At 38.6% G+C, this 144,179-nt stretch overlaps 2 protein-coding genes across 5 annotated transcripts; both read right to left on the reverse strand.

Annotated features, from left to right (window-relative positions):
- Positions 1–2,359: 2,359 nt before the first annotated feature.
- Positions 2,360–117,495, reverse strand: LOC131028181 (uncharacterized). Of its 4 annotated transcripts, XM_057958418.2 has the most exons (10): positions 116,894–117,495; positions 88,861–89,061; positions 88,458–88,560; positions 88,261–88,340; positions 88,029–88,106; positions 59,534–59,623; positions 14,528–14,619; positions 3,614–3,725; positions 3,224–3,349; positions 2,360–3,111 (listed from the first exon to the last, which is right to left on the reverse strand). In XM_057958418.2, the coding sequence occupies exons 1-10, from the start codon at positions 117,227–117,229 to the stop codon at positions 2,995–2,997; spliced, it is 1,335 nt and encodes a 444-aa protein (XP_057814401.1). In that variant the 5' UTR covers positions 117,230–117,495; the 3' UTR covers positions 2,360–2,994. The 4 variants fall into 4 exon arrangements, with proteins under 4 accessions (XP_057814401.1, XP_057814402.1, XP_057814404.1 ...); XM_057958419.2 differs by lacking the exon at positions 59,534–59,623; XM_057958421.2 differs by lacking the exon at positions 88,861–89,061 and having other exon boundaries at positions 116,894–117,490.
- On the reverse strand, positions 72,832–76,881 carry LOC131028182 (uncharacterized). Its single transcript, XM_057958422.2, has 7 exons — positions 76,319–76,881; positions 75,318–76,010; positions 74,970–75,202; positions 74,717–74,869; positions 74,210–74,610; positions 73,694–74,101; positions 72,832–73,580 (listed from the first exon to the last, which is right to left on the reverse strand). The coding sequence occupies exons 2-6, from the start codon at positions 75,527–75,529 to the stop codon at positions 73,787–73,789; spliced, it is 1,314 nt and encodes a 437-aa protein (XP_057814405.1). The 5' UTR covers positions 75,530–76,010; positions 76,319–76,881; the 3' UTR covers positions 72,832–73,580; positions 73,694–73,786.
- Positions 117,496–144,179: the final 26,684 nt, after the last annotated feature.

Consider the following 144,179-nt stretch of genomic DNA (forward strand, 5'->3'; position numbering starts at 1 on the left):
CCCTTAAATGCATGCATTTTCCTTTCATACAAAGAAATCAAGAGTTTATGAGTTTATCTATATACATTTTCTATATGATATATTTTATTTGTTGCTTCTCTTCAAGAAAACGATTAAATATGCTTTGAATAAGACATGGGGGTTTGTGTGTTGCATTAAGGAATTGTTAAGAAGAGTTGTAGATGGTACCCTATCTTGAATGTGTCAGTACAAGGCAGTAATATCTTTAATCCTCTAAATTAAAATATAAAGTCATTTCTATACTTTTATTTCTTATAGTTATTTCAGTTTATCAACGTTCTCTAGGAACTAATCTTGTAATGATCATACAAGTCTTAGTGGAATTTGTCAGAACATTTCTTTAGTCAATATTTCTACATGTAAGAATTATAACCTATTGATATTTTAGTAAGGGCTACCTTCCTAGGTCTAGCAGAACCTAAAGTTCAGAGGAGAACAATATTTTCTCCTATTCGTTGGCCACTGATTTTAAATATAGCTTCTTTATAGAGGTGATCAAGCAATCAGTTGGAAACACCAACACCACCTCCACGGTCCTTCAATGTAGTAGTACCCCACTCTCCCATGGTGAAGCTTCCCTCGTGAGCAATGTCTAACAAGTAGATGCAGATGAGAGATGCCTTGTACTCATGTCAAAGCTGCCTCCCAAGCAAAGATAGAGACAACCACGTTGCAAATACCTATTGTCTTACTTTCGTGTCTCCAACCTCTGCTGTTTGAGCTTCTTGATTGCCACCTGCCTCGCTCTAATTTGATTTCTGATGGAAGACATCACTATTTCCCCTTCAATTAACGGCAATTCTTTAAGAGTTATATTTTCTTGAAAGTGATTAATTTCCTTGTATAAGCAGCCTTCCTCACTTTCCAAATGAGGACTTCCCTCCATCAAAGGAGGATCAAACATTATTCAGATAATATCAATGACCTTTATAGACATTGAACACTAGGGGCGTCTGCACATCATTTAGAAGTAACACTTTTTAGGCAACCTCAAACTGCCTTTTATCAGTCTTATGGCCCTGCAAACTTCTTCAACTTGCTAGTCTTTTTTGTTTTGAACATTTTAGAGTTTTTGAACTCATGAATACAAATATTGATGACCACAAATGTCTCTTTTGAACCATCTTCCTCTTATTAACGTAGTGGTATCTTCCTCTTAATAATGGAGTTGTAACCTGATATCCATATCTGGTAACCGCACATTGAAAGCCAGGTGCCCTTGCTCTTGCACAAATTCTGCAGAAAGAATGGCTCAAGAATTTATGCAGTTCGATCAATCAACTAACATGCCTGTTCCAGACTAGTTTGTCCTAGATAAAATCAAATGTAATCGAGTTTCTCAAGGTTCCCTTTGAATGTGTTCTGTAGTTGTAATGCTCCAAACTAGGAACCAAAATTCCTTGGCCATCAATCCTTACTTTCTTGATCTATTTGTGGTACTTCTGATTATTTGCCCATTCAATTTCTCAAACTGACATTTAAGATTACATCTCTACCAAATGAACATTCACAAACTTCCATTCATCAATGCAATTGAAATTTGACGCATCCCAACTTTCTTGATCTATTTGTGGTACTTCTGATTATTTGCCCATTCAATTTCTCAAACTGACATTTAAGATTACATCTCTACCAAATGAACATTCACAAACTTCCATTCATCAATGCAATTGAAATTTGACGCATCCCAAATTCAAGAAGGCAGATAAACACACACCCAAACTAGAAAAGCGTACATAACAAGAACAATACATAAGAAATCAAGCCTTGCCACCCTATTCCTAAAATCAAAATATGAAAATATTTTCTCTAGAAATATAGACAAGAAGAACATTTGGAAGAATAACCAAGAGAGCTCCCCAAACATGTCCAGTCATACCATACATAATCATCAGGCAAGAGGGTGTGTCAAGTAAACAACCATCAACCACTTGCAATGAACATGTCATCCCTACCATCACTAATCTCAAAAATTAATTAGCACCCATATAGAAACATATACTTGGTCAGAAACACATTCTAAACTACTTGGTTAACTTGAGTATATACCAAGATGATACAAACAGAACTTTGATTAATCATGATGTTAAAAGTAATGCTTATTAGCACAATTTCTTATTTACAATATTCAATATCCGATATATTGTTAGTCTATAATAGAAAATTCCATTTCAAGTTTCATTAAAATGCAAAACCAAGCTTCTTTCCATAATGCAGTGAGACGTCTTTGGCCCTTCTATTAGGCACATTGAATTATAGATCAAACAAATATTCAAAAAATTCTTGCACCCAAGCAAAAAACACTAGGAACAATACATTTGAAAAAATGACTACCAGATTTAATGAAAAGAACCTCACAGAAATCCAAAGTATTTCTAGAGGCAAATAAATGATCAGATTTACAATATGTTATTTCATCTTGATAACAAAAACTGGATTGTAGTTAATTTCTTTCATACAAAGTCATACATAAGGAACCTGCTCTCATTTTAAGCGGTAAATATTTACCATATGCTACAACCATTTGTACATCTCCTACATTCTGTACTAGAATTGACAACTAGAGAAAGCCAGAAATTATAGTTGTCACTCAAATATCATCTATCAAGTTGTGACATATCCAATTCTGCTTTAATATCAAACATCTTCAGAATTTACTTATGGGAATTGTAGTGAGCAATTGATACACATTAACTCACGACAGTTAAATGCACTTCTGATGATCTACCAATCATCCTCAAAATGATTTTAAGGGAAGGTTCATCTCCAACTCATTGTCCAAAAGATACAGGTAAAACACGATAACTAAGTGAGAAACTTTTTAACTTCAAAATTTCTGAGAAAAATGGCACAGATAACAAACTGTCACAGTGCTTCAGGAGTGGTAGGCACCACATTCAAAGAGCTGCAGCTTAGCCCTCAAATACCATGTGATTCGATAGATCTAATACTTCGTTCTTCCTATAGACTGTACTAGGTCTGTTTTGACAGCTTTCTACACTTATCCATAATCTTTTGTAGAGCTATTTTTGCCTCTTCCAATGTCTCCACCTCATGGACCCCTACAAACGATAGACGTTGGACATTGAACTGCACACATAAGAAAGATAACCTTTACATGATTAAATGTTTCAAACATCGTTCAGCCCATATCATGTATATTATAAATCAACAAGATGCATGCTTTCCAATAATAAATCACCTGTGCTCCCTGACGAACACGAATGTCGGTGCCCTTGCTATCAATTGAAATGAAGGCAGCATCATCCACCTCTGTTTCTCTTGATAATAATTCTTTCAATGGCTTTGAAAACATTGCATTCAGTTCCTAGCGAAGCAAAGAAAAACATGTGTTGAGTTACAGCTTCTCTCTACAAAGGTAAAGAAATAATAAACTTCTAAGATTTAAGTGATAAAAACATGGATTTGAGAAAAAAAGAAATCAAGAATAAAATTAAAATGAACACAAAGACAGACAAAAGGACATTTTACAAAGATCTTATATGGTTTTTCATATTCCTCTCATAGATCATGAATAAAACAAGGAGATAACCCAGTTATCTCCAACTATTATGAAGAGTAGCAAATGAACCTTCAAATTTTGCTCTCCACCATCTACTGCAATTTTGTCAGGCTGTACATTTTCATACTCTTGAACATCAACCCAAGCCACAGTCCCAAATCCTCCAATAAAGTAAACATCACTGCACTCAATCAATAGCAAAATTAAAGTATCAGTCATAATCTCCTTTAGTGTATTATGCATAGCACAATGTTTAAGTAATGTTTTGGCCCTTAATTGGTTATATTGTAAGAGACAACTAGTTCCACACCTGCTAAGCCAATAAGTAGAACATGTAAGTGATGCATATCATTAATTATCTTTTGCCGCAGCTGAAGGCCCAGTATGTGTTTTCTTAAATGCATAATAATTTTGCACCTGTTGATTATGGAGGATCAAGCTGAAGCAAATTCATTTATATGCATATTTAGTCTTTCAAACTCACAACTCTACCTTTATTTCATTGCTTACCTACTATAAGTAAAATATGCTTCAGAAAAAGCAACAAAGTCTTTGTGTTAAATAGTCCTCATGTCTAGTTTACTGTTATATGCTTTTAGTAATGTATAAAAACTGAATGATTGACCAGCAGAAGTTGAGTTCTAACAAACATCAAATCAAATTGCATCTAGGTTTTGATGTATGTCATGCATGTACAATATCAATATAAACAAAATGTTGCTTTCTGAGATGTCCTTTCAAAAGCTAAAATAACATACTAGAGTGAAGAGAACACTTATAGAACAAGTCATTATATCTTCCTTATGCAACTTGACTACTTCTCTTCTCTATAGCTATTGAACCATCCAGTTTCTGTTTAGCCTGCATTTGTACTTTCCTGGCAGGACACCTACCTGCTTTTTCCTATCCGAGGCACCACAAAAGATTATCCATAATCCTTGGGCCTCAGGATGGTTTATCTTCTTTTTGCCTCCAGTACTTTGATTTATGAACCCGAAATACATAATATTTTAAAATCATATCCATAAAACTTCAGCTTATTGATGCTCAGATGGGCTGTAATTGTTGTAAACCAGTAATGGAAATATGCAGGAAGGCCCTGCAATAATAAAACAAACTGCTTGCCTCAACACAGGTACCCAAATTGACACTTGGAAGGGGAAGCCCAGGAAATTTGAATAGTAGTTTCTACAATGGTGTCAAATTTTGAACAAGCAAAGGAAGAAATAATAATCCTACCATAAAGGAGCTTGCTAACAAGGCTATAGAATTAATAACACATTTTTTAAAGAAAAAATAAAATCATTTCCCCAATACTGTAACAAACTAGCCAACATGGTAGCAAATTTGGGACAAGTTTACGACAGATCATTTAAGGCCCAAGGGTCATTGGATTTCAGAAGCATATGCAACCATCAAGTAAATGACGGCACTAAATAAGTACAAGGCAGAAGTGACATAAGTTTATACACCCCTATAAAAAAAAATTGATGACATGAAGTGAGCTTGCACATGCACTTGTTGCAGTGATTAAACAATAAATATGGAATGACATTAGAGTGTACTGAAAAAGCAGATAAATAAATCAATGCCTAAGGCATGCCCCTGTCTTCTCCCCTCCATTATGGGATCAGGGTACCACAGGCAGTGAGAGTCTGTAGCCTGGGTTGGGTAAAAATGAACTCTATCAGAATGTAAAAGGCAACCTAAGGGTGCATCTTATAGAATAGTGAATGATCCCTTCTTGCCTCTTCTCTTGGCATTTCCAATGCCACCAAAAATGATGCTAAAGCAATTATCTCAACACTGGCTCTCTGTGATGTTTTACAAACAAATTTTAAAACTATCTTTATTGATGATGACTCCAAGGTTATAAATTATGTTACCATGTTTGCCAGAAACCACAGACAAATTCAGACCAATCTGACCCCATACAAGCCACTCAGCCAAGGGTTGTCTGAGATTTACCCAAGCCAAATGTCCAGGCCCGGGCAGCACCATGGGCAATCCTGAAGAGAACCTACAAAGTTCCAAAAAAAAGCATTTTGTAAATTTTCAGCAGTGTTCTCAATTTTGTATTCAATTTTATACATCCTGTCCTATTGAAGGTTATTTTTATGCACACACGCTCACATACATATATGCTCAGTTGAACCCATTCTTCCTAAACCCAGGGAAAGAAGAAAAAATCAGCAAACCTCTGAATTTGAAAGCTTAACCCGAACCAGTGACAGAGGTTATAACAAAGAAAGTGTTATATAGACATATCATAATGGCACCCTCCAATTATTACAAGTGAGGCCTTTTCCGTGTTTAATCAATTCCCAGTCATTCATTTTGGTCACTGCTACCATAAAGCAAATAATGCTGTGGATTTTCTTGCAAATTATGGATTAGATCTTATTGTCCCCCGAGTTAAAAACTTGTGAAGTTATACCTCAGGGCATCTATGGAGATATAAAATCTCCCCATTTTAGATGAATTGATTTATCCAGAGGGGTGGTTCCCTCTTAATTATGAAATGTGTTGTAAAGTTGCTTGATTTTTCAACTATTAAAACAGTCTATTGTAATGTCCCCTTTTGGGATATCCCTAATTGCCCAAAAAATAACAAACCCAAGAATTCAATTCATTTACAATAGCATTCTTTCACTAGATTACACAATAGTAATTGAATTTAGGAAAAATAATCAATTAACAACAAACAAATGATAATGAAGTTTCAAACTGTAAACATGCACACTATAGCTTCAACCATATTAGAAACTTCAGGGAAAAGTACCATAGGATGCTGGGAGACTATCATCCACAATTAAGCCCAAGAGTGCCAAACAACCAACCAAGTCAATCCGACCCCTTGGCCCACAAGCAAACAACTCAATGGGTGTCTACTCAATTGAGGGGACCCGTACTCCTGCATCTCCCTATTATGTTTCCTTGCCAAGTTCTAATATGGTTGCTTTACTAAAATCCAATGAATGATTAGTAATTACTAATCCTAAATCCTTGATGGAATGGTAATGTAATTCAATAATAAATAAATTAAAAGACTTCATAGGAGATTCTATACTAAACAATAGACTTATCCCTATTGCATACCAATTACTTGTAAAATTTAAATCGCTGCTTTGTCTGGATTCAGTTGAGATCTCAGAATTTCTTATAATGAAGATCCACCTTATATAGCCTTAAGAGATGTGAATAGCCACATCTCTTTCCCATGGTAATATCTCCTTTCCAAAAGAGGCATCTCCTCTAAACAACCCGCTGACCCTTCATTAAATGGTGGTTGTTTGAAACACTGCTGTTAGAAAATTTAATTGTATGCACCTAATTCTGGGATCGCTGACCAGGACATTGTATATAGATTTATCAATTGGGCAGTGGTATCCTAGCGACTTGTTACAACAAAAAGATTTTTAATAGAAGTGGAAAACATAAAAGTTGTAACTGGGGAGAGCACGCACAAATTCCACTGGCTATTCTAAACTGGACATTGTATGAGCATTTATTAAATGAATTTGTTGAAATTAGCCTTTCAGATTAATATAGGAACTCAGAAATCAGAATTAGCTCCTAATTAGATTGTTTGCTGATAAGTAGAGATAAGCAAAATGAACACAGAGACACAAATACCCTGGGAAAACCTCCCTCTAGGAGGAAAAACCCAGCTACAACAGATCCTCAGATCTGATTATGTTATATTGAATTGTAAGTACAATAACAACCCAGCTAGGGCACAATTATCAGCTGAAACCAAACTTATCTCATAATCGCCGATTTGTGTGTGATTCAAGGGCTTCAGCTTGTTTGCTATCTTTGCAGCAGACTGTAGTATTTCGCATCACCAACAGAAGTGTTTCGCAGCTCCTTCCTTGCTGACCTTTGGAGGAAGAATTCGCACTATAAGGAGCAGAGATATTTCGCACCTCTCAAATCAGACTAATTCGCATGAATGTGAATATGTATTTAAGCCTTGCAAGTGGCTGGTATATATATGGGGTTCATCTTTTTACTTATCTCTAAGTCGGCCCATTTAACCTTGGGCGCTAAAACCATTTTTGCATATACAATGATGTGGATAGGTCCACACGTTTGACACTTAGGGCTTAACTTCGTGCATTCCAATATAGGGTTGGCCCTATAATGGAAGCATGTGTTTCTTTTATGTTTGGCGTGTAGGAGATAAAGGGGCCAGCCCTATTCACATAGAGATAGGGCCCAGCCCTAGTTACACGCTTCCTTAATGAAGCAGGCCCAGCCCTATAAGGATTCGGATGATGCCTTTAAGGCAATCCGAATCCTATTTAGTTTCCTAACCTAGTTACAAAATCAACACTCCCTCTTAACTAGGGAAGGAAATAAATACATAACCAAATTCACATGGACAAACCCATGGCATGAACATTTACAAGGTTTAGGATTAGGGGCCAGCCCTAATAGTTCAATCAATATACAATTCGTGATTTGATCATGCATTTACAATGAACCTTTACATGACCTTCTCTAGCAATGCCTGCAGAGGAAGAAGCCAATGCTTCATAACTTCACACTTTCCTGGGAACCTACATATAACACCATTTATCTTTCATATAACACCATTATCTTTCATCATGCACATCCACAGAGGATGAAAGAGACTTTTCCATATGCATACCTGCAATAATTAATATTCAAAGATATATATAGCCATATAACATAAATCATGCACAACCGCAGAGGATACATAAACTTCTCCCAGAGAAGGACAATCTATCACCTTGCACACTACCGAGGGTGAACTCACCTTGCACTCCGCAGAGGGTGAGAGAAACCTGCCACCTTGCACTCCACAAAGGGTGGACTCACCTTGCACTCTGCAGAGGGTGAACTCACCTTGCACTTCGCAGAGGGTGAACTCACCTTGCACTTCGCAGAGGGTGAGCGAGAACTACCACCTTGCACTCCGCAGAGGGTGGATGATACACCCAGTGTATCATGGTTAGTATCATCATAAAATAAACATTTTGCAATAATCAAGTAATTCATTTAGACATATCAATTTCATTATCTGAAACACAATGATTAGAACTCAGCAAAATCAAGAAAACATGAGGCTCCCTCTAAAAGCCTATCTAGCTGATAAATCCACAACAAATTTCCTAACTTAAGGTTGGAACCAATCCTAAATCTAATTCATCAAATTTGTATCCTTAATAAGGAGAAAGTTTGAGTAGACTTTCAAATCTAGATTCGAAGGCATGGGCTGAAGTGGGCCTTCATGGATCATGCTTGTAAACCAATAATTTTCCTTTTAGAACAGCTGTAAGGATTAGTTTCCTAATACATCATTACTGAAATAAAACAATAAGATCAGAATTTTAACTTAAGGATGGATCAACAAACCAATAGATCAAAAGAGGAAATCTTCATGATTTGATACTTCATTTATGTTTGCATCTTCTTGCTCGACCTGAGTTTGACAGTCCCTTGCAAAGTGGCCAAGCTTGTTGCATCGGAAGCATCGGATGTGAGATAAGTCTCTTGGTCTCTTCCTTGAATGAGGGGTAGCAGATTTGAAATCTCTATTTCTCTTGAGATCATTTTTCTTCCAATGGTTGCCTTCCTTCTTAGCCAAGAGGACATGTTGCTCATCATAAGGGTTCTTAATCTTTCCTTTTGCAGCCAGCCGAGACTCTTCTTGAATGCAATCTCCCATTAATTGATCAAACTTAGGAAGCTCAACTCTAGCACTGATTCCTTGAACAAACGGTTCCCAAGAAGGAGGAAGACCATTTAGGGCAGTCATAGATAAGTCACTGTCTTCAACGCTCTTCCCAACTGTAGCAAGCTGATCTCTTAGCTCAGAGATTCTCATGAAGTAAGCAGCAACAGGTTCTTCTTTCTCTAATTTGATGTAAGAGAGCTGATTCCTTAAAGCAAGTATGTAGCTAGTATTGTTGACTTCGTACATCTTTTCCAATGTGGTGAACATCTCCTTAGCGGTCTTCTTCATGGAGATGGATGGCACCAAGTGATTTTTGATGGAGTCTATTATTATCCTTTGAGCTTGGAAGTCCTCCTTCTTCCAAGCTTCTTTCTCACTTTCATTCTCAGGTTCCTTAGCATTCTTGCCAACATATTCAGCAAGATCATTCAATGCCATCATTATCCTGACCTTCCAAGAAGAGTAGTTTGTGTGACCTTCCAACCTATCTTTAGCCCTAATATAAGAAGCCATGAGGACTAAACCTTTGAACAGCAGGTTAGATGGGAGCACAAATCTGATCACAACCTCTATACGAACCTAGAGCTCTAATACCATGTTGAAATTAGCCTTTCAAATTAATATAGGAACTCAGAAATCAGAATTAGCTCCTGATTAGATTGTTTGTTGATAAGTAGAGATAAGCAAAATGAACACAGAGACACAAATACCCTGGGAAAACCTCCCTCTAGGAGGAAAAATCCAGCTACAACAGATCCTCAGATCTGATTATGTTATATTGAATTGTAAGTACAATAACAACCCAGCTAGGGCACAATTATCAGCTGAAACCAAACTTATCTCATAACCGCCGATTTGTGTGTGATTCAAGGGCTTCAGCTTGTTTGCTATCTTTGCAGCAAACTGTAGTATTTCGCATCACCAACAGAAGTGTTTCGCAGCTCCTTCCTTGCTGACCTTTGGAGGAAGAATTCGCACTATAAGGAGCAGAGATATTTCGCACCTCTCAAATCAGACTAATTCGCATGAATGTGAATATGTATTTAAGCCTTGCAAGTGGCTGGTATATATATGGGGTTCATCTTTTTACTTATCTCTAAGTCGGCCCATTTAACCTTGGGCGCTAAAACCATTTTTGCATATACAATGATGTGGATAGGTCCACACGTTTGACACTTAGGGCTTAACTTCGTACATTCCAATATAGGGTCGGCCCTATAATGGAAGCATGTGTTTCTTTTATGTTTGGCGTGTAGGAGATAAAGGGGCCAGCCCTATGCACATAGAGATAGGGCCCAGCCAGTTACACACTTCCTTAATGAAGCAGGGCCCAGCCCTATAAGGATTCGAATGATGCCTTTAAGGCAATCCGAATCCTATTTAGTTTCCTGACCTAGTTACAAAATCAACAGAATTCACCCCATAAGATAGCTTTAGGCAAGCTTTGTGAAAATTGAGATAAACAAAACTTTAGAATTTATGCACTTTCAGCAGGCATCCAGATTTAATAAATGGCTTGAGGCACACGGTAAGGAATATTTATCATATTATTTCCCACCTAGTGAGACAGAATTCTTCTTGTTGTAGATTCAATTAAAAAATGGTGCAGAGATATCTGTTTATTCTACTTATTTCTGTGTCCTCTGAGCCATATAATTCTTAATAAAATTCCTAATGTCCATGAAGTAATGGAGATGAAGAGAAGTACACGCCAGAAAAAGTGGTCATGGCTCTGGTTGTTGAAGGGGGTGATGCTTGCATGTTCTCAACTATCTGCTTTGAAATAGTAACTTGTATGGTTTACACAGAAGCTTGGATAGTCTGAGCAGATACTGGCAAACCAGATGAGGATGTTTAGGGAGGCAATGAATGGGCACCAGTGATGGTAATTGAAGGGACAATGGTGGAGTAACAAACAATTCAAGTAGAAGCAGAAATGGTAGCAGCAGATGCAATGGACCATGCTGGAAGGGGCTTGAATGACAGATAAAGGCTAACAAGCAATCCATAACTCTCAAAATTCAATGTAGAATTCACTAGAACATGACTTAAAATATTGTTCTACTTGCCTATATAAATGACAGTTCTCAAGAGGACTAAATGTTGCTCTAAACAGACAATTTAGAGACTGAAAATGAATGAATATCACCATGACCAATCAGCAATTTATCCTGCAAAATCCCCTAAGAGGAAAAACCAGCTTGGTAGCAGCAAATTCTTGATTACCTTAAACGGGAAAGGAAAATGAAGCGAAAAAAACGATCAGCAAATAGTGATCTTGAGGATGACATACACCCAAGGCAGAAGAGATTGAATCCCAAAGAAGAAAAGATGCAAAAAGAATTATCAGATGAGGATTTAGAAAGTGATAATGGCAAACAAATCGCTCAGCTCCAAAGATCATTTCTCTCTGCCATGCATGTAAGAGAGCTCTGTGAGCACAAGAAGCTGAAAACTCCATCCTAACTGTGGCTCCAGCTGCAAATAAATACATGTAATGCTTGACCTATTTCTTTGCATCCCTTTTCATCAATTGCACAACTTCATTCTTCACACTTTTTCTCAAATTCTTGACAGATTCCACACTCTGCAGACTGCCCCTCATCTTTGATTTCTGTGAGACGCCCTGTCATATCCCGTGAAGACAGCGGGATCATGAGAGGCAGAAACCTTATGAGAAATACTCATATATGTATATTCATCCACATTTCAAATTAATAAAATTATATAACCCATTTAATTGTTTACACCTTAACTAATCTTGGTAACGAAAGGTTGCATCCATTGCCAAAAACCGTCGCTGAAAGGACACCACGCCTTTAAAAGGGGTTGCGTGTGTTCCAGAAGGTATTAAACACGCCACCAAGGGGAGTACGGTGGAAGAGGAGGCGGCAGAAAGGCTGGAAACCAGGCGGAAGCAGCAAACAGGTAACGTTGTTACTTAGCCATGATATTAATGTAATTGCATGACGATGCTGAATCCTCCAACGGGCTGGTCTGTGAATGGATCAGGTCGACGCGGTATGTAGGGAGGTGCTGCTGGTTCTTCCCAGTGAGTAGAGCGCCCCTCCCCATTGCTCGCAGACCAGTACGCCCTCAGGCTAATCCATCGGGGCAGCACAGTGTGTCGGTGTTTATCGTTCTTTATTAATGATACTTATAGGCAAATAATATGCAATGCGATTCTCTGTAACTTTATTATAAGTCAGATGTGACTGAACATAAATCCAGGAAACGTATAGATAAAACACTAATCAATTATAAATCTGAATCAACATATAAACCATTTTTGCCACATGAATTAACCCAGATCTATAGCATGCTGTAGTATATCTCCCGCCAACATACGACCTGCACATCTCGGTTCAGTTGTAAGTCGTAAGATATACTCTAGAAATAGATGAGGATAAACGTAGTCATCTGCATTAATATGAATTAAGGAAAAGAACAGTAATCTATGATAGGGGTGTTTCTGAAATTAAACTAAATATAATAAACTCCAAACAACAGAGTGAATAAAGGATAATTAATTAACACACATTCTGAAACCGTTAATCTCTGTTATATGAATTTTTCCCTGCTGTTTCTTGTTTGTTAATACATTCGGAATAAGGGGATTCCAGCCAGGGGTATGCTGGTCCCATCCTCAGGTAACCCTAGGAGCCCTAAGAGACGGGATGGGTTTGGATGGGCAGCCCAGCCAACCTGGAGTATCCCCGACGTTCCTGAATGGGTCTATCTTTCAAGTATCAGTTATGTAATTAATTCACTATTATGGCTAACATAGATATATCTATTGCAATTCTTAAAATGTTGCAGGAAACCCTAGATCCGATTCACTGCCCTGTTCAAACCCTTGGAGTAACAAATTCGACCCTAATCTCAGGCAGGCAGGCAGGTACAGCAAAGGTACATTACACGCCCATAGTCTGAGCCAAATGCCATTGACTGACCTTGGAGATCATGCTCTCAACAACAGAATAATACACAAAAATAAATAAAAAAGACAATAAACTTTAGCAAACTATGAGTTGTGCTATCATACAAAATTACGTATCACCTACTATCATCTTCCTGGGCATTCCCTGAGAGAATTACGCCCAGTCCTGCTCTGATACCATGATATAAATTTGGGCAGATGCAGATAGAAAATTTTACACACTAATAATATTATTTTATTATTGTTCTCCATCTCATTTCGGTCAATACATTTTTCATATATAGGATTTACATATCCTATTTTATAGGAGGTTTGTTCTACCTCCTCTAACCAACCCTCTATATTTGTGAGTTGTTAAAACAACTCGATAATAACAAATATCCATACAACCTTAAAATATTATGTTGCACATGATATTTAGAAAACTATAACAAACCTAATGAACCTAATGATGCAATATTTCCAACAGAAAAGCGTGGTCAGAATTTGTACTTACTGTTTAGATTCATTCCCTCTCAAAAAATCAGAAAATAGATAAAATACAAAAGGGGACACTACACTAATCTTTGACCATAAAGACACTGAGTTAAAATTTATTTATTTGCTTGAATGATATTGAAATACAACTACTTACGCATTTGTGGTTAAAACACTCTCTAAAATAGAAGTACATAAAAGCATTTATTTTAATGCTTGAATTATGCAAAATTGTTCACAGTTCACTTGCATACAAATGCAGGTGTGTAATTGCATATGCACAAACAAAATTTATTTCCTTAAAGTTATTGTATACATGTATCCCACTGTCTTTAACGGTACTTCTATCATGTATACATAAAAAATACCCTTTCAAAGACTATTGTTGATAGTATTTTCATTGTCTTTTAGTTCAAGATGTCATAAAATGCATTCAGCACTAGATAAACTTCAACCAAAAATGAATTCTTTTTACATATCATTCAACTCAAGGTGAATAGAATTTATCATGCAATCTCTTCTAGAAGAAAAACAAAGAAATTAATCATGAAACTTTACCAACTATTCCTTATTGCTCCACACAAATGTATTTGAACACTCATTTTGATGCTAACTTAAATCATATATTAAAGAACGGCAAAAAGAACACAAATTGGAAAACATACATCCACGAGAAAGGGGGAAGGAGCCAAAAACAAAACATTTTGAGTGTATTTTAATCTAATGTTTCCTTAAAATGTATTCAAAATGAAACATAAAGACTAAATCAAAATACAAAAAGCCTCACAAGGTCAACAAAAAACATGTTTCATCATTTGAAATTAAAACAAAAGCTAAGAGAAGCAATATATAGACAAACCTGATCAACTCCATCCTATAGTAATAAAAGTTACCCCACTGTTGAGATGCCCCTTGTTGGTGTTTTGCAGTGTAATATGCATGGGCCCATTCCTACAAAAGCAAAGCATAAAGATAGCATAAAGTTTACAAGCTTCTATAATTTAGATACAATAACATGTACATTGAATACACTCAGAAATGTATGTGTACTTGAATGCACATGCGGACATGCACATACAAAGGACTTAATTTTGTTATGCAATAGCTTTCTGCATTTGTAAACACTATCAGAACCAAAGCAAGGATGGTGGTTTTCCTTGCTATATTGCAAAAGTGCCTGACTAACAGCTAATTGCCATCTATTCTACTCATCACAGTACTCAAACTGATTAAAAATGCAATATAAAACGTGTTGATCAAGAAAAAAGGACAAACTAAAACTAATCCTCTTTCACAACACAAATTATAAAGTTTAATGAGAACGTAGTTTTTAAAAATATAACATCAGCATTAAAAACAGTGAGTATCACTATCAACTTTTAAATGCATATAATTAATAAACTTTTCTCAATGAATAATAAAATGAACATTCAAACTCAAATCTTTGCTAAACATATTCCCTATAAATCTCATTGAAAAAATTAAGCTGCAGTAAGTCATCATCGTTATTTATTGCTGTTGTCAGATTTTCAATGTTTTCACAGCTATTTAATGTGTTCTTGATCCAATTGGTAAATACTGTTAACACTATCATTGTTCAAAAATTTGAAATCCAGTTGATGTATGTGTAAATGCTACTTTTCTACTATTAAAACTACCTGGATATCATACTTTAGGTCATTTCAGAAGTTAAAATTGAAATGTTTACCTGGGGTTGTTTCTAGGGTTTAAACCATCCAACTCTTCTCCCTAGCAGTGTCACTCAGTTCGAGCACAATACCATAGTTCACAGACTGACTCAAAGAGTACTCAGCAGGCCCAAAATTTCAACTCGGCAAATACTAGGCAACTTAGAATGTACTAAAAATTAAAATTTCTGAAAAAAACATATTTTCTATGCAAAATTCAAACAAAATGTATTAAATTAAAAATTGACATCTCAAAAAAGAGAAAATGAATGGTTTAATAGCAAAAAAACATGTAAAAAATGTGTTTTAAACAGCATTTTACTCACGTCAGCATTTTTATCCGCATTTTTCCTATGTCTGTAAAAATTCACAAGTTAAGCTAGTAAAAAATTGAGGAGCAAAAAAAACGGAGTACTCAGAATGCGGAGAGTACTAGCAGAATTTGCAAACTATGTGTGACAATACCATTCAATGTGTGATGAAACCAAGTCAAATTTTGGAAATACTGTCAACTACTGTTAGCCATTAAAAGAACAGTTTTTTCCACATGAAACAATACAATGTGGAACACACAAACCGAGGAAAAGCTTATTGTGAAAGCATAAGAAACATCATAAAGAAGGCCTAATGATAAAAAGTTGATCTCAATAACTTAAAGCACCAATTCCAAGAACTAGATTAGCAAATACTCTGTTAGGCTCAGGAACCTCTTTTCATAACCTCAATATTTAAGTCTATACCTATCCTCAAATTTCTCAAATCTACTATAACTAAGAAGTAAACAACGAGAGAAAAAACAGACTAGCTTCAAAACTCTTCAATGGGACTATGGTACATGTGAGACAACGGATTTAATGCATCACCATTTCTATCTGCAGCAATTACCTAAATTCATTCAACAAGTCTTATGTCCCCATATTGAAAGGTAGCAACAAGACATTAAATATTAGACCACAAAAATGGAGTCACCCCAGTTATATAGAAACACAGTGATGCAGGATCATCCCACAAAAGACTCATTCATCCAGTATATTCAAGTGAGATAGGTGCATCGAAAAGGTTTCTCATTAAAACTTCTAATTCCTTGAAGTCAAAACATTTTGTAAAGGAATTTAAAAGATGTAGTTTAGCTTCGGCTTCAAAAGGTACCAGAGGAGCATTATGAATGCAGAATCAACTCTTAATCCATTGATTCCCATGCCTTGAAGAAGGAAATAATGCTTTAGAGTCACTCTGATAAGAAAACAGCAGCAGGTGGAGACAGATGTGCATTTGACAGCATATAATATTGATGATATAGAAAGGCTTCACAGGTTTTAGTACTGACTATTGTCTACAGACCTTTTTGCCAAAAAATCTTGAGGACCGTTGATCATGTTTGGATCAACAACAATTGAAAGTATTATGTAGATTAATGTCAATTGAGCCTTTGATACCTAAAAAGTATCCAAAAGATAACCAGTGTGCCATACATCAAGTCTTAATTGCCTGCTGGAATTGAGTTTCAATAATTTTTAAGTCAATTAAAGTTTAAAAGCCTTCAAAGCACTGAAACAATTTATGAACCATTGAATTAGCTTAGATCAGCAATCAAGACAACCTTTTGTGAGTTGTAATAATGTATAAAGTTGTGGGGTCGCCCAAGATTAGAGCAACAAGTGTAGGCAAATGAATGAAGGATCTAAAGACTAACAGACAACATTGGAAGTCTTTTTGAAGGCTTTGTTGCTAATGTTTAAGTACTGGCCTTTAAAGCACAAAAAACATAGAGAACTATTGATCCAATTTGGATGAACAGCAGAAAGGTTCTGACATAGATTCATCTCCAGAAAGGCTTTTAGGCATAAAAATTAATAGCAAACTCATTAGCCATTTGATTGATCAATTCTCGAGTAATGAGAGTGAAGACGCTTTGGGGAATTAAGCTAATTAAACCTTAAGAAAAATTAGGTCATTGAAAAAGCTTGTGTGTTGGATAGCAATTATATCAGTGGAACAATTGAAGCCGATGCAGAAGAGAATGAAGGTGTTGCAGAGAAAAAATGAAGATATGATGCTTGTCAAGGCTTACAATAGTTTGTAGATGCTTAGAACTAAAATTTTAAACATGCCAGCTTGTAACATTCTGCAAAAAAAATGTCCATGCTTTATTCATGAATGGTTTTCTGATTGTAATGGAAGAAAGAAGATTCTTTTATATTACCATTCAATTTCTTCCCTCTTGTAACAGACACAAATGCAAAAGATAAATAACCACTCTGAATGTAAGGGGGTTTTGGACTTCTCTTGCTTTGGGATTCAATTGCTTTGTAGACTTGCTTTTGTAGAATTAGATTTTTGGATCGCCTGTTGTTATTCATATTGAGATAAATGAAGTTAGCAAGAAATATGGTACTTTGCAAGGAATCGGGTGAGTGCAACTTTCAAAAGAGGGTTGCCAAGAGAGTCCATAGTCAAGAAGGTAGAGTGTGTGTGCAATTTGAGTCAAGAATGGAGTGTGTATCTATAGCTTGAATCTCAAAGGTAAGGTGTAGAAAAGTATCTTTATGTATTCTGCAAAAATACTTAATGTCTTGAATTTTTGAGGAATTAATGATTGATGTAATATTTTCCCATTTGAGTATGTTCATGTGCTTGCTTCTGCCAGTGTACTTTGATCAGCTGAGTGGTTGACAGTGGTTCTTTCAACCCTCAACCACAACATCATTTGGTATCAAAGTGAGTTAAAATCCTACATTGAGTTGCATTGAGAAGAAGAAAAAGTATAATTAGGATTAACCCTACTGTTCGTTACTTGAGTTGTCAGAAATTGTGAGAAGTCACAGTTTCAACTATATTAAAGAGAAGTGTGTGACATGGCTCAGAGGGGAATAAATCTTGAAAGAGGACGATTAGGTCAAGAACCATATTTTACAGATCTTGTTGAGATGATGAGAGTTATCAATCCAGATTGGATGCTATGGAATCACATCAAAAAAGAATCATTGTGAAAAACAGTGAAGAAAGAGATGACAAGGAAGAACAAGTAACCCAGCCACTAAAATCTAAAGAAACTGTACACCCGGAGGTTGTAAGATAGTTGTAAATCATCCATATTTATCGTGTGAATGGTTATGGATCCAATGGTAACAGGTAACCAAAAGCATCCTAATATGGTTTAGGTTGTTATTGTCAAATCTGCAATAGTTAAGTCTTGTCTGTTTAATGCCTCTCTTGAAATATCCTAGTTATTTGATGAACCAAAGGGAGGCAGCATTGATATAAGGACCCTTCACACTTGGCTATCATGGATAAGGATACCAACAAATAGAGGACGATCATCACCTCAAAAAAAGATTTCATCATTAACCATATGTAAAATCCCCTTCCTGATTTACACCACTTTTTTGGCAGCTTTTTTCCATAGGTATTTGCTTGAAAATTTTATTTGTATGCATGTATAAATGAAGAGATTTCCTTTGTTGAATTCAATTTATGACCTATGTTACCCCGAGTTTTCAGAACGGGTTTAGCAGGGGACGGGGGACGCATTCCCAGAACAGTGATTTTTTTTGCCAATTTTGGGGAGAGCAAGGGGACAGCAAAGGGGATGGCTATATAAAATATAGGGAAATTTTAAATGTTCATATGAAAACATGGATAAAGCATGTATATATACATTATAGTCATATGAAAACATGGATAAAGCATGCATATATACATTATAGAACCTTAACATACCACATTGGTGTTCATTATTCATATGAATATGAAATTTTAAATGTTCATATGAAAACATGGATAAAGCATGTATATATACATTATATTCATATGAAAACATGGATAAAGCATGCATATATACATTATAGAACCTTAACATACAACATTGGTGTTCATTATTCATTGTCAATACTCAATATGCATTCATAATTCAGAATTCATTGTCAATATGCATGTGATATTTAATAAAGGGAACCTCCCCTAGTAATAGAGGAGAGAATTTGTCCCATACACTGCTGTAAATCAACTTTGACTTGTGCAAAAATAATTTACCAACAATAAGTCTTTTAAAGAAAAAATTGTTAGAATTTTGGGTCACTCAGCTGTTGTTCCTGGATGCAGAAAATTAGCAGAAACATACTAAATGTAAGATACTATGGTTACCTTTCCTAAATTTAGGTGCCAAGTTTATGGTAAATATATAACCTTGAGATATCCATATTTCATATTCAAAATTCTTCCATAATAATAAAAGTTGCAACCCCAGAATTCTAGTTTAAGTTATATTGTCTTATTTTTTTGTACTTTCAAAACGTTGTGCATGCAAGTTAGAGCACTCAGAATTGCAGGTTTGATCAAAGGTTGATTTAGTCAATTGTTTCAAACCCTAATAAGAACAATCTACAGACCATGTGCTGAAGTTTAAAATGGTAATAGAGCACTGTTACTAAGATCTTCTAGGTTCATGAATTCACTGCTATCTGTGATAGGGAGTTGCCAAAAGATTTCAGTGCTTTACTTCAATGATTGAAGTATATCAGACCTGTGAAAGGTTATAGGGTGTGATGACCTAGTTGCTCTAGTAACTGAATTGTTGATGTACACCTGTGATAGATTGTTGATCTGATTTAATTTTAACTGATTTGTTCAATTTCAACATGTTCCAGCTGTTGCAAACATGACTAGTTGTGGCAGTGAGTTTTCAAGTTGAGTCAAAAAAAAATTTTAAATGCCTCCTAACATCAGGGACTTGCAACATCCCAGACGTCCACAAGATGGCTAGACATCATGGCATTAGGGGATGCCATCCCCGAAATTTGGAGATGTTTCCTATGTCTTTTGGCAAAAAAGGGGATGTGGCGAGCATAGTTGAAAAACTCGGACTCGCCACGGACTCAACAAACCAAAAATTTGGACTCGGACTCAGACTAGTGAAAGACTCGTGAAAGACTCGGCAAGGACTCGGAAAAAAAAAAAACCGTAGTTTTACAAAAAAACATAAAGAAATTAATGCATTTAGAGAACATAAGAGCCATAATTGAAACATTACACATGTCACATACTCATAGTTTCAAACTTTCAACTCTAAAATGTATAATACCAAGATTTCTTCAATGCTAACTATGCTTTTATTTTCCCTATATTGGCGCAATTTCCCCCTATATTTTTCGACGGGGGTTTGGGGGCAGCGCCCCCAAGTTGGGGTCAAGGGGCATCGCCGAAGGATCCTGAAATTTGACTAAGTCTGGAAAATTGAAGAATCCTCCAAAAACTAGATTTTGCATTATAACTCCTGGAGGTCTGAAACCACTCTCAAACATCCTGACAGTATATATGGAATATAACTTAAAGTATAAGAAAGAAGAAAGATATAAGGAAATGTCACTTATACTTAAATTTAATGAAAAAATAAGTTATTACCTCAATCCGGCATTCCATTTCCGCCCTGATTTCAAGGCGGATGAGGAGGTTCTTGGTGGGCTCTACTCAATGATAGAGCAAATGTTGCCTGGTCATAACAGTAGTATAATCCAGGAGCTAGAGGCCTTTTCTAATGCAGAAGGGGAGGTCTTCTCTCGTCAGCTTTGCAAAGAAAATCGAACAAAAATGCAGCCAGGTAAAATGTATATTTTAAGAAATTAAGAGCATAATTTTAATTATATGTTATTCAATTTATTATTAATTATTAAATGAGGCTGATTTTTTTTCCTTTTTCTCATCTCAAATAGGTGGTGGCAGATGTTTGGTCCTAAAACACCAAATCTTCAATGGATAGCCATTCGTATTTTGAGCCAGCCATGCAATGCTTCCGGTTGTGAGCGGAATTGGAGTATGTTTGAGCACATACACTCCAAGAGGCGCAATAGACTGACTGTGGAGAGGTTGAATAATCTAGTCTTTGTTCATTACAACCTCCGTCTTAGACAGAAACAGGTTATGGACCATGACACCACCCCGATCACGCTAGAGGAGGTTGATCCAGAATCTGAGTGGATCAGTGAGGCTATAGATCCTATCTTTAGTGATGAGGACTTAGATTGGATCAACCAGGTAGATAGAGAGGCTAAGGCTGTAGCCATGGCAAAGGAGGAGGTTAGAGTGCGAGCAGAGCCAGAGCCAAAGCTAGAGCCAGACATAGTTGATGTTGGTGAGGGTAGAATGGAATCACGAGCAGAGAGTATGGCTGCTGACGCATCCAGGACCTACCTTAGACACCTTCGTAGGAAGGACCCAGGCTCCTCTGAGCCATAGACTTGTAGTTGTTTTACTTTTGATATATGTGTGGAACTGGAACATTTGAATTTTGATGTCATGGATTTCATATTCCATGAGTTTTGTAATATTTTTACATTTGACACTATTTATATATCTATGGTTATTGGTTGCTATTTCCTTCAGCTACCATTTGCGTTTATACTAATGTGATCAATGTATACTTGTGTATGTGATCAAATTAGCTTCTATTTGATGATGTTATTGTGTATTTAAGGTTTGTTTAATAAAGGGTGCATGAAACAAGTTTTAAATCCTTAAAATTTGCTAAATTTCTTGGGTTTTTCACTTTGCGAATCCTACCGAGTCCTAGCCAATTTGAGTCCTGAGTCTGTTAATTTTATCAGATTTGAGAATGCTAAGGGTTATTTTATTTATAAAAGTACTTTTATCATATATTGATTTGATCTCTTTTGAATATAAGCAAGTAAGAAACAGCAATCAGAATTTATGATTTGTATTTCAATGAATATGTAACAGCAATGTTTTTCTTTTTTTGTGCAAGCCAACTGGTTCAATATTTCCAATTTCTATATTGTCCCTTAACTGCAGCTATACACCATATATACAATGGTGTGGTGGAGGCATGCCTACGTAGAGACATGTCTCCACGAACCCGTGAGGGTTAGACGGATAAACATTAAAGACAATACGCTAAGATGCAAGATGGTATAATTAACCAATTCGACTTTAAGTCGACTAATGTTTGTCAAGCGGTTAAATGTAACAAGTCGATTATATCGACTATTGGTTTTAAAAAACATATTTAATAATCAGCTTTTTCTTTATTACAAAAACATATGTATATATTATATATACATATATATCAATAATGTAAATCACAAACATTATTGTATATATAGATATATAGATACATATATACATTTGTAACATATATTAATATATGAGTATTAAATCCAATCATCAATTACAAATACTTCGGTGACAATACATATAAGCTAATTTAACATAACTTGCAAGGATAAAACAACTATCAAATGCTTAAGGCCAATTGACCACTTAAGCATTTGATTTCGACGATCAGAATTATCTGACCGAAGCTACACAACATTAACACTCCCTCTTAGCTAGGGAGGATTAATTCTATCCCAAACAAATGACATCACCTTCTTGTGATATCAAAGAATCATGACATAACCACAAATATCATGTCTCATGATATTTTGTCATGGTTCTCAAAGAGTATCCAAGATCCATGATATGTGCACTGGTATCAAGTCGCATGATACCTATCATGGGGAAATAAATCATGGCCTATCCATGAATATTACGTCTCATAATATTCGCCATGATCATCTCAATCATTATGATTTCTCAAGATATCAAGTCTCATGATATCAATCATAATGCCTGCAGAGATGCAAACTATCATGACAAAGTTGTAGATATCAAGTCTCATGATATCTATTCATTATAGTGAGGTTAGAGTACTGTGAAGTTGTCACTCTACAGTATTAACCAAAACAAGTGAAACTTTGAAAAATCGTCATCTTTCAAAGTCACACAAAGATTAAATAGTCATATAGTTTCACACATGACAAATAAGAAATAGTACAACAGATCAAAAAATTACATTCTCAATTTAACTTACATTTTCAACCATGCCAAGTTTCTTACGAAAGTACTCAACCTTTGCTTTAGACAAAGGTTTGGTGAGAATGTCTGCAGTCTGCTTGCCTGTACTCACATATTTTAGCTGGATAGCATTCCTTTCAACCATGTCTCTAACATAGTGATAAGGAATCTCAATATGTTTGGATCTATCATGAAATACTGGATTAACAGATAGCTTTATACAGCTCTAGTTGTCACAATGAATAAGAGTAGGATTCAGTGGTTGACCAAACAGGCTCACAAGTAGTTTCCTTAACCATACTGCTTCTCTGGTCCCCATAGAACCTTCAATGTACTCGGCTTATGTAGAACTCTGAGCCACTGAAGATTGCTTCCTACTTATCCAGGATATCATAGCTGATCCTAGACTAAAACAGCACCCTGATGTGCTTTTCCTATCTACTAGACTTCCAGCCCAATCTGAATCTGTGAACCCATGTAGGTTTAGTTCAACATTATCATATTTGAGTCCATAACCAATAGTGCCTCGAAGATATCTCAGAATATGTTTTGCAGCCATTAAATGTATCTCCTTTGGTTCACACATGAACTGACTAAGTGCATTAACTGAGTAACATATGTCTTTTGCTTCTTGAATCATTTTTCTGGCCCAAAGAGGCCTTTTACGATTCTCAAGGGGGACAGGATTTTGAGGATCTGAGTTATTCTTATTATCATCATTGTTTATAGTTTCTGGAGTCTCCCTCTGAATCCCAAGAACCGGATCTTCTTCCATGTTTTGAGGAGGATGAGGGTCTTCTAAATCTCGAGAGCTTTTAGATTTCATGAGGCAATATCTTCTTCAAATATCACATCTCTACTTAGTTCAATTTGCTTTTGACCTGGAATATAAATCCTGTAAGCTTTGGAGGTTTCACTATAACCTACAAAAATGTCTTTTCTGCCTGAGGGATCTAGCTTGGTTCTCTTTTCTTTTGGTATATGAATATATACAGGACAACCAAAGATTCTTAGATGGCTTATGTCAGGCTTAACTCCAGAGAAGGCTTCTTTCGGGGTTTTATTATCTAGGAGAGAATGAGGGCTCCTGTTTTGAATGTATACAGCAGTGCTAGATGCTTCTGCCCAGAAGGAGGTGTTTAAATTTTGGTCATGCATCATGGCTCTAGCAGCTTCTACAATAGACCTATTTTTCCTTTCTGCTACCCCATTTTGTTGGGGGTTGTAGGGAACAGTGTACTCCCTCTTAATCCCAGCATTTTTACAAAAAATCTTAAATATTTCTAAAGTGTATTCCCCCCATTGTTTGTCCTTAAGATTTTTATTTTCTTACAAGATAGATTTTCTACTAGGGCTTTGAATTCCTTAAATCTCATAAGGATTTCTTCTGACCCTTTACATTTTAGGAAATAGATCCATGTCTTCCTAGAATAGTCATCAACAAAAATAATGTAATATAAAAATCCTCCTAAGGAGGTTACAGACATTGTTCCACATAAATCAGAATGAACAATTTCTAATATATTTGTAGTTTTGCTAGTGTTGGAGTGAAACATACCTTTTGTGTTCTTTCCAAGAGCACATCCTTTGCGCGTACCCTCATGATTTTGTTTTAATTTGGGTAGACCAATCACCAACTTTTCAATTGTGGGAAGAGCTCGGAAATGTAGATGCCCTAACCTCCTGTACCAGATTTCATTTGAGTCTAGTGATTCATGTAACAAAGCTTGAGGGAGAGACGTGCATAGTTTATAAAGGCATCCGTGCCTTACTCCAATTGTGTAGGCTTTCTTTATGGTTGAATTCTTTGGCCAAGCCAAGACTTTTCCTTCCATGAAGGTGACTCTATAACCCTTGTCTTCAAGTGCTGAAATGGAGACTAGATTTCTTTTTATCCCTGGTACATATAGTACTCCTGAGAGTTGAAGAGAAATCCCTGATTTCAGATTTATGGTGCAAGTCCCAATCCCTTTCACAGGGTAGCTTGAATCATCCCCAATGGTTACTTCTTCATTTGAATTTTCTTTTAGGTCATCAAGATGTTCTTTGAATCCAGTAATATGCCTGGATGTTCCACTGTCAATTACCCAAGTATTAGGGTTTGTTGAAACTTGACTTGAAAGGGCAGAGTAGAATACAAGCTTTTCTGATTTTTCATCTTCCCTTGATTTTCCAACTTCTGCAATGGAGACTTGAGTCTTTAATCTGTCTGGGCACTTAATGGCATAGTGTCCATATTCATCACATCTAAAACATTGGACTTTGGTCATATCTCGTTTCCTTTTGTGAGAGTATTTTCCTTTGTTTCCTTTAGGTTCTTTGTCCTTCTTCCCTTTAAATTTTCTTTTCTTTCCCCTTTTGTGTGAGGAAGAATTTAGAACACAAATGTCTTCATTTGAAGTGGTTTGATTATCTCCCCTTACAATAAGTCTTGATTCCTCCTGGATGCAATCAATCTTTAATCTATCAAAATCAGGTAGTTCAGCACAAGCACTGATTCCTTGTATGAATCCTTCCCATGATCCTGGTAGTCCATTTAGTGCTAACAAGGTTAGCTCCTTACTATTTGCAGTATGACCAATTGTAGAGAGTTGGTCTTTTAATTCCGTAATTCTCGTGAAATATGAGGTGATAGATTCACCGTTATATATCTTTATATGATGAAGTTTTTGTTTTAAGGATAGCACCCTGCTAGTGTTGTTAATTTCATACATGATTTCCAATGTTGAAAACATTTTGCTTGTTGTATCCAATTTGGAGATGATAGGCACTATGTGATCTTTCACTGCATCTACCAATATCTTCATAGTTTTGTTATTGTTTTTAATCCATAGTCTTTGCTCATCTTCATCTTCTGGCATGGATGAATCTTTGTGCACGAGGGTTTCTAATTCTTGTTCTCTTAGTGTAGTCATGATTCTAAATTTCCATGAGACGAAATTTGATGCCCCTTCAAGGCGGTCCTCAAATCTAACCCCATTTGCCATTTTGAGGTAAGTAAGAGATAGGGAAGTTTATATGTGATTTCAATATAATTTCTATTCTTGATTTAAATCTTATATGATCTTCCTCAGACTGGCTCTGATACCATGTTAATTTTATTAGATTTGAGAATGCTAAGGGTTATTTATTTATCAAAGTACTTCTTTTATCATATATTGATTTGATCTCTTTTGAATATAAGCAAGGAAGAAACAGCAATCAGAATTTATGATTTGTATTTCAATGAATATGTAACAGCAATGTTCGTTTTTTTTTGGTACAGGCCGGCTGGTTCAATATTTCCGATTTCTATATTGTCCCTTACAATGGTGTGGAGGCATGCCTACGTAGAGGCATGCCTCTACGTGGAATAGCATCCACGTAGAGACATGTCTCCACGAACCCATGAGGGTTAGACCGATAAACATTAAAGGCAATACGCTAAGATGCAAGATGGTATAATTAACCAATTCGACTTTAAGTCGACTAATGTTTGTCAAGAGATTAAATGTAACAAATCGATTATATCGACTATTGGTTTTAATAAACATATTTAATAATCAGCTTTTTCTTTATTACAAAAACATATGTATATATTATATATACATATATATCAATAATGCAAATCACAGACATTATTGTATATATAGATATATAGATACATATATACATTTGTAACATATATTAATATATGAGTATTAAATCCAATCATCAATTACAAATACTTCAGTGACAATACATATAAGCTAATTTAACATAACTTGCAAGGATAAAGCAACTATCAAATGCTTAAGGCCAATTGGCCACTTCAGCATTTGATTTCGACGATCAGAATTATTTGACCGAAGCTACACAATATTAACAGTCCCGAGTCGAGTCACCCTTACCGAGTCCGCGCCGAGTCTGAGTCCCGTTTCAATGGTTCCCAAGGCCAGGGGCGCATCCCCAAGTAAAATTATGACACTTTGAAAGAGCAGTGAATATTCAAACATTCATATATTGACATAAGTTGTATTCATTGAGTTCAAAATATCAGAATTAAAATGTTTGTTGCCTTAACAGATTGCTGTTACAAAAATCAGAACATAGAATACTAATTTTCTGGCCTTAATACCAAGACGAGTTGTGGACTGAGTACAATCGGCTGTTAACAACAGAAAACAGAGATAAGTATTGCAATTTCTGACCTTAACCATAGAAGATTTGACATTGATCAAATACAGATATTGAGCACAGTTTCGCCTAGTTGCAGATATAATGGTAGACCAACAATGCAGACTTATACTCCCAGATCTGAAACTGTTTACAATGCCCAGAATTTCATTGGTTTGATGCCCTGCAACAACCATTCAGCCAAACGCTTCCCTTAAGAAAACTCAACTTCCTTGAGGGTTGCAACGTCCTACACATGGAGCTGAATGCTTTTATCAAAATAGTCACCCAGCAGAGACCTCTATTTGACCAGCAAAAGAAGTCTTATACGCCTTTGATCCACCATGACTTTCCTTCACAAATCCATGCCATAAAGGGAAGAGGTATCAACCCAAAATATGCAGCAAGAACACCTTTAATTACTCTCATAACCCTCGCCATAGGAGACAAATACTCATGCCTAGCATGTAATGTCCCCTTTTTAGCCGCTCTCGTTTTATTATTGGTTAGCCTATCATTGGCCCCCATAGACTAACTCAGATGGTTGGAGGGTCCCAATTGGCAAAGATTAATGTGTTATTTCTCTCAGAGCTCAGTATGGGTACAGGTTTGGCCTTCGTTGGACTCAGTTTGGTACATACTATTTATAGTAAGTCATCATTTCAGGGAAGTCATGGTTTCTATTTATAGCAGGGCGCTTGGACAGGGTATGATTGCAGTGTCGATCCATTACACAACTAGTTTGATCAGGTCATGAATCAGTGGTTGATAGAGAGGGACCCTTACTATTTTTTAAGGCAATTGGATGTGCGGTGGACATAATGGTTAACTCCCAGGTTCAGAAGGAATGGAGAATTAATGATTATTTGTGGAGATATGTTATAATAATTATTAATAATTATTAATAAAGTGATTACTTTATTAATAATTATTTACTAGGTGCATTATGAAGTTATAAAGTCACTTTATACACAATGGGGCCATGACCCTCAACTTAAGTGATTTAAAAGTGAATTAAATGATTGTGATTTATTGGGCCAAATATTAAAGTAATTTATAAAGTCAATGGGAGAACATAATATATCATTAAAATGATATTAAAGTGCATTTATTATTTATGAGTATGAGCGCCCAAGTTTGAAAAGTTATTATAAAGTTTTATTAAAACCCTAAAAGTGGATTTCAAAAGGGAATTGAAGGCATTTAAGAGTTGAGAGGATATAAAGGGGTTTCAAAAAGCAAATGCTTTTCATTCTTGATGTTATTTGACTTGTGCTTTTTGATATGGGAGCTGAGTGTAGAAATACACAAGGGTTTCAGTCATCTACAACATTGGAGAACGAAAACTCTTCAGTGTTTGTGCAATTTTGAGGCTGTGCAATACCAGCTGATATTATTGCTTGAGAGGGCTTCATCCAAGAGATCTATTGTGCTTAAAAGTGAAAATTTTCATCTAGGGTTTGAAGTTTTTGGAGGTTTATCTACAGCAGACCCAGGTATTTACCATTGGCAGCCATTAAAGAGCAGATTGCAAGCTTTTATCAGCTGCTACAGTAACATGTGAACAGTAAAATGCTACAGTACCTTGCAAATTTTGTGGTCTTTGTGGAGACCAAAATGGAGATGTTTGTTCAGATTTATGATGAAGATTGAATAAGGGGTCTTTGGCTGCTTCTTCTACATTCTGCAAACCCCTGTAGCCGCCTTCATCACCTTCAGATTGGGGTTGATTGATATTCCAGGTCTGTGCCCTTTTAAAAATATATTTTGTTGCCTGTGAAAAACATGTTGTATTTGCAAAAAACTGTTTAGTAATCAGTCTAAGACTTGCTGTTGTTATTTGAGGCTGCTAAGTAGGGATCCCAGTCATTGTATGTTCAGAAAAAACGCATCTCTTATTGCTGTTACAATCCCAATTCATATTTCTGGGTAATATTCAGGTTGCCTCTGTGAGTCTTAGCAAAAAAGGGGTATCGAGTAGATGGCTGTCATAGTCTATGATGCATAGAAATGTTCCTTATATGTATTGGTGGTGTATAAATGCCTTGTTGGGTCATCAATGCAAGCTACAAGAATGTATCTGATATCAAAATCTAAGACTCACTGTCATTGCAATCAGTCCAAATCTTATTCAGAAATTACTATATTTTATGCTGATAAAATCTTGTATATGTGTATACATTCATTCTATCTTGGCAAAGTATTCAACTATCTATCAAACAAACCTTGATTTGTAAACCCAAGTACTCAAACAAAGGCAGAAAGTTGGTTTTGGTTATATCCCACCTGGGGGTGGGGGGGGGGTGGGTTTCTACATAGCAAAGTATGGATTTTGACGTCTAATTTCTTACCATTATTCCCCCAAAACAAGCCCCCAATTCCAACACCCAGCAACTATGATTATGGAATCCAAAAATCTTCCTATTAATCCTTTCCAAATCTTTAATACTCTGAAATTCATCTTTGAAAAGACTTCATAAATTTCTAAACTCCAATCAATTAAACCAACCAAAAAACCTGTATGATTTCTCCTACAACCAGCTAGGGAGGTGTTGTGGCCTTTTTCACACATCGCCCCAATGCAAATGGGGACCCTCTCCTTTCCTTCTTTCTAGGGTTTTTGTTAGTGCCCGTGGCCTTCCGCTTCATGTTCTGCTCGTTTTTGTCAAGTTTTGAACGGTGTGAGTCCTAAGGATTCAAAGTCAGTTTTTGCGAGCCAAGTCATAATAGAGTCCGGATACCATCAAAGTGCCTAGAAAGGCCAAAGGATGAAGAACGCAATTGATTTGGACGAATTTGAACAACTTTCTATTTTTAAAAAGTTTGCTTTTTTTGCTTTTTCCTTTTTTTTAGGAAGTTTCGTTTTTGGTATTTTTGGCCCAATCCCCGGTATGGCTATTTTTAGAAAGTTTTCCCTATTTTTTAGGGATGCTTGCTTTTTGCTTTTTCGGAGTGGGTACCTAGGGTTTGCACTACTACCACTGACCTACTTCGATTGCGATCAAGAATTTCCAAGTTTTGACCTAAAAAGCTAATTCCTACATTTTAGGGGTCAGGATGCTTCAAATGGTTTGCCTTTGTATGGATTTCAAATTTCAAGTTAATCTGGTTAAAATTGAAAAGATTGTGAAATTTTGAAGTTTTCCAAATATTTTGTAAGTCTGGCTAATGATTGATGGTGAGTGTTATGACAGGTGGTGAAAAGTCTGCCTTGTGAAGAGAGGAACATGATGGAGGTAGTCTCAAAGTCTACCTTGGAGGAAGCAAAAAACTCCGCCCTAGTTTTGGAGGTAATATGAAAGTCCACCCATGATAGAGGTAGCCTAAAACTCCACCCAAGATGATGAAGAGGTGGTCTTCCAAAAGTCTGTCATGCTTGAGGTGTCTTCAAAGTCCGCCTTGGGAAGTAGTATGAAAGTCCACCCCCTTGGTGATCTCTTCAAACTCCGCCCTATGCTTGAGAGGTCTTCAAAGTCTGCCCAAGGTGCTAATCATGGTGATGTTTCAAAACTCCGCCCTATGCTTGAGAAGTCTTCAAAGTCCGCCCAAGGTGCTAATCATGGTGATGTTTCAAAACTCCGCCCTATGCTTGAGGCTTACCAAAAGTCCGCCATACTTGAGGTGTCTTCAAAGTCCGCCCTCTAAGCAAGCTGCCATGTCTCAAAAGTCCGCCCTGGGAGTGGTCTCAAAAGTCCGCCCTCCATGAAGTGGCCAAGCCTTCAAAACTCCGCCCTATGGAGAGATACTAAAACTCCGCCCAAGATGATGAGGAGGTGTCTTCAAAGTCCGCCCTCTTGGAGGTAGTCATCCAAAACTCCGCCCAAGCATCAAGTTGGAAGCTCAAAAGTCTGCCTTGGAGGAAGAAGAAAAGTCCACCTTGGAGAAAGAAGAAAAGTCCGCCATCCTTGGTGAAGCAAAAGTCCGCCCTCCATGCATGATCATGGTGACCTCTAAAAAGTCTGCCTAAGTCAAAGGCCAAACCAATACTTGTTAGAGTATTGAGAGCAAGGAATATTCTCGAGTGATGTCATCAAATCTTCATAGAGTTCGAACTGCTAACTGATTTAGAAAGTTTTAAAAAAAGAGATATTCGAAGATCAAGTTCGAAAATGAGCTGGGAAATCAAAATAGAAACTTGAGTTTGTGAGAAATTCGAACCATGAATCAAAATTAGAAAGAGGATATTTGTAGATTGAGTCAATTTTAGACTAAGTTCCAAATTAGAAACCTTTTGGAAGATGCCAATCTATAGGTCTAGTTCGAATATGAAGTGGGAAAACGAATTAGAAAGTTGTAGAATAAGATTTTCGAACTTGAGGAGATGACAGTGCAACTCAAAATCAAATTGGAAACTTTCTCAAGGTTGAAATCGAATTTAGAAACATGAATTGGAACGATATTTGCATGTTTCTAATTGTGAAAACCAACTTCATTACAAATACATTCTTTACTTCTTCATTCTCACACAAAGAAGTTCGAATTTTCTGAGCAAGCTAAGGAAAACATTGAGAATTATTTTGCAGATTGAAGGTCATTTGGAAGAAAATTTTGTAGATTGGAGGTGTTGCAAGGTTATCTCTTGCAGGTTGAGCGGACTTTTTGAAGAATTTTGATTTATCAACTTCATTCTTGTCAAAGTATCTGCAGATCTTTAGAGTTGAACTAGCTCGTAGAAGGCAGATTCGTCAATTTTTCTGAGTTTTCTTAAAATTCCTTCTATCTTCTAGCCTTATCCTCATTCATTCGAAGGTGAAGTTGGTTTTAAAGTGCAGATTCATTGTATTTTCTGAGTTTTCCAGATTCGTTGGAGGTGATTTTTATGGATTTGTCCAAATTTTCAGTAAGAGGGATCATTTTTTTTAATTAAATGGGATGAGGGTTGTCAAAGTTATAAAATCTGGTTTTGGATTGCAAACATAAGTATCCTTAGAATGGAGAGTTTGCATGTGAAAATTCCATTTTCATGACTAAGTATGAAAGTGAAGTAAAAGCTCCAAACACTTAAGCCATCCACAACCTCGATTTTCTTTAATCTAAGATCTGATTTCTAACTTAAGCTTCATGTTTATTTGCCGATTTCAGGCACGATGAAGTTCCAAGTAGACAAGGATGCTCCTCCTGAATCGAGAATGACCTAAAAAATGGAAGAATATCAATGATACTAACCTCGGGCATATCAATCTGAGGGAGTTCAAGAAGCGGATGTTCGGTTTAGATAACCTTGTGCCTACCGTGACCGCGCGAAAGATGATGAAGAGTGGTATCGTGCATGCTGCCGGTTTTCTCCCTACCATGCAGTGCACAGAGTTGGTAGTTGAGTGCGCCAGGCACTACAACCCTATCAGTAGGGATATTGTCGCACCAGATGGAAGAGTGTTGGCAAATATCAGCGACGAGGCCATCAGGGAAGCCTTCAGAATTCCAGAATATCATAATGTTGTGTACGTAACCAAGGATGAAGTCGATCGCATGTATCAGGATCATTTGGAGGAGTACGACGCCATCGTCAATCATTCCTGGCTGGACAAGCCAAGGAAGGGTGCCTCCAAACTATAGAGGAAGAGCTTGGTAAGAGCGTATTTCAAAGAGGATATTGGAGATATGATTGTCTTGTTGAACAAGATAATGGGTAATCCCCAAGGCGCTCCATTTGAGCCTTGGATGTATTATTTCATAAACGAAATAATGAACGGAGTCAAGATGATAGACTGGACTCGAATGATAAGTGATAACTTGGACAGCCAACTAAAGAATTTGGAAGCGGATAGGACCTTTTACATGAGCTCATACTTGTTCTATTCCCTGGTTAAAACCTACAGATACAGAGGCCTCACCTGTAGAGGGGAAGTGGGAAACAAAGAAAATCAGTTTCTTGTCTATGACTGTTATCCCCAGCTTCACATGGAAGAAAAGTTCCATTTCAAGAGGGTAAATGATACATTTTTGATGCACATCACACGGGCACTACAAGGTGGATTGCATCAGAGACTCTCTCAAGAGTCTATGGACTTCATAAGCAGATTCGGATATTGGTATATTCAATACTCGAAGTTCACCTACATCAGAATTCAGGGGTTTTCTGGATCTCCCTATAAGCTCCCAGCCTACCCTACCAATTGAGTTGTGCTACTCGAAGTTGTGAGGCAGCTAGAGGGCTATATGACAGTTCAAAGAGATAAGCAGAAGAAGGTAGGAACCTCCTCTCTCACGATTGGAAATGGACTAGAGACGTGCCTGTCATCACAAGCTGCTGCCACTGCAGAGAAAGAGCTGGCTTGGTACCCTTTCTACCAATACAAAGCAAGAAAGAACTTTGATCCATTCCATAAGATGAAAAGGGTAGAAGGGATGGCATTTGAGCACAGAGCTGATTTGGAAGATTATTGGGCTAACGCAGCCGATAGTTTCGAAACCAGGAGGAGATTTTGGTCAAGGATTCCCTTGAGCATGGTAAGAGCAACGGAAGTATTCAGAGTTGCTGATCAAGTAGAAGACAGTCTTGAGTTTCAGCAGCCAGGCTTTGAGAAGATGAGGAATGAGCCACTAGCCTTGGTCGATTGGTCAAAAAGAGAGAAGTCAGATCTAGCAGACCTCATGAGATCAGTAGTCGAATACTCCAAGTGGTGGACATCTGAGAAGACGAAACAATTAAAGTCCAAAAGGTGTTGCCCTGACTTATGATCTAATGGGAGTAGATGACTCTCTGTCCTCCAACCCTTGCATCTCTGCAGGCAATGCTCGGAATCCAGAGAGTGTTGAGTCCCGGAAAAGGACTGAATTAGTTGGAAGCTCTGGAAAGGCCAGGGGAAAGAAAGTTGTTGGGGAGAGACGTGAGTCTAACGAAGGTCATTCCATTCTAAGTGTTGCATCTGTTGTGCCTGACAAGAATGCAGTTGAAGAACAAGAGATGAACACAGATATGGGGAACAATGAAGCAAGGGTGCCTTCTCCTTCGATCGAGGAAATAATGAGAGAAGTTGTCCAAAGCCCGGACAGGGAACAAGTTTTAAATGCAGCCACAGAAGTTGAAGAGCCTAAACCACCAGTAGTTTTCCTTGATGGTATAGTTACTGGACCAAGAGGGACAGATGATGGATTTGATCAAAATACTGTCGAGCAGTCAACCATTCCTGATTGATTGAGGGAAAGGATAAGGGCTAAGGTCCCTAAGGAAACCCATTCTGAAGAGAATACAGTAGCATTTTTGGCAAAGGTGAACGAACTAGTCATAGTCAAGCCACCTAAGCCAGCTAGAAAATTCTCTTTGATTCAGAGGGATAGTGCAGGGTTTAGGACAGTTCAGATAGCTGTACCAAAGGAAGGAAAAACTTGGGACAATGTTGCCCCGAAGGATTATAAGATTACTACTATAGATTTGGATAAGCCTACCCAGGACCAAGAAGTCCAATACTTTGACGACTCTTGCAACGCCCTCAATGAAAGGCTAGCCCAGGAGAAGGAGAAAAGAAAGAAGGTTGAGGAAGAGAATCAGCAGTGGAGAAAATATGTTCTCCATCTAACCAGGCCACTCAACCATGAGATACCTGTCACCCCTCCGCAGCCTCTTTAGCAAGAGTCAATGAAAGATTACGAGGACATGAAGGGCACATCACGCAGGCTAAGGAATGGATTTCAGATGCTTCGGCACGTGCTGACATACTTGTAGAAAATTTAGCATCAACACATGAGTCGGCCTCTTCATTGGTCAGCCAAATTCAAGACTTAGCTGCAAATTGGGAAGATGTTGACGAGATTCAAGATGAAATACTTCCACAATTGAAGGTTATCCGAGGTCTGTCAAAACGAAGCTTGGTAGATGCAGGTGTCATACAGGCTGGGGATAGATATGACTTTAACACCTGGTATTATGCTTTGGTCACCAGGATTGAAGTCCTGAAGAAATCCGAAACTAAGTGTTTTGAGACAAAGGAGAGTGTCAGAGAAATTTTGAGTAAGGTGTTTCATGTAGCATCAGAGATCTGGAAGAAAGAGAGTATACGAGAAAAACACTTGCAGGCAAAGAAACTGAGAGCTAGAATTCAGTCGAGCTTTTTCAAAGACTCAGGGATGATTGATAAGGGCGATCTTTCAAGGATTGCAAGTTTTCTCTTCATTGACGAGAACTTTCTTGTCCAGGCAGTTGAGTGGGAAGGCATCCTCCCCACATGTACTGATGATGTGGACATCGTTGACTTCCAGATTAGCAACTTGCCAAGTGTCACTATGGAAGAGGTTAGGCTCACCGTGTCCAGATACATTGAATTTGCAAAAAGGGAAACTGGACACTCACCTCACTGACAATAACAGTTGTGCCACTTGTCACTTTCTCATTCTTTCAAACTAATAGAGTTTTGGGAAACCCTAATTAGGGTTTGTAACTTTCAATCTGGGCCTTGATCACTGTTTGATCTCGGTCGTTCATTGATTTTTGAAAAACTATATAAGGCTACCTCCTCTCATTTGGAGAGTGTGAGGTTTTTGATGTATTGTTGCGTAAAGGTCATTTTCAAATAATATATTGCATGTGCGCTTTCTCTTAAGGCTTTGTAATCTCCGTTGTTTGAATGATTAGCATGGTTTCAATTTCCTCAACACTTTAGTTAAAGTTAATTTAGAATTGCTTTCATGTTGTTAGAATTGAATGAAGGATTTGATAAGTGTTAAGTGACGGTGTATCTATGCTCATACTTTTGGTGAATGGATGATTTCCATTTCACTGTGCAAAGTTAGTCTGAGCCTATCCTCTGTGCATGCCAATATTTCGATCATAAGCACAACCCGTTGAAGATTGCACCCGGTTTGTGTAGGTGTCCTCAGTGTGGTGAAGTAAAGTGTGGTTTCTTGAGAACACCCAAGTAACACCGTCTCCGGAATTCATAGGATTAGATCAGCTTTCTGAAACCCTATTCCTTTTTTCCCCTTTTTGAAAGTCTAAATCCCGAAAAATCTGAAAAAAAAAAAAGAAGAAAGAGACTAAAATTGATAAATCTATCTAAGTCCAGAAGCTTGAAAAACACTTGTTAACGTAAGTCCCCCTTGAGATTTTCAGCATACACTACCCAAGTAGCTATTTAATTAAAGTCGCTTGTTCGCACATATAGACCTTGGAATCAGTAGTGATTTTTCAAGAGGATAGAATACCTTCGGGTATCTTATTCTAATGTTTGGTAGATGATAAAACAGACACCAACAAGAGGAATCTTTCACCACCGGAACTGATCTTCCCAGGAGGATTGGAGGTTGAGATAGAACAAGTCCAAACTCCAAAACAACAAGGTTTCAATCAGAGAAATAGAATAAACTCAACATACCAAAATGAGCTCTCGATTCCTTCCCCTTTTTAAAAACTTTTTAGGGAACTTTTTAAAATCACTTTATTAATTTATTCATTTTAACTCCAAAAACTGATTTATTTTACTTTTTAAATATTTTCAACACTTAAAGTCACTTTTAAGCATCTCATCATTTAAATATTTTTGTTCTATTTCCAACAAGCTACAATACTGAGGTACCCAATAAATTATTTTAATTAAAATGGCAACCTTACAAAAATTAATTAAATATAACTCAATAATACACTCAATTAGCACCAATGGTCGAAAAGCATTGAAATCGAAAACTATGTAGGAGTGATCTTGATGATGAAAGATGATAAACAGACCTAATCAGGTGACTTGCTAAAAATAGGTGCTCCCTCCAAGAATCTTGGAGACCAAACTAAAAGCCAGAAATCACATTTAAAAGTGTCATACAACTCCACTAAACCATTTGGGCTTATTGATAACATCAAATTACACCTCCAATCACGCTGACACAAACCCAAAAAGTCAATGCCAACTACAAAGCAAGAGAACCCGGAAAGTGGACATTACACCACATCATCTTAGGAAAAATCTATGGAATTGTGTATTATTGCAGAAATTGTGTCAATGGCAAGGATATTGGTTGATTGTTGAGATTGTGTGGATTGCTTAAATGATCGATTTTGGTTTTCAATTTCTAACGCTAAAAGTTGTTGAAGAATGGACCTATGGTGGGCATAAGCAATGCTGAGCTACATGAAACCCATTTTACAAGGCATAGTGTTGAGCTACTCTGGGAAATTTCATTGGGAGGGCTTTTGGCATGTATCATTCATGCATCCGGGTCAGTAGTTGGTAGTGTTTGTGGTTGGTTGGATGTCAATAGTTGCTTGGATTATGTTTGTGAGGGTTAGTATAGTAGTTGAAGTAGATTGCTTTATATATTAAGATGTAGAAATGGCATAGAACGAGGCATTGGTGGTAACTTTGAGGATAAATTTGACATAATAATGTTTACTGGTGTTTGCCATGGTAGTGGGGTCTATATGGGCTAGTTTCTTCCTACAATTGATTTTCGTAGCATTAACATATTGGAAATAGAAGAGATTGTGGTCATAGGATCCATCAATTATGGCAACAAGGTCTGAGGTTGGGATGGTTTCAGGTAAATGCATATCATGGCATAATGCTCAAAGTTGTTGGACAAGAGTTAAAGCCATGTTTTTAAGGTCACAACAAGTCCTATGGGAATATCCCAATTGGCATGCCGAAAACAAAATTTAATAGCATCATATTAGAGAGGTGAAGCTTTAGAAGTGTCTATGGACCTAAGTCAGGCAAGAGCAAGGGAAAGTAAAAGGGCATCTTTAAGAGATGGAGAAGATTTTGTGGGAGATATGGATCTATGCTCAATGGTGTTGTTATCACAAAAGCTTGCACCCTTGTTGAAACATGGAAACAACCCTGAAGTGTGGGACCTTGTGCAAGGGAGTTGAATCTCCGGAGAAGGTCGGCTTCCTTCTCAATCCAAGTGCAGGTGTTGAACCAACTCAACACTTCAAATCTTACTTTTAAACCTATCTTAACAACTTACAGAGGAAAAGGGAAGAGAGAAATGCTTAAAATGAAAGGAGGTGATGCACCAAGATAAGAGACTGTTCCTCTCCCCACCCGAAATGGCACAAGGAATCAACTGAAATACCCAAGAGATACACAAACTTCAGTTGCATGAGTGACCCAAACGCACGTATGGAGGTTAGAATTTTCCAAGTGTCAAGAGGGGAGAAGGATTCCCACAAGTCACACTCAGAAAACAAGTTAACACAGCATATATGGAGAGAAGAGCCACAAAACATACACCCATGATGAAGGTAAGGAAACATACACAGCATGCATAAGTTGAAGGAAGGCAAGAAGTAATTTTAGTTCATTCAAAGGCCAAAGGCCAAACTTACAGTTGCAAAAATGCAAGAAAAATTACAAGTCTTAGAGAGAAGAGAAAGAGCATAGGAAAGCTCGAGGCAACAGGGAGAGAACCCCTTACAATGAGACTTAACAGCCTTTATATAGAAAAATGGTTACAAGAGTGATCATGACCCCTGTATGTTAGTCTAAGAGTGCAGGGAAGTGCATGCACTTGACTTGTACATGCAAGCAACCTAGCCATACCCACAAAAGGCAATTCTGAGAAGGGTGGATTGACTGACCTTCCAAAGTCAAAGTATGCAGACATGACATAAGTCACCACAACAAGCATGGCCTCGTACCTCCCTTGATGGAAATTGTGCCAAAAACATTAAATGCACCCCTGTGGCTCCACAAAATAAGGAGCATAAGTCACCAAAGGTGTCGAAGAATTTAAAGCTTTGAGTGTCGATCACGCCATCCGGAAGTGTTGCAAGCCAGAGGTAGTTTGGAAGACTTCAGAGACCTGGGTCATTGAAGTTGGGGAAACTTCGGAGACCTGGGTCACTGAAGTTGGGAAGAGTTAGCAACTTGGGAACTTCGGGGTTCCGGAGTTCCAGGGTAGAAGAACTAAGAACTTGGGAACCTGGGGGTTCCAGAGTTCTGGCGTAGAAGAACTAGGAACTTGGGAACCTGGGGGTTCCGGAGTCCGTGGATGGAGAACTAGGAACTTGGGAACCTGGGGGTTTCGGAGTTCCGGGGTTGAAGAAGAGAAGACTTAGGAACTTGGGAACCTAGGGGTTCCGAAATTCCGGGGAAACTAGAGAGAAAAGGCAAGGAAGGAACTTCGGAACCTCGGGGTTCCGAAGTCGAGGTTCTGGAGTTCTGGAAAGGAAAAAAGGGAAGCAAGGCGGAGAACTTCAGAACCTCAGGGTTCTGAAGTTTCGGAGAAGGCAAGGGAAAGGAACTTCGGAACCTCAAGCTTCCAGAGTTTCGGGGAACGGAAGAGAAAGGTAAATAAAAAGAGGAACTTCAGAAACTCAGGGTTCCGAAGTTCCAGGAAAATAAAGGAGAGGCAGCAAAGGGAAGGAACTTCGGAACCTCGGGGTTCTAGAGTTCCGGAGAAAGAAGAAAACGAAGAGGGAACTTCGGAACCTCAGGGTTCCAGAGTTCCGAAGAAGGAGAAGCGAAGAGGGAACTTTGGAACCTTGGGGTTCCGGAGAAGGACAAGCGAAGAGGGAACTTTGGAACCTCGGGGTTCCGAGGAAGGAAGAAAGGGCCAAGGGAGGAACCTCCTCCGGACAAGGCAACACTTCATACTTCATGATTCCATTGCTTTTCTCCTTGATCAACTAGGGCAGCCCTGGTCCATAGAACATATCTCTGATCAGTTCTTACTGATGGACCAAGGGTGTCATAAAATGACAACATTTTGGCGATTTCTGCGAGATGCTTGCCTACTAAGCATGAAGTCCAAAAGCCTTAAGCATCCATTGGGCACTGAGTCATTGAAAAGACCCAAAACATGTGTGCGCCATCACTTGGAGGAAAATTGAAAACTAGGGCACACACCCTCTTAAGGAGAATGCGGCATGTGCATAAGCACTTATGAAAGAAAAACAACTTCTATTCTAATATTTACATAGCTATCAACACCCTCTTCAAAAGCAGGGCTTGACATGAATCCCATTCACTGGGATGGGAAGAACTTCGCCATCAAGCTTGGAGAGATGAAATGCATTGGCCTCCTTGCAACTAGTGATGACATATGGACCAATTCAGATAGCGTCAAATTTGAAGTGTCACCCAGCTTTGGCTTTGTCTGCATCCCACTTGAGAACTATATCTCCCTCTTTGAAGACCCTATTAGTAGCCCTTTTGTCAAAATCCTTCTTAACCTGCTCTTGATGAGTCTTAAGTGTATGCATAGCCTGACTTCTAACCTCCATCAGCTCAACTAGTCTTACTGTCATGGCATCATTCTCTATCAATTCCAACTGATGTACTAGTTCAAGAGAGGGTAACTCTAGGGAAGTTGGGAGTCTTGGTTCCTTCCCATATACTAGCATGAAAGGGGAGTTACCAATCGCCCTCTTGGGTGTGATCTTGTCAGCCCATAAGGTTGTCCTCAACTTAGTGTGTCATGCCCTCTGATTGTCTTCAATTGTCCTTTTAATTATCTTGACAAGGTTCTTGTTGGAAAATTCAGCTAAGCCATTACCCTGAGGGTAATAGTTAGATGATGTCTTCAAGTATACACCATGCTTAACTGCCCAAGAACTGATTTGGGTTCCAACAAATGCCCTGGCATTGTCTGATATGATGGTGGAGGGGACACCAAATCTTGTCATAATTCCCTCAAGGAATTCCAACACTGAGGCCTCAGTGGCATCCCTCAATGCAACTGCCTCTGTCCACCTAGTGAAGTAATTTGTTGTGGCCAAGATCCACTTATGGCCAGCACTAGAAGGTGGGTTTATCATGCCAATGAAGTCTAAACCCCATTGGGCGAACAGTTGATCTGCTTGGATGGGATGAAGAGGTAGGGCAGCTAGTCTTTGCTTCCCAGAGAAGAGAGCACATTTCTTGCAATTCTTCACCCATCTATGTGAGTCACTAAATAAGGATGGCCAGTAATAACCAGCCCTCATTATTTTGATAGTCGTAGTCCTTGCAGAGAAGTGGCCCCCTGAAAAGCCATCATGAAATTCCTCTAACAATCTGCTGACTTGGTTTTGCTCGATACATCTTAGTAAGACTCCATCGGAGTCTTTTCGGAAAAGAGTGCCATTCACTAAGACATAGGGAATGGACTGCAACCTGAAATGCCTTCTTTTGGTCCTGTCCAAACCTTGGGGATATCTACCTTCCATTAAGAAGGTGGTCATGTCACCTACCCAGCTGAATTGAGTGTTGTTGCCAGTTGGTTAATCCTCTTGTAACACAAGGGCAACCTTTGAAGTAGTCTCAGGAGATGAGACAAGTTGTTCACATAGGCCCCTGCCTCTTTCAAGCTTGGTGATCTTGATGTTGATGTCATACTCCATGACCTTGGTTATCTACCCAGCCCTCTTCTCACTGATATCCTTGTTTAGAAGGAAATCTTTGACACTTGCATGCGGAACTAAGAGTTGGATCTTGTTGTTGGACAACATGTGTCTGACCTTTTTTAATGCCCTTACAACAGTGAGGACCTGCTTCTCTACATAGCTATATTTAAGCTCATAGTCCTTTAGCCCCTCACTAAAGAAAGCAATAGGTTGCTCCAAATTGTCATCATTCAGTTGTGTTAGGACAGTTGAGATGTTGGATTCTCCTCTGAAGGTATAGAGAATAAAATCCCTTTCGTAATTAGGATTGACAAGGGTAGGGGCCTGAGAAATTGCTTGTTTGATCTCTTTGAAACCGGCCCTTCCCTCCTTGGTCCAACTGAATGCCAAGTTTTTCTTCAACATGGAAGTGAGGGGTTTTACCATGGTGGCAAGGTTGGGAATGAACCTCCTCACAAAGTTGATCCTACCAAGGAAACTTTGCAATCCTTTCTTGTGACTTGGGAGTGGAAGAGAAAGAATAGCCTCCACTCGCTCTGGATCAATGGTCAAACCCTCCTTGGATACGATGTGTCCTAGCAATCTTCCTTGATCAGTAGCAAATACACACTTGCTAGGGTTCAAGGACACACCATACTCCCTGCATTTCATGAACACCTACTCAAGATGACCAAGATGGTCAGCAGCACGCTTCGAATAAACAGTTATGTCATCAAGGGATACAAGCACAAACTTTGCTAATACACCCTTGAAAGCCATGTCCATTGCTCTTTGAAACGTGGCACCTACATTGGTTAGCCCAAAGGGCATTTTACAATAAGCATAGGTACCCCACTTAGTAGTAAGTGCAGTCTTGTATTGGTCTGATTCTTGGACCAAGATCTGATTGTAGCCTAAATACCCATCCAAGAATGAAAATCTTTCCGAGCCACTGACCTTTTGGAGAATCTGCTCCATAGAGGGAAGGGGATAGTGATCCTTGAGGGAGGCTCTATTGAGATCCCTAAAGTCTACACATGGTCTGATTTCCCCATTCTTCTTCCTTACAGGGACAAGGTTGGCCACCCAAGAGGAGTGCTTGATAGGAAAGATGATATTGGCTTCTATGAGCTTGGTCAACTCCATCCTCATTAGTGGCTCAATCTTAGGGTTTATTGGCCTTTTCTTTTGTCTAACTGGCTTTGCATCCAAGTTTAGCTCTATAGTATGTTGGGCTAAGCTAGGGTCAAAACCCTTCAAATCTTCATAGGTCCAAGCAACTATGTCATCATATTTTTGGCAAAGCTCAACAAAGGCCTCTTGCTCGGTGGAGGAACACACCTTGCCCAAGTTTAAGGACCTACCTTCGGCGACAACAACTGGCTTGTAATCACCCCTCTTTGCAGCCAAGTTCATCTTCTTCTTCAACTGATCATCCGAGTTGAAAATGCCTTCCAAGGTAACTAGACCTTTAGGCAACTTGTTGGAGTTGAGTTGCATGATTTGATCTCCATACTGGTCTTGCAGCTTAGGTTGACTTTTAGCAGAAAAATCTGCTTCATTTTGCAAGAAGTTGACGATCTGCTGATCGCTTTCGAACACTTGCCAATTTACCTGATTGTCTGGGACAGCACGCCTCACAACAAGCCTAATATGTTGCTCCTTCTCACTTGCAACCTGCGTTGGTATGTCGAATTGAGCACCAACCGCTGCAAGCCTATCAGCATGCTTGTTCTGATTTCTAGGAATGCTCTGGATATTGAAGGCCTCGAATCCTTCAATCAAATCCCAAACCTTGTGTTTGTATGATTTGAGTAGGTTGTTTTTTGCTACACTTTGGGCTTGGATGTGGTCAACAACCAACTCACTATCTCCAAATACTTGCAAAGATCTGATCTTTCTTCTTAGTGCAAGTTGGAGACCTTGGATCAAGGCTTCATACTCAACGACATTGTTGGTGCAACCAAATTGAAGCCTAAAAGAGAAGAAATATTTCTCCTACTCAGGAGAAACAAGCATCACACCGACACCTGCACCATTCTTGTTTCTTGAACCATCAAAAAACATGTTCCATAACCCCTCTGAGTCTCCTTGTGTCTTGATGAGGTTAGGGATAGGAGTATCCTCTTCATGGATACAATGGGTGCCAAGCTCAGTCTCAGCTAATGGATCAAACTGAAAAGCATTGGCCCATTCCTCCAGCAAGCAATCAGGAACCTCTTGCAAAAGAGTAGCAGGCTCACGGACAGTACACTCCTCCCCCTCTTCATGCAAAGTGCAATTCATGTTTATAGGGTTGGGGGTGTAGGGCTCAATGTGGTTTTGGGCAATGGGCTCTGCCCTTATGGTGAACTTGGTACTATACCTTGTTCGAAATAGCATGTGGGACCAATCAGAAGACAAATCCAACCTATCTTGGCGGTGAAGTCTCTAGACAGGCATATAGCAAAGAAGGCAGGGAGGTCGATAATTGATACATCTTGCAAGACAGTGCAACCAAGGAATGCATGCAAGGTTAACTTCAAATTTTTTACCACCCCTACTATCTTAATAGAAGTGCCATCTAATTGGACCACCCCTTTGGTCACAAGTTTGTATTCTATGCCAAGAAGATCAGCTACCTTCTTAGGCATGACTGAGCTACTAGCTCCTGAATCTATCATGTAGTTGTGAACCAAATTATCTCCTATGATTAAAGAGAGATAGAAAGGGGGAGGCTTGTTGATCTTGCTTGAATCTTCCTCCTCCTTGGGTTGCACCAAACTAGTGGAGGTTGTCGTTCCGCTGATTGTTGCCTCACCACCTAACTGATCGGTGTCCTTCAGTGCCTCCTTAAGCAAATCCCTTTGAGATGGGATTGAAAGGGCCTCCCACATAGTGACGTTGAGGTTGGCCTTCTTCATCTAATCAGCTATGTTGAAAGGAACACCAGCTGACTTTAGAGGGCTCTTTGAGGCTACAAGGTCTACTTTTGCTCTTTGGACGACTTGGGCCTCTTCCTGCCTCTTGCTCCCTTGCATGGTATTCTGGCGTGTATCATGGACGGCTACATTGGGCATTGGAGCTTGGGTTGATGTTGAAGGTGAGGCAACCTCCATGGCTCTCTTCTTTGACCTCGTATACTACAGCATAGACTCACCATTTGTTTGGTTCAAACCACTAAATTTTGCCTATTGCCAATTGACAAAGGTAGAATCCCCTTGCAAGTAAGCATGAGTGCCAACACTAGGCTGATTTGGGTCATATTGCTGGCCAGAAGTGCTCGGCTCATCCTACACCACTAAGGTTTGGACAAACCCTCCATTTTGGCATGCACCTTGGTTGTGTGGCTGATTGCATGGTTGACACCAATCTTGCTCTTGGGCGAGGTTATTTTGCATTGGAACTATCGCCTTTGAGTTGCTTGCAGTTGTGGGGTTCACACTATTCAAAGGCATGGCGTTGCTCCATTGGTTTTGCCCTTGAAAGGGTGGCCTATTCTACTGATAGTTTTGATTTTGTGCCTGATAAGGTCTGCTATGTTGGGCTTGTTGCCTCTTTAGTGTCACCAACTCATTGCTAAAGTTTTGCAACAGAGCCTTAACCTCATGGAGCTCATTGGAGGATGTGGAGGGTGTGGATGGTTGACCTGCGGGTGCCATGGGGATTAGGAGCTTCTAGGAAGAGAGGCATTGGAGGCCTTGGAGCTATCTTCCCAGCCTGAATCAAACAATTTTTTGCTCTTATGGCTATGTCATATGCACCTGGTAGAGAGGCTCCACCCATTGATTGTGCCATGACAGCGATATTGCTGTTGAGAGCTCTAAGATAATACAAGAAGGCATGATTTGGAGATGGCTTCACTAGAGCAGGAATTCTATTCCATGTCTTATGGAATCTGAAATTGAAATCTCCCATGAACTCGTGGGGTGCCCTCTTGATTGTAGTCAACTGCTCCACAAGTGATAGGTGATCACTTTTGTCTTCGAAATGGTTGCACAACCTCTCCCCCAATTCGTCCCAATTGTGAATGGAGCTAGACGGCAACCCTCTATACCACTGCAAAGCCTTGCCCTTCAAAGATGTGGCTAAGAGTCTGACAACAACATCATCTTGAGTGATATTATGGACGGAGCAGATGTTTGCAATGTCCTAAATGTGCTCAATAGGCATAGTAGTTGTTTCACTAGTGAAGTATGGTATACTCTTCAACGCAGCCACTGGTATGCCATTCCATTGAGTCAAAATAAGGAGACTCCCCCCATTGAAGGTAACAAAAACCTGATTTCTGGCCATGTGAAACAATGGTCTATTGATATGAGTGGTGGGAGCCCTTGATAGTAATGGTCTTGTAAATGGAGAGGTAGAATGAGACCTGGGAGATGGGGTGTTTACAACCCTGACCTCCCTAACTAGTGATAATGAAGGTCTACCTCTCCGCCTTCTAGAGCCTGAAGATGAGAGTTCTTCGAATTGGAAACTGCCTCTAGAAGACGCCCTTATATGAATTATGGGCATGAAATCCGGAGCTGCAACAAGTCATGAGCAAGCAGACTGAACTGGTGAGCAAAGACTTCGGAACCTAGGGGTTCTGGAGTTAAGCACTTCGGAATCTGGGGTTTCCGAAGTAGCGGCCCTAGGAACTTTGGAACCTGGGGGTTCCAGGGTTTCGGGGTTTAAATGGCTTAGTGACTTCGGAACCTGGAGACCTCGATGTTCCAGAGTTAGCAACAAGTCATTTACAAGAGACTAGTCTTGTGAGCAGAGTCGCCAAGTGCTTGAAGATGACTGCCTCTAAAGGCTGAAATGCCAAGAAGACTGAATCCTTAGCATGTAAATCGAATGAAGTCCCACCAGGCGTGCCAAAAACTGTTATCACAAAAGCTTGCACCCTTGCTGAGCTATCAAGTCAGCAACCTTGTGAAACATGGAAACAACCTCGAAGTGTGGGACCTTGCGCAAGGGGGTTGAAACTCCGGAGAAGGTTGGCTTCCTTCTCAATCCAAGTGCAAGTGTTGAACCAACTCAACACTTCAAATCTTACTTTTAAACCTATCCGAAGAGCTTATAGAGGAAAAGGGAAGAGAGAAATGCTTAAAATGAAAGAAGGTGATGCACCAAGTTAAGAGATTGTTCCTCTCCCCACCCGAAATGGCACAAGGAATCAACTAAAATACCCAAGAGATGCACAAACTTCAATTGCATGAGTGACCCAAACACAAGTCACACTCAGAAAACAAGTTAACACAACATATATGGAGAGAAGAGCCACAAAACATACACCCATGATGAAGGTAAGGAAACATACACAGCATGCATAAGTTGAAGGACGGCAAGAATGTAATTTCAGTTCATTCAAAGGCCAAAAGCAAAACTTACAGTTGCATAAATGCAAAAAAAATTACAAGTCTTAGAGAGAAGAGAAAGAGCATAGGAAAGCTCGAGGCAGCAGGGAGAGAACCCCTTACAATGAGGCTTAACAGCCTTTATATAGGGAAATGGTTACAAGAGTGATCATGAACCCTGTATGTCAGTCTAGGAGTGCAGGGAAGTGCATGCACTTGACTTGTACATACAAGCAACCTAGTCATACCCACAAAAGGCAATTCTGAGAAGGGTGGATTGACTGACCTTCCAAAGTCAGAGTATGCAAACATGACATAAGTCACCACAACAAGCATGGCCCCATACTTCCCTTGATGGAAATACTGCCAAAAACATTATATGAACCCCTATAGCTCCACAAAAGAAGGTGCATAAGTCACCAAAGGTGTCGGAGCATTTAAAACTTTGAGTGTCGATCATGCCATCCAGAAGTGTTGCAAGCCAGAAGTAATTTGGAAGACTTCAGAGACCTGGGTCGCCGAAGTTGGGGGAACTTCGGAGACCTGGGTCACCGAAGTTGGGAAGACTTAGTAACTTGGGAGCTTCGAGGTTCCACAGTTCCGGGGTAGAAGAACTAGCAACTTGGGAACCTAGGGGTTCCGAAGTTCCGGGGTAGAAGAACTAGGAACTTGGGAACCAGAACCTAGGGGTTCCGAAGCCTAGGGGTTCTGAAGCTTCGAGGTAGAAGAACTAGGAACTTGGGAACCGGAACCTAGGGGTTCCGGAGCTTCGAGGTAGAAGAACTAGGAACTTGGGAACCTGGGGGTTTTGGACTTCTGGGGATGGAGAACTAGGAACTTGGGAACCTAGAGGTTTCGGAGTTCCGGGGTTGAGGAAGGGAAGACTTAGGAACTTGGGATCCTAGGGGTTCCGAAGTTCCGGGGTTGAAGACTAGGAACTTGGGGGTTCTGGAGTTCCGGGGAAACTAGAGAGAAAAGGCAAGGAGGGAAGGAACTTCGGAACCTCGAGGTTCCGGAGTTCCGAGAAGGAAGAAAGGGAAGCAAGGTAGAGAACTTCAGAACCTCCGAAGTTCCAGAGAAGGCAAAGGAAAGGAACTTCGGAACCTCGGGGTTCCGGAGTTTCGGGAACGGAAGAGAAAGGGAAAGAAAAAGAGGAACTTCGAAAACTCGAGGTTCCGGAGTTCTGGGAAAAGAAAGGAGAGGCAGCAAAGGGAAGGAAATTCGGAACCTCGGGGTTCCGGAGTTCTGGAGAAGGAGAAGCGAAGAGGGAACTTTGGAACCTCGGGGTTCTGGAGTTCCGGAGAAGGAGAAGTGAGAGAAGGCAAAAGGAAAAAACCTCAGAACCTCGAGGTTCCGAGGAAGGAAGAAAAGGCCAAGGGAGGAACCTCCTCCGGACAAGGCAACACTTCATACTTCAAAATTCCATTGCTTTTCTCCTTGATCAACTGGGGCAGCGCTGGTCTATGGAACATATCTCTGATCGGTTCTTACTGATGGACCAAGGGTGTCATAAAATGACAATAGGTGTAAATGGCTTATTTAGTGCTAGGATTGTAAATATTGGTTCTACTTCAGGGAGAAGGGTAAGTTTTCAAATGGGACTGGGTTATGAAAATGCATCTAAGGAGTTATTGTCTCTTGGCTTGCTCAAAGGCTTCTTCTAGTGTTGTAAGATAGAAAGAGTGGACCTTGCACTTGATTTGAAATGGATCATAAAAATCAGAAAATAATCAAAGAAATCGTTTTCAGAAGAACAGCAGCAGCACAAACTATGCAAGGCAAAACCCATACCTATGGTGTCAAACCTGCTCCTACATGATTGAACCTAGTCAAACCCACAACTATAGTTTTGAACTTTTGGCCACCAACTTTACAAATTGGAATATGAAACAAAAGGCAATCTTTCCACTTCTACTTCAAAAAGGATCCTTCTAGGGCCTGAGTTGGATGCTCTAGCATCATATAGAGGTGAAAAGCACGTATTAAATGAATAGGAGGAAGAATGATGCTATAGATGTGTAAAATAGAATTCCAAATTGTAATTGTACTTAGAAGCATAGGTTTGACAATTGTGTATGCAGCTAACAGAGTGAAGGGCAGATTGCAATCTACAGACTTAACATCAAGCAAGGGGCAGATTGCACCCATGACTTTTAGCATAAACATTGTACTTGCTACAATTTCAATCAAAGTTCCCAAACTCGGACTCAGCTCGGACTCAACAAGGCCGACTTGACTCGTGACTCAGCTATGACTCGGCAATGACTCGGCAAAATTAAAAAACCCTTGAAATTAAGAGATTTTTAACGATTTAAAACTTGTTTCATGCACCCATTATTGAATAAAGCCCAATTATAATGTGTGCTAGCTTGTTATGCCATGAAAGGCACGTTGATAGAGTATCTACTTGTTTGGGGGTTTTGTTTAGTATTTTCTTTGGCCAAATTGAAATTCTGGGAGCACCAACATGAGACATCATGAACATCTTCACTTGGAAACTTTAAGGAGTGCTTGTGTATGGTAGTATTAAATAGTGTGCTTGTTGAACTTAGGTTTTACCTTGAGACTATAGTTGACCTTGGTCTTTCTTGGACCGCTTAGTTTTTGGGCTATATATATGTTGGATGGAAGGGAGAATTGTGAGGCTAGAAGGGTTTGAAAATATGCTCCTCGAAGACATGTCCCTTGCCAAAAATAACCTTGTGCCCCATAGCGGGATTTTTGGGGATGTGGGGACAGGTAGGAAGTGTCCCCATCTCACCCCCTTTTTTCAAAATTTTAAGAAACATCCCTGTTGTGAGGTACTCACACATCGCCCCATTGCAAATGGGGACCCCACTTTTTGCTTTCTAGGGTTAGCTCTTTTAGTTTTATTGTTGGTCGTTTTAGTGTCTTAGCCTTTGCATTGAAGGGATTGAGTTTCTCAAAGGTCATCAAGTCAGGTGGATCTCCTCAAGGTGGAGTAAAGGAGGTCACGTCAGTTGAGTGATTAGGGGTTATTTAGATCATTCCTAGGGTTTTTGTGTACTATCCGGCCACGCTTCAAGTTGCTAAATCAAACCTTAGTTGAATGCATAGTGTCCTCCTAGGTCTTGTCCCTTACATCAAGGTCAGAGCGAACTCGCCTTATAAGTCTAGAATGTCATCCTGATCCTAAAATGGCCTGAAATTTGACTAAGTTTGGAAATTTGAAGGATCCTCCAAAAACTAGATTTTGCATTATAACTCATGGACATCCATCACTGGATGCAGGTATTTTCTATTATTTGTTGATGATTTCAGCAGACGCATGTGGGTTTATTTTCTTAAGCAAAAATCAGAGGTGTTCACCATGTTTCAAATGTTTAAGGCCTTAGTGGAAAAAGCGTCTTTCTTATACTTAAATGTTATATTCCATATATGAATCCTGACGGAGAGACTAACTTGTCAAACAACTTCATGTTTTTTTAGTTTTTTGCAAGTCAAAACATTGACCTACCGTGGCGCGAGTCCTGGAGCTCGAACTTGGTGAGTTATGAGAAAAACTCACCAAGTCCGAGTCACGAGTTGTCAAAACTCGTCGAGCTTGGCTCAACTCACCAACTCAGCAAACTCGCCTCACTCGCGGCGAGTCTAGGAACTCTGATTTCAATAGATTACAGTAGAAGTGCAGTTGCCAATAGTTTTTCTCTGATTGAGAGCTTTCAAGGTAAAAATTCAGGGGTCCCTTTATGTTTCATAGTCTTTCCTTCCTCTCTTAGTAGCTATCATTTGATAAATCAAGTAGAATATTAAAAAAATTATGATTTGTTATTCTACTTTATTTTGAGAATTTGAGGATCATTTGGTATCAGAGTAGTTGCAAATCTTGTGAATTTGTAGGGGTATGTGTACTGGATGGCCATGTTGTAGCATGTTATCTTTCCATGGAAATGTTTTCATTGTAACATGTCATTTGCAGCACTTGTGTGTAGCCAATAGGGAGGAATTTTTGTAATATTGTTCCTAACCCATCACAAACATTGTAGCATGCCTTAAGTATCACAACAGGATGTAGCTAGTGGAATTTCAGCCAAGTATACACATTTACACACAAAGATCTCACAAATGGAGGGAGAAACTTTCCTACATCTCAAGCACAAGCATATGACTGACCAAAAGCTCCTCTTAAAAAGGTGTGATTCGAAATAGATCATGAAAATCACAAAATAAGTAGAGGAGTCACTTTCAGAAGAAAAGAAACAGCAAAAATTGTGCAAGTATGAACACACACCTGCAATTTTGACTATTGACTGTGCAAATTGTGATATGAACGACAAGGCAACATTTCCAATTCCAATTCCAAGAGAATCCTTATAGGGCCCAAGGGGGATGCTCTAGCATTATAGATAGATAGATAGACAGAGGGAGAGAGAGAGGGAGAGAGAGAGGTGGAAAATATGGTTTGAATTTTTGGCTAGATTCTTTGGCCGACCGGCAACAACCTATAATATCCCAGTTATTTTTTTTATTTTTTTTAGGCCAATAATAATCATCCACAAACAGATAACCCGTTAAGGTTAGAAAGCATAAACTAAAAACTTGCTGGAAAATGCAACCCTTCCACTTTCTGATCACCAAATGCCCAATGTGGGAAGGTGAGAGCATACGGTGTTGAGGGGATCGTTAGCTTCAAATAACTGGAAACAATACAATGCTTGGGCGGCAAGCCAGCCCCTTCCGCTTATCCAGCGAGAATGCAAGAAACTTGGTGGTGAACCAGCCAAGAGAAACATACAAAGGCACAAATCACTCAACCGCGATATTTAGCGGGAGGACTGAAATTACAAAACAAAATCAACTCAACCGCTTATGCAGCGGGAGGACCATTACACTCAGACATCACTCGACCACTTATGCAATGGGAGGACTGAATTACAATTTACTTGAAAATAGGCGGCAAGCCAGCCTCTTCCACTTTTCAGCGGGGTGAGATTTACAAGCCAGAATTGGTTAGTAGTACTACTACTTAACCTTACAATAATCAAGATAATGTGAGAAGAGAGTAATGCTGAATATCCAAATAAGAACATGAAATTTCTGCTAACATCAAAATCTGCAGGCTGGAATTGCAAAACCAGTAGCCTATGAATTCACTAAAACTCTCATAACTCTCTCATTACTCACCCAATTCACCCAAAATATGTTCTAAACAGTTGCTATACCCACTACAATGAAAACAAACCCAAGGAAACCCATCGAAACACCCATATTTATTTTTGCACACTTCCCAATGCATTCACAAAACCCAACACCTAACCTGGGAAGTTCGATTTTCAATATAAAAATCCACACTCAAAATAAGATGCTAAAAACTTACAATATGCATCGCCAGTGGTAGGAAGGAAGGATGAGCCAGTACCCAGAATGATGGAATCGCCTGGCCAAGTGGTGTGAGCAAAATACACTTTCAGCAGTCACGCGACCAGCAACCAGAAAACAGTCCAATCTCAAGTAAAACACTCCACAATCTACAACTCACTCACCAACAGCACTGGGAATACATGGGCACAGCTAGGTACTATCTTGCAAGTATGAAACTGAGACTTAGCTAGGAAGCCACACTTCGAAGCTCAGATTTTCAATCGCCAATTCGGCAGCATAACGATGCAAATTCATTTCATACCAAATGAGAGGCCAAGCACCTGTATTTATAGATTTTTCCCTCTGATATTCAAATGCAAATGGCGCCCAAAACCATTGAAATTCAATTTCATTTCATGTCATAGCCTCCCCTAGACATGGCGTTAATTTTCCCAAATTCCCTAGGCAAAGTTCGAACTTTTTCCCAGGGGACAACTTTGCGATATAAAATAATAAAACATGAAATATTTCATCTTTCTCAACGCCACCTTTTTTAATGCCATTGACTTAGGAAAATAACAATATTGCTGGCAGATAGATATTTTTCCTAAGTTGCCCCATAACACAATTAATCAGTAATAAAAATAATTAAATATCAAACCTTAGGATAAGGAATTAATATTTAATTAAATAACTTACAACTCCAATACTGATTAATCCCAAAATCAAGGATGAAGTTGTGCGATGAAGACCACTGAACTGTGTTGAGTCAGGACCCTGTCCGAGACTACTAAAAATAGAAATGCTCAACACAGCCACTTACTAAAAATAGTAAGTCAAGAAATACTGCTCCGAAAAACATAATCTTCGCACCCAGAGAAAGAGCTTGGAAAGCTCAGTAGAACTGCATCAACCAAACAGCCAAACCCTAACTTACTAAAAATAGTAAGTTTTGACTTCACCAAATAATCAAATGCATGTTATGCCACCTTGGAGTTCATGGAAAACCCAGAAGAAAACCGTAAGCAGAACTAAAGAATTCCCTCCTAACAAACCCTAAAAAGCTCTCGCAGAACTCCACAAAGGTTGGGAACCCTAATTTTCTCTTCCAAATAGCCTACGGGTCTCCGGAATAGGCCAATGGACCACTGAACTAATCACTGCGGAGAAGGGGACATTACACAACCCCCCCTCCCTCCTGCAACATCTCAAATTCTCGAGTGGTTTATGGGCCCCTACTATTCTAAGGTGGTTGGGTGGTTAAGGCAGTAAAGAGTCTTGGCGGATTTTCAGGTGCACCATTAGCCAAGTAGTGTGGGACAGAGCAGTAGATACTGCCCATCCACTAGGAAATTCAGGTCTAAAGATTCTTCGACATCAGTCGGAGGTTGATTTAGGCCAAACCCTCCTCCCCCAAGGTGGTCTGTTGGTGGTTGATTTATGTCCAATCCCTCCGCGAAGAAGAACAAGTCTGTAGATTGGAAGTAGAATTCCAAATTATAATTGTGCTTAGAATCTAGATGCATAAGCTTGACAATTGTGTATGCAGCTAGTGAAGCAAGGGCCAAAATGCAATCCACAATCTCAGCATCTTATTGAATCAAGCAAGGGTCAGATTGCATCCATATTGTTTAGCATAGTCATTGTACTTAATAGATTATTAAGAAAGAAGTGCAATTGCCACCGCCAAAGCTGGTTTTTACATCATTTAGGGTTTCCAAGGTAAAAATCTAGTGTTTGCTTTAATTTCTCCAGTCTTTTCTTCCTCTCTTCAAAGCCATCATTTGATAAATTAAGTAAAACTGTCATTAATTAATTTCTGATTTTTTATGCTTATTCAATTTGAGAATTTATAAATCAGTACCAGAGATTGGGTTCTAAATATATAAGGAAAGGTAGGAACAAGACAAATCATCCATGTTATGATCAGCATTATTTTCTAAGGATTTCAAACATTTGATGTAATCATGTGCAAAGTCGTGTTTGGCTTGTTTGGAAATTATGAATTTTCGTAGGTTGTTTTTGAGCAAAGTGCTCGTTTGGAACTCTTCGAGAAAGGCATTAACTAGTTGTTCAAGGCTAAGCATAGAATGAGGTGGTAGCTGGTTCTACTAGTGATTTTGGGTAGCTCACAGAATCATGAGCTAAGCAGGTATAGCAAGTTACTCACCTAAAACTTACAGTTACTTGTGAGTCTGATAAGTCAACTCGCCTAACAATAGAAAATTATAGTCCACAAACTGAAAACAGAAAACAACACCATTTTTTCCTCATTTCTAGTTTTTGCTATTGTTCCCTTCACTCCTTGATTGCATTGAAAGAATTCTTAGGTGATTTTGACTCATTTCAAGTGATCTTGGACTGATTCAGTGGATTTATTAACTAGATTTGAAAGGTGGATAGCTCTTTTTTGTTTTTGGATATTGATTTTTGTGTTTTTTCTTTCATTCTTGTTATGTACTAGTATTTCAAGTGTCTTAATATTTCTTAGTTTGCTTTTTGTTTTTCCTTTTCATCTTTCTTTTGGCACTGGGATTTACAATTTTTAATTTTGTTATTTCTTCCTTTTTTCTAGGGTTTTCAAATTTGCAAATAGAGATGGCATCAACAAGTAACAGTGATAGTGAAGGGACCACGAAACCCTCTTAAAGGCATGGCACACCATGTAAATAGACAGGAATAGTAGTGTACAGTTGTTGATTGAAGATAAGAAGAGGCATAAATCACATCAAATTTCAACTTTGCACGAATCTTTGGCAAAGATGTGTGGTTGTGTAATTCAATGGAACCAAAAATTACACAAGAAATGAAGGCTGACCCTGCTTTGTACAAAACGTAATTAGAAAAGAAAAGGATGATTGAGGCAATTTCAGCTTTGATGAATTTTTGTCTAGACTCGAAGATTGATGTATTGTACTCTTTTCTTAGCCCATAGATATGGAGGTCATCCACTAGAGATAGTTCTAGATGGGTGTAGTCACACTTGCAAGGGTTCCTTTTTTCTCCTAATTCTCCTAGTGCACAACCTTTGTTTGAATGTCCTCTATAGAACCATGAGAAGCATCATGAAGCAACGAAGGCATGCAATGAATTTTGGGGATGTGGTGATGAGGGGATGGGGGGACGCGTCTCAGGGATGAGGGTACTTGGGGCCTAAGTTTGGGAATGGCAGGTAGATAGCGGCGAGGGGTGGGGGGAACAACGGGGGAGCGCTGCCGACATAATACATATAGTACTTGAAAAATTAGTTATTTAAATATTTATAACTGTAACTGCGAATTAAGTAAACACATTGCAATGATTGCATTGAGTTTTTAACATTAAGTTATAAGTAGAAAGACTGTGTTGGAGTATCTTAAAAGGATCTAACCCTAAAGACAGTAACAGGCTAAAAGCTCTAATTACCCCTATCATTTCAGCTCAAGGTATAGAAATAATAGCATAAATCTGTTTCAATTTTGTTGTCATGAAAAACATCTTTATATGTGTAATGACCACTCTAGACGATCTTTTATTTTTTAACAAGCATAAGAACCATGCCAACTGAAACAATGCTATCTGCTATTAAGTACTGATAACAATTACAAGCTGATACAAATGTTGGTACAGAGCAGCACATTGCTAAGATATTTTCTAGATTGCCCAAATTGCATGAAACTAGCACCCAATAGAAAACAATAAAGGAAAATACCTTGAAAAGACAGCTGAAATGATCACTATAGGTAGGGAATGCACATTTTGATTTAAATTACTGTATACAACAATGCAGGTCTGATACAACTAGAAAATATGTTGCAGGTCTGAAACATCACCATTGTAGGTTCAAACAACCCCTTAAAGCCTCCTAAAACTCACTCTATGCAAACATGTTCACCCCCAAACAATGCCAAACAGCCTGAGATAGACTCGACAACACCAATCAGTCTTAAAAGTTTGCAGGTCCCCTCCAAGGTTGAGGGACGTCTAGGAGTCTAGAGGATGTCACAAGTCCCCTTTGGCTTTTTTGACACAAGAAACTTCTGAGAAACATCCCCCTGGTTAGGAAATGTCTTGGAGACGGTGGAGGAAACTTGGTGACGGTAGAGGGACGACGAAGGAAGACATTCCCCAAGTGTCCCCACATCTCGGAAACGCCTGCATTTTCAGGGGGGGGAGGGGACGCGTCCCTGTGGAACTATGCAACATACCATTCCATGTTGTGAGTAGTACATATCAGGATCCATTGATCATTGCATTGACTATATCTCAAAAAGAGTTCAAGGAACCTGGTCCATACAATTTGAGTGGGCCTTTACTAGACAAACTTGTGAAAAACACTAAGGTCGTGGTAAAAATCAAGAGAAAATTTGACATAAAAAGAGTTCCACAATCTTTTGTGATGGTTAGAAAAATGGAAATAACCACACATTGATCAATTTCCAAGAGCTTTCTCGTGGATACTTAATGTTCTTAAAGTCATTGAGGCAAATGTAGACTTTGTGAAATATGTTGGACGAGTTGGTCATAGAAATAGGTATGGCTATTAGCATTCAAGTTGTCATTGACAAAGCAACAACAATAGTCAAAAAACTTCTTGAGAGGTACCCTGTGATTTTTTGAAGCCTTTGTGTCACCCATTGCATTGATCTTCATCTCAAGAATATAGGCATGTCTTTTGAAGGCAACCATTCAATCTGACTTCGAGATATAAGGAGGCATTCGACCTCACTTCAGCAAGCATCAATTTTGGAAACTTCTTAACTCTTATCCATTTATTGGATCTGCTGTTGTGAGCATTGGCCTATTTGGCTAAAACCGATTGCAAGTTCATAACTCTATATCTGAGACAGCACCATTGATTGCAAGAAAGAATAGTATAAATCAGACAGCTCAGATTATTGTTGCAAGGTTTTACATCCATATTTGAAACAGCAACTATATCGCTATAGACGGTATTACATATCAGACATTGCATGATTTAAGGGAACATATCGGAGACATCAATTAATATTGCTACCAGCAATATTGTCTAACATCTCATTGCATATATTCAAAAGGATCACATCAGACATAGCAATATAACAAAGTCATCTCGCATATTTACATTGCCATATTTCATATAGCAGAGATCCTATTGATCATTGCACTAAGTTCAAATATATAATTAGATCAATTCACTTAGCATATATCTAGTTGTCCAATCAGAAATAGCAGTGATATTGATAAGAATAATTATCCTATAAATATATAATATATATATTGATCTTGAATTAACATATCATTATTTTATCAATTGCATAATTGAAGCATTTCAAGTGGTATCATACATCATTATTCATAGTAATTATATTGGCTTGAAGGAAAGAAATCTCTTGCAATTGATTCTTATAAGTTAATTCTCCCTATATCCTAAATTTGAACATAAGGGGACATTACTAGTGGTATCAGAGCATTGCTTTTTGTGGTTATATTGCATTGTTCCTAAAACGGGACATTAAAATATTCCTCTTCACTTATCAAACTGACTACTTGAAAATATGCATACTCCACTTATCTTCATCCTTCTTAGGAAGAATTATTATTGAGATGACCTACGATGCTTTAAGTGTTAGCTTTGATTCCTAGGTTTCTTCAAATAATCAGTGGAAAATAGGTCTACATGTTTACAATTATGTCAAACGATGAGAATTAAGCCTTTTAGAATTCTGCTCACTTCTTCTCTAAATGAACTAAACAACTTAGGCTTATGCTGAACTTTCAGTTTGACAAAAAGAATATGATGCAACAGCATCCTAGGTAGAGGACGATAATGGCTAGTGCAATCTTACATCACCGAAAAAAAATCAGCTGTCTTGCAAGTAGAAGAAAGCAAATAAAGTGAGTTTTCTTTGATCAAGGGTCATGTTGAGCACAAATGCTTGTGAAGAGTCATTATATGAAAGAGAGGAGTCACCAAATGGAAAAAAAGAGTCATCATATGGAAAAGAAGAGTAATCAAATGGAAAAGAAGAGTCATCTAATGGAAGCAATGAGTCAGCCTGAAAATGAAGAGACAAGAGATAAATTGTTGGAAAACCAACAATTAAATTGGTTTTTCACAAAATAAAGGGTACTCTTAGAGAGAAAAAAGAGTGAGATTTCTCTTTGGTAGAGAAAGGCTATTGAAGAAAGAGAAAATATTAGGGTTATGCGAAAACACATACCAAGGCTTCTCCAAGCATCCTCATCCTAGTCATATTTTGAGGACATGGGGGCACCTAGAAAATGTCCCAATGTTGTCCCCAATCCTCACCACAGACCGGAAATGTTCCAGAAACATCCCCTTTTTGGGGGTGACGGAAAGGGACATTCTTGTCATCTCCAATGACAGCTGAGGACATCTATGACATCTCTCAACCATCCTAGGATAACTAGACGTCCCTTGACAGCCTAGGACTTTTTAAACAAACAAAAAATAAAGCTTGACTTCCAATCCGGTCACTTTGAGGCATATTTATGATGGATACTTTCATTACATAATGACATAAATGCATCATGCCATCTTTTCCACTACATCCCAAATATCATGCATATTGTGGTCATCCTAGGACTATTATAGATTTCGATTTTTCTGATATCGATTTGGTCAAATCAGTCTAGAGGCAACAACTCACTTTGGGAAGCATTGTTATTCATTTTCTTCACCCTAGTGGTGCACCTATACTCTAAAGGTGTAATTTCACTATTTTAGGTAAGCTTCTGCCTACCTTAATCAGGTATACCACATTTGATTGGCTTATAGGGCTTAGGGTTTCTATCTGTACATGCATAACAGATTTTAGGCAGTTCGAATAAATGGTAGCCTAGTGCAGATGTTGAAAATGAACTTGTTTCACTAAAATGTAACATCTTCATTCTTCTGATTGAAAAATTATTTTGTCATTTAATAATTTATGTGATGTTTAATGACTCCATAGCTTGTGTTTTGTGACTAATAAAGGATATAGATTGTAGTATAATGAGATTGTAATGGTGTTATTGATGTTGATATAAAATACATGATGAATACAAGCCATAAAATCATGTATAGAGAAATAAGCTATTAAAATTTGTGGATTTAAATGGTATGTAAATAAAACTGTGCATGTTTTTTATGGTATAAAGAATTTCTAATCAGGCATAGTTTGTCTCAGTCAGATATAGGTTCAACTATAAAAGTACCCTAAAACTACTATTGATCTACATAGAAGCCAGACGCTGTAAACTACAAATTAATTGTTTCTTTTTAATTCCAGGCTAGCACTATACCTACACTTATATGACAACATTAGATCATTATGAGCATGACAACATACCAGCTTCCTCCAAAAAGGGGGATCAAACCTTGAAACATGAGAACCAAAAGCATTAAATGGCGGTATGCAGATACAACATATTGTGTCTGCCTGTGAAAAGCAAAAATCTTTAATAAATCCACTTTCTCTACAAAATAATTTAATCCTTTAATACATCATTCAATGATATCAGGAGATAGGAGAAGAAAAGTTGACTTAAATATTTGTTCTCTCAAGTGTCAATAAACTATCTTAGTGATTGACTAATCTAGTTTTTAAAACCGGACCCTGATATCATGAAAACTAAGCAAAAGACAGCAACTGTACTCAAGGTTTCCTAAAAAGTGTATACTAAAAAGACAAGATGGATTTCTAGTATGGTCATCCTAACTTACTGCATTCATGCCCATCAAAATTTTACTCTTAATCACAATGTTGCTTTGAACTAACAAGCACACATGTTAACTATCTCGTGACTCTCGCCAGATGATTTATTAGAAGCAAAAGGTTTTCACAGTTAATATTTATAAACATAAAAAGATATGGCATGTTAAAAACTGTGAAAATCAGAGATTCACTGGTAAAAGTACTATATATATTAACTGAGAAAAGATTACAATATATAGGAATTACAAAGCACGAAAGATATTAATGAAATCAACTACTTCTAACTACCAGCTACTGTAGACATTTAAGATGTCTAACAACTAATTACATTATTGACCATTAACAGAATAAAGAAATATTATTCTAACACCCTCCCTTAATGGTCAATCTATCAAAAACACCAAGTTGCCCCCTGAATTTTACAAACTTATCCGGGCTCAAAGACTTGGTAAGAATATCCGCAGTCTGATCCGCTGTCGGAACATGCTACAACTGAACTGATTCATCTTCTACCAGCTTGCGGATGTAGTGACAGTGAAGCTCAACATGCTTGGTACGTTCATGGAAGACTGGATTTTTGGCCAGTTTGAGCACCCCTTGATTATAAGTATACAAGGGAGAAGGACCTGCTTGCGGCATCTGCATGTCAGAGAGCATCCTTCGGAGCCAAACTGCCTCACATGCGGCCTTGACTGTTCCCCAGTATTCGGCTTCGATCGAGGAAAAAGTGTGATGTCCCCATCCAGATGGTAGAACTCTAGAACCAAACAACTAAGAGGAAGCTCCTTGTATTATCTTTATAGTGAAGATTGATGCAATTGAAACCAAATGGACTGAGGACAATGTATTAATAATGATCAAGATTATTATCACATTGTTCAGCATAACCAATAAGGATGCACATTCAGATCAATCAAGGCATATTGAAGACTCACCCGATGAAGGACAATGATACTCACGAATTCTATTAATATGAAGAGGAACCACATACACCGATGGAAGAGATTGCATCTTGATCATCATACATATGTGAAGACTCAGGAATACGATTCCACTGATAAGTATTCGGGTTGGTAAGATTTATGAGAAAATAATGATGAACGAAGACTAGGTAAGGAAACAAAGTATTAATGAAAGGAAGATAGCAACAATGATCTATGTTAAGCAATCATCATAAAATGGCAGCGACTAAGAAGAATGTGAACATTTAATAACCAACAATGGAATATTAATGTACAGGGTACTCTATTTAAAGATCTCAGTAGCGGAAGTAAAAAGATTCAGATCTGCCGTATATAAATATCCTTTGAAATGACAACACCGAACCTTGGACAGCATTCAGATATCTTGAGAAGTCATATAGCTATAACAAAGAGAAGTGTTTTGCCCCCGAGGGGTGGGTGTGCATTCAGTGCATAACAGTACAGAGATATAGGAAATGTAACAATACACGAAGATGCAAGTAAGAAGAACTCATATGTCTATATTCATTGATTCCAAAATGCCAGTACATTCAAAACATAATTTCCTTAAGCAATATCCACACACTGAAATAGAGACCCAAGTAAATATATATAGGTGTTGGTACAGGTTGCCCGATTGCTCGGTGCCAACTGCCAGCAACCATCAGGTAACCACCGACCCCTAACACACTTAACATTCTAATTACGACATGACATAATTACCCGACAACATCATCCCCCCCCCAAAAAAGAAGGTCATCTTCGGACAACGTACAAACAAAATGGGGAATGACACCAAGACAACAAGAAAAATCAAAGCTGAGGGGGTACAGAGGGCATCCCTGATGAAGAAGGGGCTGACGGTGCCGCTGCTGCCAACTGGTCCCTCAGCTGGTGGACCTGTTGTGTCCTATGCCTCAGACCTCGCTCAGCTACCAACTGCCTCTCCCTGGATTTCTTCACCATAAAAACCGCTTCCATGAGCTCCTTCTGCTTGTTGTCCAATTCCTCGAGGGTAGAGGTGAGACAGGTCTCAAGGGTTGTACGCTCTGCCACCTCCTGTGTGCGCCACGTCGTCTCCTGGGCCAATTCTACCTTGGCATGAGCCAACTCCTCCTCCAGACTGGTCGCTCGGTGTGATGTCCCCTTTTGGGATTTACCTTAATTTGGTCCTGAGACAAAGATTCTAACTCAAGGTGAGAACTATAATATATAATTTCATCAATTCTGAAGATATTTTATTATTGCATTTAATTTATAATGCTAAGAATAGTTTGGAATATAGAACTTATCTTGCTAACTCCGTCTGATTGTACACTTGGAATATATGTCTAAATGTTATAAATTGCTGCTACTCAACTGGGCCTTCTGATTAGAGTAAATAAAAAAATATTTCCTTCATAGCTTATGCTATAGTTCTCCCGTTTAATTGAATCTTCAATGCTATGTAGTGTCTATAGGTCTGCCACATGGTTCTCTTCTCAATGAAGATCTTAATATCATCTTTGATACTGCTATAGATATGGTCACAAGTCTGATACAAAGCAGCTTATATGACTTCTCTAATTCTGCTACAAATCTCCTTTGGAACTGCTCATAAGCTTTCTTCAAAATCTGACTGTCTGAATGAGATATCCGCTTTGTTCATGCATCTTTGGCCATGCCAATGGTGATGATATACCACCAATCACCTGGTAGATTGTAGACTCTTTGAGCTTTCTTGATCTGAGTTATTATATTTAAATAATGTTAAATCTTCCCTTACATCGTTCTATCCTCTTTCGCCATCCCTTTGATAGCTGACGTATTTTCTCCTCCAAAATTCCCCCACTTTCCATCATTCATAATATTATCTTATATCTTCCCAAAGGAGGTGATCTCCTTATGGTCACCACCCTTCAAATAGACACATCAAATAACAGGTCACATCTCTTTGCCATATGTAATTACATTTTGTTTATTCAAACCGTCACCTTCCTATATTTATTTCTTTTCGTTGTTATTAATAGCAAGACATCGCACCCTTTGACCATTAAAGGTCATCGCACCTCTTTAAAACAATATAACATTTATTAACTAATCATAAGGTTATGCACTTCTTAATATATTATTCTTAACACTTTTTTTTGTTCTATGGAATATATGTTATCCTTACTATTGATTGCAGTTAGTCTTTATCATGGCTGTGGTTAAATAAGATCGCATAGACTTTTAATGGAGATAGTCTTAGATTTAAACTTAGTTCTGCTCTAGTATACTATTCTGATAATTCCTTTAAACAAGAACCACTGCCTTTATTCTTAGTCAGTGTCTTATTCATTCTGGTTTACTGATTTTGTTACAATCTTGACATCGGCATTTTCAAGGTTGTTGCCGTCTTCCTTCTTGTCATTGTTGTATGTGCTATGATCACTTATATTATTTAATCGATCCCTTGACTGAATGCGGCACATTATTCTCATACAAGATCACTGCATGTTCTTGTCTATGCTTCTATTTCAATCACTATTCTGGTCAATAGATTCTTTGCCTTGGTTAATTTGTCTTAAGTTTCCCATTGGTGCCTCATGAAGATGCTAGAGAAATAACTCTTTGTAATCAGTTTAAATTTTTAATTGAAATTTATTTTAAGCGTATATCTTAATGTCCTAAATTGGGGACATTACACTCGGGCCCTCTGTTGTGCCAACTCCATCTCCATCGTGTGCAGGCGAGTGACTAGCTCCTCCCGAGCTGTGATGGCCGCCACCCGCTCTGTCTCTGCTGCAGATGCACTATGCTGGGTACGCCTGAACTGGTAGTACACGTCCCGGAATGCTTGCTCTACCCTCTATAGCAGCAAGTGTACTCCACTAGCCCCAACTGTCTCCCTGCACCGCCATTCCGCCAACTTCTCCGGAGTCTCCACAGCAGGCCAACCCTTGGCCTCAAAACATCTCCCAAACTCCTCAACACACCCTCTTGTGGCAAAGGCGAGGAGACCCTCAACCGCGGGCTGCCCGAGAGCCTGCTCCTGAATAGAGGCTGCCAATCTCCGGCACTAGCCTCGACCTCTGCTGCCATTCTCTGCGTACTGGCTCCCATCTCCGCCAGAAACATCTCCATGATCCCTCGTTGGCTCTCTGTAGTGGCCTTCATCTATTGCTACATCTCTCTCGTCTCCTCCCCAAATCCAATGGTGTCCTACAGGAAGTCCATCGCCAACTCCTGCCGCCCCTCCTCTTGATGAGAACTACCCTCATCTAGTTCCACAATCTCGGGAAAAAGATGGTTGGAGTTTGGCAGGCGGGGGTCCCACGAGTGGCATAGGAGGCATCTCATAGCAACCCAACCACTCATCCATGGTGGCATCATCACCTGTGTCCATTCCGGTCACCGTGCCCTTCGCTGGAGGTTTGTTGTGAACCGATGATACTGTTGGAGCTCCCTCTGCCACATTTTGTGCCCGAACCACTGGTATGTCTCCCATCGGGACTGTTGTGGCAACACTAGAGGGTGTCGGCAATGGAGGTCGGGGTCTCAACTGCCCAAATCCTGGAATGGGCACGACTGGTATTGCTCTCACTGTCACCCTCGAAGCTAGGAGGGGTGTCAATCCTTCATCCGAAGTCAATACCGCTGGCGCAAACACCAGTTGGCCCACTCCCGCAGGTCACACTCCACCCGCCGGTAATCCACGGATTCCTCTCGTTACATGCCCAAAAGACACCATGCGCCCACTACTCTCCGACCTCTCCTCTGTACCAAGGGTTTTCTCTACTTTTGTTCGACTAGCAAGGTAGAATGCGTCGTTACTCTGGCTGCTCCTAGAAGAAGTATCATCGAAATCTTCCCCTTCCTCTGCACTACTATCATCCTCTTCTTCAACCTCTTCCTCTGCATCTTCTTCAACTATTTGTATCTCCTGCTCACTTTCTAACAATACTACTTGTGGTGGTCTCCGTCACTTCCTGTTGGAATGGGTTTCCCCACTGCCTGTGACGGTATCCAGGTGGGTCCAATAGAATATAGCTGGCTGCGAAGATTCCAACGTCTCCTGAGGTTTCCAGACATGCCTCTCCGGAGACACTTGTGTGCGTACAGCATCAAGGAATAACCCAATGGCATGGAACGGCATATAAAAAGCTTTGTGCCATAAGGTCAGAAATTCATGAATTCTGTCGGACAAGACTGCAGCCCGTCCCATTCCTCAGTCCATTCATGAGTCCAATCATGGGTATCGCTGTGTCCAATGCCCTGCTGGCTCCAATAAGTCTTCTTTTCATGACATCTATCAGGCACTGCCATTCTCCTGGACCGATGCGCAATTTTTTCAATCCTATGCCCTTAGGTGCCTTAATCGCTACCCATTCCTATTCTAAGAGATCACTTCGGCATATCAACTGTAGCAGTTGCTCCTTCCTCTCTGGCGACATCTTAGTGGCGTTCTTGTCTACTTTCCCCCCCCTCATCTGGTATGCCAAAGACACTAGCAAAATCCTCAGGTGCAAATGATACTATCACAGTGCTCTGGTGATAAGAGAATGTTGATGCCCTTGTTGCGCTGTTGTATGTGGCCACTATCATTCGTAGACAGGGCTCAAAATCCCTGATCACAAAGATGGGAATTTGAATTGCCCAGTGCACCCGTGCTTTCCTGAGAGACTGCTTAATCAAATTATTATCCGGGGTCTCCAGCCACCAGGTTCTGCATACACTGCCACTTAGTCCTTCAAATGTAATGTGTCGAATGTAATCTTTACCGACATTGTCTTCTTTTTGCCCTTTGTTGTGTCTGTTGGCCCTGCAACTTTTACTCCAGATTGCAATACTCTCTTTCCCTTATCCATGCCTGTCATGCTTGCTTCTGCCATCTTTCCTGACTTAGACAGTTGCTCTAATTGCTGCAACCGTTTTCGCCAGTCCAGCTTCCCCAGTCTTGGTTTTCCTAACTCCATTTAATTGACTCTTTTAATTGCCGAGACAACACTTATAATATTTTTCAAATTTCGTTACTTCCCTAGGCCCTTGTACGGTCTATGCAATTTGGTTCTTCACACATTACCTTGTACGGCAGATGTTGTACAACTCCGTGTCCACGGAACAACTTGCTAGAGCTGGCTGTGTACGGAACCCTCACCCAACTATAGGAACCACGTGTACGGATTCCAATTATGCACTCCTTGGTTTGTACGAACAAATGGGTGTACTGACTCTGTGATTTCCGAGTGCCACCACAATCACGATCGTACGATTTTGCATTGACCCTAATGATTTCCTTGTAATAAATCTCGCCCTCACCGTACGAAATCACTGTATGCCTTCACCTGTACAACTGCTTATACTCCCTGCTAATATGCTTGGCGTACAGACAGTTATGGTTTAGCGTGTACAGCTTGCCCACCGTATGGGATTTGGCTTTGGCTTCCTTTGAGCTCTGTACGTACGATGCTCCTCTTGTGGCCGTACGGTATGCTCCTCTCCTCCTGCAACCGTACGAATTTCGATTGGCTCTCTTTTGCCACAGTACGGAATTTTATTTACTTGGTCGTACAAAAATCTTGACAACCGTACTATTTGCGCTTGAGTTGTACTAATTTCATCATGTGTCATTTTTATCGAATCCGTATGGTTTTAATGACAAAACCGTACAATGAGTTCTCCATCATTTTCCCTTTTTTTTTTTTTAAACTAAAAATAAAATAATTACCTTGTCCGGCTAGGCCTCGCCTCTGGACGAACTGGGTCATTCCGCTGTTGCCTGTGGTGGTAGACTTTTAATTTCAACCTGTTCATCGTCTCCTTTATTGGTTGGTCATCCAATGTAGATAGCTTAATGGCTCTGTTCTTAGCTACTTCGCGAATTTTATATGGGCCCAACCATCTGACTTTGAATTTTTCAGGTTTGATCTCATTCCGCCCATTGTACTTCAACACTCACTAACCTGGACGGAACTCCATGCGCTAGATATGCTTATCAAGCCAAAATTTTCGTCGTTGTTGGGCAGCTTCGATAGCCCATTGGGCCATCATCCTTTGTTCATCTAACTTGCCCAACACGTACAATCGCTCCCACAAGTTTTCCATGTCTCCTAGCCAGTTCTCAATTGCTATCCTTAGACTCGGGACCATGAACTCTATTGGTACAATGGCCTGATGTCCATACATCAACTGAAAGGGTGTATGCCTTGTTGTCACTTTGTACGTAGTTTTGTACGCCCACAAGTACAAATGGTATCTTTTCTTCCTAGTCTTCTTGTTCAACCCCGCATGATTTATAGATTACAGATACCAGTATTTTATTAGTGGCCTCTGCCTAACCCTTGGCACTGGGATAGTACGGGCTCAACGGGGAATGAAAGATCTTGAACTCCGTCATGAGTAACTTAACTACGTTATTCACAAAGTGCCCACCTCTATCACTTGTCAATTGAATAGGAATGCCATACCGTGTAATGATTTGTTCATAAATGAACCTTGCAGTGCTCAAAGCGGAGTTATCTGGCATTGTCCGTGCCTCTACCCACTTTGTCAAATATTCAGTGGCTAGCACAATATACCGACACTGTCGTGCACAACTGGCCTTCAATGGTCCGATGAAATCTAGACCCCATCACTCGAACAATTCTTGGGCATGGGATGGGTTGAGGGGCATAAAGTCCCACTTCAATGGTTTTCTTGCCCTCAGGCAAGTATCACAACCCACCACCCATTCCTGCGCATCATTATACAAGGTGGGCCACCATAGTCCAGCAAGCAATACTTTACGTGAGGTGGTGTCAAGACCCATGTGGCCTCCTGCGGGCCCTTCGTGTGCTTCCCATAGCACTCCTGGAATCTCTTCTTCCATCACACACCTTCTGAGGACTTCGTTGGGTCCCATTTTGTATAGCAACCCATTAATCAGCTGGAATGTCTTGCTTCTCAAGGTCAATTTCCGTCTCTCGCTTGGTAACATATTGGCTGGGAATCGAGAAGTGGACAATATTCCCCGGTGTTTGCATACCACGAAGGTAGTGCGGCAATTTGGAACAGATGTACGTCGGGAAAGTCATCATTGACTCCCTTTGGTGGCTCTCTCGACTTAATCTGGGACAATTGATCCGCGATCGCATGGCTCCTACCTGGCCGTACAATTATAGTGAATGTGAACTCTTGAAGGAGTAGTAGCCACCTGCTTATTTTGCCTTGAATATTGGGCTTATTCACCAGGTACATCAACGCCTGGTGATCCACATAAAAAGTAAAAGGTGTTGCCAGCAAGTAGTGCCGAAATTTTTGTACGCCATAGACCATTCCGAGGGCTTCCCTCTCGGTGGTACTATAATTCTTCTCGGCTTCTGACAGTAAGCGACTGGCAAAATATATGGGGTGGTCCAGCTCATGTCCTCCTTCTTGTGCCAGCGTAGCCCCAATGGCATAGTTCAACGCATCCACATGTACGTGGAATTCTCGGTCCCAATTTGGATAGGCCAGAATGAGTGCAACCACCAGTCTCCTCTTGAGTTCATCAAATGCTTCCCCTGTGCCGGTCCCCACACGTACGGTTCGCTCTTCCGTGTCAGCTTGTCCAATGAGAATGAAAGTTGAGCAAAGTTCTTAATGAACTTCCAGTAATATCCTATATGTCCTAGGAAGGACTTTACTCCTGTCACGTCAATGGGCGACTCCATCTCCACAATTACCCGTATACTTTATCCGGATCAATTTTTAATCCAACCTTGCAAACAATATGGCCCAGCAGCTTCCCTTGCTGAACCATAAATCTGCATTTCTTCGGATTCAAGGCCAGCCTGGCCCTTCGACATCTCTCCATGCATTCCCGCAGTGCCACCAAGTGAGTGTCTTCGCTACTAAAAATAGACCAGTCATCCAAGAAGGCCTTAAAGTTTCCCACAGACATTTTGTCGAAGATGTGGAGAACTATCCTCTAAAATGTTGCCGAAGCATTGCACAAACCGAAGGGCATTCGGTTGTACGCATATACTCCATCCTCCACCACAAAGGTGGTCTTTAACTTGTCCTCCTCAGCTAGCGAAATTTGATTGTATCCCGAGAAGTAGTCCAGAAATGAGTACATTTCATGGCCAGCCACCTCCTCCAAGATCCTTGATGGTGACAGCGTTGAGGCACCTAAAATCCACGCAGATGTGGATTTGGTTGGCCTCCTTCAACAAGATCACGATCGGCGAGACCCACTCACTTGTCTCAACCCGAAATATGATGTCGGCCTCCAGCATCCATTCGATTTCTTCGTTCACCTTAGCCGCATAGTTTTTATTCATGCGGTACGGCCTTTTCCGTACTGGCTGGGCTCCAGGGACCAACGGTATCCGATGGACACACAGTTCGGGCAGGACTCCTTTCAGATCTTTGTAGGTCCAAGCGAACATGTCCTTGTATTCCATAAAATTTTTGAAGGTTGTCGCCTTCAGCACAGGATTCCAATCGTCTCCCAACCAGATATTTCGAGGGGTCGCAGCATCTCCTAGGTTCATCTCCTTCAGGGTGGGATCTTCGTACTGCATCAGTTTCTCCTCTGCAAACTCATACGCTGGGATGTCATTCACTCTGGCGTCTCCCTCCTTATACTCCCTGTATTCTGGCGAGAGCTCATCTTTCTCGCCTGACTCCTCTTCAATTTGCAACATATGGCACGCAGGATGGAAGACTTCATAGTCCTCCATCTGCCAATGGAATAGCCCATTCAACGAGCCTACCTCATCCTCAAAGCAGTCTTCTAATTCCAGGACACCTTTCTCATTTGGCTCCTTTTTGTTCTCATCCACCCCAAAATCCCCATCGGAGTCCGCATCTGAAGAAGAGGCCATTTCTTCACTCACCATCTGTGTCCGAAGGTCGATGATAAATTTCCGGCCCCCACTCTCCATGGACAGCGTGTTTTGCTTCCAGTTGTGATTTACTTTGGCTTTACTCAGCCAGCCTCTTCCAAGGATTGTCTCATAGCCGTTTTTCTTCAAGGGAATCGCCACAAAGTCGAGAACGAAGGGCTAAGTGTCGATCATCACCTGTTGAGCCATGAGTGTCCTAATGAGTTTGATAACGTGCTGGTCGGCACCCACGAGGTTGAAGGTCGGTGGCCATAGTGTTGGCTTGCCCAATTTCCGCCAAGTCTCCTCAAAAAGTACATTCACCCTCGACCCTCTATCTATGATGGTGTCGATGAGGATCGTACCCAATATCCCCATTTCCACCACTGTCGGGTGTCTCCCGCTGTTCACCGCCAACAGCATGGGGTCAACCAAGGGGTTGACCAGCACCTCTGTGTGAAGTGTTGTTGTACGGATAGGCACTTCTATAGCATTAGTGATGGCTTCTCTTAATCTGGGCATGGTCTTGAGGAGGTCCTGGAGTTTGATGGGTACCTCGGTCTGCAACACTTGTCGAAGGATGTTCTGTTCGGATTCAGCAGATGTACTTGTCAAGGTTTCTCGGGGCTCCTTCCTCATTTCCCACTCAATATCGGCCTTGGCTGCCAGTACTCGTTCCTTCTCTGTATGGGAGTTAGGATAAGTAGCCTTCTTCGTTTGTGCTCTAGTGATGGCGAGCGTCTCAATTTCATTGGACTTTTCAATTGTTAACAAATTTAATCCAGACTTCGGGTAACTCCCGTCGTCGTGATCTCCTGGCCCGCACCACCGGCGCATATGTTGAGGGGTGTCTCCCTTGGGACAATCGCGTGCATAGTGTCCCCATTCATTACAGGCTCGACCCTGTATCATCGGGCGGCCTTTTCCATCATACTGCACTCGACGATTCCTACTATTGTTATTTTTTCCTCCTCGTCTATTGTTTTTGTACCCGCCGAAAGATGCTGTGGTACTGGCCAATTGCTGTGGATTAGCAGCTGCCGCAGCTGTGGAAGGTTGCTCCTGAGTCAGAAGCACTTGGGCACTTCTTGTTTTCATATTGTACGATCACTCCTTGCTGGAGTGTCCCAGTACTTTACAAATGTCACAGAAAGCTTTCTTCAGGCACGTACCCTTAGTGTGACCTTCCTCCTTGCAATCTGCGCACAACAAGTCCCCTTTGTTCTTACTGCTGCTCCCCTTCATTGCTTTGAATTCTCTCATCATTCTATGCATGCCCTTCTGTAGAGCGTGAACTTCCTTGTTTGATTCCTCGTCACTGCTACTCTAAGAGGAACCATCGTCACCCGATGATTTATCCTTCTTCTTGGTCTTGCCTTGGCTCTCGAGGTCCATGGCTCGGTTGTATGCGTCCTCGAACGAGGTGAGAGGGACAATCTTCATATTCTTCCTGAGGGAGGATCTTTGTCCTTCCACGAACCACCGCTTTTTCAATCCGTCAGCGGGTTGGTTATCCATCTTTCCGAGCAATTCTTTGAGTCGTCGGCAGTATGCTTGTATTGTCTCAATCTTCCCCTGCTTTGTGCACAAGATTTCGGCAACGATTTCATTGTCATCCCGAAGGAGTTGAAACTCCATCTCGAATGCTTTCTTTAACTCGTCCCAAGTATTTACATTCGTCTTGTTTGTATCGGAGTACCAGTCGATGGCTACCCTGCGTAGGGTGGTGGGAAATTGCACCACCCATTCATCTTTGTCGGTCACTCCATTGGCCGAACAGATCATCTCACATGTACGACAGTGCCGTACAGGATCTTCCTTCCCGTCTCCAATGAATTTAGGTAGCTTCTGCTTGTTCGCCATTATGCTCCTTGGCTTTGGCCAACTCTGCCCTCTAGAAACTGGCCCTCTAGAATTTGGTCCTCCAGAAACTGGTCCTCCGGAATTTGGTATGTTGGGTCCCACCAGGTTACTTTGGCTACCAGGGCCTGATGAGCCTGAACCGAACAGATTGCTTCTAGTACCGTGCCCTTGTGTCCTCCCGACACCTTTGATCGCACCGATATCTCTCACTTCTCTGTTCTCGGTCTCGGTCTCCTTTTCTCTCCTGGTCTCGTCACCTCTAAATGGCATGTACGGCTCTACCGTACTCCCATCGCCAATCTCCTCCAATGTGAGGGAAAGGTGCCCCAATCGCTTCCTCATGGTTTCTATCAATAGAGAAACTTGGCCCTCGCTAGTGGAGCTATCATTGCCATTCCCTCCACTTCCTTCCTCGGCAATTTTCTTCAGTCGTCTCCTTCGTTCGACTTGTTGCTCCAACCTTAGTGCCCTCGCTGTTGCCTCGTGCTCGTCTTCCTCTTGTCCCTTCAGTACACGATTTTTGTCTTTGTTCAGCGTCACGGGCATCAATTCCTGCGTTTCGTCGAGTGGAAGGTCCTTCGGCGGCCTTCGTCACGTTCCTCCTCCTCTCGTCGACTCCTCTCTTCGAGTTGTTGTAAAATTTGTTGCCGACGGTTCTCACAGTAGGTTTCCTCTCGGCGAGTTTGTAGGGCAAGAAATGCTTGTGCCAACAAGCTAGGCAGGCTATTCATCAACCGGTTCACCGTCGGACTTACAGCAAGGGCACTCCACACTACGCTCTCAGGGAGGTCCTCCTCCGTGGCTTCCCTTCGTACGTAAGTTTCAATTGGTGCTTGTAAGATGCAGGTTAAGTCCCTTGTCAGTGCCCTCTCGCCTTCAAACAACTCCTCCGGTTCTTCCTCGGGATTGCTACTTGTCCCCTCGCTCAGTTGTTGTCCCATTATCGTCGTGCCATGTAGTATACTCCCGTTGTTCCCAGGTTCAACTTGCAATGGCGCCAGATGTTTTGCCCCCGAGGGGTGTGTTGTAATCAAAGAAACAGGACTCAGACTCAGCTCGGACTCGGCAAGGCCGACTCGGACTCGGACTTGGGACTCGGCGTCAAACTCGGCTCCAAACTTGGCTGGACTCGGGAAAGTGAAAAACTCAAGAAATTTAGAGATTTTTAAAGATTTAAAACTTGTTTCATGAATACACCTTAAAGACACAAAAACATCATTAAACTCGGCTCATTTGATAAAATACACAAGTATACATCAATCACATAAGCATAAACGCAAATTGTAGCTGAAGAAAATAAGAAACATAGATATATAAATATTGTCAAATGTATACAATATTACAAAACTATGGAATAAAAAATCCATGTCATCATATGATCATCATCAAATGTTTCATACAAATACCAAAGGTAAATAGTAAATACTAAATACAACTACAAGTGTACAAGCCTATGGCTGAGAGGGTCGTGCACCCTCTCGCCCTGGTCCCCTGCGAAGGCGTTTAAAGTAGGTCCTGGATGATTCAGCAGCCATAGTTGCTCCCCGTGACACCATGCCATGCTCACCAACATCAGGAACGGCTGTGTCATGCTCACCAACATCAGGAACAGCTGTGTCACTCTGAGTCTCAGTATTTCCTGTCTCTGCTTGTGCTCTCTGCTCCTCCTCTGCCATGGCTACAGCCTCAGCCTCTATATCTACCTGGTCGATCCAATCAATGTCATCATCACTAAATACAGCTGTAGGAGTCCCAGGAGCTGTCTGATTCTCATTGGCCCACTCTGCTTCAAGATCAACCTCATCTAGATGATAGGAGACATGTCAACTGTTGCATTCTTTCTCATTCTCAGGCGGAGGTTGTAGTGAACAAAGACGAGATCATTCATCTTCTCCACAGATAATCTATTGCGCCTCTTGGAGTGTATGTGCTCAAACATACTCCAATTGCACTCACAACCTGATGCGCTGCATGGTTGGCTCAAGATACGAATGGCCAACTTCTGAACATTTGGTGTCTCTGGGCCAAAAAAGTTCCACCAATGATCTGAGTTTGAAATGAGAAAAATAAATAAAATCAGTCTCACTCATGAACTCATTTAACAAGTTACAATATAGTATTGAATAAAACTAAAATTAAGCCTAACAATTTATTTTTACCTGGCATCATAGTTGTCCTACCGTCTTTGGCAACAGGACGAAAGAAGGTCTCCCCTTGTGCATCTGAGAACATCTGTAGCTCTCGAAAAAGGTCTATCTGAGAAGTACCAGCAGGTCCCATCTTCCCATGATTGCATATAGCCCATTAAGGACCTCCGCATCAGCCTTGAAAGAAGGGATAAAACGGAATGCCAGATTCAGATAATAGGCTGCCGCATGGATGGGCCTATGTAGCTGATGATGCCATCTCCTATCAATGATCTCCCAAATGGGACCATACTTGCTCTCATCTGCTCCATAGACGAATCTAATGGCCTCCTTCGCCCTATCCATGCCCTCATATATATAGCCCATTGCGGGCTTATCTCCATCCGCAACTCGCAACAAAACCACCAAGGGCTTAACAAACTGCAAAATTGAAAATATTGTGTAATTTAGAAAAATGAGCAAATAAGAGAATACATATAATAAGTTATAAAACATGAAGCTAAATTGTAGAATTTATAAAAAAATTACCTTCACTATCTCATCACAAGGGACCCAAAAGCCTTGCTCATCAAAAATGCAGTCTGCCATCTCTATCCCCGCAGGGGTGGTAGCATAGGATGAGGAAGACCACTCCTCACCAACAATCATACGTCTCAAGGCAGGCTTAGACCTAAGCATGGACTGCAATGTGAGGAAGTTTGTGGCAAATCTTGTGATTCCTGGACGATGCAACTCCTTCTGCTCTGTGTATTGTCTCATAAGAGCCAACACCCATGAATGATTATATACAAATTTGCAGACATTTCTTGCCCTTTCTACACATCTCTTGACCCATGGGATTTTTCCAATATCCTCCAACATGAGGTCAATGCAATGAGCAGCACATGGAGTCCAAATTATAGATGGGTGCCTCTCCATCAATAGTCTACCTGCAGCAACATAATTTGTTGCATTGTAAATTGTAATTAATGGAGGTACAAACTACAAGATAGTAATTAATTTGCAAACAAAATTAGTTTGTAATCAAAAGTTTACCCGCAGCAACATAATTTGCTGCATTGTCGGTCACCACCTGTACCACGTTCTCCTCACCCACATCTTCAATCACCTCCTCTATCTGCTCACATAGGTAGGTGGCATTCTTGCAATGGGCGGAGGTATCAATGGACTTGATGAAAACGGTGCCCCCTGAAATAAAAAAATAAAGCTAGGTCAATGATCATTCAATAAACCATTAGATAAAAAATAAAAAATTAAAGACTATATGAAACTAAAATTAATCAATCACCTGCGGAAGAAACAAGAAAATTAAGGAGAGTTCTATTTCTCCTATCCGTCCAACCATCAGTCATGATGGTGCAACCTTTAGTGCTCCATATGTGGCGTTGTTCATCTAAATCCTTTTTCACATCATCCACCATTTGAGATAAAATGGGTCCCCTCAAATCACTCTCACTAGGGGCTTTGAACCCCGCCCCGCATATGGTAATGGCATCAACCATTTGTTGCCAATAAGGAGACCTGTCGCAAAGAAACTCAATGAGATAAGTTAAGTATAAAAATTCAATGAGATAAGTTAAGTATAAAAATTAAAACAATCAAAGTTATCAAACATAAAAGTTAGTAAAACATTCACCTGGCTACAAAGAATGGAATACAGCTGTAGCTCCAAAACCTACCAATTGCCATTTTAGCAGCATCATGGACCTCCTTGTTCCAACCCATGCCCTCAAGCGACGGTTGGGACCCAGGAATAGTGCGAGGCACAAAGAAGGAATCCAACCTAGATTTACGAATCCTAGGTCCAATGTTTAACATTCCCACTACAACTACTAGTGGTAGCAGCATGAGAAGTGGCGGTGGCACTGCCACTTATAGAAGCAGAAGCAGAAATGGAAGCACCAGCAGTAGCAAACTGAGTGGGACGATATGGAGGTAAGGAAGAAGAGCCTCCAACACAACCTAACTGTGTCCCTCTTCCTAAAACTGTCTCTCTCCCAATGGCCACTCGATCCTCCTTTTGTTTCTTTTTTCTTTCAATCTCCTCAACCATTACATAACAATCACGTATGGCCTCAGAGACTGCTCTTAGGCATGGTTCGGCATCATGTCCACGCACACCAGCAATATGGTATTTCAGCCTATATATACCTCCATGGAATATTGTTTTGCAAAACATACATTTTGTTTGCCCCTTTCCTTGCCCTGGAAAATCCTCATGATATTTCCAAGCAGGGTCCTTTCTCATGGGGGGTCTAGAAGCTGAAGTAGACATTTTAGGATAGTTTTGTGAAAGTTGAAGTTGAGGCAAATAATAAAGTGAAGTTTGCTGCAATAAAACATTACAAATACAAAATAAAATTAATACATACATTCAAAAAAACTAAAGTAGGGTTTGTAAATTTTTTTTTTAAAAAATTGTAGGGTTTGTCAAACCCTACAATTTAAAAAAAAAAAAAATTTACAAACCCTACATACAACCCTACATAGTACAACTACATACTACATGCTACATACAAATAACAAACATACAAAAGATCTTGCATACAAGAAAATGTAAAACTTTCAAAATAAATGAATAGAAAATGGAATTTTTGCATATAAGAAACAAAATAATGTTAAAAAAAACAATCTTACCTCTTACAACAAGCTTGAAATGAGCTGCAAACTCTTCCTATCCAACTCTTGATGCACCAAATCGAAACACAATGCAGCTCCAATGTGACAAATTGAAGAAAACTTGAGCTTCCTCCTTGCTGGTTTTTCTTCTATGCACCCTTGTTTTTCTTCCCAACTCACTTTACTCTTCCTTTTTTTGCAAGTGAATGAAATGAAAGTCACTTTTAGGGCTAGAAGACAATTAACATTAAAAAACGGATTTAAAAAAACTTTCCAAACTATTTTTTTTTTTACTTTTTAGTTGTGCCAACGCCGGCCGAGTCCAGGGCTCAGGACTCGCCGAGTTTGGCGATTTTGGGCCAAAATCGCCAAACTCGGCGAGTCTAGCGAGTTTACTCTCCAGACTCGGCCGCGGCCGAGTCCGAGCCCCTGGGACTCGTTTGGCCTGACTCGAACTCGGACTCGCCGAGTTTGGGCGATTTCGGGCGAGTCCCGTTTCTCTGGTTGTAATGTCCCTGCTATTTAGGGATCATTAACCTGCAAAACAGATGGTTAGAACACAACAAACATATATATACATATATAAGTAATCGAAATTATAATCTAACTTCAATGCTTAATTAACATAATCATAATTTCTATCTAATAAAAAGGATACGAATGCCATACAAAGTATGTCCTTAGGCGGCTGTGAAGCTCGCCTTCTTGGAACCCCTTGGTTCCAAAATGTCCTTAGGCGGCCGTGAAGCTCGCCTTCTTGGAACCCCTTGGTTCCAAGCCCTCCAGGAAATCGAAGATGAATTCGAATCTTGTCTTGGGTGTAACCTTTTACACCCAAGCCCTCCAAGGAAGACCCTTGCCTTTCCTTGCCTTGGGTGATGCCTTCATCATCCCAGTCCTCGGAAGGGATCGGTCCGACCTTTGAGTCCCGTCTTGAGTATAACCTCTTACACCCAAGCCAGCCAAGGAAGACCCTTGCCTTTCCTTGTCTTGGACGATGCCTCCATCATCCAAGTCCTCAAAGGGGATTGACTCAATCCTTCCCTTCTTGATTGAGTTTTAGTCAACCAAGCCATACATTTGCATAATAGTTTCCGATTATAGAATATCCCTTGTGTTAACATGAATTCTTAATGTATTCTTAATTAACATAGATATATATAATCTTCCGTCTTTTACACATGCATTACATCTCTTAACATACTCTTTGTATTCCTAATCTTTCTCAATACGCAAACTTATGTATACAACAATTAACAAATTATATCTTTTACCTATGTTAAGTGACTAGTGAATGCTATACATTAATTAATATATATACATTCACTAGACTACGATTAATACCACATATTAATGAACATTACACATTACCAATATGTATGAACATTACACATTAATTAATATTAATGATCATTGCATTTATTAATTTATATCCCTACTATTCATTGATACGTATACTCGTTAACGTATGTTACTACAAATTCATTAACATACGGTTTATACTTATTCCTTAATATCTGTAAACCATTCATTAATATGTTCATTAATGTATTCATTATCATAAACATTACATATATATTAATTACATTCATTAACCTTAACTTATTTCATTACTTATCTATTATAAACAATATCTATATTTATAATCATCATGTTACTCCTTGTTCTGATTGAATATATATATATTCACTAGATTACAATTAACCTCACCTATTGACGAACCCTACCTATTTTCCATTACTCATTAACTAATATTGAAGAACCTTTATGATTACTATCACCTATTCATATTAGTAGCCATGACATTCTATACATTATACTTTATTGTTAGTATATGGGGGAAGTTTGTTCTTACCTTCTGCCGCAGTCTACTCTCCTTACCTCCCCTCCGCAGTCCGTTGTTCCACCTACTCCCCTTGCCTTTACGCTTTGCTGCCTCCTTTATAACCCGTGAAGGGTTGTGCCTTTTCACGGTCCCCTTCCGCATGAAGGGGTGCGGGGGTAATTGCAGCCTAGGCTGCGGTTACCCACGCACCACTTCGTGTGGAGGTAACCCAGCCCATTTTGGGGTTACTTTTATTATGTTTAATATATAATATATTAAATATTTTATTTTGTTTTCATTTTAAATATATTAAATAACATTTCATTTTAAATATATTAAATAACATTTCATTTTAAATATATTAATTATTAAATATCATTTCATTTTAAATATATTAAATGTTAAATATATTAATTATTAACTAGCAATAACTTAAATATATTTTTCATTCATTTATATCATTATTTTAATTATTTATTTACCTTAACCCAATTCAATTAATCCATGCATTAACATTATTAAGTATTTTTACATTCGGTGCACATTCTCTTAGAATGCACGATATGTCCTTAATCATGATCGTTGACTATACGATTAGTGTTCTCAAATGGTGGTTCATGCTAAACACAAACCTTGAACCCATTTATCATAATGGGCTTCTTATTACATTCGCAATTTTGTCTCTTTTAGAGACTCCACACAATTGCGGACCACTAGCGATGTACTTAATGTCAATTAGTCTAAATACTTTTCTTGTTCGTTGGAAGAAAAGCATAGGATTATGTTTGTACGTATTCTTTTTCCCATCCTTATCCTCTAAGGAATATATATTAGTTATAATAATATTTAATAAATAAATAACTTTCAAATATTCCTTCGTTGGTAATTATTAATTCATTTGGGGTCTCTCTCTCTCTTTCTATGTATAACGATCCAGGAGGGGACATGACATGTGTGTGCATTCAGTGCATAACAGTACAGAGATATAGGAAATGTAACAGTACATGAAGATGCAAGTAAGAAGAACTCATATGTCTATATTCATTGATTCCAAAATGCCAGTACATTCAAAACATAGTTTCCTTAAGCAATATCCACACACAAATAGAGACCCAAGTACATATATATAGATGCCGGTACAGGTTGCCCGATTGCCTAGTGCCAATTGCCGACAACCGTCAGGTAACCACCGACCCCTAACACACTTAACATTCTAATTACGATATGACATAATTACCCGACAACAAGAAGAACTGTTAGATGAACTAACCTGCATACGGAGTTGGAAAAAGATTTACTTAACGAAGCTATCAACACTTCGAATAGAGATTATCCTAAGTCACCAAGTATCGTAAATATTGTAGGTGTTGGTAAACCACTGATCACTATGGAAGAATCATGGCTTAATTAAAACTAAGACCAGATTGATTGGTAAGAAGCGATAGTGAATGGAGTCGTTAAGGAATAGCATTTATTCAACAGCGAGTAAGAGTTACAAGGCTATGAATATCGATTAAGGAAGAAGATGGACTAATCGAATAATTTTGTCAGTGATGGGTTAACTATGAAGCCATTAGAAGATACACACTAGATGATTATAATAATGACAGTCAAATAATAGGTGATCGATAATCACGAATCCACCTAAGCAGCGATTATGTTAACAACGATAAAGAAATCTACATAAGCTATCGTAATTAGCGAACAGAATATTGAAATATTTCAGTGATTACAAGACCAATTGTTATGCCTTAAGATAACAACGATTAGGCAGAGATTATGTTAAGAAACTAATCGGTAGCCCTTGGATAACAAACCAATTGTTATTAAGAGACGTTGGGAAGGATATGTGTCTCATCGCTCATGAAGAGGTGTGAACCATTCAAGCTGCAAGATATAAAAAGGCCATTGATCACATTCCAGGATAGGGGGGGAGATACACCAGCAGATAATATGAAGAAGATTTAATAGAGAATGGATCAAAAGCTGACATTTCAAAATATCCAAAAAGGAAGAGATTATCATTATTATTGGTTCGGGTCTGCTCAATCAAGCATCCACCTTGGGCTTACTCGGTTGCTCGGATTAGAAGTCAACAATCAGGAACGACACCATTATCTGTATACTTCAAAGGAATAATCAGACACAGCTATAAATGACAGGGAGAACTCTGACAACCTGAGTTTACAGTTGTATCAGAAACAGCAGAAAGGTTTCTCTGTAATATAGATCAGCACATAGTCATTGCACAGTTCCCACCAGAGATATTACATGTTATCAGATTAATAAGGGTCATACATTACAAATTCTGAATAACACATTCATTGTAATCCTTAGACACCAGCTGTATCAAATTAGAGGCACAAGTATATTCATATAGAAGATTATAACTATCATTCTTATAACAAGTGGTATCCAGTATCGACTATTTCAGTTTATATAAAGATTTTGGGTTAATTATTTAGAAGGAAGTCATCTAGGATTAAAGTGTAAGCTAATAGTCCATTATTTCTAGGGATTCACGAAAGGGGACATTACAAAAAGCCACGCCCTGTTGCTTCTTGTTGCTCCAAGTGATAGCACCTATACCTAAACTGAATACGTACCCAGAAGTGGATTTTTTGTCATCCACCGATCCTGCCCAATCTGAGTCAATATAACCAATCAGCTTTGGATCGTTGCACCTGCTATACAGAATGCCATATTCTGAAGTGTCTTTCACATAATGCAGCACTTGCTTCACTGCAATCCAATGATCAGCTTTTGGGGTCGTCATGAAGCAAGAGATGTAGCTGACAACAAAACTGATGTCAAGTCTAGTGGCAGTGAGGTAGATGAGGCTGCCTACTAGTTGCCTGAATTTGGTTTCATCTACTGCAGGTGAATCAGACTTGTTTGATAACTTCAGCCCTTCCTCCATAGGTGTGGAAGCGGGTTTACAATCCTGCATGCGAAACTTGTCAAGAAAACTGCGGGCATACTTGGACTGTGAAATAAAGATACTGTCATCAGTCTGCCACACTTCAACACCTAAGCAATAATGGAGAAGCCCCAAATCTGTCATGTCAAAAGCTTGGCACGAGCCATGTTTGATGGCTGTAATCAAATGTGTTGAATTGCCAATAATGATCAAGTCATCCATGTACGCAACAAGAAAAAGGGTATCATCACTAGAGAGTTTGACATACAGATTAGTGTCAAAGGGACTGTGCTGAAAACCATGTGCAACCAAATACTGATCAATCTTGAAGTACCAAGCCCGAGGGGCTAGGCCATAGAGGACTTTTACTGATCTACAAACTTGATGTTCCTTACCAGGAACCTTGAGGACAGGAGGTTGAGTCATATAAATTTCTTCCTGCAACTCACCATTGAGGGATGCACTCTTAACATCCATCTGGTGAAGTTTCCATCCAAACTGAGCTGCAATGGCGAGAAGAAGACGAATTGTGCTCATCTTGGCAGTAGGAGCAAAAGTCTTCTCGTAGCCAATGCCCTCCCACAGTGTAAATCCCCGAGCAACCAATCTGGCCTTGTACTTATCCAAAGTACCATCTACATGATACTTGACTTTATAAACCCATTTACAGCTGATAGTGTAGGCATCTAAAAATGGTCAACGCTTGCGGCGCCATACTTTAACATGTCCGCATCACCTTATTTTAGGGTTTTTGAATCTTATTGACATTTCTTCTATGTCACACACTTATCTTTATCATTTGTCGACATCGTGTTATTCCTCTACATTCTTCCTCTTTCGATTGCATTTCTCGCATTTTCAATTAGGTATTGTCGACATCATCATGACTTTCAATCTTTGGTCGTTATCAATCTTTATCGTATCAATTGGACATTATCAACCCTTCGCCATGTCGAATTAAGATTTTTGTCCTCAATCTTTATCATTGTCAATCATTTTATCATGTCGATTGGACATCGTCAACCCTTCTTGATGTCGAATTGAGGTTTTGTTCTTGATCTTTGTCGTCTTCAACCAATCTTCAATCTATTATCAGTCATTTTGGATCATTTTGCATCCTTATCAATTCCCTATCAATTTACGACCAATTCATCATTGGTCTTTTGTCATTCAACCTTTATCAAGTCGACCATTTTATCAATCTTTGATTGATTTGTCATCGATCTCAATCAATCATCATTTCTTGTTAATTTGGACCGATCAGTCATTGGTCCTCGTCAATTGGTGCCTATCAATTTTATCCTTGGTCAATTATTGATCAATTTGTCATTGATCCTTGTCAACCAATGTCGACACTTTATCAATTATCAGTTCTCATCATTTAACCATGATCGAATCGACCTTATATCAATTGCATCAATCATTCCAATCTAGTCATGACCTAATCAACATCCTTTCATCTCTAATTTTCTCCTAGGGTTTTATGATTTACTCATCTCATCATATTCATCATTTCCCTTTTAGGTTAAATAAATTTATTTATTTAATCCTAAGTCTCCTCTTGTCACAATTAAATATTTAATTTAATTGGCTAATTATGTCCCTTTTGTGAATTAATTAACGAATGAAAACTTATTAATTAATCTCACCTAATTTTCTAATTTCCGCATTTTCTCATTTACTAATTTCCTAATTTCTAATTCCCTTTTTTCCACCTATTTTCCTAATTTTCCAATTCTAATTTCCAACTAATTTGTTCCTCTCTACTTGTCCCTATTTTTGTGCTTCGCTTGTCATAGAGTGGAGGCATGAATTTCTCATGCGTCATATTGTTTGACATAGCAGCATGTTATAGCACTTAACTTGGCATTTAGTCCTTGCACTTTGCATTGGAAATGTGTCATGATTTATGACATAGAAGGTGTCATAACCTTCTTCTTTCAATCCTTTTTCCCAATTTTCGAATCAAATTGCCTCTTTAACTCTTTTCATGCTAATTTGCTCATCTCTCCAATTTGCCTATAAATTGGATGCATTTCTTCAATCTTTTGGAATCAACCACATTTTCAAGTATCCTCGCGTTGTCGAAATCAATCTTGCTTCATGCTTTTGCACTTGTAGGTGAGATCCACACAAGCCCAATTTGGAGGAGAAAGAAAGCCAATGAAGAGACATGGAGGAGATGCTTTGATGTCTTATGGTTTGCATTTGCTTTTGACCATCTTGTCTTCATACCTTTATTGTGTGTATTAGGATTACTTTCATTGCAATCTAGTTAGGTGGTTGGCTAGTTTGTTATTGCTTTGATGATTCCCGATTTCCTAGTCACAGATAGGTTTCTTCCCAGGAGGCAGATCAAAAAGAATCCAAGTGTTATTCTTCAGAAGACTGTGGTATTCTGTCTCCATAGCCTTTTCCCACTCAGGAATGCCTTTAGCCTCGGAATATGTCTGGGGCTCATGGATGTTGTGGATGTTGGCCATAAGTGCACAGTTGATTGTATTCTCTTGCTTTCTCTTTCGGTGAATTGATCTATCCTCAAGAAGCTCATCATCACGAAGATCTCCTATTGTCTTGGCCCACCATTAGGCCTGAGGGTAGAAGTACCGACATCTGGCATTGGAGGAACAACATCCCCTAGAGTTTCCGGAACAAAGTCATCTGGATGCAAATCCTGTGAAAAATCAGGTGGTGCTAGATCGGTAGATTCCTCATCTTCAAAGTCAGAATGCTCTGAAGCCCTCCCATCATGGGAACCAAGAGGAAGACGAACACCAACATCAAAAGTCTGCACAGACTGAGTCGCAAGACTAGGAGTAGTAGAAGGCATAAATGAACCAGTAGTCTCATCAACCACAACACAACTGAAAATGATACGATCTGTCTCCACATCAATCAACCTGTAGGCCTTGTGGTTGTCATTGTAACCAATAAACATAAGTGTTTGGCTTTTTGAATCCATCTTAGCACGCTTGGCGTTTGGAATCCATACATGAGCGGTAGAACCGAAGACTTTCAAATGGCCCACTTAAGGCTTGCGTCTTGACCAGGCTTCTTCAAGAGTCATCTTCTTAACGGCATGTGTAGGTGACTGATTCAAGATGTAGACTGCAGTGTAAACTACTTTAGCCCATTATTTCTTAGAAACATTGCGATACTCCAACATAGATCGAGCCATTTCAGTAATGGTGCGATTTCTACGTTCAATGACACCATTCTGCTAAGGGGTGTATGGTGTGGTGAGCTGGCACTTAATGCCATGTGTAGCACAAAATGTAGAGAAGTCAATGGAACAAAACTCCCCCCCATTATCTGACCTTAGAGTGACAATCTGAGAACCGGATTCTTTCTCAACTAAGGCCTTAAACTGCTGAAATGTACTGAACACATCTGATTTATTTTTCAGAAAATACACCCACATTTTACAACTGAAATCATCAACAAATAACAAGAAGTACCTGCAACCAGTAACTGAAGGTGTATTCATTGGTTCACATACATCAATGTGAACCAATTGAAGTACCTTAGAGGCTCGCCAAGAATCGCCATCCGAGAATGGTGTCCTACGTTGCTTCCCAACTTAATAGGCTCCACAAACTCCATGATTTTGAGGTTGGATCTTAGGTAGACCAGCAACCAAACCCTCCAGATATAACTGACATAAATAGTGCACGTTTAAGTGCCCATAACGTTGATGCCAAAGTGTTATGACCGATGTACTCCTAGCAGCCAAAGCATGCTCCTGAGAATAGCCGGAATCAGCAAGTCTATACAAACCATGATCCTCAAGTCCCATAGCGATTGTAGTACAAGTCTCCCTATCAACAATGCTGCACGTGGACGAACTGAAGATAACATCTAACTGAGGAGAATGCCTCATGATCTTGCTGACGAAGAGGAGATTATGTTCCATGCCTGGAACATAGTAGACATCAAGAAAAATTAAATTTCTACATCCTGAGTGAATCTGGACAATGCCCTTACCAGCAACAGTGTACTCTTCTCCTCCGAAGATTATTGAATCCGAGAATGGTTTAAATTTCGTGAACCAATCCCGACAATGTGTAAAATGTCGCGAAGCCCTTGAATCTATATACTAGGCAGAAGAGTGTATTGGATCTGTTGTTCGCTTAGCCATAAAAGCATAGAAAGAAGATTCTTTCTGCTCAGAGTGTTCGGCGACTTTTGCCTTTGGTTGAGACCCTCCTTGCTTCTTTTGTTCAGAAGCCAATCGAATTCAACACTCGGCCTTCATGTGACCAAACTTATGACAATAATTGCACTTAACGTTCTTCTTCTTGTCCTGAGAAGAACCAGAGCCTTTCGACTAAGAAGATGGAGCCTTCCCTTTGTTCTTAGCAGAAGATTTGGCAAAGAACGCTTGCTCGGTGGAGGTGGAACTGGTACTACTCCCAAACTGTTGTTGCCACCGATCTTGCTGCAAAAGCTTGTTACAAAGATCAAGAAACTTCAAATCGACATCAGTGGAAGTGATATTCAGCATTTCAATGAAATGCTCATAATATTTTGGCAAACTCTTCAAAGTGATGACGACCATATCCTCTTCCTCGATTGTGCGACCAATCTTCTCAAGTTGATCACGGATGTCCTTGATCTTTGTCAAATGATCCTACAGAGGTGTCCACTCGTCCATCATAATCGAAAAGAGCATGTTCTTCAGAAAGAATGCTCTTCTCTTGTCAGAGGTTTCATGGAGACTCTTCAAATGATCCCATATCTCCTTCGCAGTTTTTCCGGACAGTACCTAAGGTAGCTGCTCATCGGTGACGGAGAGTTTAATGAGCATGATTGCTTCCTAGTTGCGCTCATCCCATTTGTCCTAATCTTTTCCAGTAGTAGTTGCACGTTAAGACGTGCCCAAAACAACTGCATCAAGATATCAGCACTCAAAAATTGTCAACATGCACTGCTTCTAGGTGTTGTAGTTGCGGCCATTGAATTTCTGGCTACTTTCGAGCATAATGTTTGTCAGAGATGCCATCACGTACCTCGAGGTCGAACTAGTGAAGGCATGAATTCCAATGCATGAAAACTAGCAAATGAAAACAGGGTTTTTTTTAAAGAATCTACAAGTCGGATTCTAAGGCGAAAACTAAAACCCTAGCACAGTTTTCAAGGCAGAAATTTTTTGGCTAACCCAGAAGAGATTTTGAAAAACCCACCAAGAATCTGCAATCAAAAAAAAAATCACCTTGAAACAAAGGGTCAAAACCCTAGACAAATTTGCAAAAACCCTAGGTCATCAAAAATCTGTAAACCCTAAACCTAGAAAGTCATTACTGGCCGCCAAAAAAATATACTGGGGGTAAAAACCCTAGGCAACAAAAGCAGAAAAACCCTAGACTGCACAGAGACAAAAAACACTGCTTCAAAAATCATGGGTTGTACAAAATCACAAGCAGAGGAGAAATGGGAGACAAAATTTCTGCGGAATCAACTAGAAAACCCTTTCGCATCAAAAAGCACGATAAAAAACCCAAAACTCTCCATAAAAAACGCTGAAGATCGCGGACACAAAAAATCATGAAGTTATGCAGAACGCAGGTTTAAAAATCCGCCAAAAATCCTCCAAAATAAATGAAACCCTTTTCACGTAAAAAAATCGCGGCGAAAATCCAAAAAACCGCAAATGATAGTCACAGAAAAGTTGTGTGCAAGGCAAAAACGAACCCGACGCAGAAATACAGAGCTCACCAACACGAAATTGCGAGCAAGGGCAAATAAATCGCGGAACCCTAGGCGCGGTAAACACAAACCCGCAGAGAATCGCGCACGCGGGTGCGAAAATAAAAATTGTGATTTATAGGTGTTGAAACTGAAAACGTGAAAGAAAAAATCGCGTTTAAGCACCCATGCACACAGGCCAAAAATTTTAAAGAAAACCCTAGACGGGTTTTTGGAAAAACAACTGGAAAAATTTCGAAAAAAAATTCACTAATTAAAATTTAGGATTACAAATTTTTTTCAAAAAAATTCGCCTGTGCTCTGACACCATGTGAAAATCAGAGATTCACTAGTAAAAATACTATATATTAACTGAGAAAATATTACAATATATAGGAATTACAAAGCACTGTAGATATTAATGAATCAACTACTTCTGACTACCTACTACTGTAGACATTTAAGATGTCTAACAACTAATTACATTATTGACCATTAACAGAATAAAGAAATATTATTCTAACAAAAAAATGCTACACAATTAACACCAAAAGCATTTTATCTTTATTAGATGAGTTATTCTTAAGTATAGGTGGTAAAAATGATGGTTCCAATATTAGAATTTTCAAAATCATTTGGAATAGTTCCGGGACTATCTCCAGCAACTGGTTGCTAAAGCTTATAGCTTAGCTAATGATTCTTAATTAAACTTATAATTTGCTCCCTACGGTGTGCTCTACCCTTCCCCTTGTTTCTCCTTCCTTTTCCATTTCTTTGAGATCCATAGTTCTATATTGATGCCTTCCATTCCTTCTATACACTAAATTTGGTGTTCTTTAAGAATTTAGAAAAATTGGTGCCTGCCCATTTTTGACTTTGTACAAATTTAAAGCAACACAATCAGCATTGTAGCAGCATACCAAGGTCAACTACAGTGCAAAACAATGATCTGCAAGGACTAATTTATCATTTTGTGGAGCTTTCCAAATACAGAATGAACTTGTGGTGTTAATAAATCAGTAGAAATTTTAAATCAATCTATCTTGTAATTTTAGCATTCCAGCTGCTTCCCCAACTAGTTAAACCTTCACTTTGGACATGAAAAGGGTATGATGAGAGAGAAATCATCTTATGGTCAGTAAATTGAATTATTACATGTCAGGCTGTTCATTGTGTCAGAAGTGAATGTCATCATATATTTTAGTTCTATCTAATGGGGCAAACTCTAATACACTCCACAAATTGACACAGCACCACACTAGAATATAGAAGCTTTGAAACATGTACAAATTAAGTACCTGTTGTTCATTTGGAAGAGGATAAACATCCCCAAATATTGTTACTCTTGCATTTGATAGACCACTCCATCCAGGTATCTATGTCACAAACCAATTCCTACTAATTTAAAACAAATATTCCCAAATCTAGCTGGATGTTAAGAACTGCTTCCCCTAAAAAATGCAACTAACTCAACAGCAAAGTATTAATTAAGGAAAGTAAAAAAGTTTTAAGATATAATAATTAAATTACCTGCACAACAAGAGAACATCTCGGATCAGCTAGCAAATTCCTTGTGTGGATAGCTAACGGTGAGAAGGAGAAAATTGGATCTGCATTTGCACAGGACATAATACTGAACACACAAATGGCCTTTTGATAATTTAGCTTGCTTCTAGACAATCAAAAAAAGGTAAAAAAATGTTGCACTCTGAAACTATGTAACTTACGTCCCATGGAATCAGGAGCAAAATCAACCAAAGAACCGAAAGGATATCCTTTTCGACGATGATGCATCCGAGACATCACAGTGCATAAATGTGCAAAGCGAGCCTGCTCTTGTCCAAAAATCAGTTTATCAAATTAAATAGCTAAAATGATGTATGATTAGTAAAAAAGCAATACACGGATGGATTATCTTCTATCAAATGAGTGAATTATTTTCAATATCAAAAGTAAAGTATATTTCTAAGTGAGCAACAATTAGAGCTGTCTGCAAAACATAATGACTTTTTCAGCTACAGTATTATTCATCAATTGTCTTCATTGATATAATATTGAATTGGCGGAGTTCAAAGTTATGCTCGAGAGTAGAATTTACCAAAAAACATTATGGATTTTATTTCTTTTCACCTGCTCCATGAGGTTACGAACTGCTAAGGCGGGACGAGGCAAGCCATGGGCTGAAGTTGCACTTTGAACACCACCTGAAATTGGAGTACGGAAAAGCCCTGTTCGACTGCCTCCACTTTGTCCACCTATAAGTGTACTCATGATACTTGAACTTTCACTTTTCTTCTTTTCCTTACCAAACTCTTTACTTGAGTTTATCATCTAAAATGGAAAAATAAAGCACGCATACAAAATCACGATAGCTCACAAAATTGAATTGTTGCCAAAAAAATGAAATAAAACATTTTTGGGAAGAAAATGTCCTCTTTGACCATACAAGGAACCAAAACGTAACACTTTTGAAATGAACAAATATTCCAAACAAAATCTGTTCCTAGAATTTTAAAAGCTAGAAACTCAGAATCTAATACATTCTTTCCTTTGTGCATCTCTCTGCAAATGACATTCACTTTATAATAAAAGCTCATATGTTCATATACATTTTTCATCAAAATGTATTTCTCTGAGAAAATAAAGCCAAAGAATCATCTTTAATTAGATAATGTTCAATATCCTTGTAAAGTTCCAAAACATAATATCTCCAGTTGAGAAAACTCTACACATAAACCCAAAGGGCCAAAAAAAGATAAAAAATAAAAAAAATGTCAAAGGACATTTGGTTTAATGGCAGCAAAGTCCATGTTGTAGACATCTACAAAGTGCTGAGTTCAAATCTACTCCAATACCAAAAAAAGAAAATTATATTCCTCAAGCTTGAATTGTAAAACTAAATCTATACAAAAGTCCCAAAAATAACATTTCTGTAACAATACTTTCTCCAGCATATTGTGTGGCATGGCTCCACATGTATTAAGCAATACATCAAAGGTCCTAGCTTCGTCTCTGAAGCATTGAAATGGCTGCCTCTCAATAGAATCCTCTGCTCCAATCACTGGAGAACTTCTATACTTTAACCACAATGATTTTTTTTTATGCAAACTCAAACGCATGTATCCTTCACTCTAGACTTGTACCAACAAGGGCAGACTAAATGGCCAACCAAGGGTAATATCTCTTGGATTTTCCTTTGAAGAGATTTCTCATAGCCATCTTTACTATAATAGAGGACATTCATTTTAATAGAGGGACCATGCTCTCATAAAAATGCAGACCATCTGATGAGATTCTATACCCTGGTTTGACAAAAATTATAACGAATTTATTTCAAATTTCTTGTTTGGATCAGGCTTTACGCAGTAGGATACAGGAACCTCTATGGAATAGAGGAAATGGGACACTCTTCAGGAGATTTTGTGTCCACAGCCGAAGGCTTAACACTAGAAAACCTAGCTTCCAATTTGTATTTTTGCATTTGAACTTGCATGTGTACTATCTCATATCTCCTATTTTGATATTTTTAAAATATTTCATTATTAGACACTTACGAAGAATCAAAAGAGCAAAGGCAGAAGAGAAGATTTGTAATCTGTATTACACATAAATGTCCCCCCCCCACAAAACCCGCACCCCCGTCCCCACCCCTGTTTCCACTAAACGGGGACAGCAGGGGACATTCCTAGCCATCGTCTATCATGTAGAATTTGAGGAAAGCAACCCCAAAATGCATCTAAACTAATCCCTACACTCCAAGGACATCTGCCATCCCCGACACATCCACAACATCCCTCAATCATCCCAAGGACAACCAAACATCCACGATTTTTTTTAATTTAAAAAAAATATCAAACCTGAGGAAAATACATAATAAGAACATATATTTACTTGGGAATTTATTATACTCAAGAAAACCATTGTCCTTTGACCAAGACTAATTATTGAAACTAATGCGTATTCATAAAGGTACTGCAATCTTAAAATGAACAATACAGAACCTTGTTGATTTATTTAAACCTTATGAATGAAGATTGTAATAAGGGTAGCAAGATGACTTTGACGAGCAAGAAACTATAGCCTTGTTCTCTTATTCAAACATTAAAGGTTATTATCTTACCATAATTATCATGGTTCCACAGTGTTGTGACCTTTTCACACATCGCCCCATTGCTAACGGGGACCCCCTCTTTTCCGGCTTGCTACGTTGTTAGGTTAGGGTTTTGGCTGCTTAGTGGGCAATTTTGTGTTTCCCGTGCCCGAGTCTCGGAGTTTTGATCATGCCTAGTGCCGTTTAGGGTTTTGAAGTTATAGGATCAAGTTGCAAACGTTGATATTTTAATGATTCTAAATTTTGTCTAAGTGTTGACCTTTTGAACGTTAGCGTGTTTTTAAACACGCACATCAGTGATTTTAAAGTGCCAAGGTATTCCCAGACCTTTTGGAGTTGTTTTCTCGCTCCTAGGTATTATTTAAATTGATTTCGCACTTTATCCTGATAATTTCCTAGCGTTTCGCTCATTTTTTGGGAAAATTTGCTAAGTCCAGTCTAATTTTGAAGTTTCTAAGCGATTTTAAGTGGTTAAAATGCCAAATTCCTAAGGGAAATCCATATTTCAAGGGTTAGAAGGTCAAAATCCATGCTAGAGATGCTTTTCCCCTCATATTCCAGACTACCCACCCTTTTCCCCACTCAAAATCCACACTACACATGGGTTTCCCCTGAAATCCATACTGACTATGATTTTCCACCACTGCTAATCCATGCCTGGATCGATTTTCCCCTGGAAGTGCTAAAATTTGGCTAAGTGTCAGGATTTTTCCAGACTGCCATCGATTTTCCACCAGGAGTGCAGACTGGAGTGCCAACTATAGTGCGGACAATGTTGAGGATGATTCCATGCCTAGATCGATTTTCCACTAGGCTGTTTTGTGACAAGTTAGTGTGGATTTTTGTGCAGACTCTCAGTCCATACCCAAGTCGATTTTCCACTGAGAGCAATTTGATGAGTTTTGAGTCCGGATTTTTATCCAGACTAAGGTCGAATTTCCACCAGGGAGTGTTTTTTGCAAATGAAGTGAATTTGGAGTGTGGATTCCTTGTCCAAACTGCCATCGATTTTCCCCTGGAGTGTTTTATGCGCATTTTGATAAAATTTTGCATGGATTTTTATCCAAGCTAAGATCGATTTTCCCTTGTGGGGATTATTTTGACATAAGTGATTTTAATGGGATTTTTTAATCCCAACTAAAGTCGATTTTCCCCTAGAGCCTCAATTTGGACTTAAAATTGAAATATTAATAAGTGAGCCCATTTTGATTGTTTTTAAATGATGATTAACAATTATTTAAAATTTTAAAAACAAAATTAAATAACTTGCAATAAGCATTTAATGATTTTACCCTTCTAGAAGCAAGTTGGTTTTTACCAAACAAGTATATAAGCAAGTGTTTTATCCCACATTGCTTGTGTGGTGAAAGTGAGAGGCAAAAGCAAGTATAAGAGAGGAGTCTCCAGCAATATTTTATTATTAAATCTGCCAGGTGTCTCCATGAAAGGCGATTTTTCTCTCTTATTGGCGAATTTTGGCAAAGTGCTTAAGTGAAGTGTTGGGTTGAGGATTCTTTCCTCCTCCATTTTTTCCAGCTTGGCAATCCATCCCATCACTGCCATTGAAGACCATTTCCAGATTTTTCGATTTTTTCAAGTTTGGCGATTTTTGGTGTTTGGTGACTTTGGCGATTTTCTCCTCCATTGCTGCTTGTTGTTCCAGACCTCCATTGTTGCAAATCTGAGCTACATTGAAGACATTTTCATAATTCCAAAAATGGGGCTATGGCTGGGAAAGTTCAATTTTTATTTTGCAAGTGCTGGGAACTTACTTTGGTGAATTTCACGCATGTTTGATGCCACCTTTGCCTCCCTACTTGCTCTCATTTGCTTCAGATCTGAGTTTGCTTCAGATTTAGACCTCCATTGTTGGTTGTACATTCAATTTTCAGACTTAACCTTTATTGCCCAACCAGCTTCAAATTTAGCAATTTACATTTGGAGAGTATTTGGAGGCATTTTGGAATCATTTTTCAGACCATTAGAAGGCTGTCTTAAGGTCTGCAACTGTGTTAATGGCTGTTTGTCCTCAAAAATTTATCTTTTACCAGCCATAACTAAGTTTCCAAAATTAATTATTTTCATCATCAAGACTGATTTTTATCAAGTTTATGCATATTTTTTAAGGATTGCAACATGTTTTTTGAAGTTAATTTATTAGTTGCAGGTTGTCTTCAGATTTGTTGACCTCCATTGTTGACTGCGGAAGGTGTCCTCGGTCATACTTTGTGTGAAAACACAACCTTTCACACCTTTCCTTAGTCATCGTTGATCCAGTATACTCCTTTGCATTTTAGTTTGCATAATTTCTAAGCATAAGGAGGTATTAATGAATTTTCTAGAGGATTTCCATGCCCTAGCGTTGTCACACTTTGAATCTAATTGTCAAAATCTACCAAGAGTATGGATTATTCTCCTGACTTTATGCTCTAATTAGTTAAAATCTTTAGAAAGTCAAGAATTTTATCAAGAGCATTATTTATTTTCCTAAGTGAAACTTCAAACTTCGTACAGATGCGATGTCGAAGTCCGGATTTAAGGAAAGGAAAGAACTACTGAAGATGTTGGAGACTGGATTTTATCCAGAGCTCAAGATTTCATCCAGATGGAAGGAGATCACAGATACAAACATGCATTTCCTAGACTTGGACCAGATGCGACAACGGATGTTCATAGTTGGAAATCAGGTTCCTTCCCCAGCATATGCGAACATTATGAAGAGTGGTATTTTTCATGCCGCTGGATTTCCACAATCCATACAGTGCAGTGAACTTATCCTGGAGTGTAGACGATGTTATGATCCGCTTACGCGAATGATCAAAACTGCTAAGGGTGTTGTTATTGCCTACCTTGCTGAGGATGCTATTGCTGAGGTGTTCGGAATTCCACGCGGAACGGATATGAAGGATGTGACCAAGGATGAATATACAAAAAGATACACGAAGAAGATGGGTGTATGCAAGAATATGATAAACAAAGAGTGGATGATTGAGCCTAGGTCTCATCATTCCAAGGCTCCCAAGACACTCATGTGCATAGACTTCAAAGAGGAGTATAGCGACTTAATATTCCTACTCAACAAAGTGATGGGGATGCCGCAGGGAGCAATATTCGATGGATGGATATTTTATTTCATCCAGGATTGTCTTAGAGGAACATTGGTAAATTGGTCTAAGATTATAAGTGACAATCTGGACTTTCAGTTGAGGAATGTAGAGCGGTCCAAGTCATTCGCCATGACTTCTTACTTGGTATACATGCTTGCACGGTTTGTTTCATACAGAGGATTGATATGCAAAGGTGAAGTCGGGAATGGGCAAGGACAATTCAGGAGTCATGAATGCTACCCCCAGCTGAACATGTACAGAATTGAAGACTATAAGAGAGTGAATTATGCATTCACTATGTACATCACACGGATGCTGCAAGGCGGAATCCACAGAAGATTGTCCAAGGAGGCAACAGAGTAAATAGAGAAATATAGATCATGGTATATTCAGTTTCCCACTTTCACGTACCTTAGGATTCATGGGTTTCAATCCGAACCGTATAGACTTCCTAGGTATCCATCCGACAGAATGATCTTGTTGGAAGTGGTGAGACAGCTTCTAGAGTTCGATGTCATTCAAAGAGAGAAGCATAGGATAGGCATGACATTCCCTATTTCAGTTGGGAAGACGTCAAAGGTTTGCCAGTTTGCCATAGCCGCCAGCACTGCGAGTGAGGAGCTTGCATTCTATCGATTTGCTACATATAAGAAAAGAGAAAGATTTGGTCCAGAATAAGAAAGTAGGAAGGATCAGGGGAGAGAAGTTCATCCACAAAGTAGACATAGAAGATTATTGGGCCAACCTGATGGAAGAGCAAGCAGTGAAGAGAAGAATGTGGTCTAGAATGTCAATGGATTTCATGAGGAAGTGTGGACTTTTCCTCAATCCTGATCAAGTGTTAGATAACAGAGATCATACGCATCCACAGTATGAGAGTGAAATGAAGAAGACAATCCTATTGCCTAATTGGTCAGAGTCAAAAGAGATTGACCTGAAAATATTGATGAGAGAGGTCTTGAGTTTCTCCCGTGCATGGGTAGATATACAAATGAATAAGTTAGTTGATATGGGTGTTCCCTTCACTTATGAAAGGATGAAGCCGAAAGAGTCTACTTCCGAGGATGATCAGAGGACTACCAGTGATGTCAAGATTTCTGCAGACGAAGAGAGTCAAGCTCCCAAGAGAAGGAAGAACACGCCAGGAGAAGTCAAGGCCAGAAGGAAGAAGATTGAGGAAGTGAAGAAGAAACATAAAACTATCATTCCTCCACCTATCATTCCTTCACCCCCTCTCAGTGTCTCATCAATCAAAGTGATTGAAGTAACAGAGCAGAACAAGGAGACTCAGAAATTTATGTATTTTTGCCAGTTGGACTCTTTGAAGAAGAGTCAGATAGACGACTTGGTCTCTTTGTTGATTCATGTTCATAGTTCGCAAAAGCTCATGCCAGATTGGGAGAACACTTTGGATGCTTGCTCGGATTCACTGGACGTGATTGATTTACAGTAGGATACCTTGCCTAGCATTTCCATGGAGGAGTTAGATTCAGTATTGGCTAGATTCTTGGAATATGCTAGGAGAGAGAGACAGATGCAGGAAGGAATCTTCTCGAAGATTCCCTATTTGATGACTAGGTATCTTTTTATTGGGCCATATGTAGGTGGCGCCATTTTTTATGTAAACCCTAATTAGGGCAATTCTAGGGTTTTGTTGGCATGATCTCGACCGTTGATCTTGTATCAATCTGGGCCATCCATTTTGTAAGAGACTCTATATATGCCTCCTTGTCTCTCATTTGTAAGAGAGAGTTTTTGTAGAATTGCTGGTATATGCTGTAGCTATTTGAATCATAATAATTGTTCATTGTTGATGATTTTTGCTCTTCAAGTGTTGTATTTGCATTCATGGTTCTCAATTCCTCCAAGTTAGATTAGAATTTTAGTTTAGAATTTATTTTCATGTATGTTAGATTGAGCGAAAGATTTGTTGAATTTATTTGTGTGGAATCCTTAATCCATACCACTAGCCTCTTGCCGCTGGTAAGTGCGCCTTGTGTGGTCAACTGGAAATTTAAGTGACCTTAACTTCAACTATTACGCGTCCCTTGACAAGCATCAACTTGGATGGTGTTAACGTTTAATGGTGATAGTCTGAAAATCTTTAAGTATACCTTAGACGATTGCACTAAGCTTGTGTCAATACCTGTTTGTGAGACCTCGCCTAGTTTGATTCCACTAGATCTATTCATCATTTCCTACATTTGATCCGAATTATGGATTCGGATGACAATACCTGAGTGAGAACCTGCAGTATTGTAAATTTTGTTTACAAGAACCAAAAAGCATAGAATTGAAGCAAGCCAAAAAGTAATCTATTCCATTCGAAAATCCAACATATAGAAGTTCATGAGATTCCAAGGGTCACAAAAACCTCTTGAGAATCGAAGTCCAACAGTCACATTTGTTCATTACATAATAAAATCTAAAAACTACGAAATTTTCAAAAAACTATATGAAATTTTATCCTAACTTCAACTAGGCATAACTTTCTGCTCGGGACTCGAAATTACGAGCCGTTTAACTCGTTGGAAAGGTCTCCAAGAGTTGTAGATGAGATTTTGCTCGCCGCTTGCTAGGCCTGAAAATGGCCAGAAGGCATTCAAAAATGCAAATTACTAACGTATAGACAAACTAAAAAAAATATAATTCAAATTTTCTTCTGATCATTACTTCCCCCTTGGAAAGCAATGGGCCCCATTGCATCAACACTTTGAATGAGATGAGGAAAACATTCTTGAAGCTGCTCTCTGGTAAACCAATTTCCTTGTTGAGCAATCTGCCCAGCTCGAACCACTTTGTACAAGTAAATCTGCTGCTGTTTGAGTGTTTTCACCATGGTGTCCACAATCTGATCACATTGGAATGGGGTAGCTGCATTTGGATTCAATTCTGTAGTGGAGATTGTTTCTGCCACATCTGCAACATCTAATAGTGGAGGAAAATATGGCTTCAAGAGTTCCACATTGAAGACTAGATGAAGACCTAGAAATGGAGGTAAATTAAGCTCAAAAGCATTATCACCAACTTGCTTGATGATGGTGTATGGCCCATAACACAGAGGACGAAGCTTCCTATTGGCACCCTGCAATCGTTCCTTCTAGATATGCAACCACACCTTGTCCCCAACTTGAAAATTATGAGTACGATGCTCATCATGTCTCTCCTTATACTTCTTATTGGTGTGTTCCAAAATTTCATGAACTTGTTGTTGTAGATGATGAATTATATCGATGAACTGGGCTGCGTTATCTTCCTCCTTACCAACACGTGGAACCAAATCAGGTTGAATAAGTGGTATGGCAACATCCATGGGTGCAAGTGGCTGATAACCAAGACAAACCTCAAATGGGTTGTGGTCAGTTGAACTGTGAATTGCCCTGTTGCAGCTATGCTGAACATATGGAAGACTTTCATCCCATGTGCGGCGATGTTTTGAGTGGTACATTCGTAGAATGTGTATGATCATCCGATTCACTACCTCTGTTTGGCCATCTATTTGAGGGTGGAAAGCAGTAGACTTTGTCAATTTTGTGTCCACCTTTTCCCATAGTGTAGACCAATGGTATTCGGCAGACCAAAATGAGCCCAAATGTATTCAAAGAATAGCTTTGCAGTGTCCTCTGCAGAAATTGGTTTTTTACATGCCACTATTACTGCCATTTTTGAGAACCTATCTACCACAACATACACACAATCATGGCCTCTTTTGGTGGTAGGAAGACCAGACATAAAATCCATAGAAACTGAGTGCCAAGGTTATTCAGGAATAGGAAGTGGTGAGTACAGCCCAAGTTTACGATTGGCAGGCTTAGCAATAGCACATGCAGTACAAGCTTGAATATATGAAATAACATCATTCCGTAATTTTGGCCAATAGAAATACTTCTGAAGTATAGCAATAGTCTTACCTATACCAAAGTGACCAGCAACCTTACTATAGTGAGCTTCCCATATCAACTTTTTGCGTTCTGCATTGGGCACATAGATTTGGCCAAGGTGACAAAGCATTCCATCCTGCAAATAGAAATCATTCACTTGCTGTCCCTTCACTAATTGATTATAAACATCTGCAAATTCAACATCGTTCTCATACAAGCAAGCCCAGGCTTCAGTTTGATGACCACATGAGTTCAAAACCATACTTATGGCTGCAATTGGAGGCCTGCTCAAACAGTTTGCTACTTTGTTAGTACTTCCCTTCTTGTGGCGGATATTGAGGTGAAATTGTTGAAGATATGCTGACCATCATTGATGTTGATCATTTTGCAACTTCCCTTGTGTTTGCAAAAATTGAAGGGGTTTGTGATCTGTGTGGATGACAGTCTCCTTACCCAGAATGTAATGTTTCCACTGCTTACAAGCTTGAACAATAGCATACAGTTCCTTGTCGTAAGTAGCATATCGACGCACTGTATCAGAAAAAGTCTGACTGTGATATGCAACTGGATGACCATGTTGCATGAGGACTGCCCCTAGAGCATATTCTAATGCATCTGTTTGTATTTCAAATGACTGTTGCAGGTCAAGAAGAGATAAAACTGGTACAGAACATAACCTTCGTTTTAGCCCCTCGAATGCTTCTTGTTGAGCACTTGTCCATTTAAACTTTGCTTGTGTCCCCCCCCCTCAATGATTGATTTAGAGGCCAAGACAGATGGGAAAATCCCAACACGAATCTGCGATAAAAGTTTGCCAACCCGAGGAAACTTCGTAACTCTATGAGATTTCTAGGAGACGGCCAGTCCTTAATCACTTGTATCTTCTCCGAATCAACATGGACACCTTCATTGTCAATAACATATCCTAAGTATCTGATACTCTGCATACCAAAGGAGCACTTTTCTTTGTTTGCATAAAGCCCATGATCTTGTAAGGTTGAGAGAATTTTTTCCACATGTTGCAAATGTTCCTCCCAAGTTTTGCTAAAGATGAGTATGTCATCAAGATATACCACCACAAAGGAATCAGTGAATGGTCTAAGTATATCATTCATCATTCTCATGAATGTCGCTGGAACATTTGTTAGACCGAAAAGCATCACTAGCCATTCAAAAAATCCCTCTTTAGATTTGAAAGTTGTCTTCCACACATCGGCTGATTCAATTGGTACTTGATGGTACCCTGATTTCAAATCAATTTTGGTGAAGAATCGAGCCCCTCTAAGCTGGTCCAAGAGGTCATCTATCCGGGGAAGTGGATACCTATTTTTGACTGAAATTTTATTCAAGCCCCTATAGTCTACAAAGTCTCCAGGTTCCATCATTTTTCTTTGCTAGAACAATGGGGCTGCCCCAGGGTGATGCACTTGGACGAATATGTCCCTTCTCAATCAATTCTTGTATTTGCCTCTTAATCTCATTATTCTCTAATACTAACCTACGGTAGACTGGTTCATTAGGTAATGGAGTTCCTGGTATCAAATCAATAGTATGTCTCACTTGGCAGTGTGTAGGTACCCCAGTTGGTAACTTAAACAGATTTTCATATTTCATCAAAATTTGATCCATTGATATTTTCTGCAGTGTTGTGGTGTTTGTGATGGTATGGGAATTATAAACTGATTTTCTTTCTTCTTCAGAACGAATCATCAATAAAATGAATGTTCCCGTTTTGGCAACCAACCTCTTACATTGCTTGGCACTAATCAAAGAGGTAGTGTATGCAGGACTTACCTCTGGTATTCGGTATTTCTGCTCTCCTAATTTGATGGTCACGTTGCGAGGCCTAGACTCATAAACACCATGTCGCTGGTACATATGTGGTTGTCCCAACAAAACATCACAAACATCTAAGGGAGCCACATCACAGATTACCTCATCTTTGAAAGGCTTTATGGAGTATGAAAGGCGACACTGTTGGTGCACCTGGATATCTCTTCCTTGACTAACCCATCCCATTGAATAGGGTTGCGGGTGGGTTGCTGTTTTCAGATTCAGTCTCTTCACAGTCTCTGCTGATATTAGGTTCTTTTGACTTCCGCTATCAACGATAAAGTGCAGGGCTTTTCCTCCGACCCACATTTGTGAATGGAACAATCTCTCCTCATCCTCCCGGGGCAATATTCTTCTAGTAGCTACCGTGGCATATGGATCAGCCTCAATGACCTGTTCATGATTTCCTTATGTGCAAGTTTCTGCTACCTTAGATTTTGCCTTCTCTTCATGCGTCTCCATCATTAAGCTTTTTATGGTTCTGCAATCTTTTGTATTATGCGATGGACTCTTATGGAATTCACACCACATACTGTTTTCTTGTGTCTTCTTCATACTCCATGTCTTTTTTGTTGGTGAATTGGGAGAGGGGTCCTTAGAGGTTTGTTTCCATGTAGTTTTGCCACCTTCACCCTTCCATCTGTTGTTTGCGAAATTATCCCTCCTTCCTTTCTGTTTGAATTTCTCCTCAATTTTGGTAGCAAACTTATATGCACTAGGTAAAGTCTCTATGTTCAGGAATTCCATTTCGGTTTGGATGTACCTGTGGAGTCCACTTTGATATTTCAAAACTCGATGCTTCTCACAATCTTTGATGCCAAGCTTTGCTGCTAAGGCATGAAACATATTAGTATATTCCTGAACAGTTTGGTCCTTCTTCTGTCGAAGCAATTGCCACTGCATATATTTTTGTTCATATGTATCAATAGGAAAATATTCTTCCTTTATGTGCTCCATGAATTCTCCCCATGTGGGTTTTTGATCAAAAATAAAAGTGCTGCCATTTTTTGTTGCCTTGGATGCTAACTTTGCTTCCCACGAATCTTTCACATGATTTTCAGCTTTGAGGAGAGCGAAAGTTATCTTCTCTTCATCTGAAAACTGATTGACAGAGAAATATCTTTCCAATTTTGAAACCCAATCATCAACAGCATCTCATTCGATCTTTCTTTGAAATGTGGGTATATCGAAATTCACTTGCACCTTGAATGGCGTATGCCCTGTGAATGGTGGGTTTGCTTGTGACCCGCGACTTTCCAGCATTTGCTTGAACTGCTCCATCATTTCTTCATGTTGTTTTGTTAGTGCATCTGCAACTAATGCTTTGATGTCATCGTCGGTCTGCAACTTAGCCATCTGCGATCGTGTGCGTCTCAAAGGAAGGTAGTCTGAAGGATTCCTTGTTTCAACCCCAATCTTTGATATGTTGATCGCGTGTGATATGACATACAGGAGCGAACTTGCTCTGATACCACAGATCCGAATTATGGATTCAGATGACAATACCTGAGTGAGAACCTGCGGTATTGTAAATTCTGTTTACAAGAACCAAAAAGCATAGAATTGAAGCAAGCCAAAAAGTAATCTATTCCATTCGAAAATCCAACATATAGAAGTTCATGAGATTCCAAGGGTCACAAAAACCTCTTGAGAATTGAAGTCCAACAGTCACATTTGTTCATTACATAATAAAATCTAAAAACTACGAAATTTTCAAAAAAAACTACATGAAATTTTATCCTAACTTCAACTAGGCATAACTTTCTGCTTGGGACTCAAAATTACGAGTCGTTTAACTCGTTGGAAAGGTCTCCAAGAGTTGTAGATGAGATTTTGAAAAAACATGTCGCTGCTTGCTAGGCCTAAAAATGGCCAGAAGGCCTTCAAAAATGCAAATTACTAACATATAGACAAACTAAAAAAAATATAATTCAAATTTTCTTCTGATCGACATTCCTAGGCTTAGAATAGATTTCCTGGACCCTATTCCTTTTGCCCATTTTTTTTAGTAAGAAGTAAATCCAGAGCCATATTGATAAATCTTAAATTGTCAGCACCTATTCCGCATCTTCATGATAATCCAAACATTTGCGTAAGTCCCCAAGTGAACACAGCAATTCACATCGACCATTGAGTTACCCACTCGTCAAGACCTGATATGTAGAAACCTTGGAATCATTTTAGTTGATCTCATTCTTAGCATATGAGGTGATTTTGTTCAAGAGAGGGTAAATTACCTTGGTATTTTATTCTGAAATGTTATGTGCATAAAAAACACATCAACACACAGCAATCACATTTAAGGAGGCTTTACTATAAGCTATTACATGTTCTTTTCAAAACGAAACGCCACAAGACAATGACTTATCCTTATACCCCATCAGCTAGTGAATACTATTTTTTTTGGAAAAAGAATGAACTGTGTTGAGACACAGGGTATCCTCCACATTACATTCAAGTGAATTCTCCCACTCTTTCCCATGTACCAACAGATATATGCGTTTAGTGCAAGTATGTCTTGAACATATTAACAAAAAACTTGGAAAATAATTGTTCCATCATTCAAGTAAAGACTTCTCCTAATCTATACAAAGCATACTTATCTCCACACTGATGGGTGTGTTTTGGGTCTTTGGCACTTAGACTAAATTCTTGCCCTCTAGATTAGTATAGCATACATATTCCACTCAAACATAGCTGAAGACAAATTTATGTTAACGGTCAATAATTTAGTCCAAGTGTATTTTATATATAGGGCAATCCGACAAACTACAAAATGGCATGTTCAAACTAACTGATGCTTCCCAGAGGGCTTGCTTTTGTTCATGATAGAGCCTGCTGCTATTGATGCCATTGAACTAAACTATAGTCAAGGGGTAGCGGAGAAGAGTAGGTAATGAGCTTTATATATCCCACATGAGAAAAGATGTCATCTGATGCAGGGCATCCACGTGGATTGACTCCAATTTTTAAATTTAAATTTTTCTCTTCCCAACGTTAGATTTTGGAAGGCTTGTGCTGGAGTAGTGGATTCAAGTTTGACTCTAATTTTAGGCAATTGTAAATGGACTAATAAGTAACGTATGGAGGAGGGCTGACATATTTTCTCTTTTTAGTTCTTTTTGGCAGTGTTTATTTTTGGGGTAGAGTGAGTGGATGCCTTGAAAAAAAAGCTGCCGTAGCATTTAGACGGGCAGTTTTTGAGTTTGCAGAAGTTTTTATTTGGGAGGTTTTGGTTTTGGATAGGATTTTGGTGTTTGGGGGTGCTGTTTTTGTTGGGAGTTTAGGGTTCTAGGAGAGAGGGAAAAGTCCAGATGTAAATAAAAGAGAAGACTGGAAGCAATTTTGTTTTACTGCTGATAAAACAATATGTTTGCAGGTCTGTGATTAGATCACATCAGATTTGGGGACTGTATTTATCAATCCATAGGCTGCAATCTCATCTATTGCAGATTTGTAGAGACAGATTCTCATTGTTGAGGATGTTGAATGAAGATATTGACTTCTAATTTGCAGATTTTTATTTCTATTTTCATAGCATTTTCAGTTGCATTTGAGTTTTATCTTTGAATGAGGATTTGTGTTTAATTCTCTGCATCAATGGTATCAGAGCCAGAAGATTCTAAGTGTGCAGGCAGATTCACCAGATGGAGGCAGTGTGCACCAAGGTCGAGCTTGTGGGTATTGTGAAGGATGTATGCAAGAGGAGACCAACGTGGTTGGAGTAGACGTGGAGTTAGAAATGGAAGAAGAAACCCTCCAAATGTTGTCCGTATGGATGATTTTAGAGCCTTGAGTAGGCAAGTTGAAGCCATAAGAAAAGAAATAAGAAGAGGGTTTGCTTGTAGAAGAGAACCCAAAAGTGAAGAGGATGAAACTGTAGCAGATACGGAAGAAGGTGAAGAATATGTTCAAGATGAAGCAGAAAGAGCACCTACTAATGATCCCTTGGTTAGAGCAATTACAAAAATGGGGAAAAAACCCAAGGTTGATGTTCGTACTTTTAGTGGGAACTTGAATATTAAGGAACTAATAGATTGTATTAATGAAATGGAAGAGTATTTTGAGTATGAGGAGGTAAATGATCCTGAAAGAGTAAGATTAGCCCACTAGATTGAAAGGCCATGCATCAATATGGTGGAAAGAAGTGAAACTAGAAAGAGGAAGAGAGGGCAAAGAAAAGATCACAAAATGGGACCGGATGGTAGAAAAGCTAAAGAGACAATTGATTATGAGCTGGATTTATTGAAGAAAATGCAGGGCTTGAAACAAGGAATCAAGATTGTTAAAGAATACACCGAAGAATTTCATAAGATTTTAATCAGAACAAGCCATTTGGAAGCCAACAAGGAGAAGATAGCCCGCTACATCAATGGGCTGAAACCAAGCATCCAAGAAGAAATGTCCTTGATCAGAATTTCCAACATGGAAGATGCATTCCAGTTTGCCCTTAAAGTTGACGAGAAAATAAACAAAAGATTTGAAAATAAACAAAAGGATGGAGGCCAAGGAGGAAAGACTGGTGGAAGAACATTCAAAAGTGATGATAACCCTTAACAAAATCAGAAATTTGATGAGGGAGGCAGCAATAAAAATCAGAAATATGAAGACACATATGGGTCAAGAGATCAAAGTTCAAGAGGCCGAGGCAAATCTGGAAGAGGTTTCGGAAAAGAAACCTTCAGAGGAACCTGCTACAAATGTGGTGAAGAAGGTCATAAGTCCTATGAGTGTCATCATGAAGAGGAAAAACCAAGAAGGTGGTCTGAAAATCAGAATAGGGCAGCGAACATAAATGAAGAAGAAGAGCATTCATCCCAGTCAGAAGAAGCCGAAGGAGGAGAAATCTTGATGACTAGAAGGGCACTGATAAGTGAAGACAATGAACTGGCACAAAGGAAGAAGTTGTTCAAGACAAGATGTAAGTGCGAGGGTAAAGTTTGTAATGTCATTATTGACAGTGGGAGCACTAACAACCTGGTGTCAGAAGAGATGGTGAAGAAACTGAAGCTGGAAAAGAAGAAGCATCCAAATCCATATCGGATAGCATGGGTGCAAGATGACAAGAAATTGTTGGTAAATGAGCAATGTGTGGTAAAATTTAAAATAGGTGGTTATTTTGATGAGATATTATGTGATATAATTCCTATGGATGCATGTCATATCTTGCTAGGAAGACCTTGGCAATATGATAGAAAAGTTTTGCATGATGGGTATAATAATGTTTACACAATAACTAAGGATAGAAAAAGACATAAGTTGAAGCCTTTAAAAGAAGATTCAGTTCAAGTTTGTAGTAATGCAAGAGTGTGTTTGGTTGATGCCAGGAAATTCCTTGAAGGTATGAGACATGAAAAGGTGTGTTTTGCTTTGATTCTGAAAAACTAACATTGAAAATGTGGGAGATGTTTCGGGAGAGATTGCAGATTTGTTGCAAGAGTTTGGGGACATTGTCTTAGATAATGTGCCTCAAGGACTCCCACCGATGAGGAAGATCAGTCATCAAATTGACTTGGTTCCAAGAGCCAGTTTGCCAAACCAGGCAGCCCATAGAATGACTCCTACAGAGACAGAAAAGCTCAACAGGCAAGTAGCAGAGTTATTGGAGAAGGGCTTAATCTGAGAGAGCTTGAGTGCTTGTGCAATGCTTGCGGTGTTATCACCGAAAAACAGAGAATGGAGGATGTGCGTTGATTCCAAAGCCATCAATAAGATAACAATCAAGTACAGATTTTCAATAAGATTAGATACAAGTACAGATTTTCAATAAGATAACATTCAAGTACAGATTTTCAATCCCAAGGATGGATGATATCGTGGATTGCTTGAGTGGGGCTCAATACTTCACTAAGATTGACTTGAAAGGATGGTACCATCATATTCAAATCAGAGAAGGAGATGAGTGGAAGACTGCATTCAAGACAAAAGAAGGTTTGTTTGAATGGTTGGTTATGCCTTTTGGACTAACCAACGCACCCAGTATATTTATGAGGTTAATGAATGAGGTATTGAAGGAATTCTTGGGCAAGTTTGTTATAGTTTACCTTGATGATATTTTGATATTCAATAAGACTATGGATGAACATTTGATGCATATTCGATTAGTATTTGAAAGGCTTAGAGAAGGAAGATTGTTGATTAACCTCAAGACATGCAGCTTTGCAAAGAGAGAGTTGGTGTACTTGGGTTTTGATGGTATCAGAATGGATCCTGAGAAAGTGAAGGCTATCCTAGAATGGCTAACACCGAAAAGCGCAATGGAGGTGAGATCATTTCATGGTCTAGCTAGTTTTTACATAAAGTTTATTAGAGGTTTCAATAGTATATGTTCACCACTAACTGAAACTATGAGGGGAGATAAGGAGTTCAGGTGGACAAGGGCAGCAAAGAGTTTTGAGTTGTTCAAGACAAAGGTGACAGAGCAACCAGTGTTAGCACTCCTATATTTCAACAAGGTGTTCCAAGTAGATTGTGATGCAAGTAGAAATGCTATTGGGGTTGTTTTAAGCCAAGAAGGTAAACCCATTGCCTATTTCAGTGAGAAATTGAATGATGCAAAGAAAAAGTATTATGTTTATGATCAGGTGTTTTATGCAATAGTTCAAGCACTTGAGAAATGGAGACATTACCTTTTACCTAAGGAGTTTATTTTGTACACTGATCATCAAGCACTTAAGAAATGGAGACATTACCTTTTACCTAAGGAGTTTATTTTATACACTGATCATCAAGCACTTCAATGTTTGAATAGTCAAGTGAATTTGAATCAAAGGCATATGAAATGGGTACAGTTCTTACAGAGATATACATTTGTTTTGAAACATAGAAGTGGGAAATTTAACAAGGTTGCAGATGCTTTAAGTAGGAAGCAGAATTTGTTGATTGAAATGTAGGTTGAAGTTGTTGGTTTTGATGAGCTCAAGGAGTTGTATGAAGAACATCCTAATTTTGGAGAGGCGTGGAAGGCTTGTAAGGACCCTATTGCAGCAAATAGAACAAGGTGGTTGGATTATTTGATCCAAGATGGTATGTTGTTCCGAGGTAATCAGTTATGCATTCCTAGGAGTTCTATGAGATTGAATTTGATTAAGAAAAAACATAGTGGAGGTCTTGCAAGACATTTTTGTTTTGATAAGACCATAGCACTTGTTAGAGAAAAGTATTATTTGTTGGCAATTGACACTCATCCAGGTTATAAGTTTTGTCATTGATGGCAACACACTTCATGGGAGATCCGGCAATCGAGGTAACCGGCATTCACTTCACCAACATTCAGGGAACCGGCAAACTTGGAACCGGTATTCTAAGGCTAGCATAGGAGATTGATCCGACAAGCGTGGAAGCGGCAACGGCCATATTGTTTTATGTTTATATTTTATCTGGGCCGACATGTGTCTTATCTTTTGTGATATGTTTGTAAGCCGACATAAGGCATTTGTGTTTATTCATGTAAATGGGTATATAAGTCAGTCCAGGATAGGTCATTTAATAATGATGTGGATATATGGGAGATAAGTGATGCAAAAGGTTTTGTGATGTTATCTTGATCGATAGAATGCGAATGTAAAGATCTGCAATCGGTCTTGATTATTGGTCTAGAGAATTGGGAAGTGATCTAAGATACTAGTAAAGGAGGTTGCAGTTTAACCGGTACAGACAGTGCTTTAACCGGAACTCATCTAGCATAGCAGATGCACATTTTGAGTTCAGTTTTTGTTTGTAATCCAGTATTTGGATTTGTAGTCAGTGAGGCTCCTTTTGTGATGAGCAGTGCGCTCTAGGCAATGTGCCTTCCTGCAAGTGCAGGCCCCTCTTGTAATATTTATTCATTTGGCCAGTGGATAGATATTGTGGGTCACCAATCCCACCGTGGTTTTTCCTCTTTGAGGTTCCCACATACAAATATATTTGTTATGGTGTTGATTCATGTGGTTGCATTAATATTACTTGTTGTTACTTTCTTTTATGAATACCGGTTGATAAATGGATTTGTTAATAAGGTTAAAATTACTCTATCCGGAAGAACACTGATTCACCCCCCCCCCCCCCTCTCAGTGTTCTTGGATTCCAACAATTGGTATCAGAGCCTTGTGCCTCGAAATAAGTCTAACAGCTTGAGGAAGATCCTGAATCCGGAATCCATGGAAATGAGTCTATAGAAGGAACTTGAAGTAGCACTTGAGGACTATGATGTTGAAAGGTTGAAGAACATGAAGCTGCAAGATGAGTTGAATTCTGCAAAGGAAATCATTCTTACCCTCCAGAAGAGGTTATCATCTGCTCAAGCTAAAAGGAAGGAACTTTTAAAAAATCCGGATGATGAAAAGAAGAATGCCCTTAAGGAATTATGTCAGAAGCTGAGTCGGAAGAATAATGTCATGAAAAATGAAATGCAAGCCATGACTATGAGGATGTCCAAGGAGATTGAAGACCGGAAGAAGAATGAAGAAAATCTTATTATTCTGAAAGACAGATCTGAAGAATGCATTAGGTTGGCGCATGAGAATGATGTGTTGAGAACAGAGTTGGTGCAATCACAGAACAATGAGCAAGAATTGGAAAGAATGATGTCAATCCTGAGAAGTGATCTGGATGCTGCAAATGAATACAAAGAAAAGTTCAAGGTCAGTTTTGCAAGGCTTGATGAATTATTGAAGGATCAAAAAGACACTGGAAACACTAGAGGTCTTGGATTTGAGCATGGAGAAAGCTCCGGTACTGCAAATCAAGGGAATCCACCAGACAACCGGAATTAGAAATCACCGGTAAGGCAACCCAATGCACATAAATTTAAGTGTAGATGCTTTGTTTGTAATAAGTTTGGTCATAAAGCAAGTCAATGCAGAAATAGAGCAAACCAGAATAATAATGTTGTCCCCGGTCAGTGTTCAAAGTGTAATAAGTATGGTCGTAGGACAAAAGATTGTAGAATGAATGTGAGATGTCATGCATGTGGAAAGTTTGGACATATGGCTAATCAATGTAGGTCGAAGAATGGTCAAGGACTCAACAAGGCAATTCAAAAGAACAATGTTACTTGCTATGCATGCAACAAAATAGGACATATTGCCAAATATTGCAGAAGCAAGAATACACCGGAAGGGAATGACACATCAAATGAGAAAGGAAAGCAAAAGGTTGACGAGATCCGGCAGGCTCATGCTAAACAATGGATTAGGAAGTCTGAAGATCAATCGGCAGAGGTAAATTCTTCGGTTACCCAACCGGCAGAGCAAAATGTTCCTGCACTGGCAGGAAACTTATCCGGTAACTAAGGCCTTAGCCTTAGGGGGAGGCAAATTAATGTCAGATCCTGCATTGCCCCCGGTAGTGGTCTGAAAAGTTTCAGATCTTGGTGAAGATGGTCTAGAGATTCACAGGCGCTGAGATAATGGATTTTGTATCCGGTATCATATGTCGGCATGCAATAATGTCAATGGGAAATCAGGGTTTCACCGACATTCTGGAGATGCCCGAGTTCGAGGATGAGATGATTCAGTATGTGCTGAGCCGAGTCCATGGCGAGTTCATGTGGCTTGACCGGCCCTATAAAATCACCAAGGAGGCAATTTGTGCTATCATCAGCTTACCCCAGGTCGGACAGACACCGGATAGGAGGAAGATTCCGAACAATGAGGTGAACAAGCTAATCGGTGCCACCTCGACAACCGGTCGATGCGGATTAGCACTATCAGAGATAAAGTTGTTCAATTTGCAAGCATGGTAATTGGATATAAAGTAACTCAATCAAACCGGTTGAACTCTGTTTCCAGTTCCTGTATTTTTTGTGCACGCAAGATGGTGAAAGAAAATGAGAAATATGATCTTTGTTAGTGGATGTGTGATGAGTTGATTTCTAATTTGGGAAAGATTAAGGGAGATAAGAAAGGTACATTCCGGTATGGAAATCTCATTGTCTATTTCATGCTTTTCTTTTTGAATGAGATATCGAGATTCGGTAAGAGGCAATGGGCCTTTGATATACCGGTAGGTAAACAGATCAAGGATGCATTGAGAAACTTGGGACAAGACAGAGACTCCATTTTGTGGGGTTATTTCAAGGCATTTCAGAAAGCTATGAAGAAGAGGGAAAGGATCCCTAAGCATATTGTTGATAAATACTCTACTGACATATGCTTCATGGTGAAAAGGATGAAACTTTGATGGAGGCAGTGCAACCTAGGACTATCTGGGTTACTAAGATGGGCTATGAGGTTGATGCACAGATCTTAGACCTCTAAGCCAAGATGCTTATAGATGCCCCAGTTGATGAGAAGGAGATAACATTTGGAACAGCTAAGCAGAAGGAATCTGAGGTGAAGCTTGGTTTCGGCAAGAAGAAAAGGGAAGGATAAATCAAGAAGATTGGACAGGCTGTCCAGAAGATGTCCTCTGAAATCAAACAAGTCATTGGTTTGGCAGAGACATCTCCGCAGTTGTTCAGGCTTCTCCGGTAGTAGGAACCAGTAAGGGTTTATCTAAGAGGAAGAAACCGAAAACATTTTATTGCTCCTGTTGAATCTGGTTTTGAGGCTGAGGAAGAAATCCCGAAGATTCCGAAGATCTATATGAGGATTCAGAGGAAGAAGCCCGAGGAAGGGAAGCCGCAGAAATCCACAGTCACTCCTCCGGCAGCTCAAAAGAAAATTTTGAAGGAGAGGAAGCCTACTGAGAAAAGGAAATTGGCCAAGGAGTCTGCTCCCACCCCCGGTAAGAAGAAGAAATCAGATTTAGATATTGCTCTTGAATCTAGTAAAAGTGTAAAGGTTATTGCTCCTCTTTTTGTTGCTGAATTGATTGATCAGATCACAAAGGATGGTATTTTGAGTAACATACAGCACTATTATGGTGATATGGATGATAAGGAACAAAAGGAGATTGAGGAATCAGTTTTGTTATATTTAGACATATATAAGAAAGCTTTAATTAGAATTGAGACTCAAATACCAGCAGATTTGTATAATAAGTTAGATGCTAGGAGGTTATCGGCTATTGAGGAGGATAAGCATATTAAGATTCAGGAATTGCTAACTGTTTGTAGTGCTATAACTGATGAAAAGACGCAGGAGTGTCTAGAGTTTGCTAATAAAACAATTTTCCGGAGTAGACACCGGCATATAAGTCTTATGGTGGGAAAAGTAAATGAAATTGTGAAGGAAACTCATGAGGCTTGGGTTAATTTCTTGGTGGATAAACCAGGTTTCTTTACATCACCGGATATTCCGCCTAAGTCTGACATTCCAAACATCCCGGTTGATGCTAAAGGTAAAGGTATACTAGGTGGAGATCCACCGGTTTTGGAACGAAAAACATCTAAAGACATTCCTCCGGCAGTTACACTTGTACAGGATGTTGAGATCAATAAACTAGTAGATAATCCTTCGATAATTGATGTTGATACAGTTGAAGTTCATGAGGTTGAGGCAGTGGAAAAAACTGCACCAAGTGGCGAAGCCACCGGTGCTGAGCAGGTAAAGGATAAAGTAGATCAGAAGGCTGAAGTTCAGGTTGATCAGACTGAGGTCCGAGTACCGGTACCTTCACTGGCTGTTGGTCCCTCATTGTTGGCACTTGACTCATCCAGTCAAGAAGATTTTGGTCTTGGAAATAAGAACATTGAGCAGCTGAGCAGTTTTGAATTGATGTTTGTTGCAGCTCAGAAATTAAGAAAGGAAGGGTCAAAAGATAAGCAAGTTATTGAGCAAGCTATTCCTATTTTGCAGCAGTTTGCACCGGAATGCAAGATTGATCGGGTAGCTAGTCCATCCGGTAAGTTGAAAGGTTTGACTGAGCACATTGCCAAAGAGTATAAAACTCTTCAACAAGTGTCAAACCGGCAGTTGGTGGAAAGGTATAATGCAGCTAGGAAAGTCACCTGTGATAACATGATCACATCCGACAAGGCTAAGCTGACAGATGAGATGACAAGGATTGATGAGGCTCTTCATCAATGTCGTCGAATATAACGGTCTTGCACTAACACAGCAAAACTAAAAGCAGACCTGGATAAAAAGGTTAAGAAGGATAAGGACAAGTTGGAACAACTTGTGGTAAGTTTTGATGGTACTGAATCATTGACCAACACGGTTGATGGTCAGATTTTTCTTTTAGAGTCTGAAATTTCAGCCCTGGAGAAGGAAAAAGACAAGTTAATCTAGCCGGCCAAAGAGTTGAGAGGTTTGGTAAGTCCCCGGCTAAATACTTTGTTACTTCATAAGCGGGAATGTATGGAACAGATGAGTTTGCCCACACCGGCAACCCTAACAGAGGAAGAACTGCACGCTTACATTCTGAATGGGTTTGTATCTATTTGGGGAACTTTGAAATCCGGTTGGGATACTTATTTAGCACTTTTGAAGGGTGCACTGCACGCTTACATTTTGAAAGGGTTTGTATCTATTTGGGGAACTTTGAAATCTGGTTGGGATACTTATTTAGCATTTTTGAAGGGTGCTTATCCGGATATTTTCAAGTATATCTAGATCCGGTAATCACATTTTGGTTTGTACAGAATTTCATTTCTCATTCTTTTTGCCCCGGTCTTTGGCATTGTTGTCAAAGGGGGAGAGATGGATGTGAAAAATGACTAGGGACATAAGAAGTAATGTATAGCTCAAGGGGAGTAGTCTTCTGAGATCAGTTTTGGGAGATCAGTTTTTTGTTGGGAACCGGTACAGCACTTCAGCGATTCATTTTTCACATGAGTGTTGCCATCAATGCCAAAGGGGGAAATTGTTGGCAATTGACACTCATTCGGGTTATAAGTGTTGTCATTGATGGCAACACACTTCATGGGAGATCCGGCAATCAAGGTAACCGGCATTCACTTCACCGTCATTCAGGGAACCGGCAAACTTGGAACCGATATTCTAAGGCCGACAAGCGTGGAAGCGGCAACGGTCATATTGTTTTATGTTTATATTTTATCTAGGCCGACATGTGTTATCTTTTGTGATATGTTTGTAAGCCAACATAAGGCATTTGTGTTTATTCATGTAAATGGGTATATAAGTCAGTCCGAGATAGGTCATTTAATAATGATGTGGATATATGGGAGATAAGTGATGCAAAAGGTTTTGTGATGTTATCTTGATCGATAGAATGCGAATGTAAAGATCTGCAATCGATCTTGATTATTGGTCTAGAGAATTGGGAAGTGATCTAAAATACCGGTAAGGGAGGTTACAGTTTAACCGGTACAGACAGTGCTTTAACCGAAACTCATCTAGCATAGCAGATGCACATCCTGAGTTCATTTTTTGTTTGTAATCCAGTATTTGGATCTGTAGTCAGTGAGGCTCCTTTTGTGATGAGCAGTGCGCTCTAGGCAGTGTGCCTTCCTGCATGTGCAGGCCCCTCTTGTAATATTTATTCATTTGGCCAGTGAATAGATATTGTGGGTCACCAATCCCACAGTGGTTTTTCCTCTTTGAGGTTTTCCACATATAAATATATGTGATGTGGTGTTGATTCTTGTGGTTGCATTGATATTACTTGTTGTTACTTTCTTTTATGCATACCGGTTAATAAGTGGATTTGTTAATAAGGTTAAAATTACTCTATCCGGCATAACACTTATTCACCCCCCACTCTCAGTGTTCTTGGATTCCAACATTATTTGCCTCAAATGCAGCAAGATGTAAAGAAATATGTTCAAAGTTGCAGGATATGTCACATGGCAAAAGGTGTTAGTCAAAACACTGGTTTATATCAGCCACTACCTGTACCTACGAGGCCATGGGAAAAGATTAGTATGGATTTTGTTCTTGGTTTGCCAAGGATACAAAGGGGTTATGATTCTATATTTGTATTAGTAGATAGATTATCCAAGATGACTCATCTTATTCCATGTAAAAAGACTAATGATGTTGTGCATATTGCAGAATTATTTTTCAAGGACATTGTGAGGCTTCATGGTCTTCCGAAGAATATAGTTTCAGATAGAGACACAAAGTTTGTTGGTTACTTTTGAAGGTCATTATGGAAGAAGATGAAGACTGATCTGAATTTTTGTTCAGCCTATCATCCGCAAACAAATGGCCAAACAGAAGTTGTAAACAGGAGCTTGGGTAATTTGCTAAAAAGTCTAGTTGGTGAACAAGCCAAAGGGGTGGGATTTGATTCTACCTCAAGCTGAATTTGCATATAACAACTTCATCAATAGAACTACAGGTAAATCACCATTTCAGATTGTTTATGGCAGCAGCCCACAAGATGTTTCAGATTTGAAAAAGTTGGAGAGGGGTGATAGAAACAGTGCAGAAGCGGAAGACTTTGCTAAACATATGAAGAGCCTACATGATGAGGTAAGAAAACATATTGATAAAAATGAATTTTCAATATATCTAAAGCTGATTTGAAGGAGACAAGGAATTTCAGATTGGAGATGATGTTATAGTTCATTTGAGGAAGGACAGATTTCCAGTGGGTACTTACAATAAGCTCAAAATGAGGAAATTTGGTCCATGTAAGATTGTAAATAAACATGATTCAAGTAATGCATATGAAGTAGAAATGCCTAAAGGATTTAACATATCTCCTATTTTTAATGTTTCAGATTTAACAAAGTATTATGAAGGTGAATTTCAAGGAAACATCACAAAGGCACAGTTCAGCGTTCCAGAATCCACTTCAGAAAGTTGTGAAATTGAGACAACTTTGGATAGCAAGGTGAGTAAGAGTACAAGGATCAAGGAATACTTTGAATACTTCATTAAATGGCTTGGAAGACCTATTGAAGACTCATCTTGCCTCTTGGTTATCAGAAGCTGAAGTTAAAGGCCATGGTTTTCCTCTTGAGAAGCGACGGGGTCACTTTTCTTTCTACCTTAAGTGTCTGATGCAAGGCATCCACGTAGATTGACTCCAATTATTAAATTTAAATTTTTCTCTTCCTATGTGTTAGATTTTGGAAGGCTTGTGCTGGAGTAGTGGAGACATGTTTGACTCTAATTTTAGGCAATTGTAAATGGACTGATAAGTAACGTATGGAGGAGGGCTGACATTTTTTCTCTTTTTAGTTCTTTTTGGCAGTGTTTATTTTTAAGGTAGAGTGAGTGGATGCCTTCAGAAAAAGTTGTCGTAGCATTTAGAGGGGCAGCAGAAGTTTTAATTGGGAGATTTTGGTTTTGGATAGGATTTTGGTGTTTGGGGGTGTTGTTTTTGTTGGGAGTTGAGGGTTCTAGGAGAGGGGGAAAACTCCAGATTTAAATAAAAGAGAAGACTGGAAGCAATTTTGTTTTTCTGCTGATAAAACAATATGTTTGCAGGTCTGCGATTAGATCACATCAGATTTGGGGACTGTATTCATCAATCCATAGGCTGCAATCTCATCTATTGCAGATTTGTAGAGACAGAGTCTCATTGTTGAGGATGTTGAATGAAGATATTGACTTCTAATTTGCAGATTTTTATTTCTATTTTCAGTTGCATTTGAGTTTTGTATGTGTAAGGATTTGTGTTTAATTCTCTGCATCACCATCCACCCAATCAGTGGTATATTTTTGGACTAGCTTATTGATTTTTTGAGATAAGAGTTGTCTTCATCGATGTTTGAGTGGAATATGGATGCTATATTAATCTAGTAGTGCAATCACCGGTTAGGAGGGACCTCAAAGAGATCAATCCGGACCGCACAGCAAGAGTAAACACAACGGAAACAAGAGGCTATGCAAAACTGAATATATTAGATCATGAATATTGATTACAGATAACCGGTAACATCCGGGTTACAAGATCCAACTCACTGGCCTGCTACAAACATGCTTAATTACAGAACAGGTCACTCTCGGACCTCCAAACCTAAGATCTATCTACTATATTCTATTTGATTTCCTTCTGACTGACTTCTAATGCTCAATTACAATGATTTATATGATCCAAGAAGATCCGGTCGGCCCAAAAGGAATCAAATGCCAAAGAACAAGATCATACGTGTAAAACCAACAGGTCGGCCTCCGCCAAAGAGATTCCTCCGGAAAATCCAAAGGATGAAGTGCGGATCAAAGGGAAAGTAGGCCACACACCAAGGACCATTGAAATCAACACACAAGGCTCTGCAAGCTATGGAAGGGATCCGGTAGATTCACCAATGCAAATAGGTCCAAACGGTTCCGGTGCCAAAAAACTGTCTTGGAATCCGGAATCAATAACTTGCCGGAAAATGATCCAAATGCTCCGCGATTTAGGAATAAGGAATATGATCATGTCCTCAAGCAAAATCTAACACCACAAGATCCGGTGAGCCAATGCAAGAAAATGCAGAATGAAATGCTGAAACTGCAAAACAGAAAACAAACAGAAAAGAAATGTTTTTGGTTGATGCAAGATTGCCATGAACCAGGGATGCTCCTGCATCATCTAAAGGGCAAGAATTTAGTCTAAGTGCCGAAACACATACATCACTATGGAGATGAGTATGGTTTGCATAGATCAAGAAGTCTTTATCTAGAGAGCAAGAATTTAGACCAAGCGTATAATATTTATCATATTTATATAGAAAATTTATACTATCTTCTGACATGAAGTTGTCTTCATCAATGTCTGGGTATATTATGGATACTATACTAATCTTGAAGGAAAGAATTTAGTCCAAGTGTGTATGTGTACAATGTACCAAAATCAGGAATAAATCTCAGGTTATCGCAACTCGGACCTGTCAGTGATCTGATTTATCAACTCACAATTTAAATTGTGATTAATCAAGAATTGCAATTTAATTAAACTTTCTGAATTGGCAGGAAAAACTCCGGAAAATCACGACAGTAAAAATAGTACAAATTCATAACAACAGAGGGAAAAAGAACTGGCGAGGTTTTTGCAAATAAATCCCAAGTTTTCCTGATTAACTCATAAACTTTTTATCTTTCGGTTTGCCAAATCAATCGAGGATAAGAAAAGTTTGCTAATATATATGTGTATGTGTGCATACGGCAGTCCCAGACATCGGCCTTCCGCACTGCCAACAAATGCTGTCGCCATGCGGCAAATGCCATTGAACATAAAATTTGTACTAAAAATAAATACTTCTAAGTGGTAAAGAACATGGAAGACCAAAATGAAAACAATAACAATAGTAAACTGATATTCGCAGCGAAGTGAATGAGAAATTATAATGCATATTGAAGCCGTAAAAATTTCAGCGATTCATGATCTCTGGCGAACGACAAAAAGTAAAAAGCATTTGCTTCTCTCTGTCATTATGGAGATACATGCTCTAATTTATATTGTACCTGAGGCAAACTATCAGTCTGCGGAAGGAAGGCGGATCCATTTTCCGACACATTATTTTCATTCTCCGCCTCACTTTCATGGCTATCAGACACAGCTCTCGCACGAACGAGAGAAAAATCGGCAACATTTGAAGTAAAATTCGAGGAATTGAGAACAAATTCTGTACGATCCTTAAATGAACACCTCCCAAGTTCAGTCCCTCGTAAAATCCCGCTTTTGCAACCGAAATTTTCTACTAAAAGATTTCTCCTTTGCACGACTGAAATTCTTGTATTATCAATCATGCATGTGGAGGAAGCGGCAACATTCATTGACATTAGTTTACAGACAGCCATTGTTTACATATGAAATCAAGGGACTGACGCTTAAAAAACAATTAGTAGCAGAGATTGAAGACCGGTTGGACTGTGTATAGTTAAGTGATTTTATCAGCAGAATTTGGTGTTTCTTGGGGTTTTATCTCTTGGGGTTTTTCTCTAGGGCGCCCACCTTTCACAGAGTAAAACAGAAAACAAGGAGAAGGAATATCGAATTTCTAAAATCTGGTTAAATTTTGAAAAGTATCTACTTTGTAGGTCTCTCGCGGTGACGACCCTGAAGTCGGTTCGAAACTTTTTCCCAAGCAAATTTTTAATATAAATTAGAAAATACTTTTTAGTTAGGTGTTTTTTTTTTAATTATTCAGGTTATAAAAAAATTCTCGCAGAATAAGCATAACTGGTAGAGAGGAATCATAAGATATTGTGGCATTAAAATATATATATATGTCAAACGACATTTGGTTTAATAATAAAGTCTAGATATCAGTCTGTCTATCTATTCTCAATAATAATATAGGCATTGAAGACTCTACTTGTTAGTAAATAAATTTAATTTTAAAATATATTAAAAATTAAAGTTTTATTTAATTATTATTCTATTGTTTTTCTATCAATAGGAATTCTAGGTTTTTTAGTTTTATTTACTTATTATTCTATTGTTTTTCTACCAATAAGAATTCTAGGTTTTTTCTTTTCATATGTTTATTTTTATTTTTTAAAAGTTAAGATATATGATTTTTAAGTTTCTAAACGATAGAAAAAAAATTTCTCCAATCTAATTGACTCAAAAAAATTACATCTTATTGTCCACTATCTAAAGACAATTTTTTAAGTTGTAATATTTTGTATCATAATATAATAGATTGCTTAATTTATAATTTTTTAGGTTGCAAAATTGTACATTTTTTAATTTTATAATATAATATAAATGCATTTAAAGGAATAAATTTAATTTGTTTTAAAACTATCCATCTAGCTACCTACCTACCTACATATCATTTTAGTTAGGTTAGATTATCCTCATGCAATTTAATAATATAAAAATTTGATAATAAAATAATACTGTTAAAATAATATAATATTAAGAATAACAATATTTTAGTTATTATAACTTAAAATTTTGATTATAAAATAGTATTATTAATATAATACATAAAATAACAATATTTTAGTTATTATAATATTAAAATACTAATATTATTAATAATATGAAAATAATTATGATGTTATAATAATAAGAATAATATAATAATTCTAACGACAAAATGAAAAATATAAAAATTTATACTATAATATTATAAGGAAGTAAAATCTCATAGCTTAATATCATTATAATATATTAATAAGATAATAATAATAATAATTTAGTTGTAAATCAAATCACATCTAAAAAAAAATCAAGGAAAAGCTCTGCTCTGCCTAAATATGCAATATGCAAAAATCAAGGCGCCAACAAAAATACGAATATAACCTTGCATTCATAATCAATAATGGCATCCGAAAACTGTAGAATGAAGATAATAAAAATTTTAGACTCGAGGGGTACTGTGAAACTGTAGCTCCCCCCATATGTGCGTCGGGTCCAAATAGGATCCAGATTGGTGTAAACAAACCTACACAGAACAATGAAGGTGGCGAACATCGACCTCAGTGGGTTTTTCAAAATGGAGCCTGGGTAGACAAATGCAAGGCTCCGTACATCCCCTAGCAACAAACCAATATTCTAAAGCAGCCACATTCTGAATGGCAGCCAGTGATCTCGAAAAGAACAGAGAAATTGCAACGCCAATTTAATCAACCTTTAGTGTTGATTTTCAAACAAGAGAGGGGTTTTCTTCGCCCAAATAGAAACACTAGGGATCCTAATATTAGGGCATCAACAACAATTAACAACGGTGGGTTTAATAACAGGCAATTCCTCAATCAAAGTGTGGGAAGTCGCAAAACCCCACAAACACACTACAAAAGCAATTTGGTTAAACCTAAGAATAAGTCTGATTCTCGAGCCAAATGTAAGCCAAATCCTCTTGAGCAGAAGAAAAGCCACATTAATAGTAGGAGTGACGGAGGCAATCTTAGACAGAGATGGAATGCCAAGGCCTTTATCATCCAGAACAAGACCATGATCCATCACTGGAGCCGATGTCAAAAACTCGGGGTTTTTGCAAAATGGCTAGGTTCGGGACAAGATATTCGAGATATAGTAGACCGATGGGAGTATACATATGCTAGTCAGGTAAGTATATCCATCCTCCCCAATGATTTCATATTTATTATTTGTAACAGTGAAGCTTTGAGGAATGAATTGTTACATGGATATCTGATCATTTTTAAAGGTTATAACTATATGTTTATTGAGTGGCAAAGGAATTTTGATCCGTTTGTTGTGAAACATAATAGTAACCCTAGATGGATCAACATTCCTTATTTACCAGTAGAACTATTGCATTTTGATTCTATAGTTGAAATAGGTAATGCATTAGGCACCTTTATTGGAGTAGATGGTAATTTCTCTCGTTCCACTGAGGTCAAATTGCTAGTGGATATGGACAACAATAGGAAAAATCCAAAACCTCTAGAACTTATTACCTCTCAAGAGGCGTACTTTATAAAGGCAAATTTCTATAAGGGCTCGGTGCTTGTTAATGTACTAACTCATATTACAAACATGGGCTCTCCCTCCATTAATCCTCCTAGCCTTGAAAAGAGCATAAATCTCTATTTTAATAACGATGTCGGGGGTTTTTACATAGAGTGGACTAAACCTATAGATGATAATGATAACATCGATAATATTTTAGGGACAAATAGTCATGTGAAGCCTCAATCAAAGGAGGTTTCAAAGAGCCCTGAGACAACCCAGTTTGTGGCCTCTCCACCTCCCAGCCCGATAGTAGAGCATAATGAGATGGTCTTAGAGACTCAGAGGGGAGATCATAATATCTTGTTGGAAGAAGGAGAGATTAAAGAAAGGGAGGAAGATCAAATCCCTATAGAACTTGATGCAGTATATAATCTGATGGGATTAAATCAATTATCAGAAGAGGAAGATGATTCTCAGGATGAGGACAATATTGAAGTTGCTAATGAAAAAAGAAGACTAATTGAAGCTATTTTGCAAATGGATGATCAAGAAAAGCAGGAGCGGGGAAATTCGCCTTCTCCTACATCGAAGGTAAACCCTGTCTTCTGGTAAACCAAATCACTTAGATGACAAAACAAAACATCGAGAACATCAGTTTCCAACAATGACAACACAAATAACTGATCATGTCATCTATTCATAGAATCTCAATCTCTTCATCACAAATAGACTTCTATCCTTTACCGATGCAGTCATCCAACTTCAACTGCATCACCTAATCTGCATCAGTTATGTCAAATGCCAACAATCTCCCCCTTTGGCATTGATGGCAACACTAATTAGATATACAATCAGAATAACATCATCATCTGCAACTTGCTTGTCGCTATCACATCTCTGTCGGTTCTCCTCCTTTTGTCATCTCCCCCTTAACCAATGCTTCTCTGATCTGATCTTTTGATCTTCAACTTCTCACATGTCTGCCATATCTGATTTCTATTCTTTTCTTCTCCCCCTTTGACAACAATGCCAAAGATGTAAATGCATCACTTGTCTTCAATTCTGGTGTTGCCTCTTTCACCATCTCTGCTACATAAATCAGAAAAACTATAACAGAGCATTAAATCAAAACTTTACATCAATCTTGCTCCCCAAAGAAGTAGCATGTACTTTCATCAATCCTTAGTGAAAAATAAACATGACATACACAGGATTGATGGATCTCCATCATTTTAGTTCTTCCAGTGTAGGGGTCTAACCCCTAGTTTACCTCTAAGAAACTCAAAGGTAGCCTTCGGTAAAGGCTTAGTAAACATATCAGCTAGCTGATCTTAACTCCTCACATATTCCATCTTCACCTCCTTATCTTGAGCTCTTTCCCTTAGGAAGTGATACTTCAATTCAATGTGCTTGGTTCTACCATGAAGTACAAGATTCTTAGAAATGTTGATTGCACTTGTTTTATCACAATAGATAGCCACTGGTTCTGACATATCTATCTTGAATCCTTCTAGCACATGTCTCATCCATATTGCCTACGTGCAATTCATGGATGCAGCTACATACTCAGCCTCAGCTGTAGATTGAGAAACACAAGTTTGATTCTTGCTTATCCATGCCACTAATCTTCCTCCAAGTAGAAAAGCTCCCCCAGTTGTGCTTTTTTGATCATCCACATTACCTGCCCAATCAGCATCAGTAAACACATACAAAGTAAAATCGCCTTTATAGGGATACCATAAACCATAGTCTATTGTGTCTTTGAGATATCAAAAAAATCTCTTCACAGCCACCATGTGACTTTCTTTAGGCTCTTTTTTGAAATCTAGCCACTAATCCAACAGCATGAGCAATGTCCGTTCTACTATGGACAACATAGTGTAGCTTTCTAATCATAGATCTATACTCTTTTTCACTAACAGTAGGGGAATCATCTTCCTTTGACAACTTGCAACTAGTCACCATCGGTGTCCCTACCAACTTGCAGTCTTCCATGTCGAAAGTCTTCAACACCTCTTTGATATACTTGGTCTGACAAATAAAGATACCACCATCCAGTTGTTGAACCTATAAGTCAATAAAAAACTCAATTTCACCGATTAGAGATATTTAAAATTCCCTTTTCATTATTTCAGCAAAGTCCATACATGTATCATCATTGTCACAAAAAATTATGTCATCAACAAACACTTCTGCTATCAACATCTTGTCTCCATCAGTCTTCAAATAAATGTTGATATCCTCACTAGTACGTTGGAATCCAATCTTGATAAAATGTGCATGAAATCTCTCATACCATTCTCTCGGTCCCTACTTAAGACCATACAAAGCTTTGTACAATTTACACACCATGTCTTTATAATCGGTCAAGGAAAATCCATCTGGTTATTCAATGTATACTCCTTCTAAAATCCCATTTAGAAAGGTTGACTTGACATCCATTTGGTATACTTTGAATCCCTTATATGCTGAAAATGTCAGTAGTATCCTTACACCTTCTAATCTAGCAACAGGTGCAAATGTTTCACCATAATACTCACCTTCCTCTTGAGCATACCCTTTGCAGACTAACCTTGCCTTGTTTCTTACAATCCTTCCTTCTTCATCCAATTTATTCCTGAAGACCCGTTTTGTTCCAATTACATTCTTATCCTCCAGTCTAGGAACAAGTGACCATGTCTGATTCTTCCCAATTTAATCTAATTCTTCATTCATTGCCTTAACCCAATCATCATCCTTTAGTGCTTCCTTAACTATCTTGGGTTCAATTGTAGATATCAAACATGAGTTCTCTCTGATCTTTCTCCTAGTTCTTATCACCATTTATCTGCTCTTGTGAATGATTCAATCTAACATATCTAGGTATTGCCTATGTTGGTTTTGCATCTTCTTCATCAGGTTCTTCATCTTCATCCTCACTGTCGTCACTCACCGATTGAGCACCTAGTTCTGCATTTTCCAGTTCTTCATTATTCTTTGATTTTGGTTCAATGATCACAAACTTTTCCTCATTATAATCCTTTTTAGGTTCAAATATGCTTGTACCTATAGACTTATCAAATAAATCATCAACTTTTACATTAGCACTTTCAACAATTTTCTTAGTTCTCTTATTGTAACATTTATATTCTTTACTCTTAGAAGAGTAACCAAGAAAAATTCCCTCTTTAGATTTTGCATCAAACTTCTCAATGTAGTTATCTCTCTTGATAAAACATTGACTTCCAAAGATTTTAAAATAACTTACACAAGGATTTTTTCCATACCATAGCTCATAGGGTGTCTTATTGTTACATCTTTTTACCAGTACCCGGTTTAAAGTGTATACAACAGAACTAACCGCTTCTCTCGAAAACTTTTGGATACATTACCCTGTAATAACTTGGTTCTTGCAACTTCAACTATTGTTTTGTTCATCCTTTCTGCTATACCATTCTGTTGTGGTGTCCTCGGAGCTGGCATTTGTCTCTTTATACCATGTTCATCACAATACTTAACAAATTCATCAGATGTGAATTCACCTCCTTGGTTTGATCTTAAACACTTCAAGTTCTTACCGGTTTCCTTCTCAACCAGAGCTTTAAATAATTTAAATTTATTAAATGCTTATGATTTCCCTCTCAAAAATGTTACCCACATCATTCTAGAATAGTCATCAGTGAAGATCATGAAATACCTATCACCATAATAACTCTTTGTTCCCAAAGGGCCACAGAGATCAGTATGTACCAAATCTAAAACATTCTCATAAATACCATTCTTGCTCTTGAAATAAATAGAGGTCATCTTACAGATTTGACAATATTTGCATGTCACACTATCCATTTTGACAAGTTGGGGTAATCCTCTTACAACACTTGACTTGCTTATCTTAATCAAATTATCAAAATTAACATGACAACATATTTTATGCCATAACCAACTGTCTTCCATTCTTGCAACCAAACAATTATTAACATTACTATTCAAATGGAATAAGTTACCTCTAGTTTGCTTCCCGGTAGCAATCAGTTCACCATTACCTCCAAGAATTATGCAAACTCCACTCTTAAACTCAAGCAAATAACCTTTATCATTGAGTTGACCAACACTTAAAACATTATGATTAAGACCATCAACCCAAAATACATCATCAACATTACTCTTTCCATTTAGAGAGATTGAACCTTTACCTTTCACCATGCAAGGAGAGTTGTTTCCAAATCTAACAACATCGCCATCAAATTCATTAAGGGTTATGAACTTACTTTTTTCTCAAGTCATGTGGTGTGAGAAGCCACTGTCTATAATCCACTCATCACATTCTCCATATAAGATACTAGTGCCTTTTTAACAGATGGTTCCTCCTTCATAGCTACAAACATAATTTCTTCATTCTCATCTTCTTCTTTCGACTCCTCATCCGTCACACCTTCATCTCCTGCAACATAACAATGTTTCTTGCCCTTTCCTTTGAATCTTCTAAACTTTTATTTCTTGTCGGTGTTAAGGCAGTTAGCAGCAATATGACCTATTTTATTACAAGAGAAACACTTCAAAGGCAAATTTCCTTTATACTTTCTAGTGCCTCTTGGAAATCTCTTTGCTAACAATGCCTCAAGTTCCATCACTTGATCTTCATTATCTTCATTTCCCCAGTTACTTCCATGACTTGTCCTGTCCTCATGATTTTGACATATATCTTTTCCTTTTCTAGCAAATGAATCGGTAACAGAAGTTTTAAAGGTAGATTCGGTATATTTTGTCACACTATTGTCAAAACTATTTAACTCAAAAGTTGTAAGCTTACCAATCAATGAATCACCAGTTACCTTATCCTTTGAAATAGATCTAAGTTTTTGGATTGCTGATACTCTTATAACATACTGAGGTTCAAGAGTTCTGAGCATTTTACTTACTATTGTATCATCTTCTATTTTGCCTCCAGCACTCTTAATGTCGCCGACAACTTCTTTGATTCTCTGACCATATTGTCCAATATTCTCTCCTTCAAGCATTCTCATGTCATCGAACTTTCCTCTCAATCTTTCCTCTTTGGCTCTTTGAACATGCTCATCTCCTCCATAGATTGTCTCTAACTTTTCCCAAACCTCACCTGTAGTTCCAATCCTTGAACATCAATATATTCTGAATCAGATAAAGTACTTACAATAACTTCTAGGGCTTGCATGTTATCTTGTTGTTCTTTGAGTTCATCTGGTGTCAAGGGAGTAGTAGTAGGAGCAACATATGTTGTTTCAACTTGCTTCCAATATTATGCACCAAGACCTTTGATGTATATCTTCATTCTGTCTTTCCAGATCTTGTAGTTATCCTTGTTGAACTTGGGATCCTCTTTCTTCATCATCTTGAATTCCTTAGAATCTTTTCCTCAATTGATTAGGCTTTTTGCACACACAGGACCAAAGCTCTAATACCAATTGCTAATCCTATGAGGATCCAGTTAATACTGAGAGGGGGGGTGAATCAGTATTAAGACCAATTCAAACTTAAACTTAAAATCAAACTTATCTCATATCTGTAACCATTTAACAAATATCTCAACTTCTTTAATCAGATCTAGTAACCTCTTTATCATATTTGCTTAACATCTTAATCAAATCATTTACTAATACTTTCACCACCAAAGTAATCATATAAACTTGATCAATTACCAACTCATTAACCTTATCAATAAGATCAAATACTTTCTCAAACAACTTCTTATCAGTATTGATAACCTCTGATAAACTTTTGATAAAACATCATAACCGGTGTCTCAGAAATAATGCATGAAGTGAAATATAAACAAGAATATCACATGAAAAACATTCCACACATTAACACCATAAGTTTTTTGATGTGAAAACCCAAATAGGGAAAAACCATGGTGGGAGTTGGAACCCACAAATATTTGTACTCTTTTGAAATACGCTCTATTAGGAGCTTACAATACGCCTGGTTAAGAGAAGACCCTGTCAGTAGTCACTCGGTTAGGGGATTTGCCTTGCAACCCGATTAGGAGCTTGATGATTTGTTAGGATCAACCTCATGAGAGGATTTAACACTCTTTTGAGAGTTTCCCGATTAGGGGACTTAAATGTTCAAGGCCTGTAAGGACCTACCTAGTTAAGGGATTTAACCTGTTGTAATTGTTAGGGAACAACAGTAAGAAAATGATCTGTTACTTGCACTTCTCTACTTGCTTGATCAGATCCAGTTATACTCAACACTCTGCAACTCTCAGGCAGATCTCACACTTCTTTTGGACATCTTAACACATTCTCTAAGACCACCGACACAATAAACATCAACTGTGTCAACCTAAATAGCTATCTCAACTAGGTCGGCCACAAAACCTAATTACATCATGAATTTACAATTAGATCACAAGAGATCATCATAGATCGCTATATAGATCATTACAACAAATTACAATGCAATATCAATTGTTGGTTGATCTTAACCCATCACGGAAATCCAATCTGTATCCTCAAAACACTCTACTAAGTGTTTTGTTGATTCCCAAAAAAATCTTCCTTGAATCACGCCAAAACAACTATCAAATATTCCATGCGGGTTGTGTTGTGTTACCAACTTCATGTAGACTCACTGTCGATCACCGTCATAACAGAAATCATTACCAGTTTGATGATTTCTTCACGAGTCCTTAAACCCTACTAAAGCCTTAGCAAAACTTCATAAAAAATTTGAAACACACCTTATGGTAATCATCACAAGTTCTGGTTCCAATCAGATACTTCTTTCCATGATACAAGTTTACCATCCAAATCGTAAATCACTAGTCATCACCGATTGACCGATCCAATCAAAATAATTCTTCTTTACCGGTTAAAGTCCTATTTCACAGACTTTAGTTCACTGTCGGTAAACCTTGTCTTCCAGTAAACCAAATCACTTAGATGACAAAACAAAACATCAGGAACATCAATTGCCAGCAATGACAACACAAATAACTGATCATGTCATCTATTCATATAATCTTATTCTCTTCATCACAAATAGACTTCTATCCTTTACCGGTGCAGTCATCCAACTTCAACTGCATCACCCGATCTGCATCAATTATGCCAAATGCAAACAATATTTGCAATATCCTAGGATTTAGGAAAGGCACATTTCCATGCAAATATCTTGGGCTACCCTTGGATAATGGGGTTAGGGTAAATAAATTGTGGGAATCTATTAAGTCCAAGGTAGAACTAAAGATAAGGTCTTGGAAAGGGAAGTGGCTTTCAAATGCAAGGAGAGCCACTATGATTAAATATGTTGTGTTTGTTATCCCTATCTATCAAATATCATACCTCCCTTTACACAAGGAGCAAAGGCTAAATTGGAAAAATTAATGAGAAGGTTCTATTAGCAAGGTCCCGAAGAAGACATGAAACTAGCCACTATTAGTTGGGACAGATTATGTAGACCTAAAGATTGTGGGGGATTTGGACTGAAGAACCTTAGTTGGCAGAGTCTAGCTTTAGGTACAAAATTAGTCTAGTGTATGTATAATGAACCTAACAAAAAATGGGTTAAAATAGTTGAAAGGAAATATTTGACAAGTCCAGATCCTAGTAGCACTTTCATATCTCAAAACCCTCCAAAAGGATCTAGGGTTTGGAATTTTATGCTAGAACGTAGGCAGCTTATTTCAAACAAAATCACGTGGGATGTTGCAGATGACAGAAAGTAAAATTTTGGAGTGACTCATGGGGAGGATACCCTATGTTGGATTGCACCCACATGAGCCCTAGAATCAAGGAAGTACTTAGCAACACTTGGGGCATCTATTTAAAAGATTACATACACATCCCATGTGGAGATCTGGTCCTAGGCTAGGAGTGGAAGAGTGCGAATGATACTCCTCTCACAGAAGATGAAAAAAAAAACTAAAGGAGTCTTTGGCAAATAGATATATTAGTATCAGATGTGGGGAAGATAAGCTTGTATGGTCATGATCAAATACTGGTACCTATAAGGCCAAAGTCGAGTATGAAGAAATTATTAAGTCCTTTAATTGGAATAAGATAGACTTACCAATACACCTTTGTTGGGACAAGGCATGTTTAACAAAAGTTGGCATGTTCCTTTGGGTAGCTTTACAAAATAGAGCCTTGACAACAGATTGGTTTCGCAAAATTGGTTATGCAGGACCATCCAGGTGTGCCTTATGTGAAGCAAATGAGGAAATTGTGGATCATTTTTTTTAAAGAAATTTCAATGGACCTTAGCTCCCTTAAATAACCTAGTAACTAACATGAAAAGTTGGTCGTTGCTTAATAGGAAGAGTCTTTATAAGGACCTATGGAAACTCACTCCCTCGATTTTAGTCTTGGAGATCTGTAAGGAAAGAAATATGAGGATTTTCCAAGAGAAAAAAATGGAACCCAATCAATTATGCAATAAAATAGAGGCAGTGATAGTGGAAATAACGAATAACAAATTTAGGAATGGTAATCTTAAAGATCCTTCTCAATCTGGGACAGTGATATGAGGAAGAATTGGTTTGGATTATCCATCCCTCCATGGTATGGGGTGGGGGGATTGACAACAAGTAGAATGAAAGAGAAATGTAAATGGTCAAAACTGGATTATGGGTGGTTCAAACTTAACTTTGACGGTGCGTCCAAGGGTAATCTAGGCATAGCTGGTATTGGATGCATAATCCGCCACTGGGATGGGTCCATATGTGCTAAAATAGCCAAACCAATTGGTAGAACAACAAATAATATAGCAAAAATCGAAGCCCTGGTAGAGGGCCTCCTTCTTAGTAAGGCTTTAGGGATTAAAAAACTAGCCATTGAAGGGGATTAATTAATCGTAATTAACGCAATCAGAACTAAAAATACTCCTACTTGGAAACTTAATTCCCTTCTAGGGAGACCTAATAAGCTTATGGATTTCTTTGAAGCAACAACTATTAACCATATTTATAGAAAGGGAAATATTGAGGCTGATAAACTGGCTAATCTAGGGGCAGATGGAATTTTTATAGAAAGAATTGGAGGGTAACCTATCTTTTCTTAATGATAGGCTTTAATAGTGTAAACAATTTAGCATTGTTTTTCAACACGAGCTTAAAGTTTTTAAAGGTTCGGTATCGTAGGCATTTCTCTTTAATTATTAACATTTTAAGGATTGAATCATGCATAGCGGGGTCGAGAGATTTACCAAGATCAATATCATTATTATAATGTGTGCTCAGCTAAGGGCTTTATTTTGCATTATGTAAATCAGGAATGGCACACGTGTTTAAACGTATACTTTGCATGAATGATTTGATAGTATGTCCTTGAGAAACTTCTAGAGTAACCTTCATTTTAAATTCCTAACGATGTGTCAGAACATTTCATTTTAGAGCAAATGGAGTCGAACCTAAAGCTCATATCTGCAAATGATAACCGATTAATGGCTTTTAGAAGAGAAATTAAAACAGAAAGATGGGGTAAAATTCTAAATGGCTTAGATGATTTCTCTTGCAGAGCCATTTAGGAAATTATGGGGGAAGAGCATTTTAGTCATGAATTTAGCTACAAAGTGAATTGTGACGTCCCAGCCACATTTGTGGCTATCCTGCTTAGTGTGGGTTTTGGGAAGGAAGAGGTCATTGTTCTGAGTAAGGCAATCTTTTATAAGGATGAATTCTTGGGTCTTTTAGAGCAGGTGGTAGAGAGCATAGTCGATAAGCTAATTATTCCTTTTGCAGAGGACTATGTGAGTGTGTCTATCAAAGGGAGTGGTGATAATGTAAGTCGTTTCAATAGCAAACGCCTGTTGCTGGAGTTTAGGAATAAGTCTGTGTTTGTGCAACGCAGAGAGATAATCTGCAGAAATACAAATTTCCTTTTGAAATGGCTACATGTTAGTGTTGCTCCCCACAACAACTGGTGGGTGGGTTATCTGAAAGAGGAATGGTTTGTAATTTCGAATGACATGTCGAATTTACTTATGGAAAGAATCCAAATTCTTTCGCTGGTCATTATCAAAGCTTCCTAGGTAAATGGGAAGGGTAAGCATAAAGATAATGCTTCGTGCAGTATCTAGGGAGTGCATTCTAAGATGGAGGACCCATATCAACCAGACAATAAAGCATGCATTGATCAGACCGACATGGAGGAACAAATCTCTTCAGTTTCTGTTGCCAAATTTTGTTTATAGTTTTAAAAAAAAAATTGTATCCGAACATATTATTAACATAGCCTTCTTAGTAGGAGGATTATAGACTTGCAGGTTTTTCTAGCTACTCTTGGGCAGCGTCTATACCATTATTAAAGACGGGCCCTACTATCCTAACTAACATAGTAAGTATAGTTTATAATCTTAATTAACGACTCTAAATATAATTTTATATAGATGATGGTAAGTATGATTATGGTATGGTGGTTTCTAGATTTTCAAGATGGCTTTATGTCTTGCCAGTCTACATTTTGTATAGTATTCCCACATAATTTGATCTGTATATAGATTTATACTTCTAGATGGGTAGGTCATATATATGCTCAAGTATGGGTAAACCTAACCTGCTTACCCATAATTAACAATATATTTGTTTCAATTTCAGATTTAGAAAGCTATATAGACATTGATCTTCTTCTGCAGGTTAATATGGTTTCTTGTTGATGTAAATATGGATTATAAGTAGTTTGATTATTTAAGTTCTGAAAGTATTTGGTTTGAGTTGCCTTATTACTATCCTATCTAGTCTGCATTTTTAATTTTAATTTAGAGGCGATGGTTTGCTATGTTCTGAAGATTCTAACAAGATAACAACTCCTTGAACTATGAGTGGTTGTCAAGCAATGCAGGATAGGTTCTAAGCTAGGTGTTTTACAATGTCTTAAGAAAGAATGGTGGTAGAAGATCAATACTCTGGATTTAGCACACACAAAGATAGTTAAAATAGATCAATGAAAGGAGGCCCTCTAAGAGGGGGTATTATGTATCATTCTATCAGGCGAGGAGTATGCGTTGTACAGGATTCCGATGTTAATATTGGCATTAAGCCAATCTTGTAATTTTACTAATTTTCTTTCAAAATTGATCTAGGAATGCATATTCCTTGGGCAAGACCGGAGGTTTTCTTAAACCGATTCTTTCATATCGGTGCCCACACCGAACTAGGTTGTAAAAAATATTTCTTTCATTTAATAAAATATCGGCCTTGGCCTATTACCCAACAAAAATAAATAAATAAATAGATAATTTAGTTTTTGATAAAGATAAACAGGTTTTACATGGACTTGAAACCAAGAGTTTTACAGAAACTGGCCATCAGCCAACCAAACAGAAACCAACAGCAAAACATGGGAACACCCCAGACCGAGCTCAAAAACAAAAAGAAACAACAAACAACAAAACAAAGCACAGACAAACACTCAACTAAATAGATAATTTAGTTGTACCTTAATTAAAAAATAATATAATAATTAAAATACAATAATATAAAAATCTTAATGTTTATCTATATGACACTGTATACACCTAAAATTGGTTGGAGAAAATTAATTAAATACATGTTATTTAATTAATGCCTAATTCCTCTATTATCCATAAATAAATTCTTTAATTTATTTGTATGGTTCATGACATTTATTCTTCTTATCCTAATCGAATTCACTAACTCATCTTATCATGCCACATCAACATGTGTCTCATATAATTAAATATTCTTAAATATTAATTGCTCAAATATCTACAACCAATTGAGAGGGCACTTGGCATTCCCTTTTCCTCTCCATCTTTCACATAACACTTGGTTCCTCTTAAGGAAACATGATCCACTTTTCTCTCTAACTTCTCCATCTCCAACCTTTCATCTTCTCAAATCAAATTCTAACCGTCCATCTTTGCCACCTAGGACATGAGCCTTGGAAAATCTATAAATAAACTCTCATTTGGACAAATCGAGGTCTAGAAGGAGTTATGAATAATAGAGAGAACTAATAATTTCTAGCATTTTGCATAGCATATCATGGTTTTTATCATTTAACATAGACCAAGGAAGCATTTTAACATAATGTAGATCACATTGCATCTCTTCTAGATTAATATCATATATTGTAGGAAGAATGTCTTGCATTTGCATTCAATCTCGTTCTCTAGATTGTCATTTTGAAAGCCACAAGTGCATAAATCTGAGAGCTAATATGGCTTGGTAAATCCTTGGAGATAGAGGATAATGAGACACTCACAAGAAGGTTGAGTTTGAATTCCTTTCCCTTAATTTTCTTTCAATTTAGCCTCATTAATGTGTTTGGTGTTTTAATTTGATTCACACATATTCGGTCACACATTTTATGGCACCCACCGTGGGACTCTGCCCTGTTTTTAACATTTTATCACAGGCTTTTGATAGATACAGATTTGGAGTTCCATTTCAACACATTCAAATTAAATTTTAGTGTATTCAACTTAAACTTTGTCGCATTTGATTTCTATTTTTGTGCATTTAATAGTTCTTATAGCGCATACAAGCTTTATTCCGGTAAATTTGAACTCTATTATTGTGCATTTAATAGTTCTTATAGCGCATACAAGCTTTATTATAGCACATATGATGAATTGTGTAGCACATTTAAAACATAAACCAAATATTTTCTAAATAGTGTCTTTGTCTGTTTTGTAGGTGATTTTTTGACAATTGAAGACTAGAGAGAGAAGAATTCAAATTACTGACAGTGTGTTGTAGGACCTAGCATGGAGATCTTCTTTAAAACAATTGTTAGTTTCCTTTATGTATATGCTTAAAATAGGCACATAGCTTAAGTAAAGGGTTAATTGAATATTTTCTACCATGCTTGTAAAGTGATAGGCATATTCTCTCCCCATAATTGTGTGACCAAAAAGCCAGACTCACACTTTCAATTCATTGAATTAAGATAACACCTTTAGAAGGCTTGCCCTCATGAGTAGCCCATAAGGTCGGGTGAGAGGGGAATGACCTAAGTGGCAGTGACTAAAGCCAAGTTATTCCAACCTGCTATAATCAAATGTGGTTGTGATTGTGATGAAAATCACATCCAACGATAGTGTTCATTGATAGCCCTCCCTCAATATCCTTGTGATGCGTAAAGCCTTTGTTTTAAAGGTTGGAAGGCCTCTTGAGAGAGTTTATCACTGACACACCAAACTGAAACCCTTTTTATGAACCACAAGTGTAGAATCCAGTCGAGTCAGTAACCAAACATTATAATATCACAGTGCAAGGGTGGGGAAGAATCCACCCCCAAGAAGCCACCATAAGGCTCCTAAGAAAATGATCCATTTGAGGAGAAATTCTTTTTGGGTTAACTTCTGGAGAAAGGCAAAAAAATGGGCGCACCCTAGGGTGTGACATGGTTGTTTGAGCTGACAGAGATTCCAAGATGTGGGTTGTGATATTATAATGACCCTTGAGAATAGGAGAGTCTGATTGGTGTGTCTTCAATTGTTCAAAACCTGTGGAAATCATTGGGATTTAAAAAGATCCTAGAACATACACTTGATGTTTAGATTAAGCCCACTAATTGTTCATGTTTTCTTACTGTGTTTTTGTCAAAAATCATAAAATCATCATGCAAAAAAATAAAAAATAAAAAATAAAAAACATTATAAATTTCACTAAAAAACTCCCAAAACACATCAGATTAGCGCATTTAATCACTCTTTCAATGCATATACCACTTTTGATAGCGCATTTGACCATTATTATAATGCATTTGACCTCTATTATAGCATATAAACACTTTTTATAGCACATTTGACCATTCTTATTGCACATTTGACCTCTCTTATAGTGCATTTGACCTTTGTTATAACACATTTGATCACTGTTATTGCACATTTGACACATTTTGTAGCACATGTACCCATTATGTCAGCGCATTTAGTCTGCCGCATTTGAAACAAAGGACACTTCTTGACCTTCTGTAAAAAATCAAAAACTTGTTTCAAATACCCTTTTCAGTGCTTTACTAGTTCACATCAACACAAGATTCTTTTATGAGCAAAACAAACCAAATTTTAACAAGTGACCTAATTACACATTTCAAAACATACAAATCAAATAATTTGTTTATTCATTCCAATCAATTAAGTTTCAAAATTAGGATTTATCATCCTAAATTAGTAAACTTCATTAACATCTTGACATACATAGTCTCATCAATAGGAACAAATCACAATTTCCTATTTTGACTTTGTAAACTAGATACAAACAAGTATTTGAAATCAAAAACATTTCAGAACATCCACAATTGAATCACTTGTATGCCCGTACTGACTAGACCTCAAAAAAAAACTCAAAGAGAAGTAAAAAGAAACACAACCAACCATGGAAGGTAGAGAAGAGAACCCTTTTCACAAATATCAAGGTTATGTAAACACAAATGTGGATGAGATAACCGATGAATTGATCCAAGAAGCTCAACAAGACCCTAAATTTCATAAATTCATGGAAAAGGTCCTAGAATCCGATAAAGAAAAATATTTCCTCATGTTAGCACATCAAGGTGTTAAACTACCTTCTGATTTCGGTGTAACCAAATTAAAAGAGGATCAAAGGAAAAGAGATGTCGATTCAAGGAATAGTGAAAACAAACCATTAGATGCCTTGAATCAACAAATTAAAATCCTCCAACAATAAATGCTTGACATGCAAAGAGGAAGAACCACGACATACTCTTTGGAAGACATATGCCCAACCCCATACCCTTTTGATAGGAGCTTACACATGATTTTGTTTCCTCCTAATTTTGAAATCCCTAAATATAACAAATATAGAGGCAAAATAGATCCACAAGACCATGCTAGAGAATTTTGTGTAGCAATCATGGAGGTATCACACAATGGTACTTACTTGATGAGGTTATTCACAAAGATCCTAGGAGAACAAACCATGGATTGGTTCTTAAAACTTACTCCCGATATCAAATCATTCGCAGAATTAGTAGATAAATTGGTCACTCACTATTCACACAACATTGAACATGAAGTGACCATGCTTCATCTATGCAATGCAATATAGAAAAGTGGAGAACCTTTCCTCACTTTCTTACAAAGATGGAAGCAATTATTTACCAAATAGCCTTGACCCATACCCAAACAAGAGAAGATGGACATATTTATCCGCAACCTTAACAATGAGATAAGATAAGCACTTCAATTGCAATATCCACCTAAATTCAACAAGCTCATTGAGAATGGAATCAAAATTGAAGAAGCCTTGGTCAAGAAAGGGGAAATAAAGATTTACAAAGAAGGGGAAAACTATTATAATAATCCTAATAACAATAACAACAATGATAAATCAAAATTTTGGACAAGGAATAAAAACATTGTTAATGATGGTGTGGTTGATGCACACAACGTAAAACCAAAACAACCCATTGTAAATATATTAGGTGCCACGCCCGCAAAAAATCAAGAGAACGATAGACCTAAACCACCCCCTAATCCACCTCGAAGGAAATTCACACCTTTGGGGCAAACACTTGAATCAAATTTTAAAGTACTCTTTGCAAATAATCTCATAACATTTCCTGATACATGGGATTTTGAACCAAGAGTCAAACCATTATGATGGAATGACTCTCATTTTTGTGATTTCCATAGAAGCAAGGGGCATAGAACTAACGATTGTCAAATATTAAAATATTTGGTGCAAGATTTGATAGATAGAGGTGACATAACTATTGAGGGACACAAGACAAATGATGAACATGGAGCCTTTAAAAATCCTCGTCCAAATTACTGTAAAGTGGAAAATTCGGGCTTAGAAAATTCATCACATGGAAGGGGGAAATCACTAAGATGATTTTCGCTTGGAGGAATTTACATTCAAAAGAGGGGATGAATCCACTAGGCCCAATCCTAAATGACACAAGGACTAAATACTAAGTATATTGATTGTGTTTGACCCTCTTTTGTAAGTTGAATGAGTAAAGAATTTAAATTGAAGACAAAATAAGCGGAAACGATGAGCTACAGATTCGAGATTTCATCTTGCACCTAGATCTGAGAAGTATGAAATGATTCAGAGCTACTCTATGAAATATGCCAAAAGTAGCAGGGACCGTGTGTTCGGACCAGGACTCCCACCCTCTTGGTCCTTCGAACTTTCCGCACATTGAAAAGGGTTTTTCCGTCTCTACAAATAAAGCTTAATTCCAAAGGTACAACTACACACCTATTTCCTACACATAGAATGAAGGAGAAAGGGGTTGGGAATAGGGGTTTTCCTAAGTAAAACCTTAGTTTGGAATCAACCTTGAATGAAATACTGTAAATGCTTGAAAAAAATGATGGAAAGGTATACCTTCAGATCTGCAATAAATGATGATGATGCTTTGCTACTTGAATGTAATCACATATGTTGTATGAAATGGCATGAACATGACAAAACCCTAACACACGCAATTCTTGCAAATGAATGAAGTAATGTTGCTCCAATGGATAGATGAAGAATATGCAGCCTTGAAAAATCCTTGATGGTGAATGTTTGAATGCTTGAGATCCAATACCACCTTCATGAATGTATATCCAAATGAGAGGGAAAGGCCTCCTTATATACCTGCATGTTGTCAAATATTTAATTTTCCAACATAGGCTAACATAAGGAATCGATTCCCGCTCAAATTTGAGATAGGCCCTAGGGGCCAAAATAGGTCGCAATTAGGGACGCCCTGGTCGTACCCCAAATTGAGTTAGGAACAAGAGGCCCCAACATAGTGCAAGATGAAAACATGAAGTTTATTGCATGGGGGGAGGCATAAATAGGTCTCGCTTAAGCGTAGGGATGAGACTGCTAAGGTGAGGGCCCCAAATGCGGTCAAAATTACGAAGTGCAATTTAAGGACGCTACATTTAGCCCCCACTTTAGTAGGAGCATGAGTTTACGTAAATACTCATGGTAAAGTAGAAGAAAGAGGGATGAAGAAGATAAGGAATGCGGAGAAAGATCACAAGGAGTATAAGATATCACTAATTTTGAGGAACTAAGCCCTCAATCTTAGGATCTTAACTCACTCAAATATATGCAAGGGCACATAAAAAGACACACAACAAAAGCTATGAGTAACAAACAAGACCTCAAGTCAACTACCGAAGAGACCTTAATATCAAAATATCTCAACGATTAATAACATTCTTAAAGAATGTCATCTCACGAACACAAGTGATCACATAAAAGAGCAAAGCAAGCATCATCCATGAACTATCAATAGAAAAACTATGAGTTCATGAGAAGAAGAAGAGAGAGCATGAATAAATGCTAGATGTGTTTATTCAGGTGATCCATGAGAAGAATGGTAAGAAAGGGCATGGACTACTCGCCCCCAGATATTTTTATCTAGGTGATCCATGGGAAGAATGGACATGGAATACTCGCCCCTAGATGTTTTTATCTAGGTGATCCATGTAGGGGAGGAGAGTAAGAATAGTCTAATTGTTTTTAGCTAGTTCCACTCATCCTCGTGCGTGTGTGCAAGTGATGTCCGGTTTCAAGTGCATAGCATCTCGTGTAAGACTTTTTCTATTTTTTAGTGTGCTTCAACTTGTTTAAGACATGTAATGTAAATGCAAATGCCAAGTGGCGAATCCAATGTTGCATCTGGTTTGGAGTGTGAAGCATCTTGCTCTAAGAGTTTTTACTTTGGTTCTGAGAATGAACACTCCATTTAAGACAGATACATGCCTGATTTCAAGGCCATCCCATGTAAGAGTCTTTTCTCTAGTTTTAGTGATGTGTAGCCTTGTCTAAGACATGCGAATATGATATGCAAAAGTATAGTACAATATGATACAAAGGGAGTGATATGGGTGCCCCCCCCCCCCCCCTCAAGATGTTTGCATATCCCTATGTTGATTTCTTAAGGAAGCTAGAAACAAGGATACATTACCTTCAACACCAAGGAAATATCCTTTAGGCAACAATGTCATAAATCCAAGCTAGAGAGGGAATACTCTTCAAGCAAGGATAAGATAGTTGAAAAAGAGATATCTTGCAACAAGTGTAACGTAGATCCTTGGAGGAGAAGAGATATTCGCTCAAAAGACATCTACCTCCAAGAGGAGCTATCTTGAACAAACATAACATCTTCTACCAAAAGAATGGAAGGAGAACAAGAATTCATACCTTCCTCTAATTGCTAGGTGAAAGGGATTCTTGATGAAGGATGACATTCTTTTGAGCCAATGTGAGGAGTAAGTTTATAATAAGTGTACATTGTCGAGTGAAGAAGAGATTGTAACTAAGGACTTACACCTCTTGTATAAGATAGAATCCATGAGAAAAAAATAGCTTCACAAAAGGAATGACATTAAATCATAAGAAAACACTATTCAACAAAGGAAAAGTGAATCCTTATAAAGGAGAGAGAGTGAGTGAGAGAGAGAGAGAGATCATTGCCCTCCAAGTGTAAGGACAGTGAGAAGAACTACATAACTTCTAATTATTTGTAAGAAACGTATCGTTTCAAGCAAAGCATAGGTCCTAACGAAGGAACAAACATGTGTTCGCATGAAGGATAACTCAAAGTATGAAAGGACATCATGTTATAAAAAATGCAATGCAAAAGAAGAGGTAATATTCAAAGAGAAAGAGTGAGATAGAAGAAGGATCACAAAACTTCTATAAAGAGAGATCATTTATAAAAGTTTTACCATTTCAAGCAAGGAATAGGTCATAATTAAGGAACAAACATGTGCTTGCATGAAGGATAACTTGATGCAAGAAAAGACATCAAGTTATGAATAATGCAATCCATAGTGAAAATAGTGAAACCTTAGGAAGAGAACAGCTAACATTATTGCCCCCCAAGCATAAATACAAGAATAAATAGACTATTATGTTTCTCACTAAATATGATTGCACTTGAAATTGTACCATCATGAATGACAATGAGCCCCCAATAGGTAGGCTGACAATGTCACATAATGAGGAGCAACATAATAGGAACTTGAATGTTATTTGAAATGACCAGGAAAATATGCCATTCATGGTCAAATGTTATTTTTATTATTCTCAAATCAATATAATGTTGTATTTTTATTTTCAAAGCTCGACACTCATTAGTAGAATGGCCATGAATTTGATGATACTTGCAAAAAGAAGAATTTTCATAATGTTATGTACATTTCCTTCTTCTTTTAGGCCAAAGAAGAAATATTAAATTGGCATGAGGAAGATTGGACAATACATTTTCTTGTTGTAACACAAAATTGGAATGAGAAGGTGTGGATTCACTACACAGTGGAGGAGTTGTTGACAAAGGAAGAGGTTGGAAACCTGCCTTTTCACTAGAAAAGTATGATTTATCATGAATTTCATGACTTTGTTTCACACATCCTAAAACTTGTCCATTGCATCCATGTGTAGATCAAGAGGGGTTTTTATCTTAGGTGGAATTGGATTTAATTTTAAAGAGGTCCAATCAATTTGTAGACATGATTTAGGAGAAAAATTTTGAGTATCAAATTCCATCATCTTAGATTTTCTAGAAAAAGAAGGTGTGAAATCTAAGGACCCCCAATCATCCTCTAAGAGTTATTCTTTAGGAACTTCTTTAGCAGGAGATGGTGCATTTGTTTGAATAGGAGAGAGCATTGTAGTAACTAAGAAAGCATATTGCGCTTCAATTCATATGGTCTCACCTAAAGCAAACACCTCATTGTTATATAAGTAAGGCATTACATGATAATTTGGAATAATTTTTTATTTCTCGACAATATGAATTTTATTGATTTGATCTTTGTTAGGCTCTTAATTTTTGGGAGAGAGCATTACAATTATGTGAAAAAGCATCATCTCATTTCTCTAAGGTATCTTTGTGATTAAGAAAATCAATAGGAAAGAGAGTATCATATGTAATTACTGCTTCATCTCTAGGAGGAAGGCTATTGAGATGAATAGAAGGTGATGTGTTATCAAAAGAATTCTCAGTCATTTCAACTTCTTTTACCAAAATATCATCCTCTTTCTCCAAGGTATTCTCATGAGGGAGGAACATATTAAGAGAATGATCCACACCATCCTCCAATGGTTCATCCCAAATAGGGATATCATTGAGAGAAGTGTTAAAAATATCTTCCTGCATGAATATGTCTTCTTTAGGGAGAGAAATTTTGGGAGAGGAATTATTGGTAGGCTCATAAGGGGGGTTTTCATATATTTTAAATCCTTTCAACTTAATAACCTCCTCATGTAAAAAGAAATTTAACATTTTTCCAAATTAAGAAAAGGAAACTTGCAATGAAAGAAGTGAATGTAATGAACTAGATGCAATCCACAAGTTAACTTATAAATTAGGGTTTTTATAAATTCACTAAATTTATGTAATTCAAATGAGATCTAGGAGGGAAATTTTGAATTTTGAATTTTGAAATTGGAACTTGCACAATAATTGAATAATGCAAAATTTAGGAAAAATGATTATTCAATTAAATGAAGAAATTGATTGAAAGAATAAAGAGCAATAATGCAATCTCCTAGGAAATTGAAAATGAAAATTATCTAAAAGAGACTGAATTTCAAAATTAGGGCCTAGTGAAAATAACCTCTTAATTTTAAAATAAAAAATTGAAAAGAGGGAAGATTTAAATATAAAATTAGGGTTGTCCAAAACTAACCTCTTAATTTTAAAATTTAAAATATTGAAATGTAGAAATGTTGAAATTTTGAAGAAATCAATTTAATTTTAAAAATTAGGGTTTGTTTAATTAACCACTTAATTTTAAAATTTAAATTTGATATTTTCCACAAGAAAACTAAATTCAAAATTAGGGTCATGTAGAAAGAACCGCTTAATGAAAGGATATAACAAGGGATGGCTTCACGTGTGTGGGAGGTTGTAGGTTTCAAGCTAGAGCATTCGAGCCCTAGCTCGTGAGTGTTGGTTCTCTGTCTATGCATGGTGGGGAGGGCAGTGTGGTCATTTGCAGGGTGGGGTGGATCCTTTGGCCGACGTGTCTAGTGCAAGTGCCTACGTGGTGGCTCGTGGGAGGAGTGTTGGTGCAAGGTGCAACAAGGGTTTGGCTTTGCAGTAGCGTTGGGGGGAGCCTGTGGGTCGAGGGGATATTTAACCTGTTCATTCCTGTGGTGGCATTTGGGAGGGGTGGGTGATCGGTGTTAGTTGCGGTGGGTGATCAGTATTTGTCATGGTGGGAGTTTTCCTTGCCCTCTTTTGTTAAGCGTGTGGTTTTGCAGTTGGGTGTGATGTCTATTGTTGGTGGTGATGCCTCGGGGGTTTCAATCGATATGAATTTTTGAGCAGCACTAAGCTCGAAATCCCCATCCAAAGGTACTAAGACCTTTGTTAATAATATTTTTGATCCAGATCGGGGTATAGCTAGTGCAAGTATGTCCAATCGTTCTCGGATTTCGAAGATTAATGGTTGTCTTGAGAGATGCAAAGACAGGCCAAAATTGGTAATTCCGCCTAAGATGATTGTTGATGATGTTGAATATTTTTCAAAGCACTCGCTTTACTGCAAATTTTTGGGGATGAGGGTTTCTCTACAGTTTCTAGAGAACTGGGCTCAGAGGACTTGGGTACCGAAAGGGGAAATGGATATTATGTTGTTGGCAAACAATTACTTCATGGTTACATTCAATTGCATGAAGGATTGCAATAGGGTTTTTGAGGGAGGCCCGTATTTTCATAACTATGTGGGGTTGTTCATCAAACTGTGGCATATAGGATTTAACCCTTTAGAGGAGCTTCTGAATCATGTCCTGGTGTGGGTTCTATTACCTTTATTTCTGGTGGAATCTTGTCGGGAGGATGTGTTGGGAATGTTAGCTTCGTTACTTGGGAAGCCTATTGGATCCTTAATGCAAACCCTAGGGAGAAAGGTAATGACTTTTGGTCGCATCTATGTTGAAATTGATCTTAGTAAGCCTTTTCTAGATGCTATAGATATGTGTGTGGGCTCTTATTCTTGGGTCCAACAGCTTGATTATGAGACTTTACCCTTCTGATATCGCCTATGTCATGAGTATGGTCATTTGTAGCGCAAGTTCCCTAGGTCTAAATCGACAGATCATCAGCCCTAATAACCCTCCTGTAACCTTGATGGGGTTGATAAAGGAAAAGCCTCCATATCTAGTGAGGATGTTGGTGCAAATGGTTTCATCCCAACTAGGACAAGGAACAAGAACCAAGGTCAAAAGAGGACTTTGCAGAAGAGATAGGAGGAGGATACTTTTAACATATTTGAAGCTTTGGATGATCTTATCCAACAAGAGGTGAATCTGAGAATGCTTCTTTTGGATCAAAGTGTGGTGGGGTTGGTTCCTGATAGTGCGAACTTGGATACTTCTCAGGCCCAATAGGAGGTGGGGAGTCAACAAATGGATACAGATCATCATCTAGTGACTCAGGAGGGACCCATCTCTAGTAATGAAGCGAAGATGGTTGTTGTGGAAGTTTCTCTTGTAGCACAAAATTTGGGCTCTGTCGGGGTTAAAAGTAATAATATTTCTTCGCATCTTGGCCTTCTTCATAAGGACATCAAAAAAGGACCTACGGAGAAGATATCAAAGGTTGAAAGAAAGAAGGACTTAGATAAGATCAAATTGATGGGGGAGAATTTGGTTGAGTTAGGGTTAGTAAAGACTCTGGATTCTCATTTTTGTAATCCCCCGAAATGATTGTTCTATCATGAAATGTTAGGGGCTTTAACAGTGGCCCTAGACAAAAAGTTGTTCGGGAGTTGATAAGGAATCATTCACCTGATGTTATTTTCCTGTAGGAAACTAAATTATCTATGGAGAGTATGTTTGGTCTGGTGCCAAAGCTATGGGGGAGAGGAAAATGTTAGTGTATTGGAGCATATGGCTCCTTTGGAGGTGTGGCTTGCCTTTGGAACCCCCTGAGGATTTGGCCTATATGGTGGGTTTCTTCCAAATCATCCTTATCCAGGATTGCTTAGAGTCTTGATAAGTTTCAGCTTAAACGGTGGAATCGTTATAGCTTTGGTAATATTTTTCATGCTAAGGCTGCTACTCAACTAGAGTTGGATGACATTACGAGAGAGATAAGAGAGCATGGATTGTCAGATGCCTTGCTTAGGAAGGAAGACATTGCAGTTAAGGATCTAGAGGAGTGCAAGCTTAGGGAGGAGATCTACTGGAAGCAGAGAGCTCAGATTGATTGGCTTCAAGAAGGAGATAAGGATACTGCATTCTTCTTCAATTCGGTGAAAGCAAGAAGACATGGTAATGCCACCCTATTCTTGTTAATGATAGAGGTGAGTAGTGTTTATCTTTGCAGGAGATTTATAGGGAGTCTATGCAATACTTTCAATCCTTATTTAGTGAGGATTCTCAGGGGGATTCTAAAGAGGAAGCTCAAGTTCTAGCGGGTATTCCTTCTTTATTTACTCAGGAGATGAATGAGCATCTTATGGGACCTATTTTGTTAGATGAACTTGAGAGGATTATTTTCCATATGCAGAAGGGGAAAGCTCCAAGACCAAATGGGTTTCCGAGAGTCCAAGAGTCCGAGAGTCCAAGAGTATCAAATTGGATTTATTAGAGGTGGTCCAAGAGTCCCAAAGGAATAAACAGATGCTTCAGGCTTTGAATGCGACTTTCATTACTCTCATTCCCAAGTGTGATGGGGCTGATCGGTTAAGTCAATTCCACCCTATATCTCTCTGTAATGTGATTTACAAGATAATCTCTAAGCTGATAGTAGAAAGGATGAAGAAATGGCTTCAGGGGCTCATTTCTGAGGAGCAAAGTGTTTTTGTTGAGGGTCATCAAATCTTGGATGGAGTGGTCATTACTACTAAGACCATTCACTGTATGGCTACTTCTAAAGAAAAAGTTATGTTTATCAAGTTGGACATGGCAAAGGATTATGATAGAGTTTGATGGTCCTTCCTTCAAAAGATCCTTAGGGCCTTTGGTTTTGTTGTTGAATGGATCCAATGGGCGATGAGTTGTGTTTCGTCTACCTCATTCTTTGTGATAATCAATGGAGATCATATTGAGTTGTTTGGTGCTTCTAGGGGTCTTTGATAGGGGGACCCTCTTTCCCCATACTTATTTATCATTCTGGTTGAGGGTCTGGGGATATTGATTAAGTATAATGTGGGGATGAGTATTATTCATGTTTGGAGTTGGGGTAATGACATTCCTCCTCAGTCTCACTTGCAATTTGTGGATGATATGGCCCTGATGGGAGTGGCTAGGATTACAGAAGCCTTAAATTTGTGTAAAGTCTTGGATGTCTATCTTGGTGCTTCTGGCCAGCTGATCAATGAAGATAAATCTTCCATCTTCTTATTCAACACATCGGGGCCTATTCATTTGAGGATTGCTCACATCTTGAGATTCCAGGTTGGCCCTCTTCCTTTGACTTACTTGGGTATTCCTATCTCTATTGGCAATCCTCTCAGGGAATC

The sequence above is a fragment of the Cryptomeria japonica genome, chromosome 5 (genome assembly GCF_030272615.1).
Source record: "Cryptomeria japonica chromosome 5, Sugi_1.0, whole genome shotgun sequence".
Taxonomy (NCBI): Eukaryota; Viridiplantae; Streptophyta; class Pinopsida; order Cupressales; family Cupressaceae; genus Cryptomeria; species Cryptomeria japonica.

Bases quoted from the DNA above. Each gene is read 5' to 3' on its own strand.
- LOC131028182 (XM_057958422.2), bottom strand. From the start codon at position 75,529: ATGCTGCTACCACTAGTAGTTGTAGTGGGAATGTTAAACATTGGACCT. The intron at 75,203-75,317 runs GTGAATGTTTTA...TCTTTGCGACAG, and splicing joins ATTCCATTCTTTGTAGCCAG to GTCTCCTTATTGGCAACAAA. The intron at 74,611-74,716 runs GTAAACTTTTGA...ATGTTGCTGCAG, and splicing joins AGCAAATTATGTTGCTGCGG to GTAGACTATTGATGGAGAGG.
- LOC131028181 (XM_057958418.2), bottom strand. From the start codon at position 117,229: ATGGCTGTCTGTAAACTAATGTCAATGAATGTTGCCGCTTCCTCCACA. The intron at 88,561-88,860 runs GTGAAAAGAAAT...GGACAAGAGCAG, and splicing joins TTCGTAACCTCATGGAGCAG to GCTCGCTTTGCACATTTATG. The intron at 88,107-88,260 runs GTAATTTAATTA...TTTGTGACATAG, and splicing joins GATGTTCTCTTGTTGTGCAG to ATACCTGGATGGAGTGGTCT.